Here is a 144,179-nt window from a genome sequence, read left to right as displayed (position 1 = left end):
TTGTCGTTTTGATCAATTTGGTTTGTTTTTGCTGTGGGTACGGACTTAACATAGTTCTTTCGTTAACAATGAGTGCAAAGCGCAAACGAATTGTGGTTTCGATGGATACACGTTTAAAAGTGCTAAGGCGGATTGATAATGGTAAATCCGTAGCGAAAATATGTGCAGAATTTAATGTTGGAAAAAGCACTGTAAATGACTGGCGAAGAGATAGGCGTTCCATTGAGGAGTTTTGCTCGAAAATGGAATCTGATAGAAATCTGGGTAGCCGTTGTACGAGAAAAAAACCGATTTGCGAGGTCATCGATGAAGCTTTGTGGATCTGGTTTCTTCAGGAACGTCGAAGAGGTACACCGATTGGCGGCCCAATTTTGAAAGAAAAAGCTTTGGCTATCCACCAGAAAATTAATATTGGAATTGACTTTGTGTCAAGTGATGGTTGGCTTAATCGATGGAAGAAGCGACACGGAATTCATTTCTCACATGTAAGTGGAGAAAAAAGTTTGGTTAAATGGTTAAAACAGAGGAGTTATCTCCAGAAAAAGTCTATAATATGGACGAGACCGGGCTAAACATTAAAATGTTACCAGAAACAACTTTTCTAGGCAGTCATGAACAGTCTGCCTCTGGCTTCAAAAAGAGCAAAGAACATATTACAGTGGCCGTTTGTTCGAATGCAGCAGGGACTCATAAAATTCCTCTTTTCGTTATTGGCAAGTCTGCTATACCACGGGCATTCAAAAACTTGAATCCATCTTCCCTTCCGGTTTATTATAAGTCACAAAAGTCAGCGTGATTGAATTCAGACTTGTTTAAAGAGTGGTTTAATTTGGAGTTTGTTCCAAAAGTTAAAAAACATTTAAAAAGTGTAAACTTGCCTATTAAAGCAATTCTTGTGCTAGATAATGCTCCAACCCATCCTCATGACTGCGCTGTAGATGACATAAAATTAGTTTATCTTCCTCCTAATGTGACAAGCTTAGTGCAACCAATGGACCAAGGAGTGATAGAAAGCTTAAAAAGACGATACAGGCGTAAACTTGTTTCTGAAATTCTGCAACATTCGGAGAGTGAAGAGGTCTTTTAGAAGTCATCAAAAAGATCAATATCAAGGACGTTATCTATATGTTAGCTACAGCATTTCAAGAAATGCCCTCTTCAACGTTTGTTAAGTCTTGGAGAAAACTTTGGCCAGATGTTGAGAATCTAATTGTGAATATCGAATATTGCAGGGACTGAAGAAGAAGAAAACAAATCTACTTTACAAGACCTTCAAAAGTTATCGGGTAACGAATCATTACAGGCAGAAGATGTGGAAAATTGGATGATAAACTGTGACGAACACCTTGAAAATGAATTTTTGAATGATGACGAAATCATAGATTTAGCAAACAAAGAACAAGAGGAAGATGATGAGAGTAGTGACGTTGAAGAGGAGAAACAGTTTTTCATGAAGGAGCCAAAAATGTAATGGAAATTGCATTGAAATACATTGAGCAGCAACATGAGTCAACAGCATTAGACGTTTGTGATTAGAAAATGGAGGAATGTAGCATTCAGAAATTCACTGAAGGTTAAAAAACAGAAGAAAATCACAGACTTTTTCAAAAAATAATTATTACACTTATATTTTATTGATGTAACACATTAACATATGTAAATATGAAATACATAAATATGTAAAAAATGCTTCTCCATTTTTTTAAATGTATGTACACAATATATTATACAAGTACACTTCGGATAAACCGGCCAAAACGGCAACCGGCCAGGTATGCAGTCCCGAGGTGACCGGTTAAGAGGAATTGTACTGTATATAGTATATGAAGAACTCGGTAACTTGTTGTCAATATATTTATATGTGATGTGCTAATATTATTTTCTTTAATGTCAATGGCCTTGCAAACAAATATATGTTCCCCGCGTTTTTCGAGTAAGTTAAAAAGCACGAAGTTCTTGAAGTTGTAGAGACCCACCTAACTGAAGAGAAAAGAAATCAAGCAAAGAACTATTTCTCAGATTGGAAACCGGCAAGCCGTAGCCGCAAATGTGGAAGAGCTACTGGATGTTGCGTGCATGGAGTCAAAAGATAATTGCAAAAAAAGCGCATACGACATAGTTTCAAAACGAAAATGGAGTAGTTGTGATAAGATTCCACGTAAAGGATCACATAATAACATTTATACCATCGTATATAAGTGGAACAGCTTGGCACGAAGAAATTGAGGTGGTAAAGGGATTTTTCAAGGAAAGCACAGAGATGATTTCAGTTGTTATGTGAGATCTAAATGTTAGAGTTGGAAATATACAACAAAATATCGAAGACTTGTACGCAGCTATATTACATTCTCAGCAGATATTGGAAAAAGGAGCTCAAGAGGCATGGTATTAAATAATAAAGGCAAACATTTTATGGATTTCTGTGAGGACTATGGTCTAATTATATTGAATGGCAGAACAACTGGGAATGAGGAAGGCAATTTGACTTACATAAGTGCAGTTGGTAACTCTGTAAATGGTATATGTATGTGTAGTCTCCCTTGAAGATTTCAAATACGTTGAAAGGTTCGAAGTTGAATCAAAAGTATGGCCAGACCATATGCCAATTAAATTAATATTAAAAATAAATATGTTACTAAACGAATTGGAAAACATCAACTTATTGCCCTAGGTAACGCTTAAAGAAACAGATCAGATAAACTATCACTTAAGCCTAAACCAATATCTAAATAAGTTTAAAAATGGAGAAGAAATAATGGATCTGAAGAAGCTTGCCAACGTAATAAAAATGTCAGTGCCACAGTCTCCTACCAGAAATATTAAAATCACTTTTAAAAATGCATGGTTCACTTTCAAATGTTTTAAGGCTAGGAGTTTAGCGAAGGATATAAGAGGAAACTCATTTTGTAAACTCAAGTTGGTACAAAAATATTGCGAACGATTTTAACCACTATTTTCAAAGCCTACTAAACCAACCACAATTAACAGAAGGCATTTATTACGCAGCTGTGCTATGCAAAGAAGAAGATCTGGTTAAGGACTTTATGGAAGTCGAAAAAACCATTGAAAACGCTAAAATAAATAAAGAGCCAGGAGAAGATAGAATACTTTATGAACTGCTAAAGTTTGCTTCGCCAGAATTCCTATTGGGATTAACAAAGGTATACAACATAACTTTTGAGACTATTAGAATCGATGAGACTTTTGAAAAACAATAATTTTCCCAATGTAAAACAAAAGGAGATGTAAATGCAACCAGTAACTATCAAGGAATATCTTTTATGAATTCTATCGCAAAGGTGTTAATGGTATTGATTAACGCAAAACTTGGGAATTGGGTAGAAAAAAACAAAGTGCTCACAGGACTCCAAGCCGGCTTTAGAAGAAACTATTCAACTGTAGATAACATTTATAATCTTGCGTCTATTGTACATTTAAAATTTCATGAAAATCAAAAATTCCACGCATATTTTGTTGATTTATAAACTTCGACAGATGGAAATATCTAGCAAGATAACGAACCTGATAGAAAATATCTACGAGAAGGTGGACTATTGGTTGAGGCCATGAATATACGTATTCTCCTTTATGCCGATGATATTGTTCTCTTGGAGGATAACCCTAAGGTCATGCAATCCGTGAGTAATAACCTGGAGAAATACTGCGCTGAATGGAATATGGAAGTAAATCCAAATAAATCGGAGATGATGGTCTTTAGAAGACGTGGACGACTTTTCCAGGCAGAAAAATGGTGGTATCAAGGTAAAGAAATTAAATTGGTGGCCGAATATAAATATCTTGGTGTCATTCTCACACCCAAAATGGCATTCGGCAAATACTTAGAAGCCAGAAATGCATAATAATTGCAGATGGAACGATTTTTTAGCGAAGCTATTCGTTTCATTAAAATCAAAGTGGAAGCTTTTCCAAGCGGTATGCAAAGCGATACAAGCTTTCGCAGCGCAAGTTTGGGGTTATGCTTTATTTGATGAAGTAAATAAAAGAATCCTCAAACTACCCAAATTCACTCCGAATTATGCAATAACACTAGAAACTAATTTATAAGATAGCCACATTTATTCTTTAAAACTACACGTGAAGTATATCTGGAAAACTATTTATAAATACAATTACAACAGACTCCCACACAAACTAACACAAGGCATCTTAATTAAAAATATATTTTGGGTTAAACATCTGAACGACATGGAAATGGAGTTCGGTCTAAAGTTTGAAGAAAATATCACCGCTACAGACTGGCAAGATCGCTGTGTGCAGCTTCTTACCAAAATGAAAATAAATAATCTGAACATGACAAGGCAAAAAGCACAATCAAGCGCGACGCGAATTTATAAACATTTAGACTACTCACAGAAGATATGCGACTAGCTGACAATGCAACAATTTTCAGAACAATATGTGGTTTACTAAAGTTAAATGCAACCACGTATGGAAATACCCAGAAAATTTTCACCCTTAAACGAGGATGAAGATATGCACCACTTCTTAGGAAGGCGTCCGGTACTGAAGGAGATCAGAACAAGATACCTAAACGCAGCGAAGCTAAATCAAGCAGAAGTAATAGATATACTTAAGGGCCACAATTGGAGAAGACCAACTTGCTTTACATACTCAGCCTCACGCTCTAGAGAATTTCCTATTGCAGAGTTTAATTATTGATTAACTTTTGAGCTGTGATAGATAACATTGTTATTCTAAACATCATTATTATATTAAATTATTGAAGTGTAGGATGCAAAATGTATAAATAAATAAAGAAATACTACTACTATATGCCTTCTGCTCAAATATGAACGAGACGTTATCAATAAAACGGTCCGCGGATGACATATGGCAAAAATAAATTTTTTGTGTTTTGGTAGGACTGTTATAAGCTTACATGGAAAATTTCAGCGTGATATGTCACATAGTTTGTTTTCTGTGCTACTGTAAACAAGTCAAGCTCGAGTATGTTCTTCGAATTCTCTTTTATGACTTCAATTGTCTCAAAATGTTTTCCACGGAGCGTCAACTTGAGCTTGGGAAACAGGAAAAAGTCACATGGAGCCATATCAGGCGAATACGGTGCTTGCGGAACAATATTAACATTATTTTTGTTCAAATAATCGCGAACAAGACGTGATGTGTGAGCTGGTGCATTATCGTGATGCAAGAACCATGACTTGTTGTCCCACAATTCCTTCCTTTTAAGACGAATGTTCTCGCGCAAACGCTTTAAACCGTCTAAATAATATTCAGCGTTAACCGATCGGCCTTGCGGAAGGAACTCCGAGTGCACCACACCTTCGTAATCGAAAAAAACAGTCAGCATAACCTTAATTTTTGAGCGACTTTGGCGTGGTTTTTTGGGTTGATGTACGGCCCTCTTTGAACGATTTGTACCACTGGAAAACACGTGCACGCGATAAAGCAGAGTCCCCATAGGTTGTCTGCAACATTTTTAAGGCGTCTGAAGCCGAAATTTTGTTGGAATAACAAAATTTCAAACAAATTCTTTGTTCAACTTGAATTTCCATCGCTAAATTCGAAGAACACACTCGAGCTTGGCTTGTTTACAGTAGCACAGAAAAGAAACTATGTGACATATCACGCTGAAATTTGCCACGTAAGCTTATAACAGTCCTACCAAAAAACAAAAAATTTATTTTTGCCATATGTCATCCGCGGACCGTTTTATTGTTAACGTCTCGTTCATATTTGAGTAGAAGGTGTGTGAATTTTGTTAAAAATATAAACAATTAGTACCATTCATAAAATAACATAATATTATTTTATGGCTTACATCGACCTTTTTTAAATTTTTTGCTACTTTTTAAGAAAAGGGATAAACGTATGCTCCTTTTCCCCTTTCTTACTAATTGTACCAATGGATTGAGTAGCATTCGAAATCAGTTGTCAAATTGTACAATACCTTTTTATTATTGAATCATGTTTAAGGCCATCGAAGGGCTGGCGAAAATCCTCCACTGAACCCTCCCCGAGGGTGCCAGCTGGTAATAAGTACCACAGTTTTCCTATTTATAGGAGGTACTTAGCTAAGTTAAGGATACTATGGGTTGGGTTCGATACTCCTCAATAGTACAGCTCTACCCAAAGTACTCTTAACGTGGTCGGGGGTGAAGGGCTGGATTAAGGTGTGACGCGACCCGTGCCGAGAATCTGTCAGGCTTGGGGCCCTTCTAACAAATAACCAAGTCTCGAACGGAGCTTACGGATACCTGGCGCCCTCCGTAATAACTAGCCTTACCCGTGTAGTTCGGAGCTATGCACGGGCGGACATCCTTTCTCCGACACTCGTGGGTCCAAACATGCAAGACGTTTCAAAAACAATTAAAAAAAAGGAGATCGGTCCTCCTTCGAAAAGACCGACAGGAACAAACAGTTCCACAATAAGAGCAACGGTTGCACCGAGCTCACATAGAACTCCATCCATCGGCCAAATAAGTCGATCAAAGCACACAGCGACAACTTCAGCGAAAGCGAGGCCAGCTGCCACACAACCAGAGCTGGACACAGGTCCAAGCACAAGTAGAGGTGCACTAGCCCGGCAATCTACTGTGATTCAGCCCCCAAAAACGGTCCCGACCGGAAGCACAGCTACTGCTAGCTCCGGTACCGAAGGATGGCCGCTTGTGAGGGTGGTAGACCCAGCGAAAGCGAGCTACCAGGATCGCAGAAATGCAGCCAGGCTCCTAAGGAGGGTGCACGAAACTCACCCAAAAGAAGGCGAATTGTCTCAGGAGTTGAAAGAGGCGATTGATAGAGCGAAAGCGATCATTCCTGATTTCAACCCTGACTTCAAACCAACACAGTCGGCTCCAAAACGACAGCGGTCCTTGGAGGAGAATAAGCCGAGTGCAAAAAGGCACAAACCAATGGGCGTGACGCCCAGAAAATCATTTGCGGAGGTTGCAAAAGACCGCTTTATCATAGGGGTCCTGGACCAGAACCATCCTGAAGGTATGATCCCCAAGGCCCAATGGAAATGGGTAGAGGCCGAGCTAACGAAAGTGGCACTGAAGGTCATTCTGGAGAACCCCGGCCCCCCGCCTGCGTGCGAAGACTTAGGCTGGCACCAAGGCCAGATAAAAATAATAGCGTGCGACGATGAGAGATCGGTTCAGCTGTACAAAGAGGCCATCTCCAAAGTTGGAGAAGTGTACCCAAATGCCAAGCTAGTGGTCGTGGACAGGAAGGATATTCCGTCCAGGCCTCGAGCAAGGGTTTGGTTACCTTCAACCGTCGAAGACCCGGTAGAGATTATGAAGCTCATCCGGGTCTGCAATCCAGATATCCCAACGCAGGAGTGGAGATACGTCAAAACCATCACCAACCAAAGCAGCGCGGACGAATCGAAAGAGCAGAAGCGCGCCACCATGCAGGCTCTCCTGCTCCTCACGGAGAACTCAATTGAACCGTTAGCGAAATGCGACGGGCAACTGCGGTACGGTTTTGTGAAGGTGAAACTCCACATTTACAAAACCGACACGGATGCTATTGAGTTCCTCGCCACGAAAGAAAGCGAAAAGCCCATGAGGGAGCTGGAGCCCTTGAGTGAAATCGAGCCCATGAGCGAGGACGACCAGCCCACCGAAGAAGAATACGCCTCTTCAGGCTCAGAAATGGGCTTAGGGAGGTTGTACTTCGTACGGGAGGGTAAGTATCCCACACAACAGCGTAAGTATTCCGAAAGGGAACTTTTATGCGAAAGCAAAGAAGACCCAGACGTAACGTTAACAGCTAATGCATCTTCTTCAGATAAACCTACACCATTGTAAAGAAGCCTGCCATGCCCTCCTGGATCGTCTGGCAGAAGATCAGCCGGATGTAGTCCTCATCCAGGAACCCTGGGTACGGAATGGCGAAATCTGCGGTTTGAGGACACCAGGTTATAAAGTATATAAGACTAATTGTGAAGGTACTAAAAGAGCATGCATAATGGCAAAAGTACATCTTAATATCTTTATGATTCATAATTTCAGTAACGCAGATACTACGACGGTTAGCTGGGAAGTGAGCGGAAGCAACACCTGGCTAACCTCGTTCTATTTTGCCGGAGACGACACAGGTCCACTGCCGTCACCGCTAATAAGAAGCCTTGTGGAAGACTGTAAAGCTCACAACCGCAAACTAGTACTAGGAGGTGATGCCAATGCCCACCATACCATATGGGGGAGCTCGGATACAAACGAACGAGGTGAGTCTCTCTTTAATTATATTATATGTAGTAAGCTTTTAGTGTGTAACAAAGGCAACGAACCTACATTTATTACGCGTAATAGACAAGAAGTTCTTGATATTACGCTGGCAAGTCAAACCCTTTACGGAAAGATGACGCAGTGGAGGGTTCTGAATGAACACTCTTACTCCGATCATCGCTACATAGAAATTAAATTTGGGGGAAACAACCCACGGGCTCCACCCGCCAATAGGAACTTGAAAAAGACCAACTGGCATATATATAAACGGGAACTTAAGGAAAGACTTCCAAATTCCCAAAATATTACTATTGAAGACAGAGAATCATTGAACGAACACGTACAAACCCTTACGGAGGTCTGTAGAACTGCGCTAAACAAGGCTTGCCCTTTAAGTAGGTATAAGGGGAAGAAAAAGCCGCCCTGGTGGTCAGAAGACCTGTCTACATTAAGAAACGACAGCAGAAAACAGTTTAACAGAGCGAAAGCGACACGGGAGAGTAAAGACTGGGACTGCTACTACAGTAAACTAAAAATTTACAAAAAGGAAGTTAGGAAAGCGAAAAGGTCTGGTTGGAGAAAGTTCTGTGGAGAAATCGAAGGAACCACAGAGGCCTCCAGACTGCGCAAAATCCTCTCAAAAAAACACAATCCCATCGGATACCTCCAAAAACCGGACAGGAGTTGGACTACTTCGAGTGACGAAACGTTGAAGTTGCTAGTGGACACGCACTTTCCCTGCAACGAAGCATCTAACGTAGTAATCGACAATGGTACGGAAAGATCAAATTCTGACATTGAAGAAATAATCACTGAAACTAGGATAACCTGGGCAGTGAACACGTTCAAACCATTTAAATCACCGGGCCCAGATGGATTATTCCCGGCCCAAATACAACATTCACTCAACTACATCATGGAGTGGGTGACGGCCATATTTAAGGCCGCTCTGAAACTGAAAAGTGTCCCATCAACATGGAAAGAGGTAAAAGTGGTCTTTATCCCTAAAGCAGGAAAAAGTTCACACACAACACCTAAGGATTTCAGGCCAATAAGCCTATCCTCCTTTCTGCTAAAGACATTAGAAAGAATTCTAGAAGAACACATTAGGGCTAACATCAGCCCTAATAAGCTCAGCATCTCACAACATGCGTACTGTAAAGGGAAATCAACCGAAACAGCACTTAACTCACTTGTTACAGAAATCGAGAAGTCAATGTATAACAAAGAATTCACACTGGTAGCCTTCCTAGATATCGAGGGCGCTTTCAACAACATCCTACCGGATACCATAATAAAGGCACTGACGGATTTCGGGATCTCTGGAGCTCTGGTTGAGTTCATCAAAAACATGCTCTTGAGCAGATTTGTGATCGCAACCCTAGGGGCCACAGAGATCAAGAAAAAAGTTAGCAGAGGAACACCTCAAGGCGGCGTGCTGTCCCCTCTCCTATGGGTGCTGGCACTAAACTCATTGCTAAAGAGCCTAGAGGAGAGAGGACAACACGTAGTAGCATATGCGGACGATGTTGCAATGGTAGTAAGGGGGAAATTCCCCAATACACTCATAGAAATCATGCAAGATTTACTAAATATGGTTGAAAACTGGTCAAAAGCAAATGGGCTAAGTGTCAACCCCAATAAAACTGAACTAATCCTATTTACCAGGAAACACAAAATACCGAATATAACTCCTCCGACTCTAGGAGGAACGGCACTGTCATTTAGTGATGAGGCCCGCTACTTAGGTCTAATACTGGACCGAAAGCTAACATGGAAGGCAAATGTCGAAGATAGAGTAAAAAGGGCGACAATAGCACTATACTCTTGTAAACAGCTGATAGGACTAAGTTGGGGTCTCTCCCCATCTATCGTATATTGGCTTTACACGGCAATTGTCAGACCTATCCTAACATACGGCATATTAGTATGGTGGCCAGCTTTAGATAAATTGTACATCAAAAGAACCATGGCACACGTACAAAGAATGGCCAGTCTTTGCATTTGCGGAGCCCTCAGAACCACACCCACAGATGCACTAAATATCATGCTTAACATTTTACCAATAGAGCAGTACGGTAAGCAAACAGCTGCCAAAGCAACTCTCAGACTAAGAGAAATCGGTCTACTCAGAACGAACCAAAGAGGGCACTCCTCAATTTTAAAACAATTCCCCTGCATTCCCAACACAACGGATTTCTGTAGAACCAAGGACATCAATTTGTATAAATCCTTCGTCACAGTATTTCCTTCCAAAGAGGAATGGGATAACGGGCTCATTGTTAAGATAAATAAAGTAAACATCTACACAGATGGCTCAAAACTGGATAACAAAGTAGGGGGAGGGGTCTACTCCGACAAACTCGGAGTATGCCAATCATTCCGCTTACCTGATCATTGCAGTGTATTTCAGGCGGAAGTCACTGCCATAAAAGAGGGGCTTAAAGAGATAAAAACGAGAGTATTATCCACAAATGAAGTCTTCATTTACTCGGACAGTCAAGCAGCAATAAAAGCGCTGGAATCAAAAACACACTCGTCAAAAACAGTTCTAGAATGTTTTAAACTACTAGACGACGTATCTAAGTGCTACAAGGTGCACCTTATCTGGGTACCGGGCCACAGAGACATTCCAGGAAATTGTAAGGCGGATGAACTTGCAAGAGCCGGTACAACGCTCGATCTCGAACCGGATAAGGAACTGCTACCCATACCTATAGCCACCTGTAAATTACTTATAGAAAGGGAAACCATCAAAAAGGTAAATACAATCTGGCAAAACCTCACAACTTGCGAACTAAGCAGACAGACATGGCCGAACTGGAACAGCGGTCGATCGAAGATCTTGCTAAGATTCAACAGGGAATCTATAAGAAAAATGATAGGTGTTTTAACAGGTCATTGTTTAATAGGCAGCCACGCTAGAAGGTTAGGACTACCTTACTTCGATTTCTGTAGAAGCTGTCTAAATACAGAAGAAGAGGAAACAGTCAGACACCTTTTATGTGAGTGTGAAAGCCTAGCTAGGAGAAGGCTGCGCACCCTCGATACAGCATTTTTAACCGATGTAGCGGATATAGCCCATCTAAAGCTAACGAAGCTCTGCTCGTTTATTAAAGCAACCGGATGGTTTGAAAGGGAACACGTAGAGTAAGGATAAGCTCCAGTGGCATCACAATGGACCTGCCGAAGGTCTAAGTGCGTCTTACGACAACCACCCTACCTACCTACCCTACCTTAAGGCCATCGACTTTTGACCTCTTTTTACCCTCTTGCAATGGTATCACAAAGGATGAACTAAACTTCTTTCGTCCCATTGGGCCCACTCTCTGGGCAACCATTACTACCTAACCTAAGCTAACCATTCACTTGTGCAGCAGCTTCAAAGCGCGCACCAAAAATTGGAAAAAAAGCTCAGCCAAACAATTTATCAAAGGAAATATGTGAATATAGAACCTAAGTAATATATGTATGTATATAATCTTAATTATTTTTTTTTGTGTTCGTAGAGGATCTTTTTTTAAGACCCTGAGCAATACAGACTTTATAAATTAAAAATACCTATATGCATTTTTTACCCTTAAGTTACCGCCGTTTCACTATGCCTACCAACTTACATTTCTGCATGGTTCATTGGTATACGTTTCGCACTAAGTTCCGTATCGATTGTCATGGAGTCAACGTCATCATCTTCCTCTTCATCCGTCATCTCTGCAGCGGCGAATAGTGCGTCTTCCGGCATTGTGCCTGACGGCTCATCACCACCAATGAATGTAAATTTTCTAGTATGCTCGAGTTGAATTTGTGTCACGAACATACTGTGATCTGCAAGCAACAATCGATTACTTATTACAGACCGCCAAGCAAGTATGTATGAATTATCAGGTAACAATGTACACATTAGGTGTAAGCACTTGTGGTATATGAATAAATATATGTATATATGGTAGATGTATGCATATGTGTTAGTGTACCTGTTTGACCCACACAAATTACTTGATTGTTTGCAGATACTTGCAGCAGTTTCGGTGGAAAATGCGCCCGGGGGAATTTAATTTTATAAAGGACCGGCACACCGGTATGCAATTGGCCACGCGAGAGCAATTCAATTTCACCCAGGTAGTTCTATGGATATATAATAAATATACTTAATTAAATTTACCTTTGTACTCAGTGACTTCATAGGCGCCTCACCGTTGGCTTTCCGCGCATGGAGAGGGTCACCTTGATATGCAAATCCTCGTTTGGATCCGGGTTACGCACGGTGAGCAAGCCAAACCACTCAGTGCCATCGTAGTTGTATTCGAATATTTTCGGACACGGACTTAAATGTATACCATGGGTTAGAATTCGATTGATATGCTGAAAAATAATGATAATTAAAGTGACAATTGGAAAATGCATTTCGAATTTATTTAAACGCATTTATAAACAAAAAAAATTAAGTTGGCGGACAAAAGCATTTTGCGCTACTTAAAGCTTAAAGTGTCCATAAGATTCTCAAATATTAATTATGTTCCAATTGTTTCACTTTTTTGGTTTTTTATTTTTTTATTATTCACAAATTTGACATTTGCTGTCGTCTCCCTATTGCCTGCACTGACTTACTCATTTGCTTGATTTTTCACTCTCTAATGGTACTAAACTGACCAGCGATTGTTTTTTGTTTGTTCGCTACTCAGAGTTAACGCTTTTTAGGTATTGTTGTTGGCATTTGTTTAACGACAATTTCCGTAAAGCTCTAATGGGACAACCCTGCAGGGAAAATCTGAGCTCCTGAAAGAAATTTCTGGTCCACAATTAGAACGGTTTGATCAAGTGTGAGCCACCTCGCAAAAAATTAGTGATGCCAATAGCTTTTTTCGCATATTCTTAAAATATGCTCGGGATCCCGGAAAGCGCCTCTGGACATGACTTTCTTAAATTCAGTAAAATTCCAATCAGCCTAACATTTTTTGTAAGAATAAGGATGAGTGTAATATTCCATGTTGTGAAATATGTAACCCCTTCGATACCAATGTTTTTGATTTGACTTGAAATTTCTTTTCATTTTGTAAGACCGTACTATATTTACTTTAGAAGTATCTAAGTAAAATTTCAAGTCCCTTCACTCGTCTGTTCTGGCGCTAAAAAAAGTAAATTTTGAATAAAAGTTAAGCGGTGATATTTGCTCAATGCTTGCTGTATTCTTTTGCATTTACGCATTTGTATTTTTTTATAACTGCTAAATAAAAAATTGAAAACGGTTGAATTCTCAAAAAAAAAAAACAGAAAAAAGGAGTCCACCAGCTTTAATGCAGTTTTAAAAAAATGTTTACGTTTAACCCTGCGTTGGACACCTTTTTATTAGGAAAACCATTTTAAACCTTTTTAATTCCTTTTTTTTTCGTCCTGCTAGAAGATCCTTTTTAAAAGGTTATATCCATAAATCGATAGAAAATTAAATTTTATGAAGCTACCTGGAAGCTTAAGTTGTTAGCTATAATAGAAATATGTTAAATTCACGTCCAAAGTCGAAAAAGGTCTGGCCAAACCCGGTTGCCCAACGGAGGGTTAATGTCTGACAAATGGGACAGTTTGGGCATACGCTGCCCTATACACATGAGCGGTTGTCCGCAGGCAACATTAAAATCGAATGGGTTAGGTAATCTTTATCGAAAATTAGATGTACAAGTTTTGATTAATATTTAGAAGCAACTTAAAAAATAAATCTTATGTATTTGCTGAGTTGGGAATTTGGATTTATTTGAATATCCTTTCAATAATATTTTATTCCAAACATTTCCGACAATGTTACTTAAAAAAAAATTTCTAAATTATTCATACCAAGTGGTACCAACGAACTCCTGAATTTTCGGTACCTAAACACCCAAATTGTGCGATTTCAGAATCGACGTCCGTAACATTTGTGTTGCTCATAGTGGCATAAATCTTCAAAATGCAACAGGCGTCAAAGTACAGCCGCTCTGATACACGCCACCTCACTTTCTATTGTATGAATTTGCTAGTTAAAAATAGTCTAGAAGATGCTGTGGTGATTTACAATTTGATAATAATTGCGTCTCATTGGAATAAAATTATTTAATAAAAAAGTTTATATTTTGAGAAAAAAGCAGAAAAACCCAGACTTAATTTTTTTTTTTGTGTATCCCAAAAATCGACCTTAGGATCTTCTGAGTAATAGTGAAAGCAGAGCTAGTAAGTAAACTGAGATTTTCTCTCAAATACTCGTATATAATTCTTCAAAGTTGAAACTTGCTTAGAACAATTGAGAAAAGGAGTGTACGGGAAGCGGGGTACGGAGGGGAGCTTGCGTGGGAAAGTTCATTAACTACTCTCGGTTCTTAATTCACTAGAAGCGCACTACTTCAGTACTAGTCGATCTCCCGGCAGGGTCACTCTCGCCTTGGCTAAAAGTTGTATTTGTTGTATTCGAATGAAAAATGAGCATGCTAGTTGTCTGAACTTCAACACTGGCAAAATCAATCGAGTACAACAAATACAACTTTTAGCCAAGGCGAATAGAATAAGGAATACATTCTAACATTCTAACACTTTTATCAAGATATTACATTGCATTTCGACTGGGAAAGTTGAATTTTTGGATTTATTTTGCCCTGCCTTCGCCAATTATGTTATTTTTTTCACTTAACGCTGGTTTATCAGTGAGAATGTTTATTATGTGTTCATCCCGATACGGCTTCGAATTTACCCAAATATACGAACAACGGCATCAATTGTGAATACAAAAGCAATACAACAATAACATAATTTACAACAAACATGCACATCGTTTATACAGTTATGGTGGCGGTAACAGTATCAATTTCTCTTTAATTCGATTTTTCACACTTACTCAAATTTTATTAATGCTCTATTGTTGCTGTTATTTTCGCAAAATGATGAAAGGTCGCATATTATTTAACCCAAAACTCTCTCATATCTTTACAACCTGTTTTCACGAGTGAGTTAATCGTGCCTTTAAGGGGTAACACCACTGTACACGCGTAAAATAAACACGATTTTTAAAGAATTTCTTTGTATAGAAGGGAAGGGAAAACAATCACTCTGATTTGGGAAGTTATTACTTATATACTAAAATACAAAACTACAAAGTTTGATCGAAAAATTTTACAAAATGGCGGCATTGGAGACAGTTTTGTAATGTGGTTTCTCTTGAAGGAGCTCCGCGGCACGCAGCACAGAGGGTGCAAATTTTAATCTGGAACAAAGAAACATTTTTTTTCTTAGTCTAGATAAGAATAGCTAGAGAAACACGTAGGGGATTTAAAAAATATTTATTTTTGTGGAATTAGCAAGCATTTGAAGGAAAAAACTCTATTTTGGACTAAAAAAACGGCACTTAAATAATTATAACACTCGTTTAAATTAATCTATCGAAAATCCCCTACGCTCTTCTCTTAAGAAGGTTATTATACAGACGTAGTGAAAAACCTGATTAAAAATATTTAAAATTGTTTGAGTTATGCTGCGTGCCAATTTCAGAAAACATGTTTTGAGAAAAACGCGTTTAAAGTTTGGAAATTTGGAGAAGTCGTTAGGTAGCAGTCACTAACGCTTGGTTAAAAGCTTAAAATATTTATGAAATAGACTTCGGTAACGTATAAAACTTTTTGTTCTGTATTTTAAAAGGTTCAAAGAATTTTTTAAGCTTATAAAAAAAAATCAATTTTTTGAAACTTCTACAGTGGTGTTACCCCTTAAGTTATGATTCTTTTAATTTGCGTTAAAGTGTGTAAAAATGCGCACTCTTGCTATTAAAAGTTGTTATACATGAACTAAAACCTAGAGTATGGATATTCTAATCCAAAAAATTTAAATGATTTAATTACATACATACATAATTAATATAACACAAATTAGATTCACAGGTTGACAATAATCAAGGGTTATTTGCTCAAGAAACAGACCATTCAATTCCTCTGCGAACTAAGTAAGGCCTTTTTATAATTTACTTCTTTAAATCACCGCCGTGGGAATTTTTATTTAATTATGCGCTGATTTTGGAGAAAGAGGACAATCCAAATTTTAAAAAAAGTACGCCACAAAACTTACTTTTCATTGGATAGATAATTGTTATAAGAAATTCCCTACACATAAATAGACAACTAATGGCGATGTCAAATATCATTCACGCTTACTGAATGGTTGAATGGTTGAAAATAAAAATGTATTGATGAAATGCCTGATTTAAAGCAGAATAAGAGTAAGAGTGGCGGCCGCCGTAGCCGAATGAGTTGGTGCGTGACTACCATTCGGAATTCACAGAGAGAACGTTGGTTCGAATCTCGGTGAAAACACTAAAATTAAGAAAAACATTTTTCTAATAGCGGTCGCCGCCATGACATCATGAGACGAATTTTGCGTAAAAACCTTGGTATGACGCCGTACAAAGTCCAATTGGTTCGGCAGCTGAAGCAAACCGACCACCCAATGCGTTTTCGCTTCGCTTCGTGGGCTTGGGATCGACTTGAAGAAGATGAAGACTTTTACCGAAAATCATCTTTTCGGATGAAGCTCATTTCCATCTCGGCGGGTATGTTAACAAGCAAAATTGCCGCATTTGGGGCTCAGAAAACCCGCACGCACTCGAAGAAAAGCCGATGCATTCACAACGAGTCACTGTTTGGTGCGGATTTTGGTTGAGAGGCATCAGTGGTCCATTTTTCTTCGAAAATGAGCGACGAGTGGCCGTAACCGTCAATGGAGAGCGTTACCGGGCCATGTTGAACGAATTTTTGTTCCGAGAAATTGAAGAGGAGGATATTGGTGGCATTTGGTTCCAACAAGATGGCGCTACTTGCCACACAGCGAATGCTACGATCAATCTTTTGCGCACTGTCTTCGAAGATCGCATTATCAGCCGAAATTCTGATATCGTTTGGCCGCCTCGGAGTTGCGATTTGACGCCGTAGGATTATTATCTTTGGGGTGCCGTCAAAGACCAGTGTTATGCCAACAAACCAGCAACAATTGATGCACTGTCGACCAACATACCCGATGTCATAGTTGAAATACAGCCGCATACAATCGAAAATGTGTTGAAAAATTGGACCGATCGTATGGGATGGTGCATGGCTAGCCGAGGCAGCCATATGAATGAAGTTGTGTTTCATCATAAACTGGAAGGATTGTACTTCAAAATAAAAAAAACAGTTTGGAAAAATATTGAGTAGTTTCTTTTTTATAGCATTTTTAATTCCGTAAAGTTATATGGCGGACCCTGTATAAGAGAAAGTAATGTATGCTTATTTCAAAAATTTACAAAAAATGCATATTTCAACCTTCATTTCGGAGAATTCTCTTTCAAAGAGAAAAATATCAAAAAAAAGTACATGAATGCAAAACCAGTAACAATTTGCAAAGTTTTACGAGCATCTGATTAAATTGTTGGCAGGAAAAATCACAAAACTCAAAACTTTTTCTCTTGAGCAACCTCGTTTAAATTAAAAAGAATTAAACAATTATAATGCAAACTGCCGGGCTTCGGAATCACATGATTTAATTTTGTCCACAATAATTTTTTCCATTTCATCTCCGCTGTCAGATGAAGAACATTCCACTTTTTACTTTGCGATCAGCTGTTTTTCTCACCTGCAAATTCATAGAAGCAAAAATTTATCCAGTAAAAACTTGCAACTTCCCCTCAAAATGAAATGCCATTTTGCTCTCTCACTTTCCCCTAATTTGTAAATTTTTTGGGTAAATGAACACCAAAACATGATAATTTGTACCAATCGTTACAAACTATTTGCTTCAAGAACACATCTATTTCAAATTTACTTTTCTAAGTAAAGGATCTTACAAAAATTACGGCTATAAATTTACAACATACAATCGTACATCATCTAAAACACTTGCGCATACGGCTAGGAAAAGATCTATAAGCTCCTCATGCTATATTAATTAACTCTACTTTGAGAACTTCGTATGTGTACTTATGTGTATAATAGGGTGACTTAATAAGTACCCGTGTTTTATGACAGAGGGCGTTCCTGAGGGAAGTTGGTGTTAGCATCGCTTGTTACCATCTACCAAACGACGAAAAAAGAAATTTCAGACTGATTAATAGGTCAGTTGGGATTACGTAGCGATTCGAGCAAGACGTGTTTGGTGAATTTCACTAAGATGGAAAAAGAATATCGTTAGGTATTGTATAGGGAAAAATGCGATGAGATAAAAGCTAAGTTGGACGCTGTCTATGGGGACACTTCGTCATCTATGATCACAGTTAAATATTGGTTCAACGAATTGAAAAGTGGGCGAACATTAGTTTTTGATGAGGAGCTACCAAGACGCCCGGCAGACGTGGTCACCGAGGAAATCGACGAACGAAAGTGCGCGCAGTAACAGAGGCCATAGATATATCGACCGGAATGGTAATTAATATTTTACATCAAAAGTTGGCGATGAAAAAATTATCGGCCCGATGGGTGTCGCGATTGCTCACAAGCAACAACAAGCGGATGCGGCTGTTAACTTCGAAGCAGTGTTTGGAGCAATTTAAGCGAGATCGAGTAGAATTTTTGCGTCGAGTTGTCACCGTTGATGAAATCTGGTTTGGTGCAGACAGTCCGATATGCCGGAAAGGTCACGGAGACGATTTTTGGGGATGCAAACGGCGTCATCCTCATGGATTTTTTAGAAAAAGGATAAACGATCGCTGGGCAATACTACAGCGAGTTACGCCCGCATTTGACGAAAAAGTAGATGCTGTTTCACCACAATAACGCACCAGTAAATTCATCCGGCACCAGTAAATTCGCCGCCAAACTGCATAAATTTCATTATGAATTGTTGACGCAGCCTCCGTATTCACTCGATCAGGATCCCTGTGACTTTCTCTTTCGATCAATCCTATTTTTTGGGTGGGTTAAAAAAAGGTTCGGAGAGTTGGGAGAAGTGCATTTTCTAAAAGGGGACTATGTTGAGAAATAAATTTTTTTTTTTCAAAGTGGTGTCTTCATTTTTAACAAGCGTATGTATTGAAAAAAATTAATGGACCTTCGCTCACTTCTAGTCTGAAGAAATATGAAAACTGTGCAACCGGAAATATGTTAAATTTTTTCGATATTTTAAATATTTGGCTGTAAAGTATTAAACTTGTTTTGCTTTACAAATACGAATTTCTTACATAATATATATAATGTGCGTAGTTGATCACCTATTTTATATCTTTCACCTCAATATAAATTTACTTCATTTAGTTTTCTACGCAGACCTATGTATGTATGTATATTTTATCATTTTGCCCAAGCAACAGTTGTAAAAATAAATTTGTTGCTTTGCTTAGCTCAAACTCCACTGCGTTTAATATAAATACATACATACATATATACGGGTTTACATGGATGTATATGTTATGACAGTTGGGTACGGTTGTATGTATAAGTACCCTGTAGGGAAAAGCCAAACTAGTATGGAAACATTATAGTTCAGTTGCTGGTATATAAAAGAAGAAATCATACTAGTTCGTAATTGACTAGAACAGCTCCAGTATTAAAATTATCGTTTTGTTAGTTAATTTTTTTTTAATAAAGAAGTTTAAGCTTCGTCTATTAATGCACTAATGCGTCGCCATGATTAGAGAATTATGTATAAATGGATAATGATGGATATATTTTTTCGAAAACCTCTATGTCGAAGTCTATTAAATAAGGCAACAATTAATTAAAATTGATTCCCTTTATAAGAAGACTCGCATCACAAGTCAGTAGGATTATTGAAACGGATTTATTATATTGTTACATTAGCTCAGTTTAAGCTTTACGACATCAATAATTATTATAAATACTTCGTTGTTTTTGTTGTTGTTGTACCAGCATAAAAATCTCCATACTTATACTGGGAATGCTGCTGGAGTGACAGTTCTTGGCCAGATATAAATCCGGGTCGTTCCCGTTACGTAGAACCTAATATCGTGTGAACGCTTATTGTCGGCGCTGGCAGCGCAAACAATAATAACAGAAAATTTGGTGCGGCAAGATTTTACAGCAGGGTCGATTAATTATTGTTTATCTTTGAACTCTGAGAATAATTCACTAAGAGAATTGAAAGGTGGTACCGAAAAACCGTACTATAATGGTGTGTATTACCTTTGATCACAAAAGATACAGAGTGTAAATTATCAGGTTTATCCTGTAAGGCTGTTTCAGCATTTTATCAGCAAGAATTTTAAAAACGTGCTTAGAATCGATGTAATAATGGAATACAGCATAGACCGGATATACGGATATATGTAAGAACTTTAAGAAACATGAAAATTTCTGTGCGGTTATTTGGGTAATGACCTTTACATAATACCAAAATAAATTTAAATATATAATATATTTTTTGCCGAATCTATAATAAACTTTACCAGCGCCGAGAAACCACCAATGCATTTAAGAAAATCACTTCAATTGAATAAAAAACGGATTTTACAAAAAAAGTTCATCACAGAAAACAGCCAGTCAGCAACCGGGCACACGAAATATGAATTCAAAATTTAACTAGCATTAATTTTTGTATGTTCCAGGAGTGAAAACCGTACATTTTATTTCCCTATTATAACTTTTTTATTTTATAAAATTTGTGTTAATTTGTGTAGAATTCCCTTACATAGGGTTATTCAATAGGTGCGCTTCAACTTTTTTCCGATAAAGAGGGCGAACGACGTAATATTTTTTTATTTTTCGCTTGTCATTTGTAAACTTCATTAGTATACATTTCATCATGGAACGCTACACACTTGAGCAACGATTGCAAATCGTGCAAATTTTTTATGAAAATAATCGTTCTGTTGCTGCTACTTTAAGAGCATTTCGGCCATTTTACGGTCCATTTAACAAGCCGTCCCGTTTTGGGGTTATGTGAAGTCATTGGTCTACAGTAACAAGCCGGCGACGATTTATGAGCTCGGAGCCAATATTGAACGCGAAATTGCTGGAATTTCGGCAGATTTATGCAAAAGAGTGGTCGAAAATTGGGTGCAACGATTGGACTTCGTAAAACTTGCACGCGGTGGTCATGCAAAATAAATCGAATTTCATACTTAAATGTATAATTTTCAAACTCGATAATAAAAAAGTCAAACCGTTTGTGTTTTATTCAAAAAAGTTCAAAAGTTGAAGCGCTCTTACTGAAAAACCCTATAGTGCAGGCTTAAACCAGTTTGTGAATGTCTAATCGATTACTCTACCTGAAAAAAGGTTTTATTAAATTTTATTATAAGTAAAAATTCCTTGTACATTTTTAATAAGAAATAGAATATTTTAAAACGTGGGAATGTAATTAAAAAAATATTTTTCTTTTATATTTTAACTGGCCCAAAACTGGTTATTTTACAAATATATGGGCCTAGAATTGTTTTTTGGCTAATAACGGAACTTTCGAAAGTTACGCCCAGAAATCAGTAGTTGATAATTCCCATACGGTACCTTTTTGAATGCCGTCTTTGACATTTGTCAAGTAGACAGATGTTCTTAATCCTGCCATAAGTTCTATTACAAGTTAAGTCCGTTATATCTATGAAATTATAATACTTTTTTTAATGTTTTTAGTCTTATGTTATCATGTAAATATTAAAGAAAAAATATTTAATTTTCATTCGAAATGGTCACCATTTGGTTTTTCATAAGCCTCCAAACACAAGCCAACAACAACAACAACACAAGCTTTTAAACGATTGGGCCATTCAGCTATTGCAGTATGCACGGTTGTTTGAGTCTCTCCAAATTTCTGTGAGGTCTTCGACAGCCGTGTTCTCCAATTCTGACCACAAACTGTAGTCCAATGTATTCAGATCTGGACTTCCAGACGGTCAATCTTCTGCGACTATGAACCCAGGAATATTGATTTTAGCCACTGCTGGGTGGTATCTGTCTTATGGGCTAGAGCGGAATCTTGCTGTATGACCCAACGCTCTCCATTGAAGAGAGTACTGATCAATTGCTTCACCACGTTTGCTAAGGCATCCTCCTAGTACACTTTTGCCCCGGTCTTAACCCCTTTTTCGCAGAAATGAAGAGTTGTAGCGCCTTTGCAAGAAACTCCCCACCAAGCCATTACGGAGGCTGGATGGTGGCCGCGTTAAATTCTTGGAACATAGATTTTGTCGTTTTGCTTATTAAAAACTTTTTCAGCAGTGAAAATTTTCTCATCTATGAAAATAATATTTTCATGGCCGTTGACCGCGGGCCACCTAAGAAGCTGCTTCGGCACTTGCGGGCTGAGGAGTGAACTGGTAGTATTATAGGTAGTTCAAAAGTAGTATTTTGCTCTGCAGGGTATGCATGTATTTATATGTAGTGGTGCTACATGTACGCCCGTCTGTTCACTGCAATACATATTGCATCTTATCAGATTTACTACGACAACAACCAATACCTTTATCACTAGGCAAATGCTGCTGATAAAAATGTTGTCTCTTTCTCCACCACCCCTTTGCATAATGCGCAGGCGTGAGAAAAAATCCCTAGCATTGGTAAAATTGCGGCGAATTCCACACTGGAAGTGTACTGTTAAATGTAGTTGGCTGTTAGCCGTTGCCTGGCAGCGCTGTAGCGCCGCTCCCGAATCCCCTTTGAATTCTATTCGTACACACGCAATAAAATTTAACAAGCAGCTCAGAATAAGCGCTTAAATCCACACACGCACACACACACATATACCTATACAAATGTAACACTATACACTTTAGCGCTTATTTAGAAAGGAATATTGGGAGATTCAACAGGTTGTTGGCTTATTGCTTCAGCAATTTGCAGTTCATCGTGGACAAGCAAAAATATTGCAATTGGGAAGCTGCGTGTGTGACTTTACATACAAATACAACCACGCGCAAGATAATGCAATTTTGTTTCGGAATGACTTTTTGTACTAAATAAAATAAAATGATTTTGAGTGACGGAAATCTTTAGTTTGACCCTTATGCGACCCATTGCTTGTCTACTCTCTAGTTCACAAGTGCCAAATATGTTTGACTAACGCCAATAGCAAAAATTATAAATCTTCCGTACATAAATCCACGGACATAAATCCACATACATTAACGTTTCATGCACGTATGTATAAGTGTAGTTATGGATTCGTGTTGCTGGCCCAAGTGTGTCCTTCGTGAATAGTCAGTGGAGTTGAAGCGTATTGAGTGTGCAAGAAAATAGCAGCTGTAGAAAGCTTGATGTTGGTCTTCAGCAACAGCTAATGCAGTCGTAAAACTCGTTACGGAAACTAATAATATAAACTTAGTCCTTCCGTCTCTCTTCAGGAAGCAATGGATGGCCTATTGCTGTAGCTGCATAAACATTCCACTTAAATGCACGGTGACAGTCCAGTAAAGTAGAACCGCCTGTCGTGGAAACGCGAACCAGCTTTCGTGGAACATCTTCAATTGCTCTGCTGCCATGAAATGCCTTTTAAAAAACTGTTTTTCAGTCTTGGCTTAATACTAATACTAACCTTGGGTTATTCGTTGTAGGAGAAGGCATTTGTCAAAGAATTAAAGAAGTAAAATAAATCAAAAGAAGAATTATACTGCTATGTATATATATGTATATGCATATACTCAATCTATACCATCATTTGTTTACGCAGAATCGAACCAAAGATCCTCTGGGAAAAATTAATCCAAATGCTATCTAAGCATGTCAGCCTACCTGTTATTGCACCTAACATATATACTTGTATGTATATACATATGTATATATAAAGGGTGGTTAAGTTCCGCGGGCCGGTATTGATTTTGAATAAAATACAATTTTTTTAGGAAATTATTATCACTTCTCTTTATTATGATAATATTGCTATGGCTCAATTACAAATGAAACAAAATATCATCCAAATGGCCGCCGCGGCTTCGGTGGCACACCTCCATCCGATGGTCTAAATTTTCGATGACGCTGATGCATAATTGAGGTTCTATGCCGTTAATGTAACAAATAATCTCATTATTTAGCTCTTGAATTGTTGCTGGCTTACCGACGTACATCTTTTCTTTCAAATAACCCCAAAGAAAGAAGTCCAACGGTGTCGTTGACGTTTAGGTGTGGTTCACATTCAACATCGGCCCTTGAAATTTAACCACCCTTTATAATTGCCGCTTACACCCTCCTACGGTAGCCGCTCACACCCAATACTCTAGTAAAATTTGAGTTTTTCCGACGAAATTTGAAGTAGGCTGCAGATAAAAGAGGGGCTTTCGAGTAAGTAATGAAGTAAAATTTGACGAACTCAGGTGTATGCTAACTGTCTATGTGCAGTGATCTACTTAGAGAGGAACCTCGTGAATGGGCGGATTATCACTCTGAGCGACAATCAGGCGGCACTCAAGGCGTTGTTAACCTGTGAGGTTAAATCCTCAAGGACTCAGTTCATCGAGAAATTGAATTTGCTAGGAATGCACAATCGTATCTGGCTCGTATAGGTTCGAGGACATAGGGATATAACTGAGAACGAAATGATGAATACATTGGCCAGAGGGGCTGCGGTTTCGTTATTATTAGGATCAGAGCACTTCCTTGCTATGGGGCAACACACAATCAAAGGGAAGCTTAGAAGTCAATACCTGACGAGGTGATAGAGACGTGAGCTGGCCACAAATTATCGGGCTTACTGGTGGATTTTATTATTAAACGAACTGAGTTTGGATGAGGTACTGTGATGAGTGGGGGTACAACCTCATTTTCAGTAAGGGGGTATGGAAGATACATGTGACCCTAAAACCTCGTATCCGTTTGGTGCGATATCAAAAAAATTCACCAGTTGCGTTCTTTTTTTATTTATTTGTACCGAGTATTTACTTTACATTGTCTATCCATGGGTGTCGAATCGAAAAACTTTTTCAAATGAGCAACACGATCCACACATGCGGTATTGGCAAGCCAACGCGGTGAAGATAGTCCTCAGATATATGGAAGGCATTTGTTCCGGGGCATTATGATAAAGTCAGAACTCATATTCAATTTAAAATTTAAATGAACATATTAAAATTAAATTAAATACAAATGTAATATTAAGATTCCACAAGTTTAAGCTCTTCAGCGGCCGCCGTAGTCGAATACGTTGGTGCATGACTACCATTTGGAAATCAGAGAGTACGTAGGTTCGAATCTCGGTGAAAGATCAAAATGAAGGAAAACTTTTTTCTAATAGCGGTCGCCCCTCGGCATGCAATGGTAAATCGGCCTCAAATCTTTATCCTTAGTTCGTTTGCAGGAGTTATCATCAGTACAGGAAGTTCTTATCCGATGTTTTGTTGCTGTTTTCATTGGGGAGGATTTTTATGTGCCGGGTCCCAAACTCAGCGCGCACAACCAGGTATCCTGGGTTGCTTCATCATATCACGTTGGCTCGCTCTCGGAAGCTACCCAGAGGACACTTGAGCTAATGCTGGAAGTTATGAGCTGCTTGAGCCATATGTAGAAGAATCATCCTGACCGCTCCCAATTGATTGGCGGTCAGTAACTTTCCCCACTTGCGTGGACTTCTACATATGGAACCATCCTCCATAAAGCTCGCCTACTTCTAATTAATTGCAAACCCATAGAAAGTAGAAAATCGATTTTTGCCGCTGTCTTTTCTGTTTAATATTTTCAGGGGGGAGATTGACTGTTCCTCTTCTCTAGATATGGTTAACTGTTCGGCCTCTATCAGGTCTTTACTTATTAAATATCCATTCCATTTGAATAGATGCATAGGAGGAGAAAAAAAGGATAAAGTTCTGAGAATGCTATTTGCTATATCTCAGCTATGTGTGTACATTAAAAATATTAAGTTGATGCTAAGGTGCTGTATTTTGATTAAAATCAAAATTTGAGAAGTACTGATTTCGTAAAGAATTGAGTTAGAACTGTTCACTATTAAGGTAACGATTTGCTCTTTAAATAGAAGAGTCTACATTTACCCGCGTTGGCTTTTCCAAATTTGTTTTGCGTGTAAAGAGTAACAGACACACATGCGTATGTATGCATATACGAGTATTTATGCCTTTATGCCTCAAATTTCTTTTGTTATAACTGTTATTTGTTGCTTTATTAGGTTATTTGTATTTTCACCTCATATAGCGCTTGTTGATTTAGGAACACCAAGCACTATCTGAATAGTCGATAAGCCAAAAGAAATATATTTTATTTATAAATATCCTATGCACACACATTCTCGTATATGCAAGTATACATAACCCTATTTCATATACTCGTATTGTATGCGAGTAGTATTTAGGTGCATAAAAGCGATGGCTGCTGATCCAACTGTTGATTTTTGGTTTTCCCCGATTGCCTCTACGACTTACCGAACAGCTGTTGCCAATTTCATACCGAAATCAGAAATTTACTGAATAATCGTCAGCAATCCGATGTAGTGCAGAACCGCAAACTAACCAACGAACAAACCATACATCCTCAAGCCACTGGTAGTTAGTCATTGTGTTGAGTTGCTTGCATACCAATTACTCGGCCGCCAGCCGTAAATGCGCACATGAGCAAGCGAGTGTACGCACATTTGTATATGTATGTATATAAATATATGTATGTATGTATTTATCTTACAGTGGCTTACCAAAGAAAAATTTTCAAGGAATTTTTCAGTCATAAATTATCTTTTTTTCAAAAGTGTCAGTGCTTTTAAAATGTTACTTATTAGAAACAAATTTACAAGAAAAACGAATTTCTTGATATGAAATAATGCTTTAACAAAATATAAAAGTTGGTATTTATAATTAATTGCCATTGGTTAAGGGGTAACACCACTGTACACGCGTAAAATAAACACGATTTTTAAAGAATTTTTTTGTATAGAAGGAAAGGGAAAACAATCACTCTGATTTAGGAAGTTATTACTTATATACTAAAATACAAAACTACAAAGTTTGATCGAAAAATTTTACAAAATGGCGGCATAGGAGACATTTTTGTAATGTGGTTTCTCTTGAAAGAGCTCCGCGGCACGCAGCACAGAGGGTGCAAATTTTAATCTGGAACAAAGAAACATTTTTTTTCTTAATCTAGATAAGAATAGCTAGAGAAACACGTAGGGGATTTAAAAAATATTTATTTTTGTGGAATTAGCAATCATTTGAAGAAAAAAACTCTATTTTGGACTAAAAAAACGGCACTTAAATAATTATAACAATCGTTTAAATTAATCTATCGAAAATTCCCTACGCTCTTCTCTTAAGAAGGTTATTATACAGACGTAGTGAAAAACCTGATTAAAAATATTTAAAATTGTTTGAGTTATGCTGCGTGCCAGTTTCAGAAAACGTGTTTTGAGAAAAACGCGTTTAAAGTTTGGAAATTTGGAGAAGTCGTTAGGTAGCAGTCACTAACACTTGGTTAAAAGCTTAAAATATTTATGAAATAAACTTCGGTAACGTACAAAACTTTTTGTTCTCTATTTTAAAAGGTTCAAAGAATTTTTTAAGCTTATAAAAAAAAATCAATTTTTTGAAATTTCTACAGTGGTGTTACCCCTTAATCTTTTAAGAATTTTATTGCTTGTCTTACTGCTACCTTTTTGGAATGTTTTGCAATAAATTTCTACAAACGTTCGGGTATATTATCTTCCAATGGCTCGTGAACTCCTTGTTACCTGCACTGTTTTTTACAACCTATACCTACGATCTCTTTTGCGTTCCCACGACAACCGGTTCTACGTTACCGGTACGACCCAGATTTAAATCCGGCCTAGAACTCTCACTCCAGCAGCATTGCGCTGCTACAACAACAACAACATATCTTCTGAGCTGAAGCTTCCATCACTTCGGCGCAATTTTAAAACAGTAAATTTTTCATTAGCACGGATTAAGCCAGGGGTAAGTTATTTTTAGTAGTGTTCGGCCAAAGTTTACAATTCATTTTTATCTCTATCTCCCTCTGCATCTCGATCTCTCTTTTCATTTCTATTCGGTGTTTTATTTTCATCGCTTCTGATCTATCTTTATCTTTATTCTTTTCCTTATCTCAATGTTCACCTTCACCTCCGTCCTGGTATGCCTTTAATTAACTTCAATTTTGCTTTTTTCTTCACGTGTATTTACTTTTATTTTTATTTTTGTCTTTATGCTTTTCTTCATCTATATATTCACTTTCACTTTCATCCTTGTACAATATTAATCTTAACCTAAATTTATCACTCAAATGACTTCAGTCGCAACTGCAGATGTTCGTTCACCCGATTTGGCTATCTGCGACTTTTTCTTGTTCCCTAACATGAAGAAATGGCTCGCAGGAAAAAAATGTAGCTCAATCGAGGAAGCCAATGCCGCGACAGAGGCATATTTTGGAGAGTTCGACAAACCCTGTTGTTTGGAGGGGCTAAACAATTTTCGGGGCGTTGGGAGAAGTGTATCTTTCCAAAAGGAACTATAGTGAAAAAAAAAAAATTTTTTGAAAAAATGGTGTCTTCATTTATAGCACGGGTACTTATTGAACCCTCCTCGTAAGTATACATGTTTTGACACATTTTTGTCGACACTTTTGAATTGTTTTATTTTATGTTAAACTAATTTGAAATTTGCTCAATTGGAATCTCTATACTATAAAGGTGAATGTCTGTACGTTGTCCGCGCATCACTACGAAACGACAACACCAAATGACGTAAAAATGTTCATACATTCATATTTTCACCCAATGAAGGTTATAGGCATGTTTTTATGATGGAACTCTAGACTTCATAATCCGCATAAGCTGTTCAACTATGACCCAAATGCAAAGTTCAAAAACGATTTGAGATAGAAAATTAATAAAAATAATTTTTCTCGATATTTTTCTGATTGGTTGTTTTGATTTTATTCAACGAGGCTTAGCAACGGTTACCGGGTATTGTAATATTATGGTTATTAATAAAAAATTATTTTCTATGAAATTATGCTTGTAATTCAATACATATCCTAAATTCCTCAAAACTACTCCTACGCGAGCGGGGCCGCCGGTTAAAGCTAGTAATATAATTATAATTCTTAATATCTTAGAGGGCGACCTGGGAAGATTCTGCATCCAGAGATCCCAGCATTTTTGAAATTTGATTTTGAAATTTTTCTATAAATTAGTTCATTTGTAGACCTGCTTATAATTAGAAGTAAACTGAAATAAATTAAAAAAAAAAACAGAAAAGATTGTTAAAATACCTTTTTAAAAATTATGAAATTCGTGAAGCCCCTACAAAAATGTTGTTAGCTATTCTCGGTTATTATTGAAAAAAAAATCTGAGAAAAGGTTTCTTAAAAAAATGATAAACAAATATTTATTTTTTAATATTGAAAAAAAAAACTATTTATTGAAAAAAATTATTTATTTAAAAAAAATTTTGTTTAATTTTATGTAGTCCTAAAAAAATATCAAGTTGTTTAAATGAACTCAAGTTATTTCACTTTAAAAAGCTGTACCAACGTTTTCAACATTGAATAAATAATAAATTTCAATACATTTTCAGCCTACAAGTAACCCCTATTCAGAAAAATATACCGCAATGTCCAAAATACTTAGATCACTTGTCATCGCAGCGCTCATAGCCGTTAAAAGGATGTAAAGAAAATATATTTGTTTATAAATCTTCCCGCAAAATCAATGATAGACAGCTTATACCTTCTTCCTTATGAACGTAACCGACCGTACAAAAGTGTCTACATATATAATATATACACACATGCGTAAGTGTACATATAAGTGTATTTGTAATATATAAATTTATCTTCTTAAAAAATATTGCTTGTAATTTTACTGAAAAAATTCTCTATTTCTGCCACATTCCATAGCCTTCGGTTATTGCCGATTCCCACCTAATACTTCGCAGCCATGATATCTGTTTCCTCCCAATCCCAGGTCTTTCTTCGATCTTCCTTGCAGGAATTTGTAATTGTAGCAATTTGTACTTCTCGTTTCGTAAAATATGTCCTAGATAAGCCGTCTTCCTTCGTTTCACCGTCATAAGAAGCTGCCTACTTCAGTTCATTTGTCGAAAAACTTCACTGTTGGAAACCTGGTCAGTCCATGAAATTTTAGGCATACGTCTGTATATCCATATTGCAACATATCCATACCTCCATTGTATACAACAGTACTGACCATACATGGCATTTGACGAAGCGAATTTTTAATTCGATGTTAATCTATAGCCGCAGAGTATTTTGTATAGATTTTAGAATGATAGCCTTGTCATTTCTACACTTGTTTTAATTTCCTCGTTGCATTCCCATTGCTCATTAATCCTACATTTAAGGTATTTGAATTTGGGGACTCGTTCTACGTATTCACCTTGGATTGATAGAGTTAATTTGTTATGAGTATTTTTTCTGCATACAGCCATGAATTTTATTTAGGTGGCATTAATCTTAAGACCGTGGTTGCTTTCATAGACATAGAAGGCGCCTTCAACAATATAAATGCAAACGCTATAGTAGATTCATTAGAAGATTTTGGAGTTGAACCACATGTCGTAGCCCTGATAGAAGATATACTCATCAAAAGAAAGGTAACGGCTAAATTAGGAAGCACTACTCTAAGCAGAAAGGTCTGCAGGGGCACACCGCAAGGTGGAGTCCTCTCCTCTCTTCTTTGGATTTTGGCAGTAAACTCCCTGTTGCTGACCCTGGAAAGAGGGGGTGCCACGTCACAGCTTACGCAGATGACGTAGCAATCGCCGTTAAAGGCAAATATCCTAACACCCTTATGGATATTCTGCGCTCTAACATGGCCACGCTTAGAAGCTGGACTGAGAGCAGGGGACTCGATATAAACCCCTCAAAAACTCAAATAATTCTCTTTACAAAGAAACATAGGCTCCCTATAATCTCCCCGCTAACTTTTAAGGGTGTGGAGATTCCTTTGAAAGAGAACGTCAAGTACCTAGTACTCATATTAGACAGGAAACTCACGTGGAAATCTAATATTGAGGAAAGAGTAAAGAAGGCCAACGTTGCATTATACACTTGCAAAAAAGCGGTCGGTATCAAATGGGGACTAACACCCCGTATTACGCACTGGCTCTATACTTCGGTAGTTAGGCCAATCTTAATGTACGGAATACTTGTATGGTGGCCATCTGCTCAAAAAGCGACTTACGCTAAAACCATGAGTAAGGTCCAAAGAACAGCTGTTTTGTGCATCTCTGGCGCTTTAAGGACTACTCCAAACAAAGCGCTGGAAGTGCTAATCAACGTACCTGCCCTAAATCTGGTAGGAAAACACGTGGCCGCCGCCTCGGCGCTCAGATTAAAAAGTATGGCGCTATGGAAAGACCGGTGGTTTGGCCACGCTTCCATTTTGCACTCTCTGAATAGTCATAAACAAGAAATAGACTACTCTATCCCTAGACTCACCTTTGAAAGACTCTTCAAGACGAGTATACCGTCAAGAAGGGAGTGGCATACAAGAAGGCCATGGAGAAGGGGGGAATTAAACTTTTATACAGATGGCTCCAAGCTAGACGATAAGGTTGGCTACGGAGTTTTCTCGAAGGAATTAGGACTGGAACTATCCGTTCGACTACCAGACTACTGCAGCGTCTATCAGGCAGAGGTACTAGCTATAAAAGAAGTGGCTACATACCTAAATACGCACGCCCTAACAAAAACGATTATAAATATATTCTCGGATAGCCAGGTGGCCATCAAATCAATGAATGCGGCATTACTAAGATCGAAGGTTGCACAGGAATGCCGGGCAGCTCTAAATGATATTAGTGACGTATTCAAGGTCAGCCTTATTTGGGTTCCGGGACATAGAGATATTGAGGGAAACTGTACAGCAGATGAGCTAGCCAGAAAGGGTACCGCTCTCCAACTGCTGAGTGATAAAAGTACCATTGGGATACCCATGGCCACGAGTAAACTAATAATAAAAAACCACTTTATCCAAGAGGCCAATAGGTCATGGAGAAATGAAGATACGTGTCTAACAGCTAGGCTACTATGGCCGCAAATAAACAAGAAAAGAACAAAGGAGTTGCTTAGTCTCTCAAGAGACAATATCTCGAAGGTCGTGGCTTGTTTAACCGGTCACTGGCTATTTGGCAGGCATTCCTCGAGACTAGGAGTCTTCTCCCATGAATATTGCAGAAGTTGCAGAGATGAGGAAGAGGAAGAAACAGTTGAGCACTTCCTCTGCAATTGTCCAGCCCTAGCTAAAATCAGAGCAGGTTGTCTAGGTAAATACTTTTTTAATTCTCTTACAGAACTGTCTGGTGTGGGGTTGGCATCAATACTACGCTTCATAAGAGCCACGAAATGGTTCCACGAAGGAAGATAAATGAGGTTCCCGTGTAGCACAGTGGTATCACAACGGACCTGTAAGGTCTAAGTGAGTTGGTCGTGCAGACCGACTACCACCATAACCTAACCTAACCTAATCTTAAGACCGTATTTACTGCTGTATTTGCCAATTTTATATAATAGGCATACATCTTCTGTATTGTCTACCAAAAGTGTAGTGTCATCAGCATATCTGTGTCCGTTAATTAATACTGGGTGTTGATTCCCACCTACGACTTCAAAATGCTTCAAGACAACCATTACTTGTCTAATATATTTATGGTTTGTGCACATCCTTTACTATGGGTTTTCCGAGCGCATTCTGTGGGAATCTACGGTTTTATGCCGACTTCGAGTTGCAGATGCTTTCTATGAGAATCTTTCTCAGGGCAGAAATTAACTCAGAAGTTCGCCGTTGTCTTCAATTGCTAGTCAAATTGCTGCTAGATATGTCCCCTATAGTCTTCCGACGATAGCCTAATGGATGTCATACACCAACCGACCAAAATTAGCAAAATGAAAAACAACTAGACACAACATTTTCTAAATGGTATATAATTATTTTTGTAGCAAAGCTCAACTCAAAATAATTAAACTTTCTTTAGTTCAGAAGTAATCTTCAACTACTACCAACGGTCCCAAATTGTTAATAGTTTACCTAAAAATATAAATTATTTTAATAAAAAATGTAAATTCTAGTAAAGCTCCACAAAACTGATCCGTTTGCCACCAATTGGCTTTAAGGTAGTGTATTTGATAAATGTATCTGTATATGTATAAGTTAATGTTTGTGTTTATGGTTGCGTGGGCACGTAAAACAGATTGACTGAGAAACGCACATTAATTTAGTGAAATAAAAGTGTGCGCGTCGATATTAAAGAGGGAGTGGAGTATTTCGTGGAAGCAACAAATCGAAATGCGTTTCGCAACTTCACTGCAGATAGCAACGGAAATGAACAAGGGAAATTGCGCCACTGTTTACGTTCGCATTCGCATTCACGACAAAACAACTACTCCATTCCCTCATCGAGCATTGTACTTTTTGTTATGCTCGTGTACTCGTTCACCATTCCTGTGCAAATATTTTGCACATATTTACTTCCAATCCTGCTTGTTGCTAAATCTATATCGTTATCGCTTGGCTAATAATGTGAACAATAGCTTCTGCCCAATATTGCACGTACATACAAATGTAGATGTGTACATAAATATATAAGTATATTGTTATAGAATTTTTAGTAATTTGCCTTTTCCGCTTAGTGTTGTGTTTTTAATGGAAATAGTGTTTGTTGTAAGGCATTACAAGAGATTCAGTCACTGAGCGCATACAGGCATACAAACAACTATCTAACTTTCTATACTGATTTATAGATTTGTTCTGTTCTTGTAGTAAATGTATAAAAATAGAAATCAGAGTTTCATTTTCGCATTGCATTCGCTAGCATTTGCTTACAATTAATTTGATTTCAATTGCATAAAATTGAATTGTTGACGGCTTTTAACATCAATTTTCAAGCAGACACACACATATCTATGCATTTGCACAGAGGCAACCGAGCAGGAACGCTTTTTCTGGCTTAATAAAGTTTAGAAGTTTGGAAAAAAGGTATATGTACATATGTATGTGTAAAGGCGTATGTGTTAGGTTGGGGAATAAGTTCATAGCGTTTTTATCGAAGACTTTTTTTAAACAAAAAGCGATAATTAATCAATAAGTTCTTCTTCTTCTTAATTGGTGCGATAACCGCTTACGGGATTTTGGCCGAGTTTAACAAAGCGCCCAGTCGTTTCATTCTCGCGCTAAGAGCGCCAGTGGGGCACACCAAGTGATGCCAAGTCCTTCTCCACCTGATCTTTCCAACACAAAGACGGCCTTCCTCTTCCTCTGCTACCACCAGCTGGTACCGCATTGAATACTTTCAAAGCCGGAGCGTTTGTATCCATTCGGACGACGTGGCCCAGGCAGCGTAGCCGCTGGATTTTTATTCGCTGCGCTATGTCTATGTCGTCGTAAAGCTCATAAAGCCCATCGTTCCATCGCCTCCGATATTCGCCATTGTCAACGTGCAAAGGTCCAAAAATCTTCCGCAGAATCTTTCTCTCAAACACTCCAAGCGTCGCTTCATCGGATGCTGTTATCGTCCACGCTTCTGCGCCATACTTTAAGACGGGCATGATGAGAGTCTTGTAGAGTGTTAGTTTTGTTCGTCGAGTGAGGACTTTACTACTCAATTGCCTACTTAGTCCAAAGTAGCACTTGTTGGCAAGAGAGATTCTACGTTGGACTTCCAGGCTGACATTGTTATCGGTGTTAATGCTGGTTCCTGAATAAACGAAGTCTTTTACAACCTCGAAATCATAGCTGTCAACAGTGACGTGGGTGCCGATACGCGAGTGCGCCGACTGTTTTTTGATGACAGGAGGGTACTTCACCTTTGCTGTTTACAACCTCTTCGCATCTCTCCACCAATTTGTTGATGCCGTTCCGCCAGAAATCGCCAAGCCTGGTGTTAAAGAAGTTGTTTAACTCTGCATGTGGTTTGATAGGGAGCGGAAAAGATGGTAATCGGTTGGTGCAAGGTCCGGAGGATACGGCGGATGCTGAAGTAGATTAGACTCATTTACGCGGTGTAGCTGGGCAATGTAGAGCTCCTTGTTGACCATAGCATTCTTTTCGACCATTTCCAAGCGCACCATGCCCTCCCAGTCCGACCAAACACATATCATGATCTTCTTTGAAGGGAGATCCGGGTTGGCTTTCGGTTTTGACACTTCTTTCTTTTATTGATATTGATGTATAGGCACCATTTCTCTTCTCTCGTGACCGTTCGGTACAAAAAGCGCTGTTTATGCCTGCGTGTTGCTCGGTGGCGGGCGAGATGCTGAAAGGCAATTTAAAGGCTACTTTCTTTGTTTTTCCCATTGAGCTCGTGAGGCACCAATACTTCAAATTTTTTTATAAATCCCATTGAATGAAGAATGAGAATGGTTTTATGATCGCAGTTCATTTTTTCCGCTAATTTACAACTGGTTTTGCGACCGTTCTTTTTCAAAAGTGATTTGTGAACGTTCGTCATCGAATTCAGAAGGCATTGCAGGTTGTGCCATCGACCTCAAAGTCACCATTTTTGAACTTTGCCGATCATTTCCGTACTGTAGACACGCCTATGTCACCTTCTCCATAGACGTCACAAATGTCTTGGGGCTGCTTCGCCAGCTTTTTGACCTCGATGAAAAGCAAAGAAGAGCAGGTGTCGAAAAGGTTTATTTTTTCCCCCTGGGTATTTCATTTCTAAGCCTAAAACTTTATAAAAAATAAATAACTAAAAAATAATAATTAACATACATAGTTTGTAGAGCAGAAAGAGTTCTGTCGAATGAATACTTATCCTTTGCCAAACAGCAAGCAAATTGCTGTAAAATGAAAGAAATGTCGTTGTGAAATAAGAAAAACGCTATAAACGTATTCCTCAACCCGATATTTAAAAAAAATATTTGATTTTAAGCTTCCCAAATAAATTTTTCTTATTTTAACTCTTGTTTTAATTTTTGTATGTAAGCACATACGGCGGCCGCCGTAGCCGAATGGATTAGTGCGTGACTACCATTTCAGAGCGAGAACGTCGATTCGAATCGCGGTGAAACACTAAAATTAAGCAATGGCAAACCTCTGAGTGTATTTCTGCCATGAAAAAGTTCCTCATATTCCTCATTCCAAATATCTGCCGTTCGGTATCAGCTTGAAAGTGTAGGTCCCTCCATTTGTGGAACAACATCAAAACGCACACCGCAAATACGTGGAGTAGCTCGCCCAAACACCCAAAAAAGGAGTACGCGCCAATTATATATATGTATATATATGTATGTAAGCACATGTATTTAATAGTTTCCAAAAGAGAGTAGTTGCTCTTTTATACTTTTAAATTTTTTGACCAGCCCAAAAACTTGTAGAATTTGCACCACCAGTGCCTGATTATGTATGTATATGTATATACTGCAGCACCGCTTTACACCGCCATTTTTGTAAACTGCTACAACAAAAAAAACAACCACCATTTTTGGTTATTATTGAAATTATTTTCAAAACTTTGATATTTTACGAAAATGTTGACAAACCTGTAAAAATTTAAAAAAAAAATTGTATCTTAAAAAAATTTTAGAAACGCCCCATGAAGTAGGTTTCCCTCTTAAAATGCGTAATGGCCCTTGGAAAGACATCATTTTGCTTGAAATACACTATTAAGTGCATTTATTTGTTTTTGTTTTTAATCTGTTATTATTACTAAAAGTAACATGCTGTTATAATCATTCATCATTTCAAAAACTTACACTCTCTCTCTCTCCTGGTGTTACTCACTCGAACTGATTGCATGTTTCCAATCCCATTCCCGCGCATCACGCTCAAATTTATTTCACATCGTTCCCTTTTGCTTCCCTGATGAAGTATTTATCGCGCTTTGTTGAGTTTTATATGATTTGTTGTTGTTTGCCCGCCGGGAAATGCATTTGCACTGTATTACTTTCTGCAGATAGAATTTCTACTTAGCGAACGCGTCTAAGAAACTTGGCACCGAGCAATTTCTGTCATTTAATTAAAAACGAAATAAGTTTAGTGCAATTGTCGACGCAGCGTCAACATTGTTGCCAAGATATATTTATGTGTTGGTACATATCGAAATAATTATGGTACACACATATGTATGTACTTATATATAGAGTTATATGAAAAAATATTATATGAACAAATGCATAGGCACTTATGGTGCATTCCACAAAGTATGAAAATTAATTGTATATGTATATACTGCCAGTCTAATAAGGCGATATTTGCCCTGTGGGGCACACAATTATCTGCTGCTGAGTTAAAAGAGAAAACCTAAATTAATATTGATTAGCTTGGCAGTGTTATGATGATATACTAAGAATTTACTGCAGTAGATAGGTCAGTGGAGTAATGATTACTCAGATTTATAAAACAGCAACACACAAATTCCAATAATGAGCGACATAAAATTTCATCGCTTACGCTGTGGGGAACCATTCACTAAATTTTACCAAATACTGCCGCCATTTATCAAAGGGATATAAATATGTAATATTATAATATACCAAATCTATTAGAGATTTTCTAACTTACTTTAAATATGTATTAAATATATGAATGCATATGTGTGACCTCGACATACTTTTCTTTTGGCGTATGAAAAGTAGGAGGATGCATGACTGGCATCATAAACAAACAATCACTACAGCAACAGCACTAATTGCTTTACTTTCTCCTTCATGCGAAACGACACACCAACATACTGATGGTGCTTTCGGAGATGCCAACAATACATACATACTATTAAGTTCTTCTTGGCGCCTTTTGTTGTCAACTTAATTGACATGTTGAGTTGTAAACGAGTACTTGATGTGAAGAGTTAATAAGAAATATACATTTTTTCACCAGAAAATTGCGTAGGTGTGTATCCACGAGTGTTAAGGTGTACGCCAAATACTGTATGTATGTGACTGTATGTATTCAGTGTGCGCACATTAATGTGTGCTCTCAACATGTACGTATGATATTGGAAAAGTAATGATTGATTTTGTTAATTTAGGGAGGGGTTAAATGTGCCGTGGAAGATATCAATACATTTTGATGATTTTTTCTGTATTAAAAATAATATTCCTTCTGATTAATTGTGGAGCATAATTTCATGCAAATAGCTCCTTGCTGGCACTGGAGAAGAGGGTCCTGTCCCACAACAGTAGGTTCTACGTAACCGGAACGACCCGGATTTATATATGGCCAAGGACTATCACTGCAGCAGCATTCCCCATATATGTATGGGCAATTTTTATGATGTTACAACAAGAACAGCAACAACAGGATCCTGTCGGCACAATTTCTAAACAAATTACTAAGCTGACATTTATTTAAAAAGTCCGTACTTTCTTAGATTATCATATCATAACATCTACCTTTAAGAATGGCCCATGAACGATTGACGATCATGAACACAGGAGGAGTAACCACATTTAGAATACCCGAAGAAACAACACCAGATATCACACTCATATCTGATCGCATTATAGAACTAGTAAAGATTATCGAAGACTTCACAATTCAAACAATTTCGTTCAGAGTCGAACATAAGGAAGCACCCGGGGCAAATATATATATATAAGGGAAAGTGGTATCCGGAAGTGGAATGTATCAAAGCTTGACCGTCAAATCCTAATAGCCATCGTGGATGGACATTCCCATGGAAGCGCAACCCTAAAAGTGCCACAAAAGTGATGATTGTAATAAAGCGATGCCGACTCTGACAGCGAAAAAACATAAAAGCTCTGTTTATTGATGGACGGCGGAAATAGACGAACTGAGACGTGACTGTCTTCGTCTCCGATGGAAATACACCAGAGCCAGACGAATCGGGCAAGCCACTGTGGACGCAAAAGTACACAAGACCTGAAAGAGGCAGCTAAAGACCGGCATTGCAAATAGCAAGAAAGAGAAATGGGAGGAACTCCGGGCAGACCAAAATACGGGTCCCTGGGGACTTGGGTACAAGATTGTGGTGAAGAAACTGGGAACCAGGACACCTATACCGGAACTAAGCTCGATAGACTACATCGTATGAGAACTCTTTCCAAGTCACGAATCTAAAGAAGGTATTGAGTGTCAAATAAACGTGGCAGAAGAGCCTTCAATATTTACCAGTGAGGAACTCAATCAACTGCGAACAAGCTGGAAAACAACAAGGCACCTGAACCGGATGGAGTACTCGCAGAAGTCTTCAATAAGATCGCAAAAATTCGATCACAAGTCTTACTAGACACGTACACCGGCTGTCTAAGGGAGCGAATTTTCTCATAAATCTGGAGAAAGCAGCAGCTCGTACTAATAAGAAAGTGAAAAAGCAAACCAGATCACCCCTTAGTATATCGGTCATTACGCATGCTCGACACAACAGGCAAGCTCCTTGAAAGTCTGATCAAGCCTCGAGTGGCCGCAGCTATAGATAACGCCGGAGGTCTATCAGCAAGTCAGCACGACTTTAGACGCGGAGTCTACAATAGGGGCAATTAAAACTGTCATAAACAGCTTAGGACCAGCCCAGCAGAACAGTATACATATAATCCAACAGTATAGTCCTCTTTGCCATCTTAGATATAATGAACGCTTTCGAGCGTAAGATGGGCGGACATATTGGCCGCCATAGAACTAAGGCTTAATATTCCAGTATACCTACAGCCCAGAATAAGAAATTACTTACGAGACCGTAAACTCGTCTATCAAACCCCAGAGGGTTCTCGCTGTATAAACGTCACATCCGGAGCGACACAAGGATCAAATCTCGGTCCCGTCTTGAGGAACACTACTTATGACGAGATATTAAATATAGAAATGCCCGATAGTACCTTTCTAATCGGATACGTATACGATATCGTAGCAGTCATCACAGCGCGAAACTTTGAAGATACGGATACAAACGTGGGTACATTAACGTGGACTGAAATTAGGCACCGAGAAAACGGAGCTAATACTACTAACTAAGAAGCAAATCCAGTTAGAAGTTAGTATGCAAGCTAGCTCAGATACGCTAACCACAGAAAAAGGTCCCAAATACCTAGACATAAGACTGGACTCAAGACTAACCTTCTGGGTTTAAATAAAGCACGCAGCGGAGAAAGCCGCTAAGATGACAGTAGACTGATGGAAAACATAGGGGATCCAACACAAACGAAAATCAGTAAAATAAACGGCAGCCCTGAGAGTTGTGTTCAAATAATAAGCGGTTCAATACCGATAGACTCAATAGCTTCTGAGAGGAAAAAGTTGGGAGCTCTAAAGAAAGAGGAAATGGTAGAAAGAGTTAGCAAACCTGCAGCGCGCGAAATACGAGATGAAACGCTAAGGCTATGGCAAGATCCTTGCATTAAAGAAACTCGCGGCAGATGGATGGCTAGACTAACATGGAACAACAGGAACTTCGGTGAAGTCAATTTTTGTACAACCCAAATGCTTTCGAGACACGGGTTTTTCCAGATATACCTGTCCTGAAATGCGAACACCCCACATGCATATATGGGGATGACGCTGAACACACATTCTTCCAATGCATGCGTTGGGAACAAGAACGTCGAACACTGGAGAAAGCAGTGAATGCACTGAAAATGTAATCAACAAGACGCTAAGTAAGGACTAAACGTGTGAGATCATGAGTAGTTTCGCGCAAAGAATTCTCCGGATAAAAAACGAGACCTGGACACAGACACATAGGCATAGACCTTTGTAATGAGGAAGAGGGAACGCCACTCCGAAGTAATGCGAAAGCGGTTCCAGAGTGGGTGACGGTTCCAAACGAGGGGGAGTTTTTTAGTCTCCGCACATACCATTGCTGCGACGTCAGCTTTGATGATGCATTTCTTTTTTATTATTTAGTAGTTTAATTATTTATTCAGAAATATTTATGACCCCGAAGTAGTCTACATAAATTTTTGGTTTTTACTTTGTTCTAAAGCACAATACTGTGCTTAAATGCTGTGTCGAAATTTCAATGAAATCGGAGAAACCTGATGGAGATATAAGACTTTAACCAAAGCAGTCTACATAGATCTTACGTGCTAGAACAAAAGAGAGGTTCTTATGAATAGTGGGACGTTGTTCTCGATTGAAAAAGAAATCAATCTTTGCATTGCAAAATCTTAGTCGAGTTGTCTCTAGATACTATATAACTCAGGAAGAGGTGCAAAGTTATAGTAATTTGATTTGGTTGTTTTAGTACTAAATGGGTAGTAAAATCGTAAGGTTTTATGAGTAACAGCAAAGCAAATATGTCCAGGAACTCCGCGGCAATCAACACAACCACAATTTTTTTAATTTAATTTTTTTATTAACGACTTTCATTCATTGCAATTTTCATTGCAAATTTCATTTGATAACTGAACTAGTTTTAAAAAACAAGATTTTGTTTCGCAGACGTTAGATATTGCTGATGTACTTTTGGCTGCGGCCAAAATTGTATACCGTCAGTCCAAACCGAATTGATAAGCTCGAACACCAACCAATGAAATAATATAGCTTATTTAATTTGAAGTCATGCTCTTCTCTTCTCTCTTGAAATTAGCTTTCCAGCACAATTTGGCATCAAGTGTTCTTCGCCGTCTTTTTGTTTGGCGCGATAATCGCTTACGCGATTTTGGCCGAGCTTAACAAAGCGCCCCAGTCGTTTGTGGGGCACACCAAGTGAAGCCAAATCCTTCTCCACCTGATCTTTCCAACGCAGAGGAGCTCTTCTGCCACCACCAGTTGGCACCGCATCGAATATTTTCAGAGCCGGACCTTTATATCCATTCGGACGCTATGTCTATGTCGTCGTAAGGCTCATTCAGCTCATTGTTACATCGCCTACAATTTTCACCGTCGTCAACGTGCAAAGGTGCAAAAATCTTGCGTAGAATCTTTCTCCCGAACACTAGAAGTTACGCCTCATGGGATATTGTCAACGTCCAAGCTTCTGTGCCATACGTTAGGACTGGCATGATTAGAACCATATACAGGGTTTGATTGAAAAGTAATGAGCCTTCCCGCGCGGAGCGTCTGCCAAGCGATCAACCGAATCGGCTGGTGGGAAAAAATGATCGTTGGACCTTCCCCTTCCACTAGAAACCTGTCCCAGTTCGCTGGCAACAGCGGTGCAGTCAACATCGCTCTGCGCGTGAAAGCTGTTTCAAAAGTGTGCTAGGATTTTGCAGTGGCGACAATGCGGCGATCGTTGGAGCAACGTTACTCGATCAAATTTTGCGTAACCATGAATCTGACACAATACGCTCGCTAGAGCCTGATAGGTGATATTCAGAAAACTAGTCCCGCAATAATTCGCACAGATTGCAGTGTGATATGCCCAGATATTTGGCCTCGTCGACATATGGGGACTTCGACGTATCCATGAAGATTGACTTGAAAATAGCGTTTTTTAGGGAAAACACCATATGTGCTGACTTGCTTTCGTTTAACTTTATTCTCAATTTGTTAGTCGATGTAGCAATAAGGTTAATCACTTCTTGTAGCTTGCTCGTTGCGATACATCTTTTCCATAGCGATTTCTATGATGCTTTTGAGTCTGTGTGTTTGATCAAGATTAAATGATTTTTTCTGAAACCAAATTGGTGAATGGGCATCAGTCGGTTATTTTCATTTTGCGACTGTAAAAGTGTTTGAAATATTTTATCAAAAAGCTTCGACATTATTGGTAACAAAGATATTGGCATGTAGGCGGGCACTTCGTTAGGTGATTAGCCAGGTTTAGGTAGATATTACAGTAACTTCGGTGAATTTCCAATAAGTATAAGTACGTAACTGAAGCTGGGCACTTTCTAAATATACTGGTGAAATATACAATGCATATATTTCAGATTACGAAGGACTTCAGCCGTAATTAAATCAAATCCAGGGGACTTTTTAAGCTTCATTTTGTTTATTTCCTTATCGACTTCTTCTGGTGTAGGAAAACTAATTTACTCATCGTACTCAGGACAGTTTCCAATAAGTTCTACTTCAATAATGCCTTCATCCATTCATGTTTCCAAATGCTCAGCAAATAGATTCGCTTTTTGCTCGCTTGTCTTAGCCTAGTTTCTCTTGTGACTTTTAATAAGAGCGCTGTGTTGGATAGGTCTATCGAATTGGTTCATTGAAAAATTTAGTCGTTTTTCACAAAAAATAATCTGTGATTTTAACAGCTGTGAACCCAGACAGTATAGAATTGAATACATCACTTTTAAAAGCCTCGATCGCTGTATGTGCGGTTTATTTTTTAAGTTCGATTTTGTTTTAATCTCTGGAGATCTGGTTTGCTGCCAGCGTTTGTGTGTTACCGTTTTTCTGCTACTGAGTTTCTGAAAGAGCCTGGTTCAACAACAGATGTTGTGTGAAATGGAGCGCTGCGTCATCGAGCTGCTCGCTAGTAGTGATGTAGTAAATTTAACTAATCGCTATAGTTGAATTTGAAAATATTTCCAGTCAGTGAAAGCTTTGACTAGCCTTGTTGTCATTTGAATATTTCCGGCACCTTGCGATATTAGTTGGTGTAACAGACAAATAGGTACTCTGAATGTTTTTGTAGACGAAAAAATCAATTAAATCCGAAATTTTCTTTGTATCCAATGACCAGTAAGTCGGCTAAACGGTTGAAATTGAATTACAGCCTGCACGTCGCATAGCTTTATACATACAATTCTCGTCCTTTAGTCGTAATGAACCTTACACACCTTGAGGGTTTTCCACAGAAATTTTTGCATGACCAAAGGACTGACGTTTATTGCACGGAGGAATCAAATTAGATGATCTTATTGGTCTTCTTGGTATCTTATTCGATCTTAACAATTGCAGGCTTTTTACTATTACTTTTATTGGCCTTATTGTTTGTCCTCGTAACTAGTGTTGCCAATTTTGCGACTTTGTCGCTAATTGACGACTTTTGCTTGAGTCTTGGCGACAAAAAAAAAGTTTTGACGACAAAAATTATTTAGCGACTTATCTGGCGACTTTTGGAGAGAAAATCAAAACCGATTTAGACAATAGATACTTTTCTGTGAACTTGATTACCCGTGAATGCCCTTTACCTTCCATACTCTAGAGCAACAATTTACTGACTATAGCTAAAATTTTTATCAATTAATATTTTTCCATAAAAATTTAGGATGACAGTCTTTAATGGTCACTTAATAAAATAAAAAAAATCCGATCCACAAATTCCTTCATTTTCCCCCTAAAAAAATCACTTATTTCTTTGGCTGTCACAGTGGTGTTCCCCCTTAAAGCGTAGCTTTTTTATGCCACTTTTTCTTTACTATGCTTAAATATATTTTATAGATCCATTTCAAGACTTTAATTAATAATAATATAGTAAATTGTTGTATGATTTGCCTGGTTTTATTATAAAAGCGTAATAGTTAATATTATAAATTTTCAAATTTCCATTTGAGTCCAGTACTGGATCAACTTCGTAAATAACTTTTTCAACATTTCTTGGATCACTCATGCTTTCCTATGATATTTTAAAGGCGCAAATGTTTTTCAGACACAAATTAACAAAGCGGTCGAAAATTTAGTAGATTTATCGAATCATAATAAAAGAAAACAGTATTTCAGGAGATTGAAACTAACTTCCTTTAATCTCAAATTTCAGTAGAGTTGCTATTACTGGTTTAATTATTATTCATCTAAAACTTTTAAGTCCGCAGCTGGCCTCTTGTGCAACTCTCAGAATGAAATTTAGGATCCGCCCCTGATGGAGTTAGCGACTTTTGATATTGGCCCTAGCGACTCAGATTTATTGGCGTTGGCAACACTGCTCGCAATTTTTTAAAGTCATTTTTAGAATAGTTTGAAGTATCCGATTAGTTTCAAAGGCAATCGTTTTTTCCTTTACATTACGACTCAAGGATGCACCACTTCTGGCGAAGTTTCGTTTCGTTTTTGCTTGGCCTTTACTTTTGAGGTAGATTGGTTCCAGAAAAAACCGTGTAAAAAAAGACATTGATCGTATGCCAAAATAGGTGATTGGTTCCTAATCTCTAAAACCTATTAAAATTAGTGAAAAACAAGAACAAGTATTGATGTTTATTTAATTAAATCACATTTAGTACAATGTTTATTTTTACAAGCATAGTTATTATTATTATTAGAAGGCCATTACGCACTGCGACCAGAGCTGATCTATTGTGAAAGGCCTATTTTGGTCTCGGATAGACCAATATTATTTAGATGGTACCTCAGGCTGCAATGACCTGTAAGGTATCCGGTTAAAAGACGCAGATCTACTTTGTTTAGTGAGAGAAGTTTGTCAGATATTCCTTTGTTGGGACTTAGGAATAGTTTGGCTTGACGCTGACCGGCACAGTTTAGCCAGTATGCGGCAAGTTTTCTTTCTTCCCATTTCCTAAGGAATTCATTAATGTGGCCTTTTGTCAGTCCACAGAAAGGCTCAGGACTAGTGAGTTGCATATTTGCCATTTCATTTCCCTCATGTCCTTCATGTCCCGGAATCCAGCATAATGTTACTATGTTGAGGTTTCCTAACGTGTTTAGAAGGTTTAGGCAATCATTTACCAATTTAGAGGTGATAGTTGTTGATAGAAGGGCTTTTAGAGCCGCTTGGCTATCTGAAAGTATGTACATAGATGTGAGTACCTCTCATTTTCCTTCTAAGGTATTCTCTCACACATATTTCAATGGCATGTATTTCTGCCTGGAATATTGTTGGGTAGGATCCCATCGGAATCGATTTTTTGAATTTGGGCCCTGCCCCTGTTCTACCATTTTCCAATTTGGACCCATCAGTAAACCATAGCTGGGAGCCAGGCTTGAAAGTGATAGAGTTAGTTCTCCAGTCTGTTCGTTCATTGATTATAACTTGGAAGTTCCTGAAGAGTATTGGTTTGGGCATAGTTATTAAAGATAAAATACACGCTAATCTTAAAAATAATTTGAATTAAATGTATGGCAAGTTCAGGAACTAAAAATAATTATGTTAAACAGCTATGTTGTTAAAGAAAAGAATAGATTTTTGAATTTTTAAGGTAAAAAAATAAAAAGACAATAAGTGATAATCATAAATACAGGAACATAAATTTAATTGCTGTCATCATCAGCCGTTGTTCGCCAGTTATATTGGGATATTCTTTTGTATTTGGATCCACAAGATTTTTACTTTTTACACATTCTGGACAAAGTGCTCTCCAACATCCGTTTAAGGCTGATGGTTGTAAATCTGATAATGCTAAAGCAGCATGTTTAAAGCAAACTTTAATAGAAAACTTTTTCCAAGCATCAATTACTGTAAGAGTTTTATCCTTATCCAAAGTGCCCAAAATGTACTGGAATGTTCTTTTGATGTAGTAAGTTTTAAATGAGGATGCCCGGGTGCATTGTCTATCAACAGAAAAACTTTAAATTCTAAGCCTTTTTCATTCACAGTATATTTTCTAGTTTCTGGTACAAAACTGTAGTTGTCACCCATGCTTTTTTATTGGCCACCCAATTAACCGGCAATGTAGTGGCTTAAGTGCACGATTGATAATCAGAGGCTTTAACATCCGATCTCCAGGAGCGTTACCGTAAAATAAAAATGTGACTCGATCTTAAAACCACCAGCGCTATTTTGCGATTTGGCCATACATATTATATATATTCTTCTTGGCATTTTTTCCAAAAAAATACCAGTTTCGTCGGCGTTAAAAACCTGATCTGGACTGTATGCACCATCGGCTATTATTTTTTGATTTTTATGTTATGAAGCCTTTGGAGAAATCCCGTTAACTATCCTATGCTTGCAGAAAATACGTAGCTTTGCACATGAGTTGATTGTGGATGTAGACGGTTGTTCGTCTTTTATCATTTTATAAAACCTTATTGCTTCCTGTTTGATATTCTTTCCGTCTACGGGAATTTGTTTTTGTGCATTGTCCTCAGGCCATATTATGAGTCATTTTTCTATTTTTTCTTTAGTAGCATCTCTAGTGTATAATGAAGACTTAACAGATAGTTTCGTTCCAGAAATCAACGATTGTCTAATTCAAATTCCTTTTTTTATAGTTCTTATTGTGGCTTCATTTAAATCGAACATTTTGCCAAGAAATGTTGGGCCTACTCCATTTCGAAGGCGATCTTAAATTTCAATTTTGGTTTCCAAAGAGATTGCTTAACGTTTTAGTTTTGTACTTGACATTTTCTTTTAGGGATACATAAAATATTTAACAAATTTAAATAATATAAATAAATGAATAAAATAAAATATTTTTTGGCTTACCTTTTATCTTAATGCATTAAATTTAATATCACGTTGGAAAAACAAATTTGCCAATAAACAATTTCTTTACCAAAAACTTCTGATTGCATTGATAATTCACAAAATATTAACACATTTCAATTGCTCTGACCAGTAAATTTGCTTGTATGCACAAGAAGGGAATTCCCCTAAATTTGTGGTATGAACATATAATATTTCGCAAAAATTCAATTTGACAAAAAAAATTGAAGCACAAATATTTTAAATCGTGCTAAATGGAATAAACTCGTGTAAAAAAATAAAAAATACTTCATTTTAAAACCGTGTAAAAACAGAATTAAATGTACTTGTTTCCAAAATTTTGATTTTACTCATTAAGTCTTCGTTTTAAATTTGCAGTTTCTTCATTTCTTCTGCATTTCCACCACCCGGTAGTGGGGCATTCAGAGAACGTAAATTCAATTTCTCTGGGGCATTGTAGGCATTCATACTTACACAATTCAGTTTAGTTTAGTTCACATGTGGTTTCTGCCTCCGCTAAAAGCTCTCCACGCATATCCCTTTACGTTCGAATTTGCCTGTCGCTAATGCAGCCAACGATGGCAGATGCCCTTCAACCATGCGAGAATGTTTATTTATACTTGCAGTAGCGGAGATTAATATCTTGAATTTTTTTCTCTTTGTATTCGCGTTATCTCTTTATGGTGAAACCAGAGAACGTAAATTGATATTGGCGTTGATTGATATGAATTTATCTTGTCTGGTGAAACGACACCTTGGAACTAATGCAGCTTTACTCTCATTTTAACATATTTTTTTGTTTTAACAACTGCTTTTTGTGAACTTTAAATATTTAGAAAGGGAGACGCTTGTGCTGTTACGAGTCAAAATTTGAAACAAATCACAGCAAAACTGAGGGGGTTATAGAGCTTTATTCACTTTTCCGAGGAGATTTGAAAGTTTTGGTGTTGATTTTCGTGATTTTTTTACATTTAGAAAGGCCGACGGTGCAATTACGTATTTAAATTCCAAGCCAATCAGAGCAAAGTTGAGGGAGTTACACCTCTTTTCGGAGCAGCTTTTATAGTTTTGATGTCTGGCAACCGATTTTCATGATTCTTGGATATTTGAAAGGCTGACGCTTTTGCAATTACATATGTGCCGAAATTTCACGCCAATCAGAGCAAAGCTGAGCGAGTTAGAGCACTTTTACTGGAAGATAATGTGTCAAAGTTTAAGGCCCATCAGAGCAAAATTGAGGGAGTTACAGACATTTCACAGTTTTGTTGTTTGTCAACCGATTTTCATGATTCTTGCATATTTGGAAAGCCTAGAATTTTTACAATGAGCTGCCGAAACTTTAGCTGCAGATTGTAAGATTTTTCTATTATTTACGGGGAAGAAATGAAATATAAATGGTAAAGTATAAATAGTAAATGAAAATTGTAAAATTAAATATCCAGTGAGTTTATAAACCAACGAAATTAACTTCGATTACTTGTATGATTTTATGAACATGAGTTACATGTTTAGTTGTGTTTCTTAATACGCTACCACGCGAAACAGCTTACGTATTACATAGAAAATATTTTTTCAGTGCTCTGCTTGGTAATGGTTATGTACCAATTCAAATATTTAATTTACATGGGATTTATTCCACTGAGCTCATGATTAAATTGAGCACTGATTAAATTTTAATTTTTTGATAAAACTCATAATTATTACGGTGGTTTAATTATTCCTTTGTTCGGACTGTTCTCAGAGTATTGGTAACATAGAACTTGGCAGTACAGAACTTGAAATTCAGTATTTCGCAATGGGTTTTTTAGTGAATTTTATTAAATATAATTTTTTAATACAAAATTTTAACACCCAGAATTTTTAGTTACTGCCGAAATTGGATTTGTGATGTAACAGATGTAAGCCAATGGATAAGAGAAAAGAGGAAAATGTGGGGAGATTATGTTGGCAGAATGTTGAGCGAACGTATAGCAAGAATGCAAAGCAAAGCATGGCGATGAACAGCAGAGTAATCTACACTAGACCACCCAAGTGAATCCACTGAACTACAATAAAAGTTATCCTAATATATATTTTTGGGGAAAAAGAAATCCATTATTTTTGCGTAAAAGTTTTGCGCAAATGCTTTTAAACTGTGTTCTGGTCGATCTATAGCTCCTGGAAGATGCTACTACTATCGACATTTTCTTTCACACCAAAAATGCCTTTACAGAATCGTCGAAACCAAAATTGCACGTAATTAAATGTTATAGAATCGGTGCCATAAACACGCGGCTTGGCTTCTATTTTCGACTTTATCATAAAAAATTGTCAAATATATCGAATTTTCTCTTTGCTGACTTTGCTCTGCAACTAACAACTGAATGGAACAAACAAGCAGCAAAATTATTTTTGTAGTGTGAAATGTTTTCTTGGCAACGAGCATAAACTTTAAATTGTTTGATCAATACCTTACGAAATATCGATCACGTACACATCTGCCGAGAAAATAATGGATTTATTTTTCCCAAAACAATATTATTGTAAATAGGAACCTTTTTAAATAAACGAAGAAGGAGAAGAATTTTGAGTGCAGAATGTTTTACCATAAAAAGAGGTATAGAGGTCATAAGAAAATACTGATGGAATGGTTGCATTTTTCAAAAGAAATTTTTAATTTTATTTGTTTGATAGATATTTTGTATGGATATAGAGAAGGAGGTAAATGGAATCGCAATGGAATAGGTCAAGTTACATTTACACAAACGTGAAAAATTACGAAACATTTATCAAATTCATGAAAGATATGTTCAATTTCGATTGTGCATCAGACTTTAATAAGTCAACAACACAAAGAGGCACCGTCATCGATTTGCCTTTTTCAAGAAACATTACACTCGAAACATTCCCTTTCATTTCCTACTTTTCCTATCATCGTCCTATTCTCAACAGAGAAATGGTTCATTACCATGCACACAGGAAGAAGGCATATGCAAATACAAGTATGTGAATTTATGTACCTCCATATGCGCATATACATACATATATATGCTCACGCAACTAGGAGAGAGCCAGATGTCGAACGTTGCCGAACGCGGGGGCCGATTGTGCCTATTTGTCGTTCGTCCCGCGCTCTCGCTTGCAGTTCAAGCAAGGTAACGACGCATGGCAAGATAACGCCGCATGAGCAAGGTAACGACGAATGAGCAAGATAACGCCGCATGAGCAAGGTAACGACGATTGAGCAAGATAACCACGCATTTTTTGGTGCGTGCAGCCAGCTACATCGAATTATAAGACGTTATCACGTCAAAAATATGGCAGTCCCTCTTCACAATATGCGCACCATTTTTTTTACAAAAATTGGAAAACTTGTGTGCCTGTCCGGAAGTATTTTACATGGAAGAAAATGCTCAACATCATATGCAAAAAAAGGGAAAAATCAATGGAATTTTTGAGCGATTTCAAACTTACACTTAGTATACTAAAATGAGCTATAAACCTGCAGATGTAGAAGTCCTCTAAAAAATTTGATTGACAAGTGGAAAATGTTTATGGTACTGTTTTGAATTTTTTACAAAGTTTGGAATTTAGATTTATAGAGGTTTTATTATACAATGATCTATACAAGATGAAGTCCAAAATAAACAAGACTGAGCTAAATTAGAAACGACAGGAGCTTTGTTTTGATAACTCTGAGGTGATTTATTCAAAATAGTCCCCTCTGGCCGCGATACACTATTTTGCATGATCTAAAAGCTTTTCGAAAGAGTGTTTCAGGTCATTGACCCGATTGTCCTTCAGTATGTCGGTACAAGCCTTTTGGATGGCCTTTATGGAAGCAAAACGTTTTCCTTTCGTGGCCAAATGCAATTTTCCGAATAGGGCGAAATCACAGGTGAATACTGTGAGTGTTTGAAGCTTAAAATTCGTTTTATAGTTAAAAATTCAGTCACAGGAGTGGATCGATGCGATGGTGGATTATCATACAATAAGTGCCAGCTTCCTCCTTCGCGGCATTCAGGGCGAATTCTACTAATGAGATGCAGCAAACGCTTCAAAACGCCAAGATAGAAAATTGCATCGACGGTTTGGCCGATTGGCACGAACTGATTGCGGTCAATTCTCTTGGAATCGTAAAAATAAATTAACGTCGACTTTATTTTTAATTCTCCAAACGCTGAAAATTTAAGAATAACAACCGGTATCAATTGAAAATCATTTTTATTCATTGGATCAATTCTTTATTTACAAAAAACAAAAATATGTTTTTCAATGACAATAATAAAAAAAAAAATTGCTTCCCCTGACGTAACGCATGCCACTGGCGTAACTGATTGGACTGCTGAGGTACGTCCGAAAATAAAATTAATTATTAAATTATAATTCTGCTACCCGCGGGAGCCACAAGTCTACTCAGTAACATATTAAGAATTCAAATCAATCGGTTTCGTACTTTTTGAGAAATTACCAACGGCAACTCGGAAAAAATAGTTTCGAGAAAAACACGCTTAACGCGCTTATACCTGAGTGTCGTACTTCAAACCGGTCTCGTTTTAAAGGACTGTAACGTCTAAACTACAACGTATTTAAATATAAAAATTTGTAAGCATATTTTTGAACATATAAACTATCATAACATGAAAAAAATTCGATTTTTTCGAAATTCTTGACCAGAAAGGTGCCTTAATGAGGACTTTCGAATATTGAATTCTGAGCAATTTTGGTCCTGAGTTAACTTTTGCGGAATAAAACGTGCACAGACCTTTCGTAAGCTCAAATTATCAGTTAATTTAAGATTATCGATGTTTTGAATATATTCAACTCTGATTTTATGAATTTCAACCATGATTTCGGTTGATTTTTGATAAATTTACGAACAATTTCGATGGAGTTTTCGGTGATTACTAATTTCGGGCGGCCCATAAGTTCATTGTCATTTATGTCCTTATAATTATCTCTGATACGGGTAAGTCAGACATGCACTATGAGACGAGATAGACATACACCTTTTTCATCAATTCAAATGTTTCGGTCAACGTTTTGTGGATTTGAAAACAAAATTCGATATTAGTTCTTTGTTCGAAACTCATTTTTGTACCGATGACACAAACATACTGACACTTTAGACGCAATAACTTCGCTTCCACTGAACCAAATGGCACCAAGCTTTCATTGGAAGACAGCTAGGGATGTAACTTCCAACGCATTAACTCATTAAAAATATGGCGCCATCAAAAACATTTTTATGACGCCAGTCTTCTTTATTATGGACTTTACCTTGTACATAGTTTATAAAAAATTAACGTGAAAAACTAAGGATTCAAAATATTTTGAATTTTGTAACGAGATGAAGTGGCTTAATTGCGTGATCATAGGTGTATATGTTCCATACATATGTTTATATGAAACACCTATGCATACTCTCCTAAGAAAGCAACTCCAGGCTCGACTTTAGAATGCTCACAGATTAACTTACCATTCACAATTGATTGCATTCGCACCTTCACTGTATGGGTCCACTGAGGCAGAATGTTGCCTAAGTTTGGAGGAGGATGATATGTCTCAGCTCATTTCACGTCAACGCACACCTTTGGTTGGTTCTATATACAAACAGCTTGCAGCTGCCAAGAACCGTTTGGATTTTATTAGGGAGTCCGGGGAAAAGCTTAACCACCAATGAAGCAGTTTTTGTTGTTACAGAGAGGTTAAAGAGAATTGTTAAGAGGTTATTGTTATGCTCCCAATTCTATACTTCCCCAAGAAGTGTAAAAATAAAGTCAGTCTTTCACAAAGATGTGTCCTATTTTTGTAAGTTTCAATAGTCAGATTAGAAAGGAAAGAAATTGCATATTAGTGATTGCTGGGCCTAAAAGCCTGCTTTGGAAATGCGTTTTTATAACAAAGCGTTTGTTTCGAGTCAGGCACAAGCTTTGGCAGTCTATGGCCAGACGCTATTGTGCTATTTATTTGTTGTCATTTTCAGTGCTCACTCTTGAGTTTACCGGCATCGATCTCTATTGCAAAAAAGATCTCGGCATGAACAAACTCATACATACAAAAAATTATAAGTATATAATTTTCGATAAAGACTAAATCGTATTTTAACAGCCTTGAATTGTTTATTTTTAATGTTGGCATATCGCTAATGTACGCCTGCACATAACTAAAATATGATTAAACAATAACACTGGTTCACAAATTTTGATTTTTTTTTGTCTTCCGCAAGCCATTATCCAATTTGTATGCATAATTTCAACTTTACAATTTTATAGGGAAAATTTAAAAACATGACGAATTGTTTGTAAGTTTTTCCCTGTTCTAAAACCTGATCTTTTTGCGAAAAATCAAGTTCATAACGAATCGAGAGGAATGGCTACAAATATTTATACATATAAAAAAATGCGCAAAATTAGTTTTGAAAAACACTAAATAAAAACAAAGAATTTTAAGTGATGGAAGTCTTTATTTTGACTTTTATGCACTTCATTGCTTGTCTGTTTGTGTACTGCAGCTGTAAAATTCACATAATAAAGGGTGGTTAAATTTTAAGGGCCGATGTTGAATGTGAACCACACCTAAATGTCTAGTTTTTTCTGCATTTCATTTGACATTTTTCAATTTCAGATTAACTCAATTTGAACCATGGAAAGATACACAATCGAGCAATGGTCAGAATGGTGGCAGGAAATGGCAACAGTGAATACCAATTTTCGAAGAAAATCATCTTCAGTGATGAGGCACATTTTCACCTCAGTGGATTCGTCAATAAGCAGAACTGCCGCATTTGGGTGAATGATAATCCAAGAGTGATTGCCGAAAAACCAATGCACCGACCATGAGTGACTGTTTGGAGCGGTTTATGGGCCGGTGTCATCATTGGGCCGTATTTTTTCCAAAATGAGGCCGGTCAGGCAGTTACTGTGAATAGTGTTCGCTATCGTGAGATGATAACGAACTTTTTATGGCCCGAATTGGAAGATATGGATGTGGACGATATGTGGTTTCAACAGGACGGTGCCACTTGTCACACAGCTAACGAAACAATGGCTCTTTTGTGCGAAAAATTTTATGGCCGAATAATCTCACGTCGCGACGATGTCAATTGGCCGCCAAGATCATGTGATTTGACACCGTTGGACTTCTTTCTTTGAGGTTATTTGAAAGAAAAGGTGTAAGTCGATAAGCCAGCAACAATTCAAGAGCTAAAGGATGAGATAATTCGGCGCATTAAAGGCATACATAGAACCTCAATTATGTCTCAGCGTCATCGAAAATTTGGACCCTCGGATGGAGGTGTGCCGCTGAGGCCGCGGCGGTTATTTGGCCAATATTTTAATCCATACGTAATTGAGCCATGCCAGTATTATCATAATAAAGAGAAATGATCATAATTTCCTAAAAAAATTGTATTTTATTTAAAACCAACACCAGCCCTTAAAACTTAACCACCCTTTATAACCGTAAATATTGACATTTCGCGACTTGGTTATTTGCATTCCATCATTCACAAATAGTTTTTCCCCCTCTATAAAAGTTTAAATATTTTTAATTTTTTGATAAAAAAAAATGTTAATCTGAAATCATTAATCGATTTCTCAGAAACTAATAGACCTATCGAAAAGTGACGTTTCCATTTCTGCAGAATTTCACTCATCTTTCATTTGCTATAACTCGATTTCAACAAGATTTTCCAAATTGTTTGTAAGATATACATACGTAACTAAGTTGAGCCACTTTTGTTTTTGTCTAAATAACAGTAAATTCAAAGTATCTTGAAAATTTGCCCATGAAAAAACCCTAACTCCATTTTTGGAATCATGGAGCGATTTTATACCGTGATAGCCCATTTTTGATGTAAACCAGTGTATTTATTTTTTATTCAGAGTTGCAAGTCTCAGAAATATTCATCGTAATGAGCGAATACCTGATCATAAAAATCATGATGATCAACATTATGAAGTAAACGATCATGATCGCATTGATCTTCATGCTCATGTGCAGCGCTATAGCTGATGATAATAGCGGGGCAAACCAGCTAATTGCACAACACAATTTATGTGCTCACATGCACTAACTAAAATAACAAAAACTATATGTATAATATTACATTCATGTATGTATGTATGTAATACGACCGGCGCGAGTGGTAAAATAAGCAAATAAGCAGTTCGTGAAACATAAGACGATGGTGCGATGGTAGAGAGAGTGAGAAGATATTAATGCAGAGCACGGTGGAGAGTGCTGAGCCTGTTGTTATTGTTGTTTTTTCGTGTTTATTGTTTATACATAATGCTGCTGTTGAGGAACTTGTTGACACCAGAAATGGTGTGTAGATTCCGCATGTTACACCACACACATACACATCGCTCATTTGCCGCAAGTGTGTCTTTACTTAAAAAATCAAATCTGTTGAGAAAAAAGACTTCAAAGTTTTATTGTACTACACTTCCCTAAGTAAAAGGAAATACATTCCTCTCTTTTAGAAAATAAAAGATAAGTACATATATTTGTTAGAGCTCTTGCATTAATTCGTTTTATATGCATATTAGGTATATATTTGTCAATATAAAGTACCTCCAGATAGGCGATAATGCTGATACTCGTAATGGCAGTGCAGCCGTTGCGCTGTCTGCTCTTTTACTTTCACAGCTTTTACGCAGACTATCCTTTTAGTCAAACTGGTTCAGATGAATGACCACATTTGACTAAGCTGGCCAGTCAACATCCACCATTCCAGTCAACGGACCAGTGGGCCACTGGAACACTATTTAATTGTGGGCAATTTATTTTTAAATTTATTTTAAACGCCAAATATTGTCAGTTGCCTACAGATTTTCACATTTCCTTCCTCATTTTTTTATGCGCTCACTAACCTGAAACTAATAGCGGATGCGAGACTACACAAGTTGGTCAGTTCACAGGCGATGTGTTTGCGTGTGGTAGTAAAGTAATGCGATCGCTTATGGATAAACGTCTACAAGCCAAGTTTACAAAAGTGTAATAACAACAACAGTAAAATTTTCGTAATTGCGATTCCATCTCACCAACAAACATACACATCCACCCATGTGCATGCCTCTGCACATTTACTTACATACGAGTCATATGTTTGTTGTGTGTGGCAATGTTCAAAGCGCGGGCCAAGCCAATAAAACCGTTGCCTTCAGCCGTTCAGTCGAATTTTCGAGCTTAAACGTGCGCGTGCGCATGCGCTGTAGTCAATCGTAACAATCGGCGGAGAGTGTAGTTTAAAATTTAATTCAATTAAATACTCAAAGACCGCAGCATGATGCCTATTTTGTCACAGTTCATGAGAGTGTTGTTGCTTTGTGTGCTTCACACACAAGCGTATCCAATTACCAACAATAATGATGCAGCATTTGTGCAATTTGTGGCGGACAACAATCCAAAACTGATTGAAGTCAATAGCAACGCCGCCCAAAATGCCGCCATCTCGGATGACACAAATACTTTGGCTGACAATAGACCAAATTTACGCGTCGATGAAACACAGTTAGCCGAATATACGGAGCACTCGCAAGCCGAGGATGGCGGTAGCAGCAGCTCAGGCGGATTTAGGGTAACTCGATGCGTTTAAAATGTCATTTAGGAACATTTGAAAAAGTTTACGAATACTTCTTTGGCGTTTGCAGATATCGCTTCTACCAACTCAAGAAAAGACTGCTGAGTCAGTTAATTTGGAACACGAAGGCATACCATCAAAGATACTCAGCACATATGACAAGACTCAGAAGAAGGTGACTGATTTGACGAATGTAAGTATGATGGACAGAAACATTTATAATATTTTACCAGAATAGCAAATAAACTCAATGTAAAAATAATTACCTTTCACATACATACGAGTATGTGCCTACATGTATATACCTACATATGTATATTAGGATGCAACAATCTCCATACAAAGAAATGGTACTGTTTTTGAATTGAAACTATACAATTTATTTAATTTTAACACTTCTGCAAAAATATTTTGGAAAAATATTAAGTTTTACGTGAGCTGGATTGATTTGAAAGAAGTACCTCCAAAAATCTCATTACTTTGATTCCGTTGATACAGGTTAGGTTAGGATAAGTGGATGCTCACGCGAGGGGTCCACTTGAACAAAAAATCTAAATCCGATCATTGTGATATTATACAGAGGAAAAACAGAAAAAAAAGCACCAAACAGAGGGAAAACGAGCTTTGGATTGGAGGAAGACAACTAAGGATGGCTTAATACATTTGATATAATTAATTCCTACTGATGAAATTCTACAGATGTGTGATGTTTAAACCAGCTATCCACCAAGCTCAAATTTACGCTTCCGCACCACTGTAGAATTTTCCAAGCGAAAGTAGCCGAATGAAAGAAGCAGCGGATTGGTTTCAAATTTTGGGTGTTTGGCCCCTCCTATTTGTGGCGTACGTCTTGATGTTGTTCCTCAAATGGAGGGACCTACAGTTTTAAGCCGAGACTCCGAACGGCAGATATTTTTTATGAGGAGCTTTTTCATGGCAGAAATACACTCGGAGGTTTGCCATTGCCTGTCGAGGGGCGACCGCTATTAGAAAAATGTTTTTCTTAATTTGGTCTTTCACCAAGATTCCAAATAGCAGTCACGCACCAACCCATTCAGCTACGGCGGCCACGGATTGGTTGCTTACTTCTGTAATTACTGTAAGGGAGGTAAACAATACTCCAACAGCCAGGCGGCAATTAGGGCCCTAGACTCGTTTTTTGTGTGTTCAAAATTAGTTCGGGAATGCCGTTGATACAATTTTTAAAAACTTTTACATAGATCTTTTAAGCTTAAACTCTCGTACGTAGGAGTTAATTTTTCAGAAAAAAAAAATTTAGTTAATTTTATTAAAAAAAAAAACCTGATTTTTGAAAGTAAATCATTTCAGCTCTAGTAAATATGAATAAATGGACCATCCTAATATGCATATATAAATAAGCGAAGTGCGTTTTTTTTAAATTTATTTTAAATCTATCATTAAATTGTGTTATATTTCTTTAGCTCGAACCCATTGTGGACACAATCAGTGAGCATGAAAAATATGGTAATAACGGTGATATGTTCGATGGCATAGCGCGGTCCATTGTGAATGGCTACGAAGCTTTCTCGAATCTCCTCAATACTTTGATACAAGTGAGTAAAGCTTTCCAGTTTATGTCTATACTTGTACATTTGTTTCTAAGTGTGGATGCATGTATGTACTGCGTACTCGTACAGTAAATAGTTAACAAAATTATTATTAGGCAGGTAATGAGAGAAGAGTTTTTTTTTTTAATTGCTAGTACACTCAAGTAGGTCAGCAAAAGGCGTTAGCTATGCGAAATTAGATCTGCAGTGGGAATTTTAATATTTTTAAAGCAAATATGTAATGTTGCTTGCCTTAAAGTGAAAAGTGATTAGAGCTACTAAAAAAGTACTCTCAGCAAACAATACTTTTTTTATCATTTTTTTTGAACTACGAAACTGAAACTTCTTTGAGAAGGATAATAACTTCACGCGCAATTATCTTTTGAGAACTAAATATTTTAAAACAACTTGTAATAGTATAGAATTTAATTTTATTTGTTTTTCTCAGACTTTTATACCCGATTCGGTAGTATGACTTTGTTCATTTAACAGTTATTTGTAACAATCTAACAATATCGAGGTTAATATACGCAATGGTTTACCAAAACTTTCAGAATGGCGAGAGGAATCGATTTAGTCTGTGCGGTTCGTACAACCGCTCGTCTATTAGTCTCTCTCAGCATACGATAGGTTGAGATATCTGAACAAAATTTGATACATACGATAATTTTTGCCCAAATAAGCTTGATATTGAAAGTGAATATAATCGGGCAGTAACCATGCCCACCTTCCATGGAAGGAAAATTTTCAAAGATTAATTATTTCACCGCATTTATAATATTTATAAAAATTTATGTTTTTTAAGACGTAAATGAATCTGAATTAACTTTTATTGCATCTGCCATATACTGTATGTATAATTGGCGCGTACACCCTTTTTTGGGTGTTTGGCCGAGCTCCTCCTCCTATTTGTGGAGGGACCCACAGTTTCAAGCCGACTCCGAACGGCAGATATTGTGTATGAGAAGCTTTTTCATGGCAGAAATACACTCGGAGGTTTGCTATTGGCTGCCGAGGGGCAACCGCTATTAGAAAAAAACTTTTTTCTTCATTTTGGCCTTTCATCAAGATTCGAATCTACGTTCTCTCTGAATTCCGAATGGTAGTCACACACCAACCCATTCGGCTACGGCGGCCCCCTCTAATAGGTCATAGTGACAGTTATTAAGGCAGCATTTCTGCAAAGCAAAGTAGTAGCAGACTCCAATGCTTTCAGCCTTCTTATTCAAGTCTGTATAAGAAAAGTGATAAAAGTATAAATAGATTCTAAGTAGATTCGCATCTCTTTTCCCGATCTCTCATCATCTCATCACCGAAGTTCAATTTAAAAAATATAATAATATTGTGAAGCTAGCTGTAATACTTATTTAAAAGAAAACCCAGGCTTACGATTTCTGAATCACAAAGCATTGAAGCTCATTATCGTATTTTGGTGTATATACTATCCTTAGATTCGTTTATTCACAATCTAATGGATAGATTTTTAAAACATAAATATGTATATACTTTCTGGCTTCCAAAAACTTGTTCCCGATAATACCGCAAGCCTTGACGGAGAAAGGGCAAAAAAAGTTTTCAATGCCATTGAACTTACCCAAAAGGCTGCACCGCCCAATATAAACAATTTATTTACTATTCTATCAACTCTTCCCATAATAACTTGCGAGAATGAAAGAAACTTTGTATCAAAATAGAGGATTATTTGAAGATAAAATTTTATTATTTCATGCGATTAAACCAAACCGGTTTTCTTTTTTTTTTTTTGTCGGGACAACTAGCAAGTGCAACACTCAGGCATTAATTAAGTCCATTGTACTACACTTGGACTCCCTTTTAATTTTCTTTAAATCTACCCGATCTCCGAAGAAATCTGAGTAGATCTTGTGGTGCCAAGGAGCCAAGATGGTCGCTTCTTAACACATCAGTGCCAAAGACCTCAAACCTGATTCGAGCGAAGGCGGTGCAGATGCACAGGAAGTGGTCCGCCGTCTCATCCTCCTCTTCACAAGCTGGGCAGAGTACACTCTCTGAGATGTCCAACCTTTCCATGCGCTTCGCCCACAGAAAGTGGCCCGTCATCAGTCCAACCAGCCGTCTGCACTCCCCTCTGCTTAATGACAGAAGGTTTTGCGACAGTCGATAGGACATGACAGGTAACATCAGTTTAGTCTATCTGCAGCCTCTCTCAGCCTGCCAAGCTCGCTTGTGGGTGGTAGTTACCCATTTGCTAACCGTGGCTGTGATGGCCGCAGAAGGGAGTGACAAAACGGGCTCTGGGCCAAAGAAGTTGGCCTCAGAGCCAATCTTAGCTAAGGAACCAAACCGGTGCTCAATTTCTTTAAATTACCTTAAATATTTCATGGCCCTATTTGAAATCGAATTGTAAAGAAGGGTGGTTATACACATTCTTAAATAAAACAAAACGTTACAACCCAAACGTCTTTTTATCTTAACATTTTCGAACAACCTAAGAGGGTCTTTTACCCTTTACATTTTTTAGAATATAATTAAATCATCGAAAAAAAATATTACTATGTATCGACAGAGACTGAAATTCCCATGGTGGAAAGAAAACTTTGCTGAAAATATGTGACGAGTCCAAATTGAAGTTGTTTTCTTATTTGCGTATGACTAAATGTCTTTATTCGCTCCATTGGATTATCAAATTTTCACTCTCACAAGCCTTACTAATTTTATAAATAACTCTTGGGTAAAGTCCGTCTGAGAAAAGATTGAAAAAATTATCTTATTTTGTTGGGAGTGAGTTAATTTCTCAAAATGTCCAAATAAATTCTTGTCACTGTAGCTCTTTCGGTGAAATATTAGTTTGGGGAAAAATAAATCCATTATTTATTTTTGCGTAAAATTTTTGGGCAATTGATTTTAAACCGTTTTAGCTCTACTAACATACCAGTCAATTTCTATTATTTCTGTGATTTTATCGACATTTTCGACACCATTGACAAGTTCAGGGGCCTGGCTTCCATTTTCGCCTTTATCTAAGAAAAACTGTAAAATGTACCGAATTTTCACTTTGGTAACATCCACCGTCAACACCCTGTAATTCACAACTGAATGGAACAAACCAAAAACAGTAAACGAATTTTTTTAGTGTGAAATATCACCTTGACAATGAGCATAAACTTTACATTTTTTTATCGATACTTTACGAGATATCAATCACTACAACCATCTACCAAACTAATATGATATTTCCGACCACGTTTAATATATTTGAATGATTTTTGCACTACATGATAGCAGGAGTAGTATCCTTACAATGCTCTTAATTGGTTTCGTTGGTGATTTTTTGCTGCTCGTAAAATTATTGCTGAAAGTTAGTCTAAATTTTATTTTGCACACGTTTTCTTTCTTGTTTACATTAACCCAGCCTAATTTTTCATATTCCTTTAAAAACTATTTCACTATTTTAAAACTCTCTCTTTAATTCTCATCACTCTCAGACCCCATCTACAATTTCGACACGACAAAGTTGTACTACTTTTTCCACTTTCATTTGGGAAATCTTGGTGTTTGTGCCCTTTAACAATTTGATGCGCTTTCTGTTGAACGGATAACCAAAGAGCTTCTCCTGGTGCACTGTCGCACCGAAGTGCATAGTCCCTTTGGTTTTGCCGGTCAGTTTCCGGTCAGACTTCCATATAATGACCAGCTATGAAGACAGAATCGTCTTTATGTCAATGACCTCATTACCTTCAATTTCGTCGTGTGGCTCGGTAGCCAGCATATCATTTCTTTAGAAGTGTCGTAGTACTCTTTAACGAGTACATCGTAATTGCTCTATTTGATTAGGTTTGATAGCAACTTGACTAACTGAAAATACAACAATAATAGCATTTTAGTCCACCTGCTTATCGCTATGAGGATAGTTCCGCGCCAGATCCTAAAGGGCAGCCCTCATCCCCTGATACAAATTTAACCCACTTATTGACTACTGTATTTTTTTTTTTTTATAGGTTTAGAATTTTTAAATGAGAACATAAAAATTGTGTAATGAAATACAAATGTAGCAATAATTTTTATATCAGCTTCAGCTAAAAATTAGTTAAATTATGCGGTTTCGGGACGTTCATATAAACTGCTAACCTCCCATTCCATATTTTTGGCGAATTTTGCTTAAAAATCTTGATATACGCCCCTAAACGCTCGACTCTACTCAAGAAATGTAGCCTCTTGATCAATCGAAGAGCCCTCGAATTTAGCCAATTGAAATGTCTTTTTTTTAATATATGATACTTCATATATAAATATTGTTTTCTAACTTCTTTCTTTACAGAAGCCTAAAGATCTCGCTCGCTCTATTTCGAAAGGCATCACAGCGCAACTAGACATTATTGGTGGAAAAATTGTTGGATTATAAAAATAATACTTACTTATCTGCGTATTTTAATTTAATTTAGGATTAACAGAATTTGTTATTTGTTCAATTAATGTTAATTTTATTATTACTTTTTCAATAAATAATTTATTTTTTTAAATAAAATTCATTTTTGGCTTCTGTTTAATTACGTAAAACAAGTAGCTAAGAATAAAACTAAAAATCGTATAACGAGTAATGCCAGTAATTACGCTATCCAGCACGAATAAAAACTAATAATTATGAAAGAGGATGTCCTCCAGATCAACTTTGCCGATTACCATAGTAGTCCAGAAGGTCGGACTTTTCTCAAGAGGCTCTAAAATTTTAACATTTTCACCAAAAATGCAGAAAATCATATATAAAACGACTCAAAATAGAATTTTTGCCCTCAGACTTCTGCAGTAGAATTTAACGAGGAATTTTTTTGTAGTAGGTCTTAACCCTTTAACTCCTACTGAAATGGGCATTTTTGAGCAGTTCTCAAAATAGCTATAATGAAAGGTCGTTAAAAAGGCAATTCTTTGTTTAAAATTCCCACGAAAAGTTTAAGCAGCCGATTTTACGGAGGGTTATCTAAAACCAAAAATACGTACGGATTAAGACAAGTGCGTACGAAAGCTTATTTCAAGCTGTTGTTTACACATTTGGCATATATAGTCACATTGAGAACACCTGCAAGCATTGGCGCTGAACGATTTGTATGAAACATAAAATCAAACCTGTATCTCTTTCTAATTATTAGCGTTTCTTCGTTTGAGTAACATATTTGTAAAATTGTTGGGCAATTATATTTACTCCATAATCAAATATTATTCTCTGAAAAACTGAAAACGAAAATGCAACTCGTAATGAATGATTTACTTCGTTATTTGAACAATGAGGCCATTTCTACAAATTCCGAAAAATCGTCCAATGTTTGCTATTTCATTAAAGCAATGCATATACAATTTCAATGCAATTGATTTTAAAATAATGGTTATTTCGGAATGCAATTATATGAATGGTTCAATTCATATTCTAAGTAAATAAAAATTGTTTTGCAAATTCTGAGGTCTTTTTCATACCCGTTTATATTGGGTAGATTTTGCATATAAATAGCACAGTGCAACTATTTCGAAGTAATTCTTTCAGGATAGCAGCAAAAATTACCTTAAATTAAAATATAATTAAACTTAGCTTATGATTAGCTTATGGAAAAGGGGTAACCGCGAATAGCGGAAATGCACTTGAACTTCTGAGTGAACTCGTTTACGGTTTTTTTTTTATTTTTTTTTTTGCAAGTGCGGCCTTTTGGTAATTTATTGAGCTTTAGAGTACGGGTGAGTCTCAGAAAGAGTCGCTCTGTGACTGCAGTATGCTTTTACTATTACCCACTTGGCAATGACAAGACATTAATGCCCTTTAGAAGTACTTTGTTTCCACCTTCCACTCTACGCTCTTTGTTTACAGGACTTCTATGCGAAAGTATGTCAGAAGAACCTTTACAAATGGCTAACTGGACACTATTTCATAAGAACTTTGGGAGATTCAGCGATCTGCTCGGCAAATGAAAGAATAAACACAAGGCCGAACTTACTGTATACTTACAGACCAAAAGAATATTTAGCGCAACTCGCTTAAACCCAACCGGGTTTATTATTTCATGTCATAGTACATGGAAACAGTGTATTTGGAAAACCCAGAATAGGGCTCAATTTGACAAATGCATAAATAAAGGGTTTCCAATAACAGGTGTTATTTAGATTAGATAAGAGATGATTAACGATTTTTTATGGCCGGAATTGGATGCTATTGATCTGGACAACGTTTATTTTCAACAAGGCAATGCTACATGCCACACAAGCAACGAAACCATTGATATTTTACGGGAAAAGTTTTCGGACCATGTTATCTTTCGAAGAGGTGATCACAATTGGCCACCGAGATCTTGTGATTTAACACCTTATGACTTTTTTCTTTGGGGCCACGTGAAAGAGATGGTCTACGCCAACAGCCCAGGGTGAGGCTATCAAGGACATAGGGCAGCCACTTTGCAATTCGGTTATGGAAAATTTCACGAAAAGGATATTGTCCTGTAAGCGTGGTCGTGGTGGTCATTTGACTGATGTTATTTTCCACTATTAACGGCATACCTTGCTCTTTATAGTGAAATAAACATCCGATCATTTATATTAAAGAATAGCATTTTTCTTTGAATATCAAAATAACACCTCTTATTGGAAAACCGTACGATGTACATATGTAATGCGGAGATGTGGCTAACATCGGACGTTAACCGGCTCTCAGCGATTTTGAAAAAATTCGCTAATTTGCTGATGTCACCGCGATTATGACTGCGGTTTGCTTACGAAAAAATTGAGATTGTGTTAATGGTATATGAAAAAGAACAACACAATCTCATGTTATTTTGTTGCCGTCTGAACAACGACTGATTGGCGAGTGTATGAATACGTGTGGAATGAGCGGACACAATTCTGCTGTCGAGTGCCCAGTGGCCAATGCGAATTTATTACAGATGATGGCACCTACATATAAGCAAAAACCTACGTGTATTTTGTTTTTGCTTTTTGAACTCCAATCACGTCAAAATCAACATGTTCTCCTCAACACTTGCCATTGGGTTCCTTCCAGGGATGCCAAAAAAGGGTCCTTTACCCCGCTTAACTTTTTATAATTCCAGTGCACTTTCTTTTCTTTTTTATGAGGTTAATAATATTATATCTACAGCGAAATAATCATATGGGCATATGCCATCACCGCCGTAGCGCGTGCGTGAGTACCATTCGGAAATCAGATAGAGAACGTAAGGTTCGAATCTCGGTGAAACACCAAAATTAAGAAAAAGTTTTTTCTAATAGCGGTCGCCCCTCGGCAGGCAATGGCAAACCTCCGAGTGTGAAAAAGGTCCTCATAAAAAATATTTGCCGTTCGGAGTCGGCTTGAAACTGTAGGTCCCTCCATTTGTGCAACAACATCAAGACGTACACCACAAATAGGAGGAGGAGCTCGGCCAAATACCCAAAAAGGGTGTATACGGCAATTATATACCTATATATATAGATGCCATCACCTGTAATGAATCTTGTCAGTGGCGAGGCAGCCGAAGTTACTCTCACAAAGAATGGGCAAACTTGGTAATTTGTCGAGTGAATTGAGTACTGATTGTGTTGCCTTCCCAAAACAGTTACTTTATTTTTCGCAATTTTTACAAGTACGTCGTCAGGTCCCTTGCCAATAAAAAACATACAAAAGGAGGAGAAATTAGATGGTTGTGAAAATTAAGTGAATGGTCGTAATTTTTTATAAGAAAATTCACTTCGTATTTTGCCCCGTTATAGAAAAAAATGTGATATCATTTGATTTTTCATTTCTTCGAGCCCGTAAGTACCCGAAATATTCACCAGAGCCAATAATCGGAATCAGTTCCGCAGAAATCATGAATTGGATCAGCCATTTTACCCGAAAGATAGTCACTCATAACCTCACTTGGCTTCGGTGGTCAAGAGTTGTTCAAAAAAATTGCTTTACAAAATTTTACGTGAGTACGTTTTGTGAATTTTGGTTAGGGTAACTTTCGGTTTATCCTGAAGATGTACGTTGCACAGTGTAAATAATAAGTGTGGCTTTAAAGATAAGATATGTAATACTAGGCAATAACAAGTTATTAACTCAAAAAAAAATGGCCCGTTCAACCACATAATTTTATTCTTGTGCTTTTAAAAATAATTTCTGCTCTCTGGCATGCTCGTTCTAGTACTCGCAAACTATTTGTCTTTAACTATTACCTACTATATACGTATGTTATCTGGCAGTTTATGCAGTAGAAATAACTACATATTGGGTATATTGGATTTTATGTTAAGCCGTTATAATCCGAAGGTCTGAGTACAAATAAAGAAAAGCGAAATTTTAATTGGCAAAAGTGTTTTTTGTTCTTTACGATATTTCCAATATTTCTTCAGTATTGCCATTGAATATTTAACCTATGATAAATTAACTAAAAAATAGTTTCCACAGACCTTCGTAGAATACTTAATAAATATTTTTGGCACAATTTGCATACAAGTTTAGTAACAATTGTATAACTGCATACATACATACATAGATACATATGCATGTGTAGTAAATACTATAAATCGTCAATTACCACTAGATCGAACGTACATATGTATTTTAATCACTAATCCTATTCGTTTCTCACTTCATTAATTCGTAGATAAATATCTTAATTAAATGCTTTTAATCAATAAGATATGATAAGAATACTATCGTTGCTTTCAGCACAACGCTAAAGTTGGCTTCAATCCTCCCACATATTCGTTCGTGTCTGCGGATCAATCGATGGTGAATAGGATTTATAAGTCTCCGTTTCACGTTTGTGTTTTACGGTGCAAAATAGCAGCATCGATGTGATTAAGCCGAAGAGTTGTGCAAATGCAATGCCCAAGCCAACAGCACCAATGACATTCAGCTGGCCTTGGAACCAGGCTTGTAGCGAATGCGCGCAACCCTTACTCCACCAGAGGGCGGGATTTTCCGATCTGAAATACCAAAGATAATGCATTAAATCAGTACGCTATTAGATCCAAAATGAAATGCTACGTAAAATAGAAATTAATGAATTAAAATTAAGTACTGCACAAATTATTTACTACAAAATTATCCACTACTTCAAATGGAAAATTTTCTATTTTGTATGTGGCAGTGGTGGGTTCAGGGGTTGGGTAGTATTGGTAGCTGAATCCTGCTGCTATGAATCTCCCAACACCCTAAGCTTTTTCTGTCATAAAATTCGAGCATGCACTTTGTGCGGAAGAAAAGGCGAGAACACAAAAACAATTGTCGAAATTTAATTGTGTTTTGTTGACAACTGAAACTTGCACTTTTTTGTACTAAAATTCATACACAGAAAAGTTTTAAAGCTTCTAGTTAAGAAGTAGAAAGTTTTCTTGAAATGAAAAAAAAAATGTGTACATATTTAGTTGGAGATTTTGCGTGATATGGTTTTTGCTATAGTATGAACCATGATAAAATCATAGTACGGCAGAACCTTTTTCTCAATTTGTATTTGAAGTTTACCAGCATTAAAAGGTCTTTCACCAGAGATCATGCAAATGCAATTTAAAAACAAAAAATCCTAATAAAAATATAAAAGATCAATTGGAAATTTAAAATTCTTACGTGAGATTAATTTTGAATGTACGTATGTGCGTATGTATGCGTTTACCCAAGGAATAAAAAAGAAAATGACCTTTAGTTGAAAGAAAGGCATAAATAACAAATCCTATCAAAATAAGAAAATAATCAAATAAAATTTTGAAATCATTTATTTTATTTTTATATATACATATATGTATAATTGGCGCTTACTCCCATTTTGGGTATTTGGCCGAGCTCCTCTTATTTGTGGCGCGCGTCTTGATGTTGTTTCACAAATGGTTCTCTATACTTGTAGTATTAAGCCGACTCCGAACGGCAAATGTTTTTTTATGAGGAGCTTTTCATGGCAGCCAAGGAGTATGCATTTGATAGTTTTGCGGTTTTACAATCCATTTGAACTGATTTTTGCATATTTAGGAAGCACAAGGCTTTTGCAATAAACTGCCAAAACTTCAGGCTAATCGAGGAAAAATCGAGCGAGCTATTGCAATTTTACTGAAAGTTATAGTTAAAGTCATGTATATTCTGTAAAAAAATATCGCGAATTGCTCATTTAAAAAGCGAGGAATAAAAATATCGAACAATGAATTTGTCTTAAATTTTGTGTTTTGAACGGGATTTCGTGTGCCGAATCGTTGAAAATGTTGCAGAAAGCCTATGACGAGTGGACTTTACCCAGACCTCGGGTCTACGAGTGGTAAAGGCTTTTGCAGAGGGCCGAGAATTCGTGGAAGATTTGCCCCGATCTGGTCGCCCATCAACGTCTTCAACGGATGAAAACATCAACAAAGTCAAGGAAATGCTGCTGGAGAACTCACATTTAAGTTTGAAATAGGTAGCTCGTGGCCTTAGCGTCTCACGAATCAATTCGCAACATTTTACACCATTAATTGGGCATGAGACGCGTGGCTGCTCGACTTCATCGGAAGAAGGTGGCTGAAGACATACTTGAGCAAATGAGTTCGGATCCAGCGTTTATCCAGCGCATCATAACAGGTGATGAGACGTGGGTATATGAGTTTGACATGCAAACCAGTCAACAGGCATCTGAATAGCGCTATCCACATGAGCCGAAACCCAAAAAACCACGCCAAAGTCGGTCAAAAGTGAAAGTCATGCTAGTCGTTTTCTTTGATTATCATGATGTGGTGCATTCAAAACCTCGAATTCGTTCCAAATGATTCTACGGTAAATAAGGGATATTATTTGGAAGTTATGCGACGTTTGAGAGAGAATGTATGTAGGAAACGGCCCAATTTGCGGAAACAAAACTAATGGATCTTGCACCATGATAACGCACCGTCTCACAAAGCTCATATTATGAACACTTTTTTGACCAAAAACTCGACAAATAACATCGATCAACCACGGTGTTCACCGGATTTACCCCTGTGACTTTTTCCTTTCCCCAAAACCTAAATTGCCACTCCGCGGACGCCGCTTTGAGTTGATAGAGGCCCCTAAGGAGAATTCGCTGAAGGAGCTGAAGAAGATCTCTTCAATAGCGTTTAAAAGGTGTTTTGATGGCTGGACTAATCATTGGCATATGTGTATGGTTCTATACGATGACTGCCTTAGCCGAATGGATTGGTGCGTGACTACCATTCGGTGGAAGACCAAAGTGGAGAAAATGTTTTTTTCTAATAGCGGTCGCCCCTCGAATACTGCCTTGCCTTTCAATTTCATTTGCAGCATAAAAATTGTTTCAATTTTGAGTAACTTTAGAAAATTACAACTATAAATTTAAAATTCCATACTTACTTCCCACATTCTACTCGCAGGAAACTATCTCCGGAACCTTCGGTCAATATACTACGTGCCTCCGAGGGTCGACAACACGATTCGGGTACCCAACGTTTGCCACTCCACGACTGAATATCATACCAGTCCTCGTACGAGGATACACCACAGCACTCGAACTACATAAATGATTCAAACACGATGCAACATTTATGTAGTTAATCAGGTTTTTTCTTTTAAATTCGCGTTCATCTACTCACCGATTGCTGCACATTATCCCAAATGGCAGCGACCGATGGTGCCACCAAACTGCCACGATCCGATGCATTGTAATGTCGCTCAATACCGAAACGCAACTCGTTAGCAAAGGTGCGCCCCAAACCGCCACGGAAAAGGAAAGCAATCGAACCAATTAGGAATTCACTCAAAAAGAGCATAACAATTAGCAGGAAGTACTGAAAAATAAGAGTGAAGGAGAACACAAGAAATACACAAAGAAAATATAGTCACTACCGCTTCCGCTTACCAACACTAACAGGCAACGTGATTGCACCCAAGCTCCGCAGCAGCCGAAGAATGAGATAACAAAACCGACCACGCCGATCGCTAAGAAAATCGAGTCTGCGCTTAAAGCATGATGATCGGGAAGCAAAGTGGCATAGCCCTCGTACGACAAACGCAACCAGACGCCAGCACCGAGGAAGGCGCAACTGCAAAGCTGCGAAGAAGAAGAAGAAAAGAGGAAGTATAAATTTTATTGTTGAAACTTATAGGAATTAATTTTTTTTTTGTATGTTTCTGGCTAAAAGAAGCATTTTCGGTGAGTAACGGCATTGCCCAATTTTAAGTCGTTAAGGTCATTGTGATGGCACGTTTGCCTAAAAGTCTGATTTTTTTGTTAAGCTTAGCAAAGTAAGATAAAGTAAGCTAAAAGTGAAGTAAAAGCAGAATTCATTAAAAATTGGAGTAATGCTGCTGGCATTATGCCATTTCAACTGAAGGCTTGCATGTGTGGCGCTCATTAGCGCAGACGCAACGTCGTCGGTCAATACAATTATCACACGCTGCGGCTTATTGAGCAACAGAAATTGCAGTCTGTAAAGTTTGTACAATGCCACTACGTAGACGATGACGTTGGCGCCGGTCTCTGTGCCTATTGTATGTGCACATGCTCCGCTTCATTAACTCATTGAATGCTTTACTGTTGTTATTATCGTGCATTGTTGTGTGGGTGTATTTCATACTCGTACATATATTATGTAGTTCGAAAATCGGAAAACACATCAATTTCCGCTGCAGACGCACCTCTACTTGGTTTTGTGCAAGTATGTACAAGGGTATGCATATACGTACGTATATTAGTATGGTCCGAAACAATTTTTGATGATACCCTCTATTTTGTGGACAAAAAAAAATTAAGCGCTATATTTTTTTAATCAAAATTTATCCGTACCAAGCATTGACCTGTAAACATTGACTTACGTCTTGAAACCTATCATATAATTATACCAAAAACAAAACAAAAAACGAGATAAATATATATTTTTTAATATTAACCTTTTTTATATCCTTTCGGGGTAGCTACAAAAATAGGGGCATATACATAATGTTTTTTAGATAAAGTGTAGGGTATTTTTTTTTGCACATTTTGGAAGGCAAATCAAGGGAGGGGTAAAATGATACAGACCTGCAAGTGTTTTACAACAAATTTACATAAAAGTGTACTTTTTATAAGGGAATTCAATAATAATTTTTAAGCGTAAACGTTAAATAAAAAATAAAAATAAAAATAAAAATATATTAAAAATAAAAAATAACTAGCATTAAGAAAATAACGTTTTTTCTTACTATCCTAATGTCCATATGTATACTAACTAGTGCAATGTACATATACTTTGGCAAAACAAGGTGAATAACACTTCAGCTGCATAATTAACTGCCACCATGCATATCGTCACTTTTGCTCATTAAAGCATCAACACAATTCCCATTATTAAAAATCGTATTCGAATGTGTGAGAATTTTTGTGCTGGCATTGAATTCATATTCACTTTTTTACAAGCATTTCTGAATATTTATAATTCTTTCTCAAAACTTTTTTATGAATGTATCATAAGATAAAGAATTGTTATCGTTGAGAACTCGTGAATAATGGGGCTAAATTTAAGTACTTTACGGATAACAAAATCACTGATATAGGGTGGGCCATATAAAATTTGCTTCTTGAATCGGCTATAAAAAAAACTAATCAATATTTTTTCAAACTTCTTTTTTATTTTGAAGATTGAACATTGCCATTTATGAATGAAAAATAATATCGTTCAAATGACTGCTACGACTGGCCTTAAAGTAGGCCATCCGATCAAACCAGTTTTTAAGCACATTTTCGATTGTTTGGACTCCAATTTCATGAATTGGCAACTTCGATTTCGTGTTTTGAAGCATCAATCGTCTCTGGGCTTAAATCACAGCTCCGAGGCGGCCAATTGATATCGGAATTTCGGCTGATTATTCGGTTTTCAAAAACGGTAGCCAAAAGTTCGAGTGTAACTTTGGCAGTGTGGCAAGTTGCACCGTCCTATTGAAACCAAATGTCGTCCATGTCATCCTTTTCAATTTTTGGAAACAACTCAGCATGTGGATGTGGATTTTCTGAGCCCCAAATCTGACAATTTTGCTTATTGACGTAGCCACCGATGTGAAAATGAGCTTCATCAGAAAAGATGATTTTTTTTCACATTTCTCACAGTTTGAGTAGAAGACTTACCACTTTGGAAATAGGTTTTCAATATTTCCCAATTTTGTTCAAGCATATAGCGTCCCATTTCGTAAATGTCAAACCTTTAAGTAAGTTATGAACATATTTGACATGTTATTTGTGTTACCCTTCTCAAAAAAATAGGTAGTTCAACAAGCAAACGCTATATGGCCCACCCTGTATGATTAAAAGATGGTAAAGATTACCCAGTGTCTTAGTGGAAGTATAATGAAAATATTAATCTTATTAATTCACTACAACTAACATACTAAAACTGGTTAATAAATAGATGATTAGCAATGAAATAGCGACACTATAACTTACATACTAATTGAAAATTTGTTTAGAAATGTTAAAATATACCGCTGATAAGTCTTCACTTCGATTAAAAATTCTCATCATGTGTTTGCCCAAATTGAATTTTTATTAGTACAGCTAGACTAGGACATCTTTTTTTTTTTTTGTATTATTTACATTGTAACTAGTTAATAAATTATAAACTAACGAAGAATTTGGATTTAATTTTGTGCAATACAACTAAATTTAATAAGGCTCTGCCTAAGGTTTGCAGAGAAGTGGGATACTGCGTGAGTTGGACATTCACCTAACATTTGGTTAACAGAGAGTTTTTCGAAACAGAATTTGCATTGTTGGTGTGGATTACCTGCAAAAAGATGTTCGTAAGTAAATTGGCCACTTTACCACATTTTGGGTAATTTTCCACTTGCTGAACAGCTACCCTATATTTACTTTAAAACTACCTATCAGAATTTTACTAAAATAAAATTATTAACCTAATTTGTCAATGTGTTGCTTTCACAAGAGTTGAATCGCCAATTTTCTGTTCAATATGAACTTAGAAGTCGTGAAAATTTGCTTTGTCAGCATTTCCTCTCATTGGATACTCTTATACTTAGGGATGACGCTTGATGCCAAACTGTGCTGGAAAGAGCACGTTAAAATAAAACACGTGGAATTAAACCTCAAAATGCAAAAATTAAACTGGCTTACTGGAAGGAGGTCTCCTCTTTCCATACAAAATAAACTTTTAATTTATAAAAAAGTATTTAAACCTGTGTGGACTTATGGTATACAGCTATGAGGCTCTGCCAAACAAACTCATATCGAAAAAATACAACGATTTCAAAACAAGTTCCTAAAGAACGCAGTAAATGCACCATGGTATGTGAGGAACACTGATTTACATCGTGACCTAAAGATGTCATTAGTATCAGAAGTTCTTAAACATTACGCTGTAGCTCATGCCGAAAGGCTCCAAAAACATACTAACCCGGAGGCTCGGCGACTTGCCAATTTAGGTGACCAATGCCGGAGACTTAAACGAAAAAAACCAAATGATCTTGTTCCAGAAATTTTGATGACTGACAAATATATATAAATTTCTGTCAGCTGTCTTCCAGTTATATACGTATTTCCTGTAAATACTGTTGAATTTAATAAAATAATATTACTTGATAGTTGTAAACTAGGTGTAATAGAATGAAATGTATTTAAATATTATATTTATAACGTTTCAATCAAAAAACAAAAAACAAAAAAAAAAAAATAAAAAAAATTGGATGCTATTACATTTGGAATACATAATGGCTATCTTTTTTCTTTAATTCTTTACTATCTGGAGGAAAGGTTAATGGGAATTTTATTTTCTGTTATTCACAACTCATTTCCTTTCAAGAAATAGGCGTCATGAATACATAGGTTTTGTACATTTTGAGATATGGTTTTGAGATAAAGCTACAGCAGTGTGAATAGGTTACATCTAACATTGGTATCGTAAAGTGTGAGATTTTTAATGGTAATAGTGCTCAGAACGTTTTGTCATATTTATTTTACGTCTTATTTTATGATGTTTAAAGCAACTTGGAGGTAAAATTCATCTGGGTCAAAAAAGGAATTGAATATTTTTGTAAGATAATTTTCTCTAACTTTCGACATAGTTTGCCGCTCGACTCGCTTATTTCGTACCATCGTGTTTCGCTGGTTTTGCGAATTCAATCGTCGTCACACTTTGCTGCAGGGCAAAGCTCCTATAGATCAAATCTATGATATAAAAACCTTACAGACTAGATTACATATGTACATACATTGTTCAGACTACCTATATTGCATACAAAAATATGGATTTTATATATAAAATAAGAAAAAATATTTGTGTTAAATTAAACATACCCATAAAATTATATTAAGCCAACAGAACGTCCTTCGGATGCATGTGTATCCTGCATTGCCCATTTTGATGTTTACTTATAGATATTTTTATTACTGCAATAAATTGAAAATAGAGCATAAATTAAATATTAGTCATCAATAAGTTTTTAAGATATACAAAATAATCTTATACAAAAGTTTAAGGCAGCCAAATGGGTTATAGGATAAAAGCATGATCATTTACAAATACTAACTATAATAGTTTTTCAATACCAACTATGTAATACTGTGTTAGTTAAGAAAAACCAGAGGTATGTTAAAAGCTATTTATTATTTTTATTTAAAATTTATAGTTGTTTTAATAATTTTCATAATTTCAATATATAATGTTTATTTAATTTAATTGATGAAAATCACACTGTGCGACAGTGAAATTATACTTTTATAGAGACCTAGTACAACTTGTAGGTATAGTAAAACTAAGAAACATGGTATAGGAGAAATTTCCAATACACCCCCAAAATCTCATTTTATGGCCATAAAACCGTTTTTCAGTAGGTTCATGTGAAGAATAACTCCTAACTTCGCCAATTTCCATCCGATTTCGAATTTGTTTTTTTAGTTCGAAAGAACAAAAACAAGCCTTTTTGACAGTGTGTTGACATTTTTTCTGAAATGACAACTGACGAGACTGTAGACGGAAGTATTCGGAATTTTTTTATTTTTTCTCAATTTTTTCAACTTTGACATCATTTTTGCGATATTATCCGATATTGAGGATGTTTTGTAGTAGACTACTGTTATAGTGAATTTAATTCTGCGTCGAATGAGCTATATTTGACTGTAATTGAATTAAAATTCATAGAGTTGTGCGAGTTGTGCGAGTTTTAAGATTTTATTTTTTTTACTAATTTTATAGCAAGTGTCAGTATAAACACATCATCAGTACGAAACAGTACAGGTTTAAAATTTTAAAAGATGTCGGGAAAAACTAATCTTCATTTCAAAAATGTTTGCTACACCTGCTCCGTTTATAAGAGTCATCACTTGTTTTACGTTTCAAGGACCAGCAGTAATCAGCAAGCATGTTGATGGAGTTCTTCCCTTGAAAACGTTTTTCGATGACTCCTATCTCCTGGTGAAATCTTTCACCCTGTTCATCGCTCATCTGGCCCAGGTTTTCCGGGAAAAAATTCAAATGTGAGTGCAGAAAGTGTATCTTGATGGACATATTGCATTCCATTTTTTCGTACGCACTCAAAAACTCTTTGAGGACTTCAACATAATCAGAGCTCTTTTTATTTCCAAGGAACTTTTTACACAATGATTTAAAACTTTCCCATGCCCGTCTTTCCACTGCACTGAGCTTACTCGTAAATTTCTCATCTCGCATGAGTTTTCGAATCTGAGGCCCGACAAGGATCCCTAAAATTGTGATGACTCTTATAAACGGAGCAGGTGTAGCAAACATTTTTGAAATGAAGATTAGTTTTTCCCGACATCTTTTAAAATTTTAAACCTGTACTGTTTCGTACTGATGATGTGTTTATACTGACACTTGCTATAAAATTAGTAAAAAAAATAAAATCTTAAAACTCGCACAACTCGCACAACTCTATGAATTTTAATTCAATTACAGTCAAATATAGCTCATTCGACGCAGAATTAAATTCACTATAACAGTAGTCTACTACAAAACATCCTCAATATCGGATAATATCGCAAAAATGATGTCAAAGTTGAAAAAATTGAGAAAAAATAAAAAAATTCCGAATACTTCCGTCTACAGTCTCGTCAGTTGTCATTTCAGAAAAAATGTCAACACACTGTCAAAAAGGCTTGTTTTTGTTCTTTCGAACTAAAAAAACAAATTCGAAATCGGATGGAAATTGGCGAAGTTAGGAGGGATTGTTCACATCAACCTACTGAAAAACGGTTTTATGGCCATAAAATGAGATTTTGGAGGTGTATTGGAAATTTCTCCTATACCATTTTTTTTAGTTTTTCTATAGCCACAAATCGTGCTAGGTCTCCATAAAAGTATATTTAATTTTTTTTTTTGTCACACCGTGTCATTTGCGAAGAGATTGTATTTACATGGAATAGAAAATCCGCACTATAACCATCGCAGCTGATTCATACAGTGGCACAAAACATCAGTACAAATTTATCAATTAGTGAATAATTCCAAAATACTTGAACTTTTTATGAAGGTTTCCTTAACTATGCGTATATAAGTAGTAGAAAAGCAACGATAATAAAAAACACGATCCACTTTGAGTGGCAAGTATCACGTCAGTCCATAAGTTCGTGCGTATTTTACCCATAATTTCACTTTTGTACGATTTTTGCATACAAAAAATTATTCGCGGAATATAACGGAACTATTTATATTTTCTGTAGGTATTTTGCCTTCAACAAGTGATTTTAATCGCGGATAGAAGCACACGTTGTTAAAAAATAAAATGGAATCTTCGAACGCGTATAAGAGGCATATTTTGTCTTTTTCTATACTAATATTATAAAGAGGAAAACTTTGTTTGTTTGTTTGTAACGAATAGGCTCAAAAACTACTGGACCGATTTTAAAAATTCTTTCACCATTCGAAAACTACATTATCCACGAGTAACATGGATTACATTTTATTTTGGAAAAAAATAGGGTTCCGTAAGATATTTGGATTTTTAGGGCACAAACTGAAAAAAATCTTATATATAAAATAAAATCAACTTTTTGTGTGTGTTCGCTAACCGGGCGTGTCTGCCCCGACTTAAACCAAACTTACACACATTGTTAAGAAGGTATTTAAGATGGTTTCCGTATAGTTTGGATTCCTATTGGTGGATAGGGCTCGAGATATAGGTCAAAACGTGGACCCGGGTAACCTTTGGATGTGTATGTACAATATGGGTATCAAATTGAAGCTGTTGGTGAATGCTTTAGTACAGAGTATTTTTCATGCCGCTCCGTGACTGGGGTCTCGAGATATAGGTCAAAACGTGGACCCGGGTAACCTTTGGTTGTGTATGTACAATATGGGTATCAAATGAAAGCTGTTGATAAGTGCTTTAATACGGGGTAATTTCCATACCTATTGATGACTAGGGTCTGGAAATATATGCCAAAACGTGGACCCGCCGTGTCTTTACACCGAATTAAACCAAACTTACACACATTGTTAAGAAGGTATTGAAGATGGTTTTCGTATAGTTTGGATATCTATTGGTGGATAGGGCTCGAGATATAGGTCAAAACGTCGACCCGGGTAACCTTCGGATGTGTATGTACAATATGGGTATCAAATGGAAGCTGTTGGTGAATGCTTTAGTTCAGAGTATTTCCATCCGCTCCGTGACTAGGGTCTCGAGATAGAGACCAAAACGTGGACCCTAGAATGTGTTTGTACAATATGGATATCAAATTGAAGCTGTTGGTGAATGCTTTAGTACAGAGTATTTTTCATGCCGCTCCGTGACTGGGGTCTCGAGATATAGGTCAAAACGTGGACCCGGGTAACCTTTGGTTGTGTATGTACAATATGGGTATCAAATGAAAGCTGTTGATAAGTGCTTTAATACGGGGTAATTTTCATAGCTATTGATGACTAGGGTCTGGAAATATATGCCAAAACGTGGACCCGCCGTGTCTTTGCACCGAATTAAACCAAACTTACACACATTGTTAAGGAGGTATTGAAGATGGTTTCCGTATAGTTTGGATACCTATTGGTGGATAGGGCTCGAGATATAGGTCAAAACGTGGACCCGGGTAACCTTCGGATGTGTATGTACAATATGGGTATCAAATGGAAGCTGTTAGTGAATGCTTTAGTTCAGAGTATTTCCATCCGCTCCGTGACTAGGGTCTCGAGATAGAGACCAAAACGTGGACCCTAGAATGTGTTTGTACAATATGGATATCAAATTGAAGCTGTTGGTGAATGCTTTAGTACAGAGTATTTTTCATGCCGCTCCGTGACTGGGGTCTCGAGATATAGGTCAAAACGTGGACCCGGGTAACCTTTGGTTGTGTATGTACAATATGGGTATCAAATGAAAGCTGTTGATAAGTGCTTTAATACGGGGTAATTTTCATAGCTATTGATGACTAGGGTCTGGAAATATATGCCAAAACGTGGACCCGCCGTGTCTTTGCACCGAATTAAACCAAACTTACACACATTGTTAAGGAGGTATTGAAGATGGTTTCCGTATAGTTTGGATACCTATTGATGACTAGGGTCTCGAAATATATGCCAAAACGTGGACCCGCCGTGTCTCTGCACCGAATTAAACCAAACTTACACACATTGTTAAGTAAGTATTGAAAATGGGTTTCGTAAAGTTTGGTTGTAATTCGGAGCAGTGGCAACGGGTACAGCGTTCTTTTCAGCCAGCCATAATGTTGCTTACTTTTTTAACGCTCGGAGCGGAACTGAACTGTCAAATTGACAGTGTGAGTTACAATGTGTCAATATTTCTTTCTGATTTGGATGCCATAAGGAAAAAACGTAAGTGCAACATGTAAAAATTGTTTGTGATTTTTTTTGGAGTGGATTTTGGAACAGTGAATAATTTCTTACGAAATTTGAGAATTTAATGTGAAATCCGAATGAAATTATGTGTTCATGGTAAAAACAATTTTTTTCGTTTTTTTTTTTTTTGAAAAATATAAATGGATAATGGTTAAAAAAGCTCCAATGCTTAATAAAACATATAAATTGAAACGAAAAATTCATGGACGATCAGGAAAAAAGACGATTGTTTATTCATATGCGTTGATTTGAAATTTAAAAACAATCTTCCTTTTTCCTGATTTTCAATTTATATTTTATATTTACTCAAAAACAAGGCGCTTGAATAAAGAATAAAGAAATAAATAATATGAAAACCATATATTTTCTGTTCTAAACCATATCTATTCTATTTTAGTGTGCCCAGCGAAGGGGGCCGGGTTTGCTAGTTTTTTATAAAAGTGGTAAAAATGCAACAACTTCTGCTGCAGAAATAAACACTGTTTACGGAGAAGATACCGTGAGTGTAAGGACTGCACAAAAGTGGTTTTGAAAATTCCGAAGTGGTAACTGCGACGCTGCGCGCTAGTCGTCCCGAAGTCTTTAACTCCGACACCTTGCTCGAACTCGTGGAAGCTGAGCCAAATTTGGCAGTCGATATGATAGCTCAGAGGTTAAATTCATCGCAGGGAACAGTTCACAGGCACCTGGTTCAGTTGGGAAAGGTTTCAAAGCTGGGAAAATGAGTTCCGCATAGACTTTTCGTCAATGCCAATGGTTAGATAAAAAAGAAACACCAGAACCGACCCCTAGAGATGGCCTTCACCCCAAGAAGATTCTCCTGTCTATTTGGTGGAATATGGTCAGTATTGTTTATTATGAAATTCTGGAACCAAACCAGTCAATAACTGCTGATTATTACTCCCATCTGCTATCCAACCTGAATGAGGCACTTAACAAAAATCGATCGTCTTTAGTGAATAGACGCAAAGTTTTGTTTCACCACGACAACGCAAAACCTCATACCGCAAGGCAACATTAGGCAAGCTGAACGAGCTCGGATGGGAGCTAATGCCGCATCCACCATACTCTCCGGATATTGCACCTTGTGATTATCACCTTTTCCGTGGACTTCAATCCCATATGAGTAACAAGAACTACTCCTCAAAAGAAGCTATAAAAAGGGATATCGAAGCGTATTTGGCTCCAAGGACAAACAATTTTTTGAGCAGGGAATTAACAATTTGCCTATACGTTGGGAAGACATTGTAAATAATGAAGGAAAATATATTATTGATTAATAAATACTTTAAACATCTTTTTTATTAATTTTAAACCACCTTTAAAAAACGCACGAACTTATGGACTGACCTGATATTAAGGTAAAGGCATTTTATTCTGGGAATTCAAGTACATTTTTAGTGAAATCTTACCCACACTGGAGTAAAAAAAATTATTTATCAAAATTGTATTACAGATACTTGGTAAGTGGTATATCTCCCATACCATATTTCCCGAAAAACAATCTGATCCCTTCTATTCAATAGGAACATTTCTTTCTTGAGATGTTTTTGTTTTTGTCCCTGTTAGCAGCCCTTACACCCGCAGCTCGTGGAGTGACAGAGTTTCAATATAAGCCATAAGTGATCGATGCGGTTGTGGTCTGGAAATTGTGCAAGCCAGTTTTTTTATTACAATTTCATTAATTAAAGCCACCGGTAGGCTATCCTTAGTGGGTGCATTGGATAATTATCTTCAAGTACTAGTATGTATGATGCTTAATCTGTAAATACCGTACGGTTTCAACTAAAAAACTCTACAGAATATCTGTAAACAATCTTCGAAGACCTTTAACAGCTGCATTTCCTCCAAATTTTGGAGTAGTCTCGACTTGCATAAGCCCAGCCAGTCGAAGCCTGTGCTTTTTTTCAAAAGTAAATGGCCACCATACCAAATGGGTTGCTTGAGTTCGATATTCCCGGTATGAAACTCCAAGCAATAGAAAAAGATTTCTACTTACCGTAGTCTCTCGGCAGGCAATGTCTTACCTTCGAGTGTATTTCAATTTGTGTTTGGGGGCGGGATAAAACTGTAGGCCCCTCTATTTTTGGAAATGCATCAAGCCACATACCACAAATCGGATAAGGAGAATTGTTGAGGAGGGTTGATTCTCTGCGTATTAGCCTTGTATTTTACTCATTTTTTCTTTCGATACTAATTCTAGATCCACTAGCTTAGCTCTACTATGCGTTTAAGGTGATGTAGTAGTGTTTCGTTGCTATGTAGCAACATATTGTACTAAATATATGAAAAAACTGAGATATCATCCTCGCCTTTTGTACTACTACTACATGCACTAAAGGGGCTTTAGCTACCGAGGAGAACCTGTTTCCCTGATAATCGGTTCTACGTTACTGGAACGACCCCCGGTATAAAAACACAGCCCAGAATAGTCAGCAGTGTTTTCATGCTGTTACCAGAAAGAAAATATATAAAAAACGGTATAATTTTAAGATCCCCCCACCTGTGTATGGGAATATCAGCTCAATATACCTATAGGTTTTTATTTTTTGTCATAAAATCATGAAGTAGCGACAATTTTAAGGACTTTTTTTACAAGAATTCTTTTAAGCCAATGATTTTTGTAAAAGTTCAAACTGAAGTGTTATTTTTTATTTGTACAACGTGAACTATTTACTTTTTTCGAGCTTATTAGCAAACCATACTGTCTTGATTAAATATAGCTCTAGGACTCACTAATAAGTTGGGACACTTTATTACTTTTTTATTTAATTTTAATTATTTTTTTATGAAAACATAACTCATTCTCTCACCAAACCCTTTTAAAAAATTTTAAACTTTGTGCAAATTTAAAACAATTCACAAAAACTTCACACTTTTTAATCAGAATTTTCAACCATGCAGTTTTATACTCCTTTAAATTTGAGCTGGTGTCATGAATGCCCACCTATTTTGTTTTTGTGCCAATAAGTACTATAATTGAATGGAGGATGTTAAGATAATAATTTTTGGCCGTCCTAACGTATGACAAAGAAACTTGGTCGATGACAACATCCGATGAAGCGACGCTTGGAGTGTTTGAGAGAAAGATTCTGCGTAAGATTTTTGGACCTTTGCACGCTGGCAACGGCGAATATCGCAGGCGATGGAACGATGAGCTGAATGAGCTTTACGACGACATATACATAGCACAGCGAATAAAGATCCAGCGGCTACGTTGGCTGGGTCATGGCGTCCGAATGGATACAAACGCTCCGGCTTTGAAAGTATTGGATGCGGTACCAGCTGGTGGTAGCAGAGGAAGAGGAAGGCCTCCTCTGCGTTGGAAAGATCAAGTGGAGAAGGACTTGGCTTCACTTGGTGTGCCCAATTGGCGCCGGTTAGCACGAAAAAGGAACGACTGGCGCGCTTTGTTAAACTCGGCCAAAATCGCGTAAGCGGTTATCGCGCCAATTCAGAAGAAGAGAATTTTTGGTTAACTTTTTTTTAACAAAGAATTAAATTAAATGTTTTTATATGAATTATAAAAAATCAAGAAAAAAATAAAAAACGCGATCAAATGTGCGCAGTGTTTTTCTGAGCCGTTTTTTATCTCTTCTGATCAAAACTTGTCTCTACATTTACTCAGGGAGGCTTATCGTGTTTTTTTTTTAGCAATAGGGTCGCATTTATTCCGCGCTGCGTCAGAGCTTTCCAATTTTCGCTTTCTTTTCTAAAACTTTTGTGCTCGCATCTGAATATTTGGCATTTTTTACCAAATACAAAAAGTGAGGGCGAGCGTTGTTCAGCTGATTTGTACAAAATCTAGAATTGCTCCAAACGAATGGAAATAAATCGCAGTGCAATATTAATTATAAACAGAGTGGCGCAAAATTAATCACCTTTGTAATTTTTCAAATGGCATTGTACGTCAATCATATTTAACCCTTGTGAACTATACAGCTTCAATATACAAACAAACAAACAATAGAGCGCATTAAGGTCACAATAAAGATTTCCATCACACCAAATTAATTTTTTATATTTAGTAAAAAAATTACTCAAGAACCAAATTGAGTGATTAGTTTTGGGCTTTTTATTATATTTAATATATAGTTTGTGGATATGTTGGATTTTTCTTATTATATTCTATTATGAAATGTTCAATGAGCGATGGCATAATGAAGAAAACACTTCTTTTAGAGAAGAAAACAATATTAATAAATTTAATACTTTGAAGTAAATTCTCTCGAATATTTGATTTTTTAGGTAATGATATTTTTCCAGCAAACGAGTGATATTTACCCTCCATCGCTTATTTTTGGTGTTGTTTTAATAAATTATTGCATAACTCTTGCAGTCCACAAGAAAAACTGTAACTACATACATATATTTCTGTACGTAAGCAGACTAAATGAAAATAAGGCCAGTTAAAACTAATTCATGAAACTGAAACAAATCATAATCGCGCAAATGCGAGTAATATCCAGCAATAATGCAAATTTAAGTGCAAAATTAAAAGCTCAAAGCCACTATTACTACACAGTAGGATGTGTTTACAGATGTGGCACCCCAAAAAAGAGACTAGAACGACGTTGACAGTAAATAAATTTAAATAATATTTGCATTCGCCCTAAATATTTAAATAACAATAAATAAAATAGCTTCCGCTCAGCACAAGCAGGGGTCTGCATTGAAGCTATGGCAGCAAATTTTAAATTTGTACATTTTTCTATTTTATTACAAAATGTGTGTGACTCGAATGAGGTTGAGGTGTTGCCAAGTCAGCTAGACACTGCTACGAGTTCGTCCATGACACTACCAGTCTTCTTGTAATATTCGCATACACGTTTCGGGTAACCAGAAAAATTCTAAGGTAACTGCAGTGCATATAGGTAATTAAACAATTATTATTGTTTATCTTACATAAATTTTTATGCAGGCGTTGATAAAATTCGTGTGCATACGTGACTGCTGGTTCTACGGGAGCTAACAAAAATTGTTCAACTACGAATTCATTTAACTGAGTAATGCATGCGCACGCACCATTACACCATCACATCGTCGAGCTTACAAATGCGAAATAGCTGCGTGCTCAGTAATCAGTTCTAATCTAATAAATTAACTACCTTCTGCTTTGTTCATATTTATTTTATTTAAATTTATTTATATTTTAAACTTTTTGAGTGCGTACATAATTTGCTTCGGGTGCGTATCAAATTCTGTAAATAACCGATTAGTTTTTTATAGCTTTTAAGAGAGAAAGCTGTAAGATGTTAATGCATAAGAAATATAGCACAAATCAAGAGTTATGTACACAGTACGGAAATGTTATAAGGCCAACATGGTTATGACGATAACCACTCAAATAATAATAGGAAAATGTCCTAAAACGGTACCCCATAACGAAAATTAATCCACAAGTATTGCTAGTATTTTATTCTTGTTCTATGCAAAACGAAATAATTGCAAGACTTAAAACATTTGCTTTTAATTTAAAAGTTCACAAGTACGGCGGCCGCCGCACAGTGATTTAAACAATAGACAAAAATCAAAAAATTAAAAGCAATATTTTAGAAAAACTAAAATGGAAATAAAATCTTCATTATATTGCTCAAATAAAATCACCTTAAGTTTATTTTATATTTAAAATTCCGATTTAGTTAAATCAGAAGGCTTGAGACTGCAGCAAGAAATAAACGATTTAAGCCTATATTTATAAATTTTCAAAACAAAAATTTCACTCTAAATTTTAAATTTCACTTTACAATGCTTGATGGAAGTTGCATTAATACCTTATCAGAGACTAATTCTACTCAAACTTGCTTCATTTGTGGAGCTACACCAAAACAAATTAATACAAAAGAAGTTCTTAAACAACCAGTTAAAATCGAAAATTTTAATTTTGGGATGCCATCTCTTGGATCCGTAGCTTCGAATGTTTATTACATGTTGCTTATAGGCTTCCTTTTAGAAGCTGGCAAGTAAAAAGGCACAGAAGAAAAAGCGTTATTTGATATTCAAAAGAAAAAAATTCAAGACGACTTTTTTCAAAATCCCAAAATAAGCTCTGAAATAACGGGCATTGATGAGAATTCGATTTTTAAATTTTCTCAAATATTACGTGTTGTGTCTTCTGGAAAGCAAATTAACATCGACAATTTTCGAGAACTTTTAAATAATACCAGAGAGCTTTACATTGAATTATATGACTGGTTTTATATGCCTTCCAGTGTCCATAAATTATTGGTTCATGGCGAAGAGATCATTAAACATTTTGATTTACCAGTAGGGCAACTGGCAGAAGACGCACTTGAAGCTAGGCATAAGGAGGTACGAAATAGTCGTCTTTATCATACACGAAAAAATTCTAGAATAAACACTAATAAAGATATTATGACATATTTACTAGTAACATCAGACCCCTTTATATCTTCTCTGAGAAAGACTACCACTTCGCATTCTTTTAATTTTTCGGATATTGAAACCTATATTTTAGAGGAAAATGTAAATCAATTTGATTTAGAAAATATTTCAGACAGTGACTAACTAAATAATTTTCTTTTTCTTCCTTTCCTATGTTAAGTATATTTTTTTGTACTACTGAAAAATATTTTTTTTTTGTATTATTTAAAGTTTATTATATAAAGTTGGTGAAGGCGTTAAAAATATTATAAATATAAAGAGGAAACATAATTTTGATTTTTTGAAATGTATAGCAAAAATTATTGTTTTACATAAGTTAATATTATTAAAAGTTGAATGTTTAATATTCTAAAATTTTTCGTTTATACTTCCTACCTCCTAACTTAGCCCAGAACTTTTTTTTCATGCTACAGTTGTAACTCTATACATGAGCTACACAACTGCTTTTATTAAATTAAAATCGGTAAAGTAATACAGGAGTAGTGATTTTTGTCCGATTAGCCCATATACCTGAATCACTGTGCGCCGTAGCCGAATGGGTTGGTGCGGGGCTACCATTTAGAATTCACAGAGAGAACATAGGTTCGAAACTCGGTGGAACGCCAAAATTAAGAAAAACATTTTTCTAATAGCGGTCGCCCCTCGGCAGGCAATGGCAAACCTCCGAGTGTATTTCTGCCATGAAAAAGCTCCTCATAAAAATATCTGCCGTTCGGAGTCGGCTTGAAACTGTAGGTCCCTCCGTTTGTGGAACACACCACAAATATCTAGAAGGAGGAGCTCGGCCAAACGCACAAAAAAGGTGTACGTAAATTATCTACATTTCGTGCTTAACTTCCAGTCCGGAATTAAAAAACGAGATTGCTCATACAAAATGTCTCTCCCTAAATCTGAGATTATAAAATAATCCCAGATTATAACCATACTTTTTTCGATACAACCCAGTGTTATCGACAATTATTTTTACGAATGTGACGCTTTTCTCAAAGTAAAGACTAAATCAAATGGGCGCCGGCAAAGAAAACAGGTTTGTAGACAGAATTCTAGTTAAGTTTTTATTAAAAATTATTGTGCATTCATTTTACAGAAAAAAGCGAACGCACTTTTACAGAGAAGCAGTGGAATTTCATTTGGTATTGTGTCAAGAGCAGCTGTTCTAATTTTGCAGGGATAAGAAGAAGGTTGTTGGGCCTTCAGGCGTTACCCCATCTGCATGGAAGTAGTTCAGGACACTATATCCTTGGCGGATATAAATCTTTTAATTTAGAAAAATTAAGAAATATGTACATGTGATAAATTTATTATACATATTTATTTTAAGTTTGCAGATAAATTGAATTAAAAATTTTAATTTGAAACTAGCCGAACGAAAAGCTTCCATGTATTTCTGGTTAGTACTTTATTAGGTTCAATTAGTTGAATAATAAAAAAATTTATTTAAAAAGAATATAGGTAAAATATTAAATTTAAAAAAAAATTAAAAATGAAGCAGTTGATGTGTGCTTATGTGTTCTGTGCTGAAGTGGCCTTGAGTACTTATAGTACGCCGATTCTGGTTGCTCTCGTTGATTTGCGAATAAGAAATTTGTTTGGCTTATCAATTTTTCTAAACCTTGCTTTCGAGTGATCGAAAGCGTTCTCTACTACTCTCCCAGACCTGAAGAGTTGGTAATTAAAAGCCTTTTCGCTGCATGTGGTCGTTGATTTGCAAAGGCGAGGGTTCATAAGAAACTGTGTAAATCGAATTGCTGAATCTCTCAGCATAGCGCCTGTAACATTTTTATCAGAAATTGAATTCGTGTTCTCGCTATGAAGAGGGCTTTGAGGACTTTTGCTTTAAGAACGACTGCTTGAAAATTTGAGAACCAAAAACTACAAAATATTCCACCAAACCAATTTACATGAGGAAAAACCTTTCAAAACAGTATCGTCAGCTGATTGTCAATTTTGCAGGTAATCTACCATCTGTAAAATGGTAGATTAATTTTGTGAATTTATTGCTAATTACTGCATATGTGAACGCGCTTTAAGTTGTTATCTTAAAATTGATATATTAATATCACTTTATCTAGTTTTCATATTTATGTGGTTGTTTTGATTTAAAATAAAATAAATAAAACAAAATAATAACTGTTTTGGCTTAGAAAAAAGATATGCCACGCGGAAGAACTTTGTCTGAATATGAAAAGAGACAAATTTTGTAGTGAGAGAGAGGTAATACAATAGATAGCTTCAAAATTAAAAAGAAGCAAAACTGGGGTTTTACATTACTTCCCTTTGACAGAAAAGCACGGATGTGCCAAGAGAAGTAATAGAAAACCAAAACTTAACGTTAGAGATGTTCAGGACCTCAAACAATTAACTATTAATTAAATAGCCCCACTGAAGTTAAACGCACCCTCAATTTGGAAGTTACTACCTCATGTGCAACAAAATTTTGCAAGCGGATTCTAGTATAGAATAGGTAAACGAGTACCTAAACCTAAGTTAACCACACGACACAAACAGGCCAGATTGGCATTTGCAGAAAGTATTAATTTTAGGGGAAGTGGAATGGAAAAGAGTGATTTTTTCCTATGAAAAAAATTAATCTGGACAGATTATTCCCAAATTGGCATAATAAACGGAAGTAAAAGCAGGAGAGCATGGCAAGTAATTTCGGAGGGGGTTCTGTGATGCTTTGGACGGCCATTAGTTTCAAAGACCAGGTTACAGCCTTGACCTTAACTCAATCGAAAAAGTATCAGCAATAATTTCTCAATTGGTTTCTAAAAAATGCAAGACAATTTTATAGCGTTAACACCATTGGAAGTGCGATTATATTTGTTTATTTTAAATGTATGGGTCCTATACCTTTTTCGTTCTGTAGTTTTAAAAAATAATAATTATAATAACAATTGGCGCGTGCACTTATGTTAGGTGTTTGGCCGAGCTAGTCATCCTATTTGTAGTGTGCGTCTTGATGTTGTTCCACAAATAGAGGGACGGACCTACAGTTTTAAGCCGACTCCGAATGTCTAATGGTTTTTATGAGGAGCTTTTTCATGGCAGAAATACACTCGAAGGTTTGTTTTAACATCTTCAAGAAACAAATTTCACGTGCCTGTCTCGGCGACACGTTCTATGAAATTAAGAGATGGTTCATTGTTACTAGAATCAGTTTTTTTCCAATTTTCATCCAAGTAATTTGCTTAGTCTTTGTTTCAAAGACAGCTTTTAGGACAAATTCATAAGCATGAAAAGCGACAGGCGAAAGGCTGTAATTTTCTTCCTAAAGTTTGCTCCAAAATAGCACAAGCTCCATTGAAACGGCCAGCATTGTAAGCTGTTGTGTCGCCGCACATTATTTGTACTTTGTCGTGAAGGTTCCAGTCAAAGAGAACTATTGAGATGTCCTTAGCTTGATGTTTTCCAGAAGAACTCTCTAGTTTTGGCATTGCAAGAAGCTGTTCTCTATCGTCAAACGAAGCAAAATCTGGCAAACGTTCTTTTTTTGAACTTCGTACATTCATCCCGGGTAATAGTTTTCCATTCCAATGGACAGTGACTACGTCGGGTACATTGTTTTGGAAGTCAGATTTTATTGCTTCTGCCCTTGATTTTCTAGTTTCAGTACGAATTCGCGAAGTCAAATATTTGTTAATAGGCACATCATGGCTATTCAGGCCAAGCGCTTCTACCACCGCATTAAGAATGTAAAAGGAGTCTCTAATGCCTAACTGGCATCAATTTAAAGTTGCTGCTAGTTTAGGTGTTATGAGATTTTTTCTACCTCTTTTTAGAACTTTATTCACCGCAGGGAACGTCCGGCAAGCTGAGTTCAGAGGTTAAATACACTCAAGATCTGTTCTTCGTCTGAATCTTCTACACTTTCTAAGTTATTTGTGGTGGAAATAGATGCAGCAACCAGTGATTCTCTTTTTCTTGCAATCCTTTCCTCTTCTTCCAGTTATCGGCGTCTAGATCTTTCTTTTTTTTCTGTATATTGTCTACACCACCTAAGCATCTCGGCGACCTGGCTCTCTCTGTTTCATTGAAAATTATTTAGAAATTTTTCTCACACCTTTTGAACGTTATCTGAGTTTTCTCACAATTTTTTTTATAACTCTCTCCCAACATGATACAAATCAACTAGTTTCTTCACGCAACTAGGAAATGCCCATTTTGGAATTCTTGCTTTTTTCCAATATATGATGCACTCCTAATCACAAGATTCGCACTTTCACTAACAGGCAGGTTAACCCGACGAATATTTTAAAATAGGACTGAGGGAACTCGTCGATTAGATGGTAATTTTGCACCATTTATTTGATGGCTAGGTAATCCGATAAGGAAAATATTTTGTTTGTCACTCCGTAATTCCACGGAGATGTTTACGCACTAAGCAATGGGGCACTAATAATCTCAAAGGTCTCATGCAACTTGTATGGAAATGTTTAAATCGCAAGTCGGCATAGGTAATCGTTTATAAATCGAACTAATATTTTTTCTAGACAATATAATTACGCAACTTTAAAAATATATGCATAAAAAATTTTGAACTTGAAATTTTAGGGACACCCTAGTATATAAGTATATATAATTGGCGCTACGCTCTTTGTTTGGTCGATACATATAAATGTACAATACTCGTATAGCTTCAAACACTCACTGCTTTAACCTTTTTCGAATCATTTAGGCAGAATTGCATTTTATTTTAGGAAAAAAATATGTATTTGTATTGAAATTATAGAATATAATAACAATTACTTCCACAAAATAAACCGGTTATTATTAAACCATAATTGAATTAAAAGAAATGTTTTTAATTTTTAATGGTTTAACCGGCTTATACTTATAATACATACTTATATATTAATAAATATTATACATATACGTTATTGTATATGGACTTGGGTATCGTAGAAAAGTATAAGCATTTTTGATGCATGGAATCGAAGCGTCAACGTTTCTTTTCGGTTAAAAATATAGCCGAAAGGTGGAAAATAAATCCCAACCCTAGAATTTTAATGAAGCAAAGTTCCTAAATATTTAGCAAGATTGTTTTGGTTAATTCTATGAATGAGGAAAAACAAATTTTCTCCATTCAAAACTTTCTGAAAATAAAATTTAAAAAAAAGTATTGAGCTTCTACAAAATGAACAAGTATAAATAAGCTTGCTTGTTGCTTTTGCTATAACCCATCCAGACTTTTAATGCATTTTTATTCAACGGACTAAACGACAGAAATATTTTTTCTATTGGGTGAACTTATTAGCTTCCGAAGGGTAGTCACGCACCAACCCATCCGGCTACGACGGACTTAGTATGTATTGTTTTTTAAGTGTTTTTTGTGTCTTGCATTGCATATCATAGGTGAGTTCAAATGCGTTTGTATAGCGATTTTTAAGAATATTCACAGTCCTATATTTTGTACAGACAATTCGCATTTTTTTCATATAACGCATCCAAAAAATTACAAAAAACTCTGCGACAATTTCTGACCATTTTAAACGTATAAATTGTTAAGCTAAAATTTAATGAGCAATAAAACTGCCTAAAATTTTCGGAAAAATTCTGTTAACCATATTTTAAATTTTGATTGACATTTGTTGATCTTTTATAAATCTGTACAAATTTTGAATTTTTGAAGCAATTCACGCTTACAAGGACTTCAGTGTTCAGAAGATCGCTTTTGTTGCTAGTATTTGTTCAAACTCTACTCCAACATATACTCCAACACATACTCGTATAGTGAATACTCAAATTTGATAGAATGCAAAATTGCGCCTTCCCAAACGCCCTGACATAAGTACAGAAAATAAAAGAACAAAGAAAAGAGGAAGAATTAGCGAAAGTTAGTAGGCAATCCAAAGAATATAACAAATCTGAACAAACAGGTTTGTGTGTTTTCCGTACTGACGTCACTCCATTGTCAAATGCGCCAAGAGCAAAGTAGCGGTTTTCGGAAGGCGCCACTTTCTGCATTGTCTACATCGGGCGGAATTCTCATTTACAATTTTTTCTGCTATTATCGCAGTTCTTATCAAAAGTCCTATGTAAGCGCACCCTTATAAATAGGCAGGTATTTTCTAATAGCTGTCACCCCGGCAGACAATGGCAAATATCCTTCCCCATTTGTGAAAAAAAAACAGCAAGACACACACCACAAATAGAAGGAGAAATTCGGCCAAGCACTCCATAAAGAGGGTAAGCACATATATACATATACAAGGTGGCGCAAAACGCTTTTTATAAAAAAAGGTTTAAGAAAAACGATTTCAAGTAATGGAAATCTTTATCATTTGACCTTTACGCGCTCAATCACAGACCAAAAATTAGTAGCGTACGACGCCATTTGCAAATATTATAAATCTTCCGATAGGGCGATTAATTTTGCGCCACCTAGTATATATATATATATGTATATACCCTATGACCAGAAAGTACCGGGAATGTTTAAATAAAACAAAGTTAAATTTCAGGCAAATTTATTTTATCTCCTTCAAAATATAACCCGTCCGAAGCAACACACAGGTGCCAACGATTAATCCCGTCCTCAATGCACCCCTGGTAGGCCGGCGAAGGGTTGGCCTTCAGCTCCTTCGTCGCATTCTCATTGATCTCCTCAATCGACTGGAATCTCCTTCCACGAAGTGGTAACTTCAACTTGGAAAACAAAAAGAAGTCGCACGGGGCCACATCAAGTGAATGCGGTGCTTGCACGATGGTATTTACCTACTTGGTGTTTGCTCAAATAATACAACACAATTTAAGCTCGGTGCGATGGCGCGTTATCATCATGCAAAATCCAAGAATTGTTTGCCCACATTTCCGGCCGGCTAAAAAGTGACAGATGTGTGCCTTACAGTCCCTACCAACATAAGAAAAAAATATGGACCGGTTACCACGTCATTTAAATTTAACATTCCCGGTACTTTTTGATCATAAGGTATACATATATTAAATTTACCTGTCAATTAACCGCCTAGGTCAAGTGATTTGAGTGTTTAGGACTAATTCTCACAACTACGATAGATGACATGGAAACCAAGATTAGGCGCATTTTAGCGAGCTAAAGCCTTTAAGATTATAAACAATTGTATGCTTATCGTAAGACGTAGTCCAAATAGCTACTTACTCGAATGTATTTATATACACTAAACAGCATAAGCTAATAAAGCCAAAATCTTAGCAGGTTATTTTTTTTTTTTGATTTACTAAAAAAATCAAATTATGTACCGCGAAAGAAAAGCACCCGCTAAATACACGCAGTTTTTTATATATGTAACAAACACTTATTACAAAATTTTGCTTTCTTTTCTTGATTTTAATTTAAAAACTTGAACATAGCATAGCGAAAATAACCATAATTACAACACAAAATTAACAGAAGTCACACGTACATACAGATCTAACTATGAATCGTAGATGCAATCCGCAACGATGTCTATCAAGCAGACGCGCTAAGTATATTTCACTTAGAAATCACTTTCATCCGCGACATTAAATTTAATGGTCAAACGCAGCGGCTCTACCGAATCCCGTTTAGCACAACTAAATCGTTGCTTGGCGGTTGCTGATTGCGATAAAAGACCGAGACGCGCGCACGAGTAAAACTCTTCACTGCAACGACTCTTGGCGGATTAAACTGACTGACTGACCAGAGGTCAGCAGCGAATGTCTGTGCTCATCGCAGGCAGGCAGACGGTCGTTCACAAAAGAAAAATCTTTGTGCTACAGTCGACGACGAGTCAAACATTCGGTTGACCATTCAACCGCCCAGCTGCATGGCACAATGTATGTATGTATGTATATGTATATATGTATGTATATTAAGTGCATACTCATATACGAATATTTATACATACTCATACATATGTACAAATGTATTTTACCACACATATTAAAATGAAAATTGTACATTTTTAGAAACAAAAAAATATGATTGTAAAAATTACTGCTATAGTATGTGCATTCATACACAAACAAACACACAAATGAATGCATAAATATTTGTGTACGTATGTATGTACAATATCTATTATACCCGCTGCGTTGCGCGAAAGTCACTAACTGTCGCCAGCTGGTGTACGGGTATGCTGCACCGTTGAGTTGATTTCGCCCGCCTGCTGGATCATTCGCTACAAAACTGAGTCGCTGGCTTATTCGCTTATTTTCTAATTTAACTCAATAACATTTTGGAATAATGGCATTTAAATCATTGTAAATTTGCAATTTACCCAGTAGAAGCGAGGAAAATATCATAAACAAAACTTAGACTTTGCTACATTTTGATTGCCACCAGACTAGACTAAAAAAAAATGGTGCGAAAACAATAATACTGGCTGCAACTGTTGCCCGTTTCAAGCTCATCGTCACGACGGCGCTGAGTGACAATGATTGAGTTCGTGTTGGCGTGGTTGGTGCTGACAATTGCAATGAAAGCTTTGCATTAGCTACACATACATGAATATGTACATGTATATATATGTGTACTTATATATAATTATAAGATTAAGAGCTCAGCTGATGTCTGCTAATCGCCCTTAGAGCTGTTGATTGACAAGCTTGAATAGATTTTTCAATGAAGATACGTTTTTCGATACACAAATCGTCATCTCTAACAAACTTTGTTTAAAATAAGAGGCATAATTACATACATCGATAGCCACAAATTCAATAGAAAATTAAAAAACAAAAAAAAATTACAAACTAGTTTCCCAAGAAATATTCCAATTCTGCTTATTGAAAACCGTAGTTCTCGCTACTGTCGCCAATCAAGTTTCCCATTTTCCATTCGTTTATATTTTTTTGCAACTAATGCGCACGCGATTATACGCAATGCTTTATTGCCCTGTCTTATGCTGTCTAATGTCAAGCAGAATGCGCAAATCAAATTTTTAAATTTTCTCAAACTCTCAGCTGCAAACTCAAGATGAAAAAAATTCAGAATGCGTGGCCAATATCAGACTGTTGACCGGCTCTCTGTGAATTTGAAAGAATCGGCTGACGTAACAGGGGTAATCAGCCAAACCTGGTAATCTATAATCCTTGGGTGCAAACTGACCACAGCTTCATTCACGGTGGAGGGAATGCAAGAGCTTGTGCATATGAGTAAATTTGCCAGAATCAGTTATATCAGTAGACGTCTATGTAAATGTATGGTATACCAAAATACTGAGAATTACAAGAGCAATCGATTTAGCCATGTCTGCCGCTCGTCTGCCTGTGTGAAAGGTGTGACACTCATTCTCAGACTCTCTCGGAGTAATCTTGGATAAGAAGCTGACTTGGAAAACACATGTTTCGCTGAAGGGGGATCGTGCATTGAGTATCTTTCAACGATACCGTAGAGCCTTGGCAAAACCTGGGGTCAGAAACCTGCTGTGGTCTGGTGGATATACAGATCACTTGTCAGACCAATCATCACTTATGATACTGTAGTTTGGTGGAGAAGGACTATGATTAAGTCCACACGTCGGGAACTATACAGGCTGCAAAGAAGCGCATGTTTATGCAATACGGGTGCCATGAGTACCAGCTCCGGAGATGATATGCTTAATTTACTCCCCTTGGATCTTAAGATATAACAGGAAGGAATAAAAACAATGTGTATACTCCGTAAATATGGCCTCGGGATACAGAGAAATTTTTAAGTTACTATCTGAGCAGTATCCACTGTTCTTGGCATCTAAAGATGACCTTACACCTAAAGTTTCATTTGAAAAGACATTTGATTTCAAATATCCACTGCGTGAGCAATGGTGTAATCTAGAGTGCACTACAAGAGGTTTGACGGATATTTTCTTTACCGATGGGTCCAAGAATGTAAAAAGGTTCTGGGGCCGGTAGAGTACTTAAACTAGAGTAATAGGTATCAATACGCTATGGGAGGAATGGCAACTGTTTTTCAGTTAGGCTGCGCTAAAAACTCTAGCAAATCTCAAAGATTGTTCAAGAATGTAAGAAGAAGCTTAATTCTGTTGCAAGACAGAATAAGCTCGTACTTATATGGATTCCAAAACACTGCGGGGTTCAAGGGAATGAAATTGCCGATGGATTGGCCAACTGTGGATCAGCGATTCCCGCACAGGGAACCGAAATCAGTTCTGCAGAAATGGATCAGCGATTATGTACGCAATTTACATAAAGAACGATGGTCCGCTCTAGAACGCAGCAAAACTGCAAAGTATATTGTGACAAGCCCGAACAGAAAATTTTCGAACTTTCTTCTAAAACTTGGAAGAAAAGACGTTTTGTTGATGATAGGTATTATTATAGGGCACAATCCATAGGGTCAACATATGAACACCATTGGATTCATTGAAAACCCGATTTGCCTATCTTAATTAGAGGAGGAGGATAGCATTGTGCACTTTCTCTGTGAGTGTCCGGCATTTGCTAGAGCCACGCTGCAAATTTTGGGTTCCGATGTCGTGAGAATGAGTAATATTCGTTCTCTAAAACTGGTGGATATTTACAGATTTACCAGAGAATCTGGAAAATTCTCACAGGACTAACTACCTTTGTTTCTATCTCTATTTTTTCCTACCTTTTTCTCTGATACTTTTCTCCTTTCCCCCTTGACTATTTATCCTCTTTCTAGAGCTCTAAATATAATGGGCTTTTTAGCCTGAGTGTTTTAGGAGTTTCCAAATCTCTCAATGCTTCTTGGCCTTTAGAATTTCGATTTCAATATATTTCAATGAAGGTTGATACACAGATCGCTGTTTGTCCGAAGTACTATAGTTTGGTATTGAAAACGGTGAAATCGATCAATAACCAGGCCGCCAAAGTTACTCAAATTAAGTACCAATTATGAAGACAAAAGAATAAATACGACGCATGTACGTTGACTTTTGGGTAAATGCCACACTCACGACTACGTGTACGACGATAACGACTTAAATCCTATTGAGATCGAATAACTTCACGCACAATATTTTTGTATGGCGAGATAAATTTCCGACCGTCCGTCTGTTATTACAAGCTAAAACTCTCATTGCCAATGTGTTTCTTTGAATCCAGAAATTAACAGCCAACTCAAACTAAATTTTACCAAAACATGCGCGAGTATATGCATTTTGGTATGGACCGAATTCAGCCATCTCAAGTCGTTTTTTTTTGTTACATATTTTTTGTGTTCACTATTCTATTATCAACCACGTTTATATTTAACTAACCTCATCTAAAATTGCATCAAAGCAAAATTACTCTCAAATTTCCATTTTAATCTTCATTCTATCTTTCTTGATGGTATTCATATAAATTTGAAGTAAATGCTTAATTCTTTATTTAGCCGCCTTAAAGTAATTACTTCTTTTTTATTAATATGATTCACTGTATGGACAAATATACCATACTCTTCAGGAAGGAAATCTTTATTTGGGTCCCTACGCGCTCTATTACTTTTCTGTTTAGCGCAGTTGTCCAGTTCACAAAATTATAAATCTTCTGATAAGGTGGTTAATTTTGCGTCACCTTGTACAATAATAAAAGTATTTAAATTTAAATTTTTCAACCGCCATATTGTCCACCTAAGCTAAGCCATTTTAACAGATTATAATATAATATTTAATGCCACGATAACTAATAGAAAAAATTTTTCGATATTTTGTGGTGAAAATTTAGTTTTTAATTAACACGAAACAAAAAAGATGATTTCGCTTCTTATTCTTCAAGCTTATGATCCCATTGGTGGAAACTCTGTGCATTAAAAGATATTCTAAATTTTTTTGTAGTCTTCAAAATTTGGGTTTGGGTCTAAAACAAATTTTGCGTATTCCAAGCTAAAACAACTCCAAGCGAGTCGATTTCCATAATTTTGATGAAAAGTTGTTACATTCTTTGGGACTTATCACATTTTCGGTAAGAATTTGGACTTATCAATGAATAGAAAAAGTTAGAAATAAGTGAAGATGTTTTGTTTATTTTTCGTTATTCTTGCGTTAAAATAAATGCTTTAAAAGAATGGACTTTGCGTTTCACTCTAAGGCTCGCTATTTTGTAAAATTCTAAAAATCTCCTGCATATGCCATTTTAAACTACACTGGAAATGTTTGTCTCCTACAGAAAAGCAAGTTCACCGCGGGTTTCTAATGAATAATATTGAGTTTCATAGATTGTAAAACATTACGTCCAACGATCTTCTAATGTTGCATAAGGTAATGGACTATTGTTATAAAGACTATATACGCTGAATGCTGCGTTGTGGATAAGAGATTAATTAAAAATTTATCAAACTTAATGGAGCTTTATTATGATTGTATCGAGTGTTTCTTAATAGCTTGAGAACTTAAAATAGTAACACAAAACATAAATATTGTTATGATGCACTTTTTTGTTATATTCTGGTAGATAATTTCATGGCATTTATTTTTTGAATATGATATTCGACATATGCCAACCGTGGCTACGAGTTATATGATCCATTCGATCAGTTCAATTTTTGGCAACTTCTTCCAATAACTACTTTTTCCGGATGGCGTCAAAGGTGGTTTGAATATTGCAACAAATCGATTGTTAACGCACTGTATGGCAAGTTGGGACCAACCGCATATTTCCATAATTTGGAAGTGTTGTTCTGGCATTAAACGATTCATGGTGACAACTCAACCATTCTCAGCTGTCAAACCATAATTTTCGATAGCAATAGTTTTAATGCAGCTAAAATAACACCCACTACATGAGCTTTGTTAAAAAATAAGGTGACTTTTCAAATTTCGTGGGCTTTTTTTTATGTTGGTACACTCGTCTAGAAGATATGTTCACGGTGTTAACCGCTTTTCGAAAGCATATCCAAAACTTGTGACTAAAGAAAATTTATATTTTGATGGAACCTATTAAGAAGGTTTTTTGATAAAACTTTTTCGAATTGATATGTATATATCTTAACTATAAGATAAAGCTAAATAAAATAAGAAATTGCAAGTACATTTTATTACATTAGAAGATCAAAACAATTTCAATTCGGTAGTTTATGAATTACTAATATCGTTCGTTTATTTGTGGGATATTAGCCATAAACAGCCAGCTATAGAAATCAAGAGTGTAAGAAGCTATACTCCCTCAAAAGCAACAATATCAGAAAAAGTTAACGAACGGGAAAACAGATTTTGGTTGATTCAAAGGTGAAGCAATTCTTTGACAGTAATAATTTATGATACATATCTTTTATTTTTTAATTTTTCACAGGAAGTGCACTTCGTGCATTGCTTGATTCTTTACTCAACATAACCGACACATTTTCACTTAAACATACACAATTACAAGAAAAACTACCGCATTTGAAGTAGTGAGAATCCACAAGTCGTTCTAAAACAACTTTGCACCCACAACAAGTTGGTGTCTTTCTTAGGTTGATGGAGGCATCGTATCTTAATTCTTGGAAAATGATGGCCGTAACGATGTTACAGTGTCCGCTGAACATTATCGTGATATGATAACAAACCTAATTGGCATGGACTTGGATGGCATGGACTTGGAGAATATGTGGGTTCAACTTGGCAGTGTCACTTGCCACACAGAGCATGCAATAAAGGCTATATTACAAACGAAGTTAGCAACGCTCATTACCATACGAAACAGCGAGTTCAAATGGCCGCTGAGCTCTTGCTATTTGACACCATTGGACTTCTTCCTCTGGGGCTACGTGAAAAGTGTGGTCTAGGACAATAGGTTCGAGGCAATTCGAAAGCTGAAGAACGAATTGTGATGAAAAACCATGGAAAATTTTAATATGTGCATATTGTGTGCCAGACCAGTCATAGTGGGTATTTAACGGATGTTGTGTTGCGTACAGAATACGAGGTGGCATCCATCTCGTACCGCTATTCCGCTCTTAGCAAATTTGACAGATTACAGGTAGATGTGAAGGTGGCCGCCGTAGCCGAATGGGTTGGTGCGTAACTACCATTCGGAATTCACAGAGAAAACGTCGTTTCGCATCTCGGTGAAACACCAAAATTAAGAAAAACATTTTTCTAATAGCAGTCGCCCCTCAGCAAGCAATGGCAAACCTCCGAGTGCATTTCTGCCATGAAAAAGCTCCTCATAAAAATATCTGCCGTTCGGAGTCGACTTGAAACTGTAGGGCCCTCCATTTGTGGAATAAGGTTAAGAAGCACGCCACAAATAGGAGGAGGAGCTCGGCCAAACCCAAAACGGGTGTACGCGCCAATTATATATATGTATATATGTGCATGTGGCGTCAAGCTGGAGTAATTGGTGATTGTAAACCTAGCAATTTGTTCTGTTATTGTTGTAATTTCTTCTTCTTGTATTCTTGTTCGCGTTTTAACATTTCCGACGTCATTTTAACATCACACAAAAATTATTGTATTTCTATTTGATGGGACAATCGTTTATTCCAACGTTCTTTTGTTTCATAAATGTCATAAATGTCATAGACTAAAAAGCATGATGAAATTAAAAAAAATAGTTTCGACTTTTTGTGTTTTATTTATAAAAGAAAATCTGCGGTCTTATTAAATGGCCGTGACTTATTAAATCACCGTGATTAAACCTTCCATGACTTTGAAATCAATTAAAAGTCAACCGTAATGAGTTAACTAAATGCTAACTGTTTTAGTAGTCGCCGACGAAATTTCTAACAGGGTTGCATTTCTTAAATACGATCGCATTAATTAATTTTTAAAATATATCACAACTATTATTTACATACAAATTCCACTGATTTTAATGTGATTCGCTGTCATTGCCACTTTGTCGCCCTCACAATTGTGTGTAAATATTATTGTTGTGATTTTTTCTAACATGGTAATTATTTTCACTGCACTTAAAATAAATTATTGTTCACGATGATTATTATTGTTGCAATGCCTGCATTTTTGTGTGCAATTATGGCCAATGACCGTAAAATATATACAATTATTTATATTAGCATTAAAAATTTAAATACTCGTTCATACGAGCACACACACATGCGCATGTAACGGGGGATTTTTTAGCATTTATCTTTTTAAACAGTTGGTTTAAACAGCTGACACACGTTTCGTGTTTTGTTTCACTGTCAAACATCTTCAGTTTGGTCTATAATTTAACCATGAATCGTCTTACAAACGAACAACGCTTGCAAATCATTGAATTTTATTATAAAAATGCGTGTTCTGTTAAGAAAGTTTAAGATCCACTTTTTTATTGAAAAATTTTGTTCAGCGACGAAGCTCATTTTTGGATCAATGGGTACGTAAATAGCAGAATTGTCGAGTTTGGAGTGAAAATCAGCCAGAAGAATTGCAAGAGCTACCAATGTATCCAGAAAGGTCACAGTTTGGTGCGGTTTATGGGCTGGAGGTATCATTGGACCGTACTTCTTCAAAGATGCTGCGATCGTAACGTAACTGTGAATGGTGAGCGCTACCGTGAAATGATGTCCAACTTTTTTTTGCCCAAAATGCAAGAGCTTGACTTGTATGACATGTGGTTTCAGCAAGACGGTGCCACATGCCACACAGCACGCGTAACAATGGACTTGTTGGGAGGCGAGTTCGGTGAACATTTTATTTTACGTTCGGGACCTGTCAATTGGCCACCCAGATCGTGCGATATAACGCCTTTAGATTATTTTTTGTGGGGCTATGTTAAAGCTCATGTCTATTCAGATAAGCCTGCTTCAATTAACGCATTGGAAGACAACATTAAAGCATTTATATGTGAGATACCGGCCGAAACATTGGAAAGAGTATGCCAAAATTGGACCATTTGAAGCGCAGTCGCGGTCAACATTTGCATGAAACAATCTTCAAGCATTAAATTACAATATATGGACTGTACTATCGATTTAAATAAAAATTTCATGCATTTTTCTGAATTTTACGTGTGTTTTTTGGAGAAACTTTCCTATAGCTGTATATATGAATGTGTGAATTTTTAAGTGTCAGCGTGCTTCAGCGCATTACGCTATTATCCAGTTCCTTTGTGAAGCAACGGGTGGCATCTTTAATCGCGCAACCGGTTTAAGATTCGCAAGTGCAAAAGTAACTCATCTCAATGATGGAGAATCAACATCGCCACCACTTCGATGCCACAGCTGCGTGTGTGGCGGCCACAGCGCTGCATGCAACAACCGCCAAAGCGCGTTTGGCTATGTTCAACCAGATAAGTGTTTTCAGCAGCACATACTTAACTACATACATGCACGTGAACGCCTTTACGCATGTATGTCCATATGTAACTAGTACAAGTTGTGTCAAGTAGCTTCTGGAACAGTTAGCTGCTTGCATTCAAGTGGCAGCAGAAGAGAGTACTCGAATGATGACTTGAAACGCAAGTGCGATGATGTGATTGTTGGCCAGACAATGCACAAATTGCCACACAAAGCTGGATAATTTGTCTGGCATACTTAAAAGGCCATTCGCTTGCGGGTTGGTCAGTTCTTTGATTTATCGTTTTATTTTATTTGTTCGTGTATTTTGACTTAATTTCCAACCAAACTGTGCTCTGCTTTTTCATGCATCATAATATAGGTATATTTGTTTGTAATTCCTACCTAATTAGTGAATAGACTTATACATATGTATATGTAAGTATACATGCACTTTTAGTAAATAAGTAGTTCACCATAAAGTAATAACCATTGCCGCATTTGAAATTTTTAAACTTAATTTTATTCTACCATCTCCCACCACTTTCTTCAACACTGGGTTAATCGCTGCAACTCATGCAGTCTCCATTAAATATTAACTACTTATATATATTACCCATAGCATTTTGGCCATGGTTATAGCTTTGTTACCCAGCCAACGTTCAAAAATATCTGCTTGTATTAAAAGTCTCTATGAAGTGTTCACTTATATATATGTCTTGCTTGTAAAGGGTTGTCCAATAAGAGGTGTTATTTTGATAATTTTCCCGTAAAAGATCAATGGTTTCGTTGCTTCTTGAAAATAAACGTTGTCCATATCAATACCATCCAATTCCGGCCATAAAAAATAGCTAATCATCGCTCGATATCGCAATCCATTCACCGTAACTGTTGCTCCAGCTTCAGTTTCGAAAAAGTAAGGTCCAATGACTCCGCCGGATCATAAACCGCACCAAACAGTCACACGTTGAGAATAAAGAGGTTTTTCAACAATAAATCTTGGATTTTCTGAGCCCCAGATCCGTCAATTGTGCTTGTTGATAAGCCACCGAGGTGGAAATGGGCCTCATCCTTCAAGATAATTTTTTGATGGAATTCCGGATCATTTTCATGCATTTCAACGACCCAATCCGCAAAGACACGAAGTTGTTGATGATCGACCGGGTTGAGTTCTTGTGTTAACTGGACTTTAGAAGCCTTAAGACCCAAATCTTTATACAAAATACAGTGTAATGACGTTTATGGAATGCCTAATTCCAAAGAACGACGAGAAATGGACAAACCTGGGTTTTCTTCAACACTTTCGCCTACAACAGCAGTATTTTCGGCTGTTCTTGAGCGACGGGCACGGGTTTTATTCTGCACATCACTAACTTGTGCCAACAGCTCGAATTTTTTCACCAATTTCTGTATTGCGGTCCAACAAGGAGCTTCACGATGACCCAAAACTGTTCGAGGTTTACGATTTTTAATTAGGCAAACGAATTTCGCATATTTATAATCTTAGTAAACATATTTCTTTACTATTTATTTATTTATTATTATTAATAAAATTTTTTGGACACAACTTTCTTACAGACTATTTAGAACGAAAGGTACAATAGAATAACTATCGACTATAATTTAGTCTCTTCTTCTAATCATAGTCGATAGTCTGCTCTCCTTTGCACGGGCATCAGCTGTCTATTAGTTAGCTAAAAGACAGTCCAGAGCATTATTTACATGCGCGCGGAAGCATTTTGCCGAGAGTAAACGCGAAAAAAGAAAATCAGTAATGGATTTCAAACGTAATAGTGTATTTGCATTATATTTGGCTGGAAAATCACAACCAGCGATTGTTCGTGATCTCGAGCACCTTAAAGTAAATAAAGTTGTTGTTTATCGTACCATTACTCGTTACAACGATACAGGTAGCATCGCGAAACGTCATGGAGGTGGTCCTCAAAAGACAGCAACGTTACGTGAAATGGTTCAAAAAGTGAAGAAGCGATTTGAGCGAAATCCCCGACGATGTGCCAATCAAATGGCGAAAGAACTGAAAATATCTGACCGTAGCATCCGCTGCATACTGAAAAAATGTCTCAAAGTCAAGCCTTACAAAATTCAAAAGGCGCATTATCTCACACCAAAGCAGCAACAAATCAGACATGAGAGAGCGAAGGAGTTACTTCGCTTGGCCGAAAACAGTAAATTTCCGAACATTGTGTTTTCTGACGAGAAAATGTTTTACATTGAGCAATTCGTAAACTCCCAAAATGATAGGGTTTATTTGACCGACCGTTCATATGAAAATTTGAGTCATCGATTGGCCACCAGGAGGCAGCACCCGCCACAGGTAGTGGTTTGGGCCACTATAACCGCAGATGGGCGCTCACCAATCGTTTTCATCGGGCCTGACGACAAGTCAAATGCGAAATATTATCGGGAAAGTATTCCGGAGGTTGCTTTGATGTCCTTGGCAGACAAACATTTCGCTGGCCAACCATGGACGTTTCAACAGGACTCGGCACCGTCTCACAAAGCTCGAGTGAACCAAGAATGGCTAAAAAATAACCTTCCGAACTTCATAACGTCCACTTAATGGCTCTTAAATTCACCAGACGCGAACCCGATGGATTATTCTCTTTGGACCATTTTCGAGAACAAGGTCGGAACTAAAAGATTCATTAGTCTCGAGGCGCTGAAAAAAGCCATTGTCCGCGAGTGAGCAAAAATACCTGCAAGCCACATTCGGGCAGCTTGAGATTCATTTCTCAAGACACTTCGAGTGCCGGACTCTGTATGTACATAAAAGACTTCCGAATATGTGTTTTATGTGGACGCTTTTTTCCATAGGTTTTTTTTTAGCATACTATTTTCATATCCTGCTGCCGGAAGGAGGCAAAATATATGGAGCAAAGCATATGTGTTCATATATTTACAAATATTTATATACCATGCCCGAACTTTTTTGTCAGCTATTGTTTTTTTGTTGCACTCTTAATTTATTAGAGGTTTTTAATAAATATTTCTTTGTTTGTTTTTTCCTTTTGCCTAAGCGCTCCGAAGATTTTCATAATTTTTCAAAAAAAATGTATTTAGATATTCTCTAATGCATTAAATTGCTTTTGATGTGCCCATTGGGATCCGCAGTGGCCTCAATACCTGAACTCATAGCTAAAATTTCAAACAGGTAGTTAAGATTGACTTTGCAAATATTCTAGTAGACAGCATTTTTCTATTACTCTCTCCTTGAGTTGTACTGCATCTGGTTTTTGTTTTCATCATTTTGTTTTTCACACTTTTCTATACAACAACAGAGTATAGCTGTAGTTAGCTACTTTCGGAAAATCAACGTCATGCGACAACTGGTTTGACTGCAATACTTTGTTGTTGTGGTGAAATGGCTTAGACGTTATCTACTACTGGCGATTTAAACGGAGTGAGTTTTCAATGCAAAAAGACAAATCTTAAAAAGTGTCTAAATTTTGTTAAGAATGTGTAGGTGAATGGAAATTTGCATGCAATCAAGCAAGAAAATCCAGAGCTGGGGCAACTAAATATTCCATTTACATATATCGCACCCTAAATACAAAAGGGTCACAACTCAAAATGTACTTCTGCTCAAATATGAATGAGACGTTATCAATAAGACGGTCCGCGGATGACATATGGCAAAAATAAATTTTTTGTTTTTTGGTAGGACTGTTATAAGCTTACATGGCAAATTTCAGCGTGATATGTGTGTGGAAAATTTTGAGTTGTGACCCTTTTGTATTTAGGGTGCGATATATGCGTTTTATATTTTCTCAGAAACTAAAATAATGAATGCATAAAGCACTTTGACCCAATTTTCCTTAAAACCAATTTTTATACAACTATGTACATATATATACATATGTATGGAAGTATGTAAGATATCTAATTATTACTCTTTTTTTAATTTCACTTACTTCGCCTGCACTTGAGTCATAAAAATATCAACTTCGTGTTAAAAACAAAATTCACCAATTATTTATTGTGTCGCTCCAATCAACCACACCTGTTGCCGATTTAACAAAATAAATGATAATACACACACACTCGCACGTGCACACACACACACCAGATACTACTTGCATGGCTTCTTCTCTATGAAAAAAGTAGCTGCGCTGCCGTTGCTGCTCATCGCTTGATAAATTGATTGTATCTTAGCATTTGTACTGATTCGTTCATTTTTTATCAGCCAACACTCCAAGCCTCCACACACACGTGTAACATAGCACACATATAGCACGAGTGGGGGGGAGAATGACGGGGCGTATACTTTACACTTACAAAACCCTGTGCAAACATCTATGAAATATTTACTTAAGTATTTGTGGTGCTATGCGTGTGCTTGCATTTGTTTGTGTACATTTGCGGCATTAGCTGCACATTTGAGTGATTTAAGTGAGATGTGGTGGCGGCAACAAGAGTTGCTACTGCGGTAAGCTAATATTTATAAATAAACAACAACCATTAACAGCACAACAGCAACAAGCACACAACGGTGATGGGATGCATCCGCTTTAGTGCATCCGTTAATTTAAAAAAATATGCAGAAAAAAGATTAGCTACTAAAACAATTGTATGATGACGGCTAATTGTATTTTTAAAATAATGAAAAAAGTGCTTTATAGTAAAATGCTAAGATTATTTTGCTAGTTTACCGTAATACAACTGTACTTGCTGTCTTATGGAAGATTTACAAGTCTGTCAGATAAAGTATGCTGGTTGGTGAATAACTAAATTTTAATGCAAAATTTAAATGATAACAGAGAGCAGCTATAAACTTAGCAAAGTATAGCTGTGAAATACAGTATATGCCAAGAAAATGTATACACACCTGAATTTGCTGCAGGGGAAGGTCATGCCAAGTATTTGTAAGGCTAAGGAAACTGTTATTTTCAGCAAGTTTGTGCACTCTCCACTATCAAAGTGATGTGAGAGCTTATCTCAATGAAATCAGATCAGACAAACAGATGAATTGGTTGAAGAAGGACCTTCAACTGGTCTCGGCGCTCTTAAGAGCTTATTTTATTGTATGTTTTTCTTTGTAGTAACTTATCAATGATAAAAATTGATAGAGAAATCGAAGAATACATGACAAAATGCTTCACCGTGCTTGCTACTCCATTGCTCCAAAATAAGGAACAGTTAGAGCAATTGAATTGATTAAATAAAGTCTACATTTTTTTTTCATTATTTATTATTCATTTAAATATTTATTACTAGCAGATTAAATTCAAATGCCTTTCAAAAGACGCGCCAAAATGTTGTGTTAATATAAAATATGTCGAATTTTGGATTTTTCAGGTCTCCCTATTTTTATTCAGAATATGGTTCATTTGTGAAAAATCACATCATTTAATGCCCACCATGATCCCGTCTACAGGTAAAATCGGCTAAACAGTCAATTCATGAATGCCTAATTGTTGAGCACGTCCAGATCGATGTTGAAGGTTTTTCAGCATTACTTTGCGCTACAGCAGCAATATTCTCAACAGAATGCCCAGTTTTTGGCCTGTCAGTCCTTTTTCTATACTCGACAGAACCAGTTTCTTAAAATTTTTGAACCTTTGAACTGCCGATTCAATCGAATGATTGAATTTGTGATATGTTGTTCTTAAACATCGACCATTTCCATTATAAGTTTCAATAACTTTAACGCGATGTTCTATTATATAAATATCATACACTAAGAGGTCATAATCTATTGGCTGCACATGCGTACAAGATAGGGATTGCTAACATGGACAAATGCAGGAAATGCAAAGAGGATGTTGAAGAAATTTTAGAACACCTTCTGTGCGTTTGTCCGGTATTATTAAAAAGGCATTTAAAATGCCTGGGAGCCCCATAGTTTGAGGGTGTGGAGGACGTCTCAAAAGCAGATCTCCCAGCTCTGCTTAGATTCACCAAAAGCGCTGACATCCTACATGATGTCTACTTTCAGTATTCATAGAAGTCGGTCTCAATCTGGTATCGCTAGGGACCAGGCTAGCCTAACCTAACCTCTATCGTATAAAATTTTACATCTGTCTCCTTGACATGACAAATGTCAAAGATGACATAAAAAAGATAATCTTTTTCAAGCCAAGTTTAAAAGCTTGGGCTGCTACTACCTGCAGCGCCTTCGTAACCCGCCTTCCTACCACAACTGTCTTTTTTAAATTGTACTTTTAATCATGGGGTCAAATACATATGAACTGTTTTAATAATCACGTAGAGTGCGTCTACTTTTTTTTGGGACACTCTGTATGTCATTCTTGGAATTATTTTTTACGAGTTCTTATATGTATAAGGAAAAAAAATGTTTGAGCATAGACACGATTTTTTTTTTTAAATACCCTATAATTTATACAAATAATTAATATTTAATTATGCATTATAATTATTTATTTTTTGTATTTATTTTTCCCCTTACAATTACATATTTATAAAAAATAATCACCAAATTGAGTATTTGCAATTTCACTGCATTGAAAAAGTAGACTTTTTTCAATAAAAAAAAAATCATAATAATCCTTGTTGTCCTTACTCTTAACCACTTTATTGCGACAGCACCCAACTAACCAGCACCTCATATACGAGTACGATATATATGTATGTGTAAGTACATCAATAAAGCACTGCGTAACATTACAACTGAACTGAACACAACTGATAATTCACTTAAATAAACATTCACATTTATTTATCTCGCCGTTTTAAAGTTTCAGCTTTTCGCGTCACCGTTCTGTACGTTGCGAGCATTCAACAACAACTGAATGCATTAAACATTCTTTGGTATCGCTAACAGTCCACAGCGGACGGCATTCACAGTCAACCAGATAAATAAATAGATACTTATTACCGAGGAGCTACTCTTCGTTGTAAATACGCGCTAGATATTAAATCCAATGAAGAGGGGAGGCGCGCAATAAGCAAAGCATCTGCTACTGAGGCGGCGGCCGCTACTGCTGCTGCTACTTTACACCGTTGCATTCTTACTTGATTGCTGCTCTCTTTCGGATGCGCCACATTCATTTGCACATATTCATTGCACATATGCATTACTTGTTGCTGCTTGATTGACGATGTTGTAGCTGGCATTGATGCCCTCGCATTCAACTTAGGCGCTAATTGATGGTGGGTAAACATCAACGGAGAAAACACTTAAAACCTATTGTTTATTATTCTGCCAATAGTTGATGGCACACTCACAGTGCTTGAAAATGTTCGATCATACCGTCAAACATGTTCGAATGCAAGTTCTCTGTGAGTTAAGTGGGATTTAAGCTGGTTTAGGTAAGGTAGCATGAACCAACGACATAAGGGCTCGTAAGAGGGAAATAATAAAAAAAAACTATTTTCAACTACGAATTATGCGACGAAACGAAAGCAAAGAAGACTGCAGTGATTGCTCAATGAATGAATAAACAACGTACGTTTCACAAAAGCTGTGAAACCTTATATTTTAAAAACTAAAGGTATAAGTTTAACAAAGCAATTGCCTGCTAACTTTTTTACGTGATTTATTAAGTAGCTCAAAACACCCTTTATTATGCTAAATTTTTCTGAATATAATAAAGCTTCTGAAACATGTTTTTATGTCGTATTATTCTTTAAGTGTGCTCACGTTGCACAAACAATCACGTCTAAATAGCGAACAAGACAACACCAAAAATGTAAACAAACTAGGAAGTGTACACAAAAGAGAAACATCAAGAAATTGCCGTCACATATTTTTCCCCCAAATTCGGTAATAAATACACAGCCTTCTTCTATAAATGACTCATGGTAATGAATGATAGAATACAAGAATGACGTCAATACAGCAAATAAACAAAGAAACGAAGAGTAAGAATAAACGAAAGTGAGAGGAATCCCAAGGATATAGAATAAACCGTACGGGTATGGAAATGAGTTTCCGTCCTTTCTTAGCTAAAGTTACGAATTATTTAAACAATTAAATCATACATGATATTATGTGAAGTATGCGCCATTGGCGGCCGCCTTAGCCGAATGGGTTGGTGCGTGACTACCATTCGGAATTCAGAGAGAACGTAGGTTCGAATCTCAGTGAAACTCCAAAATTAAGAAAAAGTTTTTTCTAATAGCGGCCGCCCCTCGGCAGGCAATGGCAAACCTCCGAGTGTATTTCTGCCATGAAAAAGCTTCTCATAAAAATATCTGCCGTTCGGAGTCGGCTTGAAACTGTAGGTCCCTCCATTTGTGGAATAAGGTTAAGAAGCACACCACAAATAGGAGAAGGAGCTCGGCCAAACACCCAAAAAGGGTGTACGCGCCAATTATATATATATACATATGTGCCATTGAAAGCTGCAACTTTACTCCATCTTTCAGGCAACATACAGATTCCTCTGACAAAAAATTCGTGTTCGTTTGACTTGATCCATTCATGAAGCCAGTTTGCGATGCTGTCTTCTCTCGTATCGATAGGAACAGATTTTCCAATTCAATCCCTCTAAATATTTATGGACCGGTTTAGCAACATGTGGCCTGGTGTTGTCATGCAGTAAAATTAGTTTGTCATTCAAGCAGCATCTCACACGTCACCAAACGTCTCTCGATATACCTCTCCTCCAATTGATATGGCACCCAGTTACCTGCTTTCCGGACCATTCCCATCTGAAATTGCCACTTTGGAAGCATCGAAACCCCTCTTTACAAGTTGTAATTGATGGAGCGTGATTACCATAAATATTGATCAATATACGACACGTTTCAGCTGCACTTTTCTTTAAAACTTTGAAAGGTAATAATGAAGCACGACTTCTTGTAAATGCTGTTTTTTCGAGACGAAAAAAGGATATTTACGCTTCAATCGAATGTCAACTACTGCGATCGAGACCTCCCATATACACCTTCAAATCACCAGTCTATTACTAGTGCGAACACAAAAATAGTATCATAAGCGCCCTCTTTTACAAGGGCGGAAAGTTATTCCCATACCCAATACATTTACACACAAAGGTTTGTTTATATTCGGTGTGAGTACTAAATTGTCAAATTCGCCAAAAATAAAGTATCAGTTCTCGGAAAGCGCTACCTGTATCCTCTGCATCGTTGTTCATGATAAGGGAGTAAGATTAGGTTATACAAATAGATAAGTTAAAAATATATTCGAAAAGTGTACTAAAAATGATGTACAAATAAATACTAGTATGCAATAATAAAATTAAAGTGCTGCAGCTTTTCCAATTGGGCCCCACAAATTGAAGAATTTTTTCGACAAATGGATCACCCCACTATTTTATGCCACTGCGAACCAAAACTTATGAGTTAAGAGCTTGCGCTTGAAGCAGAACTTTTGCGAGTAATTCTGGCGGGGCGTCACTAGGGAAAATGTGGAACAAATCAGTGTCAAAATTACCAACTTTCGTAAGCGGGACTGGGCCCTTCCAGTGCACTGGGAAATACTCGAAAAGAATGTTACGGTCAACAAGGAGCTCTACATTGCCCAGCTACAACGTGTGAATGAAGTTTTTCGACTGAAAATACCTGAACGACATGGTCAAACCATACTCCTTCATGACAACGCCAGGCTCCATGTTGCCCATGTTGCACAACTCGTCAAAACCGCACTTCAAGAGCTCGAATGGGAAGTTCTTCAGCATCCGTCGTATTCTCTCGACCTTACACACACCGATTACCACTTTTTCCACTCCCTACCAAACTATATGAAGGGCGTTACTTTCGATAACAAAGAGGTCCTTAAAAACTGGCTCAATAACTTCTTTGACATCAGACCAAACGATTTTTGGCGGAACGGCATCAACAAATTGGTCAAAAAGTGGGAAGAGGATGTAAACAGCAACGGTGAATATATATATAAGTGATTACCTTATTGATATAATTATTCGCTTGATGCCGAAGAGCGAAAGGACAAATCATAAACAATCATTATATATACTTGTGAACTAATTAACTGAATACAAACAGACAGGCAATGGAGCGCGTAAAGGTCAAAATAAAGATTTGGATTACTAAAAATATATTTTTTTATTTAGTAAAAAAGTTATTCAAAAACAAAATTTGATGATTAACCCTGTCCCATGTCGTCCCATTTAGCACCTTAATCCCATGCCCATGTAAGCTCGACAGGAAAGCAGCGTGCACTGCATCTTCACCTGCCGTTTCGTTATATTTATCGATTTCTATACTCATATATTTCAAAATGATCTCCAAAATGTCATCTGAAAACAATAGCGAGCAAGCGATCCCCTCCCTTAGCCGTTAGAGCACGATTTTTTCTTCCGGCAAATGGACGCACGCCGACCTCGTACTTCAGGTAAATTTAACGTATATTTATACCAATGTTTCCCATACACACATCGTCGTTGTCGAGTAGACGTTGATGGCTGTGATGCTTCTTCTTCAAATAATTCTTCTATATTAAATTCTTCAGGGTCTTCTCTTATTATTCTTCAAGAACATCTTCTTCATCATCATTTGAATCGCTTTCGAAATATTTTACAGATTCTCGATGACGCAGAATTCGCTCAATTCCAGCGCTTGTTCGATCTGCCATTTTGTATTAAAATAAAAATTTTTATTTTTGATAGCCAAAATTAGGCAATATATGTTAGTTAAAATAGCTTAAATTGACATATTTCCCACACAAAAAAATTTCACTTACCTACAGAAAACTCCCGAAACCTATGTCGATGGGTCGTTGACGTACGCTTGTAAATTGCTTGCTCTGGCTGTTCAGCACAAACTGTACTACGAATTCGAAATTTTGACTAGAGTAACCTTGTGACGAAAGTTTTTTTTTTTTTGGAAAGTGGGTAACCCCTCCAACTTGCTTAGTTATCCCGGAGAAAACCAAAAAGAAACGGGTCGGACATTAACTACCCATCGACATGGGAATACGTTTATCGGCGATTTTAAAGTTTATATCTGAATTTTATCTAAGTGCGGTTCAAAGTTTTCACTCTTTTGCACATTCTTTTGGTAAATCGACACAAGAAACTGCGTAATTCTTACATTTTAGACACACAATGTGTTTAAAAGTTACACGGTGCTACAGTGAATCAGAACTTTTGAAGTGACTCATCACTGTAGATCTAACCGAGAACGATGCGGAACCGTGTTCAAAAAATTTTTAACACCCTCAAATTTTTTATTTATCGTTAAAAAACCGATTTTGGCTGTTTTCCCACACTTAAAAATTCGTAGCTCGTATGCATTTTATCCGATTTCCAATCTTGAAACAGTTTTGTTGAGGTGAATGTGAGTCCTTCTGAGGTATGTATTCTATTTTCCAGGCTCAGCAAAAATATTCCCTGATCTTTCAACACAAAACTTAAATTGTATTCAATTCTTCCAATTTTTGCGAGTTTGACGAGATGTTGTCGATAGTATTGAAATGAAAGGTTTATTTATGTATTAGTAGAAAGCTATAAGCTGTGTCTATTCCGAATGTAAAAAGCATTTAATTTCAAAAATCGATCAAAAAGTGTCGAAGTAACGGATTTTTTTGTAAAACAAAAAAAACGGTAAACTGAAAGTTTTGTTCACTACTTTCATATTTGCAAATTTAATGCGGTTTTCCGTTATTATTCGCGAAATACGTATATAATTAAGTATTTTTACTCATATCTGTGCCCATTCCGAATCTAGCAAGCATTATTTCATCAAAATTGATTAGAAATTTTCCGAGTGAAGAACGTTTTTGTAGAAATAAAATAAAAACAGAACATTCTCGAGTTGAACAGAGACGGCAGAAGAATATTATAACGTCAAAAAAAAATAATGCAAAAAGTAACGCAATTTGCTGACTTACTTCGGCCATTTTCTGACTTAGCCGGCCGTAGTATTACCTAACTAAACCTCACCTAACCTAACGTTATCGAAGTCAATCCAACCGTACACAATGTGAAATAATCGAACCCATTGTGCTGCTTTTCTCTATTGCAAAAGGAAGCCTTTTTGATTAGTCTAATCTCACTTCACTAAATAGAGCCCTACGTAACACAATTGAACCGATTGCATTGTACTTCTATGTTTACTCGATTCAACACATCTACAAATAAACGTAACGTATCTTTACCTAGCATATCACAAAATAACATAACCTTACAGGAAATTCGTAACTAAAATCAACCTAACCAAACTTCATTAACCTGAACGAATCTAACGCAATCTGAGCTGAGTTTTTTTCATGTAATACAAGAGTGGCTAATTTGAACAAAAAATAACGTTTAAAAATATAAATATTTTTGTTTTTTTTTAAATGTTTTTATTAAAAGTTACTTTTTTACCAGCAAATTGCGAGCGATTCTGCTGTGTCATGCAAGCTTCGGTTGGTCAGTTTGGATTAGGTAAGCTTGGGTTATAATGAGTTTTAATATGTTAGATGTATTCATAGTTATGTAAACTAATTGCTGTCTCTCAAAATTAGCCACAATGAGCAGTAAAGCACTCTCGGTCATGCGGTATTCTCTCGCAGTATCGGTTCAGCTGGAAAAACTTAAAAAAAAATCGTAACTTTTACAGTTTTCAGTGTAATAAACATGAAAAATAGCTTATTTCGAGCACATTTTATTGGAGTTTAAAAATATATATATATTTTTCTGCCCGTTGGAGAATAATGCCCAAAAAATTGCTTCACATTGAAAAAAACGTGGAAAAATTGCACAAATCAGAGCTTGTTATTAAAAATTTCTTTTGAACGTCAATCGTCCAATCTTAGAATTATATATTTACATTCATAACGCACATACACTCCCCTTCCCAAGCCCATATTGAAATAAAAAATCGGTTGAAAAATGGGTTAGTTATGTATTTTTACTTCATCAAAAACACCATAAATCGGTTTTTAACAATAAATAAAAAATTTGAGGGGGTTTTGAATATTCTAAACACAGTTTTGTGTTGTACTGATCTTGACCTAAAACGTGCACTATATCACTTGAAGAGTTCTTTCGATTTTTTTTATTTTGTAGCACCATGTTATATTTAAAAAAACGGGGAACATTTTTGTGGAACATTGTAACTATCGAACTCCTCAATTGATTGACTTTTTTGTCTCTTTTGGGGGAAAGGCAAGAAATGCTCATTGCAGAGATATACAGTTAATTAAAATTAAATATGTCAAAGGTCCAAATGCAACTTAAATTCCAAAAATAAGTCAAAACTATAATTTGGTTCAAAATTTGAGTTTGTCGTACAGTCCTGTTTTTAATAGAGTACCTTTTTATTTAACTACATATACATACACAGATGCTCAAAAGAATTTTTCCCCTTCAACTTCGGGTTATGATATTGTGGGGGAAAAGTGGTGAGTGAGTGATACTCTCTCTCTCCACCTTGTAACAGAAATTATAATTTTTCTACGTACATAAATGATGAAATGACCAAGATCTTAACCATTCAGAAATAGACACTCTAATCGTATAGTGTTTGTGAGATTATCTCATTCTTAACCACGTTCTCACTGTGGCATTTATTGTCATTCATTTAATTGTATATAATCGAAAGTCTCTGTAATTATTATGCAATTCCATTGCACGACTAACTAATACTACCTAATTGCAATGGCGCAGTAGGATATTACAAATATATTTTATGTGTGCGGTGCTGCTATGGAAGCTGCAAAATCTCCAATTTTCGTTCACAAAATTTCCAATTAATGTTTCTTCCGGTGTGCCATCACTGGCTGAAGTTATAAAAAATGCAAATTTTGAGAGCGAGAGAAAAATAGTTTCGCATCTTGTAATCTATAGCCTCAACGACTGATTGGACGTGCGTAAGATTAAGTGTGAAATGAGAGAGCGGAATTCTCCTGCCGAGTTCCCAATGGCATAGCAGCCGAATTTACTCTTACAAATTAGCTTTGGATAACCAAACCTTATAATCTATCAAGCCTTGCATATTACCCATGGTCCAAGATTGGTATATGAAAAAGTGCAAAATAGGAAAATATTATAAATAAGGTGAAGTCAGTATACTCTGCTTATTTTCGTATGCGTATAATATGCATCTGATTGGCATCACAGTTTCTTTGCCTCTTCTTCGCTCTAGCTTTTGCATTGGAAATTCGCACTAAATTACCAATTCTAAGAGCATTTATATAATTCTGCAATTTCCTTAAATATTGCTAAATATCTATTGTTATTTCTTCTAATTGCTTCAGAATATTAACAAAAATAATAACCATTTCAGAAGATTTATAATTTTTGCAAATGACGTCATAATTGACACTTGTGACCTCGATAGCTGCAGTATAAAAGCATGTAAAGGTCAAAATAAATATTTCCGTCTCTAATTTTTTCATTAGTAAAAAATGTATTCAAAAATTAACTTCTATGTATGATCTAAGTATTCAAGACTCCTTTACACTTGCCCAATTGGGTGCTAATTTCGGGAGAGTTCTAGTATTACCTTTCATTTTTTGTTTATTTCGCACGTTACTAGCAATTTTGTTATTGGAATATTTTTTTGTTACCGAAAGCAGCCACTATTTCCTGTACCGCAACTCTAACGCTCGCACAAGCAACATTGCCATTATCAAACCGAAATGCTGTTGTTGCATAATTTAAGGGGCAATACCTCCGCCATGCATGCAATTATTATGTCTCACAGCTTCTCACAATAAAACATGAACTATGCCTCTGAACTTTGAGTCTCTTAAATTTTATTACAGCACCACTATTCTTTAAATGTGCGCGACACTGTACAGAAGTACATATTTAAGTAAAAAAAAGTAAAAATAAAAATGTTTCACCTATATTGTGTATGAGTGTATTGTGTATATGAGTATATGCACATAATCTAAAATAAATGTAAGCTAACTTATAGTCCACTTAACATTCACTTTTCCTTGCGCAGCTTTTGACTAGATACTTCGATCGAGTCTAACCACAGCTTCAGATCCGCTGGCATATCCGGTCGAGTTGTGGCTTCGGGAAAGGTTTTCATCAACTCAGTGACATCACAATTGGTGATGCATTGTTTGGATAGTGCCACAGCGCGTACGAAGCCATCCGATAATGTCACAAATGACTGTTCCAAATAAATAGCCTTCTCATCCCACCAAATAAGTTTCGTCTGGATTTTGTATGGGTTGAAAATGGGTATGGTGCGACGGTAGCGAACGCTCGATGCACCTTGTACAGCGCCGCCTTTACGCTGACGTACTTTTTCGTAGAGACCTGTGAGCGCATAAAAATGGAAACGGGCAAAGTCTAGCTCACGCAGATAACGGGCGTTATTCATGTGGCGAATGAAAATATCTACATCCTGTGAAGTACAGAGACCTGTTGACAAAGTCAGAAAAAAATAGAGTAGTTAAAAAACTTTTCAAAAGTTGGGAAAAGTATCACTTACCGTAGATGGTTGTGGTATCAGTGACCCTGCGCTTACTCTGGAATAGACGACCAGCCAAGACTGTGAAAATGCAGCGAATGAAATAGTTAACATCCCATATGATGTAGAGAATGAGCAGAACCACCAGGAATGACATATTGCCTAAGGGAGAGCAAATTAGAGCATAAAATTAGTCTATAGGTTTACATTAATCAAATACTTAAAAATTTGACATCACTCCAAAATGTATTTCTGTAAATAAACTAAAAACTCAACAAAAACAACCACAGTTCCTATCTAATTTATATTAAAACTGGATGCTGATGGACATTTTTACACCAACCTTGAATATCTCTAAACCAGTCACCAAATTGTTAGTTGAAATTGCGGAAATGTGGAAGCAACAGCTAACACTTCAGTCTCGGTCGCGTAACGAACTTTACTCTTTATTTTTACCAAAGTTTTCTCCCCCTTTCTTAAGTTTGCCATCACTATTTACATAAACAGGTCAATTGCTGCAATATTTAAATAATTAAAATGCAACATCTTGACATTTGCCCTAAATTTATGTAAATATTCCAAAAGCTTTACTCAACCAACTAAAGTCAATGGGTTTCAACACACGGCTTCAGCAAAAATTAAAAAAAAATCATAACAATGCAGCTCTTCGGCTTATATGTATGTACATACATATGTATTTTTATTTCCCCACTAGCAACTCACCTGTTTTTTGTTTTCTTCTGCTTCGTTGACGTCCACTTCACACAGCACACAAAAACTAAATGAGCCTTCGAATGACCAAAACAACGCTAATATGTATAAAGCACTAAAATGATACCGGCTGACTTGAGTGCAAGTAAAGTAAAGTAAAAACTAGTCCAAGAAAAAGAGACATGGAGAGAGTAGTGAGCAGCTATTTTGTTGTAGTTCATCCGTCGCAACAAATATACGAGTATTTATGTGTATGCGTACATATACTTTCTTTGCTTTCTCTCATTCTCACAGTCGCTTCATATATTGTTAAATTTGTGTACAGCCGGTTTCTCCCTCAATACGTTTTTCTTTTGATGAAATATACCCTACATTACGCATTTTCGAATTGATGATAGGTAGTGCAATGCATTTTAAGTGCAAACAGGTAGTTTTGAGTTCAAAATACAAAAAACTTCATCCGCCATGCATATGTTTTTGTTACTGTTCATCATAAGAAGATAGCTAAAGATAGAAACATAAAGAAGTTACTTGCCAGTTATCACTCTTCAGAGTGTCACAACCGAAGCAATCCACTGCTCTGCTGTAAGCAGAACCATTTTATAGCCTTAACTGGTTTATAATATAGTATATCGAAATATTTAATTGTTAAAGATTCAGACCAGAGCAAAAGACGGTCGCTGTGGATTTGTTTTCAGAAAATGAAACTATTATCCTTAGGCTGAAAAACTAAATAAAAAGAGGACAAATACTAAAATTTGTTGAGGAAGTTGATCTCAGAGAAATATTCTAAATGCGTTGAGGGGACAGTGCTTAATCCCCTCATAATAATAGATTTAGTTTTGCTAGCTAAAGCTCTTCAGCGAAAAGTGCACTCCAATCTCTTTTAAAGCTTATTCGTACTTACCAGAAACTTTATGACATATCCAACATCATCGTCAGAGCATTTACAGCTTCCTTTACTATTGCGCTCCTCACGTCTCGGTTCATTGCATGGCTTCTTTGTGCGTTCACGCTACGCAGGTCGTCTTCCACATCATCTGCCATTTTCTTGGGGCGGTCCGCACTTTCTGCTGCCCAAATTACAAGAGTTAAAAGTCTTCTTTGCAATTCTCTTGGCGCCCATTCCAAGTACGTGCCCTAGCCGTCGAAGGCATTGGGCCTTCAGGAAGCGGACAATGTTTTGTCGATTTATCAGTTTTTTGACCTCAATGTTATGTTTTAAGGCCCATCAGGCTCTCGTGCATGGCAAAAAATTCTCCTTAAAATTGTACGCTCAAAATATATAATATTTATAACATTATTAGCTGAAAGAAATACTCAAAGGAGGATTTGTTGAAGCATTTCATTTAAGTAGTAGAGAGTAGTAGAGAAGTAGGGTGAGACTTATGATGAAAATGTACAAAACAAAATATCTGCTTCCATCCAGCAAACGCCAAGAAATTCCGCGGTGCTGATAATATCGAAGGTGGCTACATACATAATGGTATAGCTTTAAAACTAAAAATATATATTAAAATGCAAATCGAATGAGTTTATGTGTCACATATATTTTCGTTCCTTAAGCTTTTGAAAACTACAAAAACCATAAACAAACCTCAACTCATTCGTACATAGAAAATACAAACATAAAAACTTACAAAATATGGTTGTCATGTACCAAAAAGAACTCGGACATATATATAAAGTAGAGTTAGGCAAATAATATTTAAGAAAAAACAATATAATTAATATTTAGTCGGCAAGCCTTTATTTCTTCTCGTAGCACTCAGTCTTCTTGGCATGGGTTCGACGAGCTTCTTGCAGTTTAAAGGATCTATTTTCTCTCACTCTTCTTAAATAGCATCTTCTAGGTCTTTCTAGTTTCCAATAATATGCTTTTTCAGATATTAAATTACAGTGATGTCTGGAGATTATGGTGTTTCAAGTACTTAAGGGCAGTTGTACATAAGCCATTGACGGACATCAAGTTCCTAATGCTTGGGATCGTTGTCTTATTTAATTTACAGTACTATCGTAAATTGTCCTTAATTCCCCACTTTTCAGCACTTTGGACCATATTTTCTTTCATAATTGTGTTTGTGGTCCATATTGCTCTTAATGAAGCGAAAATGTTCAGTACCAGCAGCGGACATACAACCCATTACCTCCATGTTTAACTGTCGAACGTAAGTTTATTTCCAGCAAAACTTCATTAGGTATTCTCCACTCATATGATTGTCCATCTGACCTAAATATGTTAAACTTTCTTTCATCTGCGTGCTTCTAGAACTCGTAATTCTTATCCCCATGACGCTTTGCGAATTTTATTCCCTTGTGTCGGTTAATCTCGTTAGTGCAACTCTTCCATTATAATTATTCTTTCGCAACACTAAACGTATTTTTTCGGGGTTGCAATTGATTTTAATGTGTTGAGCGACATCCGTTGCGAGCTTAGTAGTGCTCAAATTTGGATTTTTCTCAATTTGTTGATCCATCCACCATTCATCTGCAACCGAAAACCGGAAACAGTTTTGGTCGTCCCGATTTCTTCTTATTTTACACGGATTCTGTTTCCTTGAAACATTTTATCACGTCATATACCATATAGTCACACGGAGTCTATTCACTATTTCTGCGATTTCCCGAATGGTTTAACCCTTTTCATGATGACTAATAATTAAATATGTGACTTTAATTGAGCTTTGCCCATGTTGTCTACCCATGTTTATAATTTTGACTTTTATTCAACAAAACACGACTGTTTTTTTATTTTTATTTATTACGTTTGATTCTTTCTTTACACTGTTCTACCCAGAGCAAATTAATTGTGACATTCCCCGTTTAAAAGTGAAATGACACAAAACCGAAATTATTTTTCCAAAAAGAAATCCAAAAGTTACTTAAAAGATGGATAAGAATAGTGGCTGGATAATGGTATTTTAGGGACCTCTTTTGTCTATAAAAACGTATTGCTTGCTGCTGAAGCACTAATGATGACAAAATCCAAGGCACAGCCAATTGAGTATTTGAAAGAAAGGTTCTGTGGAAGATATGTGGGATTTTGTACGATAGTGATGGATGTTCGAATGTTAACCAGCATGAGCTCTACAGCAACATAAACAAAGTGGTTAAGTCATACCACCCAAGTTGATACAAACTCGTCTGCCTCGTCCGCAAATCAATGATGTATTGATGATGCAGAAGAAAGGGATTGCTCCCTCTGGTTTTAGCCTCCTCTGGGTTCACTTGGCGTTCTTAATAGGCATTAGTTACTATGAAAAAACGACGGACTGCTTGTCATCAATAACTAATACGTCCCTTGTAAAGTAGTCCCCGAGATTTTTCCAAGCTTTCAAGCATTTCTGATGTTTGTCTCTTCTTAATTTCGGGGGTAACTAACCAGCAATGGTGCATGAGCTGACGCATTATTGTGAGCCATCATTGCGGGTGCCGCAGTTGAATGAGTTAGTGCGTGACTATCATTTGGTAGGATCCGAGTCCGAAATCCTGGACATAAAACACAAAACGATAGAAAAGGTTTTTGTCTTGTTTCAGTCGTCCCTCGGCAGGCAATGGCGAGTGTATTTCTGTTATGTAGAAGCGCTTCATAAAATACCATCTGCCGGTCGGAGGTGGCGTAAAACTAAAGGTTCCTCAATTTGTGAAACAACATCAAGATGCAAACCTCAATTGGAGGGGAAGCTCGGTCCTACACCCAGCAAAGAATGTATGCTCCGTATTTCTTTTATTTTTTTTCTCGTGCTCACCGGAGGAAGCCTTCATCTTCCTCTGCTACGGCCAAGTGGTACCGAATCGAATACTTTCAGAGCCGGAGCGTTTGTTTCTATTCGGACGACATGACATGTATGCGATACTCGCCGTCACCGATGCACAAAGGTCCAAAAATCTTTGGCTGAATCTTCCTTTCAAACACTTCAACTGACACCTCATCGGATGTTATCATCGTACAAGCTTCTGCGCCATACCATACAGACTATTTAAACTACATAACATACTATATAACTCAAATATTCTTACCACACTTAAGGAAACCAGACGAAGGATGAGGATTTTCTACAAATTTGCCTTTATTTATTGGTTTAGGATTCACCCTTTTTGCACACATTTACACATACATTTATTTTAGGTAGTTCATCTCTCACATTGGCATATATGTACGTTGATCTCACTCCAAAATTTACATATTTCTATTTGTATAGAAAACTAAAAATTAACACAAAAATATTTTATCAAGATTTGAATACTAAAATTATTTCCAAAAATAAATAAATTCTTTCTTCTTCGCAATTTTCTATTTTTCTTTAGCATTTAATAAGTGCAACTACATAAATATATACGTATTTAAATTTATATATGTTTGTATATATGCACATATGTATGTACTCGAATATGTAGACACGCATAACCATAAACTAAGTAAGCACTTTTTGTATGTATTTGTATAGTATTTATATTGACTATCTGCAATTCTACTGCCCATAACTATCAGCAATTGGCGCGTAGATTCTTACTTGACAAATCATTATATTCGATCCATTTTTGAATCTCCGGTGGCACATCAGGTTTCAATTTAACACGTGCTTGTCCATTTTCGGCCACATCCAAATTTGTTGTGGTTACGGTACTATTATTCTCCAGGCTCGCCGTTGAGGTAACAGTATTGTGAGAAGCTTGCAATTGCATACTTTTAGGTGCCAATAATTCATTCATCACCTCATCCGCTGAGCAATCGACAATGCGTTGCCGACATATTGCAATTGCGTGTACGAATTTATCGGAGGGCCTTACAAAACGATGTTCCATATAAACAGATTGATCGTCCCAATAGATGATCTGCAAACGTAGAAAATTGCAACAAAAAATTTAAAAAATTGATTTGCTTATTTATTTACTTTTTGTCTCAGGTGTAATACTCACTCGTGATTGTATTTGAAAACGATGATAGGGTCTGATAAAGCGCCGATACCGTATGGTAGCCGCTCCCTGAAATACAGAACCACCTTTCCCTTTTATTGTCCGATACAAGTCTGTGCGCTCATAGAAATCGACTCGTGCAAAATCCAACTCTCGCAAGTAACGCGCATTGTTCATGTGGTACAGCAGCCAGTCGATGTCATTAGTGAGGCAGATACCTGGAAAAATTTAAGAAAATTAAATATTTAAAATAATTGTTTACATATAAGTGAAGTAAATAAGTAAATTCCACTAAACAGTTTTTTTCTTTCGTAAGGCTTTTCGTGACCAAGAATTGTAATACCTAAGGCTCATAGGTATTCTGAGGGTTATGAAAAATAAGAAAACACGTATTTTACCAAATATTTATATCAGTAGTTTTTTTCCTTTAAGGTCACCTCAAGTTTTAAAGTTCTAATTTTATACGTGTGGTGGAAAATTCATTACACAATTTTGTGTTTGAATAACTCTTTTAATACAGGAAAAATGATTTTGAGTGGTGAACATCGTTATTTGGACCTTTATGCGCTCTATTTCCTATCTGTTTCTAGCTCACGAATGTCTAATATAACGTACCACGCCATGTGCAAAAATTAAAAGTCTTCTGGCAGGATGATTAATTTTGTGTCACCTACTTACGCCACTAGTATACTTTTTTTTATACACCAATGCCCAGCACTACAGCCTAAGTGGAACGTTCTTTCAGCACTCGTAGAAAATTAAAGGCTTCATTGAAAACTTCTATGACGGAATTTCGACTAAGAGTACATAAAATCATTTTTAAAGATAACAACTATTGGGTTGAGGAATAAGTGCGTAGCGTTTTATTATTTTATTTTATTTTATTTTATTTTATTACTCTTTCTGCCCTACAACACCATGTTAATTGTATTTTTGTGTTATTTAATTTTTTATTAGTTTTGAGGCTTAGAAATGGAATACCCAGGAAGTAAAAATCAATATTTTCGACACTTGCCTTCTTTGCTTCTCATCGAGGTCAAAAAGCTGCCGAAGCAGACCGGGACTCATAGATACGTCCATATCACGGAAATGGTTTGCAAAGTTTGAAAATGGTGACTTTGACGTCGATGACACGTCCCGCAACGGACGGTCTTCTGAATTCTATAGAGGCCGTCTCAAATCAGTTTTGAAGGAGAACGGTGGCCAAACCAGTTGTGAATTGGGTGAAAAAATGAACTCCGATCATAAAATAATACTTAATCACCTTCATTGGGAAAGCGTGAAAAATTGAGAGCCTAGGTGTCTCACTAGTTGAACGAAAAAAAAATAAAGAAAGTCGCCTTCAAATTGCTTCTCAGCATCTCGCTCGCCATCGACCAACACGCGGTCATAAACAGGGCTTTTCTACCGAACAGTCACAGGCGATGAGAAAGGGTGCCCATGCATCAATATGAAGTAAAGAAATCCGAGAGTCTAACCGGATCTTCATCCAAAGAAGATCATGATACGTATTTGGAGGGACTAGAAAGGCATGGTGCACTGTTTTTGGTTTAAATAAAAGTCTTCGGTAAAAACGATACGAACTTATTCTCCAACCTAATACCGTATATCTTTTTCTTTCAACATTGATATATACTAGAACTAAGCCTTTAAATTTTGTAACTTCCATTCTGAATATGTATTATATTATAAAAGACGATATACATCCACATACGAATAAATAAATGTTTAGTGCTATGCCCACAGAAATTGGATTGGATTTAAAGGTTCTTATTTTAGATGAGTTTACAAAAGCTCCGCGAAAATCTTATAACTCTGTAAACTAATTGAAATATCCTATACTGGTAATTAGTTGACTACTTCCTTATACAATGCCATGACAAACACCAAATAATAAGAGGAAGAAATAACCGGACTTAACTATTCTGCGCCTGTCTGGTCGCCTGGAACTAGTGATTCGCAGTGGACAAAGCTACAGACCTGTCAAAATACCGCCATTCGGACAGCGACCGGGTGCCTCCTGATGTCACCCATCCAACACCTTTATAACGAGGCACAAATGCTCCCAGTTGTGGAGCACAACAAATTGCTCAGCAAGCAGTTCCTGCTCGGATGCTACCGTAGGTCTCATCCCTGCAGACACCTGCTTGAGCCCGAGCCGCCTCCCAGGCACGTCAGGAGACACCTCCTTGACTACGCTGACGAAATCCAAGACAAGACTGACCGTAATCTACTGAACCGGACAGTATTTAGGCAGTCTATAAACGACATTCAGCGGGAGACCGTTACCACCTTCATGAACTCCCGTCCTGTGAATGCCGTAATCGGAGTCCAACCACCACCTATTGCAAATGAGCTCTTCATGTGAGACCCGTGTAACACTGGCACAACTACGATCTGGATACTGTAGCAGGTTAAACTCCTACTTATCCAGAATCGACCCCGACATACCAAACACATGTCCGGCATGTGAAGGTACCCCGCACGACACTAACCACCTCTTCACATGCCCCTCAAACCGACTCATCTAACCCCCCTCTCCCTCTGGACCCAACCTGTCGAAACAGCATGTTTCCTGGGCCTACCCCTAGATGAGCTAGACGAAGACGAACGATGATATGCCTACACTGACAGGGCTACCTATGCTGTTAACAACAACAACAACAACAACAACAACAAGGAAGAAATAACCTCGCACCTTGTGCGCCATTGTCCTACTCTATCCTAACTTAGATTCAGGATTTTAGGTAGACAATTTTTAATGAGTTAGAAGTTTCAGTACAGTGGAAATTAGAAATCTTCTAAAAACTTTGAATTGTTCACACTGGTTTTAGGAGAGGTAAGGATAAATTGCTACCGCGATATCACATTGAGGTATGGCCTAAATATGGCCTATAGTAGACAACTGCTGCAACCTAACCTAATCTATAAACCACTAGAAAGTGCTTGAGAAATTTCAAAAACCTCAAACTGCTGAATACACACATAAACCGAGATACATGCGAACTAAGTACTTGAAGTTAAATTATTCCATTTTTTACTGCGTTTGTCACGTAGTGACAACAGTTTGTTTTTTTCCCCCTCATTGATTGAAATTTCGACAGTCAAACCAACCGCTTGCAGAAGCAAAATACGCACAAAACAGAAGACATGTAATTTTCGTTTATGTAAAGGGTTTTCCAATAACAGGTGTTATTTAAATATATAAAGGCTATCGAGAGATGACTAACGATTTTTTATGGCCGGAGTTGGATGATATTGATCTGCACAACGTTTATTTTCAAGAAGACGGCGTTACGTGTCACACAAGCAACGAAACCATTGATCTTTTACGGGAAAAGTTTCCGGACCGTGTTATCTTTCGATCACAATTGACCACCGAGATCTTGTGATTTAACACCTTGTGACTTTCTTCTTTGGGATCACGTGAAAGAGAAGGTCTACGGTGGATTCAAGACCTCAAAGATGGAATTCGTGAGGCTATCGAGGACATAGGGCAGCTACTTTGCAATTCGTTTATGGAAAATTTCATGAAAAGAATATTGTCCTGTAAGCGTGGTCGTGGTACTCATTTGCCTGATGTTATTTTCCACTTTTAACGGCATACCTTCCTTTTTATAATGAAATAAAAATCCGATCATTTATATTAAAAAATAGCATTTTTCTTTGAATATCAAAACAAACACCCCTTTGAAAACCCCTTTACTACTGCTACACCGTTATATGGATTGAGATGAATAAAATGAAACGTTCAACTTCTGCAAACACAAATAAAATGAAGCAAAGTGAAGCAATTGTAAGTAGATGTAAACCATAAGCGAATTCGACCGGGATAGACCTGCTGAAAAAGTAAGTCAAAGTTTCTGGTATTACCCTACTAATACACCACGAATATCCATCATCAGAAAAATCAAGAAATGCTGCCAGTTATCCTTACTATGAAGATTTTTTTGTACGAAATTTAAGTATTTTTCTTTTTTTATCTTCATTTGAGATTTTTCTGTTTGTAAGTGTCACTTTTTTGTGTTTTTTTTTTAAATATAAGGACTGGCATCGAAGTAGTTTTGTCTGCTGTACACGAATCTGGGTCCAAAACTACTCGCTATTTATGGTTTAAAAAAATGGCAATAAGACCCATAAAAATGTATTTTTGATTATTTTTATCTTTCTTTCTCTCAAAAACTATTTGCATGCCTTGAATATGTAATTTTGAATTATGAAAAAACTGGCATAAGAATTGTAATCAGCGGTCCCATGAACCACCGAGTAATACAGGGTGGGCCATATAGCGTTTGCTTTTTGAACCACCTATTTTTTTGAGAATGGTAACATAAATGACATGTCAAATGTTTTCATAATTTACTTAAAGGTTTGACATTTACGAAACAGGACGCTATACGCTTGAACAAAATTAGGAAATATTAAAAACCTATTTCCAAAGTGGTGAGTCTTCTTCTTCTTTTCTGATTTTCACATCGGTGGCTACGTCAATAAGCAATATTGTCAGATTTTGGGCTCAGAAAATCCACACGTTACTGTAGAGAAGCAAATGCATTCACAACGAGTCACTCTTTGGTGCGGTTTTTGGTCTGGCGGCATCATCGGACCATTTTTTTTCGAAAATGAGCGAGAAGCCGCGGTTACAGTAAATGGCGAGCGTTACCGTGACATGCTCAACGAGTTGTTTCCAAAAATTGAAGAGGATGACAAAGACGACATTTGGTTTCAACAGGACGGTGCAACTTGTCACACTGCCAAAGTTACACTCGAACTTTTGGCTACCGTTTTTGAAAACCGAATAATCAGCCGAAATTCCGATATGAATTGGCCGTCTCGGAGCTGTGATTTAAGCCCGTTGGACTATTCTTTGTGGGCAGCCGTTAAGTACAAATGCTATGCGAACCATCCAGAGACGATTGATGCTTTAAAACACGAAATCGAAGTTGCCATTCATGAAATTGGAGCCCAAACAATCGAAAATGTGCTTAAAAATTGGGTTGATCGAATGGCCTACTGTAAAGCCAGTCGTGGCAATCATTTGAACGATATTATTTTTCATTCATAAATGATAAAGTTCAATCTTCAAAATAAAAAAAAAATTTGAAAAAATATTGATTAGTTTTTTTTTATAGCCGATTCAAAAAAGCAAATTTTACATGGCCCACTCTGTAATTTTTAAGGTTAAGTATCTGACTGAGCTTTTCCCACTATTTGTGGTATGGTCCTAATGTTTTCCGCAAGTGGAGGGACTTACAGTTTTATGCCGCCTATGAACGGCAAATGGTTTTTTATGAGGAGCTTTTTCCATAGCAGAAATACACTTGAAAATTTTCCATTGGAGTTTGCAGAGAAGCGACAGCTATTAGAAAAAACTTTCTATCAATCGATGTTTCGCGCCCGGGGGATTTTGAAACAGCGCACTTCCAAACGGTAATGTACCAACCAACGCATTCGGATACGGTGTTAAAAAAGGAAGTAGTCTTAAAATTTACGAAATTTACTTATCACGTAATTCTAAGGTATTTACCTTCCGAGGCTTAAAAGGTTATACTCATTTTATTCAAAGTTGTATAGTTTTGAAACACGAATATGTAGTTATTACAGCGTAATATTCAAACTTTAATTTGAGTATAGGTTGAAGTCCCTAGTACGCAATATTTTTGAGAAAAATATGACCACAAATATTATCTTTATAAGTTTTTACCGCCGTTTTTCTCAAGTCAAAGATGAAACTGGCCTTTTTGGGCCCCAAAATCATTTACAGCGCATAAAAATATGCCGGAAATCAATCTCTTATAATTAAAAAAAGGAAATTTGTAATCAGAAAAATCTCAAAGAAGATATTAAAAGAAAAATAGAAATTCGATAAAAAGATGTTCACAGTGAGGGAAACTGGGAGTAGATTTTCTAATTGGTTGATATTCGTTGCGTGACGAAAGAAATTTCTTTCAATATTAGTCTTCATCTGTGGCAACGCTGCACACCATTTAAATACTTTATTCCGATACCAATGCTTTCTGGTTAAAGTAGAAAAATATAAGTTAGCTAGCGTCTAACCTAGGTAGGTTTTACTGCCACATTATTTGATTGGTCACTCCTCAATTATGTAGCAAAAACAAAGTAAATATTTAGGACGAAGAAGGAGAAATATGTCAATATTAATATTCTTTTATCACAAGTGGGAGCTCAAGTGCCAATATTTGTGCTCAGGCAGGTTATTTGCGGCAAATACACACTCATCGCTTAACCGCATACTTAAGGGGGTATTCTAGTCTAGAAATTTGAAAAAATCGAAAATTTTTTTTTTCAAAATTCGATAGTCTAGGTATTCAAAAATATCTCACTAAAAGGATTTTGCAAAATTCGAATTATTTTCGAAATTACAACTATTTTAGTGACGCGACAGCTAGACTGGTTTGAGCGGACGGCGAAATTCAAACGCGTTTTTCTCAAAACTCCTTTTGCTGAAGTGGTTGACACGATATCTGAAGTTCTATCTGACCGATCCCTTTGAAATTTGGTGAGAATCTTTTTCATACATCTCTTTATCACTGGAGCATTGGGTTTTGAAAAATTTTAATTTGAAGTATTTTTAAAAAATTCGTAAAGGTCAAAAAACAGGGGTAAAAAAAAATTTTTTTTTTCAAGTAGGCGCCATTTTGTGAATTTTTATTTTTTTTTTTCGGCCGAGGCTCAAGATGTAGCGACATCTTTACTAATTAAGAATTTTCTTTGTTTGTTCGATTTAGATCACTACAAGGGTTGGAATCATGTCAACCAGGGAGCACTGTTTGACTAGCAACCCCTACTTCACCGACCTGTCACTGGATGAATTTTTGACTTTTTTTTTTTTTTTTTAATTTTTTTTATATACCTTAAACATCAATAAATATTATATAAAAAAATGGATAGTAAAAATGTTTTTAATTTTTCTTTTATCCTAGTTTGAAAAATACCCAAAAAGTAGGGCTCTAGACCAGAATACCCCCTTAACCGAACTACCTTGAAATGAGTTATATTTCTATATGACGTATACGACTAGTTGTCCAATTAATAAGTTCCTTCTTCATAACTTTACGTATACGCACCGTTGACCAATCACTACTGACCGCTTCCAACTGTGCATGAAAATAATTAAAATTCCATTTCTCGGAAGAGCATGAACATTCATGCAATAACACGACAAAATACACAAAAACTTGTCCTCCAAAGTAACGAGAGGCGTATAACGAAAAGCATATGTAGCCGAATAGCTCAATAATGTTATGTCAATAGCGACACTTCTTCTTGTTTGTTTTTAAAAATTATAAATATACATTCCTACTATGGATACCTTGAACTTGGCTGAACTAATTACATACACGACAAAAGGGTTTCTTATTTGCCACCAGCGCTGCTGCTTTTAAGACCACCACCATGCATTGGCTAGGTAGATGATTAGGTAAGCAAAAAATGTGCACGTGTATGGCATAAGCAAAAAGTGGTTAGAAGTGAATACGTTTACAAAAGAAAACAAGGAACTTTATATATACCCGGCATATATTTGCCTAGTTTTGCAAAGAATAGTACAATTTTTTTCTATTTCACCAAGCTCAAGTACTTTTCCTCAATGCAGGCATTCTTTCACGGTCACTGCAAGAAGTTACTGGAGCTAAATCAGGCGATTACGTGAAGGGGTTGATATGCATAATGCCATTTTTGGTTAAAAAGGTCGTTATTAAAGTTTAACGATAACCCAGAATGGAATATAAGTCGAAAACGATAAATTTGCAATGGACTTTTTTTTGTTCACAGTAGATCTTTGACGACCAACCCGAAACTTCACGAAAATATTTTCACATTAGGCACAGCAACTCAGCTTATTTAAGCCTTCTAAAAGCTGTTATCACTAGCTGTTAATATATGAAGGCAGTCCAAGAACTTTAGACACAGACGTTTTATAACTCATCGTTCGATGATACCACCACATCTAGACTCCAACTAGTCGTATTTCTCCTAAATTGGTTTATCATATCTAAATTATTTATTGAGCGCAAATGAGTGTGAACTCGATAGTATTCTAAATGTGGACGAGATTTCAAAAATGACAGTTCCAAAATAGGTCGTGGCCGTCTCTTTCCAACAACTCCAAGAAGAACTAGACGTCTAGACTATTAAAGCGTTTTTCATTTCGACATGAGTTCAAATGGCATGGGGCAAAGCTGGTGGACATAATAGGCCCTACTCCTTCAAAACTCAACTTCTTCGTAGAGAGCCAGATGACAATCAAGGAAGTGCATTTGTAAAAGAGTCTGAAACAGCACTTGAAGAATTCAGGAGAATGCTAGAGCTACTAACGGACTATTCTTGAAGCCGCAGTATCGCATTAGCTCTGGACACGATAAGTATCTCTGGAACGGCTTCTCGAGCTAGTAAATGGGCACACAAAATTTGAGCAATTTGAGCGGTAGATGTAATTGCTATTCAATCTAAACTACAATCAATATCATTACTTTCGCATCCAAAGAGACATTTGTACACCCATCTTGCTGAAGTTTGAGATTTACTTAAGAGTATAAGATTTCAATTTCGTTTCTCAAACAATAGATACTAACCGCAATTCCGTCATTGATATCAGGCCTTAAATCTAATTTTGTTATTAGAAAAAAGTGGAAAAGTCTGTTACTCCCCGAATCTGCATACTTTCAACAGTAAACGTCCCCATACCGAGGAGGACATTTGAAGCAAATTTCTTTAAAATATCAACATTTTTGAATTACAGTGTGGACGGGCATCAACAGGCAAGGTGGAGTTAGCAGAGCAACAACAACATTTACATGCATTCTTTTTCTCTCAGTTTAGTGGATTGAATGTCAATCGATATCTAAGGAAACAAACTAAGCAGGTAACTTTGACATGGAAATAACCAAATCGCAAGAAAGATGTAAATCTATAAGTATTTTCCTATTAAAGTTCAAATACTCTAGTGCTCTAGTGCGCACTGGTACAAAAATGCGCATCCCCAGTTGTATTTGTAAACCAAACAAAAATCGAATGGGTGATTTCTCAATATACACTCATACTAATATATGTATTTACTAAATGCACACACACACATATGTACATACAATTTCGAATACTTCCTTTAAAATATGTACATAGCCTGCTGGAAAAATTCATTGCTCCAAACTTATAGCCTCCCGTTGAACTGAGCAACTGAAACATTTTTGCAGTTTACGTTTATTTTACTCAACGATGTCCAACTGTGCCGATTACCTAATTTTCGTTAGTGGAAACATAATCCTTTTACCAGTGCCAATCATTCTGAGGTGTTTGACAAAAGTATGTACGAGTATTTGCTAAGGGTAGGTGTAGAATTGTCGTAGAGGTACTTACATAAACAGCAAAAACACGAGTCTATCGCATGTGACAACAGTAAAGAAAAAGCTAAATGGGGCATTCCATTGTGACTGGACTGACTATGTCAACAGAAATTATACAATGTTTGAATTTTTTTTATAACAGAGATAAATATATTAATAAACAAAATCCCTCTTAAAAAAATAGAAAGCGATTTGTTGTTGCTGTTTCTAACTTTTACAGTCTACTCGATCTTTCAACTTTGTATTTGGGCAAATGTCTTGATGGTCTTGGGCCACTGAACGTTTATTTAGAAACAACAAATTCAGAAAAAAGCGCCCGCAATTATTCATGAAGTATAAAATATAAATATTTAAACATTTTTTACATGAAAGTATGTCGAGTATAGCCTGGAATTTCCTCGGCATACTTTGAACCAGATTTTCTGCTTAGCTCGTCGACAAAGAGGACTAGATTTTGCGAACTTGACGCACGAGTTGCTTTAAATCGTGGACTGGCTTTCCGGCAAGATGCGTTTTCATAATTCCCGACATATTTTCAATGGGGTTGGTGTCTGGGGGCTGGGAAGGCCAGTCCATTAATATGACGCCATTTTCCTATTTCCATAAATCCATACCGCTTCACGTACTTCTCACTCATTTTTGTTTGGTTGCGTTCACGGGAAAGTTTCGAAGGGCACTAACCTGGCGTCGTAGCCCTTGAATGTTACTATTACGCAGCAAACAGCAGAACGAAAACCAGAAAACCGGTTCTTTTCTTCTGACACAGACTGTACAATATAAAAAGTCAATAAAAAAACACATATAAAGATGTACTGAAAATTGTGTATTGCTTCATGTTTTATATAAATATTAAGACTTAAATGGTGCACCATTCAGAATTTATAATGTAAGGCTCTAAAGCTCTAAACGGTCCCAAAGGAAATATTTAAGTACCGTTTTCTCAACAATCTGACGAAATGGAAGACGCCAATTAAGTAAAATTACATATCAAATTGTCAATCTCTAAGAACAACGTACCGCAAAATTCGTGATTTTTTTGGTGAAAATAATCATACGAATGAGTTGACAATGCATTGATTTCGAGAAAATTGAGAAGTAAAGTCTTTGTAAATAAACCAACAACGATTCCAAATCTGACACACAACATTCGAATCGAGATGGCTGACTTCAATGCGACAGTTTGTGAGCCAGTTAAATTTTAATTCTCATATGGGATTCTCGTCCTGTAGACGTGCTCATGGCGGATATTTAAATTATATATCATATTTTTTCACATATTTGTTATTGTTGAATAAAAATAGTGAAACCTGAAATGATGTAAATTTTATTAAATTTAAAGATTTAAATTTATTAAATTTAACAACATCATCGTTTTAACACGCTCATCTTTTGAAAGACCCTTTGCTAAAGGTTAGGAAAATTACCTTTATGTTTTTTTGAGTGACTTTGAGGCACGTGGCATGCATAGAAGAAATGCACAATCACTAACATAAATTTACTTTTATGTAGTAATTTACAGCTATAAACCCTAATTCCTACGAAATCAATAAATTCACCACATATACAATCGAGATTTTTATCACAATTGGCATATCTTTGTATTCTTACAAAAGCTCAGAACCTCAAATCATCATAATTAAGTGAAAGTTCTGAACACCTTTCCAGGAGGTCACGAATAAAAAGCTGTTAATAAAATAAAAACAAACGTTTTTTGATTTCATCGATTTTGTAAAAATTTGCTCGAAATGTTGTATGTGTGCGCGACTATTTTAGTGAAACGAGTGAAGGATGTGGAACGGAGAAAAATTTTAAAAGCGTTGCGCGATGATAGCGATCAATTTGCAGAAATTTTCGGAAAAACCCAATAGCAACAAAAGGTAAGGCAAATTCTGTTAAATTATAATATATTTATTAAATATATAGTTAGTTATAACAATGTTATGCTTATATTATAGCTTTTATCAAGCCTTTGGAGTAAAACGTACAATTCGACCAATTCGCATCAACATCTATCAGGAGCAGAAGAATATTAGAGGATAATACTCGCATAGCACCAATGTCGAAGAAATACGTGTTGCTTTAAGGGGTTATACGCAGTTATGACTTTCAAAAAAATCGTTTTTTTATTGCATTTTTGTAATGTACATATATTCAAAAGTATACGCACGAAATTTGAAGTAGATCTAAGCAATACTTTCGGAGTTATACCTAAATATGTAGAGATGCCTCGACACGTTTTAAGGTAGGTTGACAGAGGCTCAAGCGGCGGCCGCTTATCTCGACCGTTGCTCCTTTTATATACCTGTGTATTGTATTCTTATATATTGTGTGAGAGCATAAAAGTGTTTTCCTTGTACCTGAGAGCAAAATTCAACAGTTTTTAGACGTTTCGTCAGTATATACAGCCAAGGCAAGTAGTGAAGTCGTGCATTAGTTTTCGTATTTTCTGAAATATTTCGTTCGGATTTCTAAGATAATTCAGAATTATATTATAGTATAATAATTTTATATGAAAGTTAGTAGAGAACGACGTTCTGTTAAAAATGCACACAAATCGAGAAATAAAAAACGAAAAAACGTTTGTAATCCGAATAAAGCTGAGACGGACGAAAGCAGCTTTAGCGCGTCTGCGAAAAAATTCAAGATGCAGGAGAAAAATATCGTGCCTCGATAGAATACAGAATTTTGAACTTTATTACAGTGTTTGCAGCAATTTCTGAGTATGTAAAGTGCAAAACTTGTAATAAAGACATAAAGTTTCAAACTAGGGCAACGTATTTGCATTACTGTTCAACTGACACAAATCCACAACACGAGCAGTGCCCGGTTGGGCCGGAGTCATGGTGTTCTTGGCAGCGAGCAGCAGCAGGAGACAAACTGGCCGAATTTGAGCACGATTACCAGCCATTATCCACGGATGTTGCTGAAGCTGTGCGTCCAATTTACGAAGACCTCAGCAGCAAGACACTATTGGAACGATGTGCAGGCGGTTTTACACAAAATAATAACGAGAGTTATAACCAGATTATCTGGAAAATTACGCCGAAAAGCATTCCCAGTGGCTCAAAAATTGTTCAAATGGCTGCAAATATTGCCGCCGGTATCTTTAATGAAGGTTTAATTTCACATTTGTACCATATGAATGCAATGGGACTGTCTTTGGGGCCCAATGCGCATGCATATGTACAAAAGGAGGACAACGAGCGCAGAGCGCACGAAGCGACACGAGAGGGAAGGATGGCACGAAGACAGCACCAAATTGAATTGCTGGAGGCTGCTGAAGGAATGGAGGGTTTATTATATGGCCCTGGAATAGATGACACCATGTAAGTTAAAAAAAAATTTTTCTCCTATGTGTCAACCGGTATTGAAACTTTAAACGTGTTTTTTTCAAAACGGCATTTTTCAAGTCGGTGTACACGATATCTCGAAAACGGCTTGTTTGATCGGTCAACCGTTTTAACTCAATCTTTAAAGATACATTTTCTAGTAATTAATCGTTCCTTTTGTAAATCTGATACTTATTTTCCATTTTATAATCAACTTACGGCCAAATTTTAACGTAAAAATCGAAATCATTTCTTTTAAAAGCTGCCATTTTGTGAAAATTCACTATTTTGATTAGCCGAACGATTAATAACTAGATAATCTAATATATTAACAAAATTTGTTTGGTTTTTTGATTTCAGATAATCCAATCCTGAGTTACGATGTACACCGTAAATCGTCTTTTTTTAAAGGAGGTTCCAGAAATCGCCTGCAGCGCGCTCTATAATCAACATTTTCATAAATAAAAAATTTTGTTACGTTCTTGAAGGATGCTTTTATAACCGCCAAAAATTTTCAAATTAAAATATTCTGAAGTTTCTTTAGGATAAATCCTTGACAACCCGTCTTTTATTTGCTTCATAACTGCGTATAACCCCTTAAACTATTACATACACATACAAACTTTTTTCTTGAGAGAGCTTTTTAAGAAGGAATAGAGGGCTCACAATTGCAATATCATCTAACAACTGAGTGGCTATTATATTTACCTATATTCACCGCTTGATTTCATCACAATTTATACGTTTGTTATACTTAAAGAACAACTGTGGGCACCAGTCAATCAGCTCACAAACGAAGGCCGCTATTGAAAAAACACCAGAAAGTGATGAAAAGTGAACCTTATGTTTAAATTTTCTTAAATAATTTAAAGGGTTTTATGTGGTCGTGGCTGTTTCAGCTAAACGAGAGAAGGATTTGGACGAAGGATTGAAGAACTTGTATTTTGAATTTTCTGAATATAAAATCATAGAACACCTAAATTATTGTGGATTGCTCATTGCAAAGTACTTGATAAATTCTAGCTAAACATCAAACTACTGTAAATGCAAATAAAATAAAGGAACTAAACCAATGCGGGTTATATAGATTTTTTATATACATATATATATATTAAAAAACAAAATATTTAATCCTGCCAAAATAACTTTTTTAAAGAAGTTAGTTTTATTTAATGACGTAAATATTAAAAAAAAATTAAATTTTCATTCGAAATGTTCACCATTTGCACCAAGCCTTCAAACGATTAGGCCATGCAGCTATTTCAGCACGCACGGTTTCCATGGATATTTACGTCACTGCTGGAACCAAAGACTATTTGAGGCTCTCCAAATTTCTGTGAGGTCTTCGAGAGGCCACGTCCTCCAACTCTAATCACAAACTGTAGTCCAATGGACTCAAATCTGGACTTCCAGATGGCCAATCTTCTGCAGCTATGAACCCACGAATATTCTTTTTTAGGCACTGCTGAGTGGTTTTTGCCTTATGGGCAGGAGCGGAATCTTGCTGAAAGATCAAACGATCTGCATTGACGAGAGTACTGCTCAACTGCTTCACCATGCCTTCAAAGACATCCTCCTGGTACACTTTTGCCCCGATCTCAACCCCTCTGTCGCAGAAATGAAGAGATATAGCACCTTTACAAGATACTCCCCACCAAACCATTACGGAGGCTGGATGTCGGCCACACTGAACCCTTGAAGCCACTTTTTTGTGTCTTTAAAAGTTTAAACGTACATTTTGTCGTTTTGCTTATTAAAAACTTCTTTTCATTGTTGAAAACTTTCTCATCTGGGAAAAGAATATTTTCATGGCCACAGACCGCGTGCCACCGAAGACGCTACTTGCATCTGTCGAGTCTACTTTTCTTCAAGCGTGTTGTCGAAAGATGACCAGTTGAGAGACGGAAGACTTTCATGTGGAGATCATTTCTAATTAGTCTTGACTTGGATCTGGCCGATACATTCATTTCCCTGGACATGAGTTTCTGCTTTCTAAGGGGATTTCTGCGAACTCTTTTTGGAGTGGCTTTTATGGGTGCACTACTTTGAACAACGCGAGGATGACCACTTCTTCTTCTGTCTGTCACTTCAGACGTTTGGGAAAAACGATTGATCGTACGGTAAACAAACATTCTCGAAATATTAAGTTTTTTCAGTAATTCGTAAATCTCACTTGCACTTTTACCTCCCTTTTGTAATGCAATCCCTGCATGAGTAGGCAATGCATACGAACAGAAGCAAAAATAACGGAACTTTTTTCTGTGAATTTGTTCTCGCCATATGCATTGTTCGATTTGTCACGGAATTTATTGCAAAACTAAGTATATTTTATTCTTTACCAAAGATTTTATTTGGAATTAAAGCATACAAACAGATCAGGCAAGAGAAATCAGTGTTGCAAAGTAACTATACATGTATGTATAGGGTTTTTCAGTAAGAGCGCTTCAACTTTTGAACTTTTTTGAATAAAACACAAACGGTTTGACTTTTTTAACTAATTTTTTTTTTATTATCGAGTGTGAACATATACATTTAAGTATGAAATTTGATTTCTTTTGCATGACCACCGCGTGCACGTTTTACGAAGTCCAATCGTTGAACCCAATTTTCGACCACTCTTTTGCATAAATCGGCCGAAATTCCAGCAATTTCGCGTTCAATATTGGCTCTGAGCACACAAATCGTCGCCGGCTTGTTACTGTAGGCCAATGACTTCACGTAACCCCAAAACGGGACGGCTTGTTAAATGGACCGTAAAATGGCCGTAATGCTCTTAAAGTAGCAGCAACAGAAAGATTATTTTCATAAAAAATTTGCACGATTTGCAATCGTTGCTCAAGTGTGTAGCGTTCCATGATGAAATGTATACTAATGAAGTTTACAAATGACAAGCGAAAAATAAAAAATATTGCGTCGTTGGCCCTCCCTATCGGAAAAAAGTTGAAGCGCACCTATTGAATAACCCCATATTTATACTCGTATGTAAATTATAAGCGAGTTCGAACGTTCTTTGGCAGTTCAATGTAATGCAGCTATTAGTTGTTATTGTTACTTTCTTTGTTGGATTACATTAGGAGTGTAAAGTCCATATTCCGCTCCAAATAGCTGAGTCTACAATTTCATGTCGCCTTCGATTGGCGAATACAAGGTGAAGTCCAAAATAAACAGGACTGGCGTAATAAAATGTTTTTGTTGGCGCCATCTTTTTAATGAGTTAGAGCGTTGAATATACATCTATAGCTGACTCCCAGTGAATGCTTGGCGACATTCAGTTCAGTGGAAACAAAGTTTTTGCGTCAAAAGTGTCAAATGTTTGTGTCATCGGTACAAAAATGAGTTTCGAACAAAGAGCTAATATCAAATTTTGTTTTAAAATATTTGAATTGATGAAAAAGGCTTATGGTGATGATTATCTATCTCGTGCCAGAGTTCATGAGTGGTTTACACGTTTCAGAGATGGTTGTTAGGACAGGAATGACAATGAACTTACGGGTTGCCCAAAATCAGTAATCACTGAAAACTCCATCGAAATTGTTCGTAAATTTATCAAAAATGAACCGAAATCATCGTTAATCATTCCTGGAATCGGAGTTGAATATCTCCAAAACATCGATTTATCGCATTTTAACTGATCCGCGTTTCATTCCGCCCAAGTTAACTGAGGACCAAAAATTACTCAGTATTAAACATTCGAAAGACCTTATTAAAGAGGACAGAAAAGACGAGAACTTCCTTTACAACTTTGAAACAGGCGATGAAAAGTAGTGTTTCCAACATGATCCTGGACCACTTCTAATGCCACACTCTGCTCGTTTGTGATCTTTGATCTATTTATTATAAAATTTGTCACGTTGTATTGACTAACGTCTCTGTGACACAAAGTATCTATATTATATGTAAAGGGTCTTTCAAAAGATGCGCCTACATGTCGTTTTAAAATAAAATATGTAAAAAATTTTTTTTTCAGGTTTCACTAATTTTTTGAAAATACCGCTCTTAATAATTATATGTGAAAATTAATATTATTATTATTATGGACTTGTTCCTATATTACAATCCACATCGTAATTGAGAACTTAATTTGTCTACAAAAAATTTTCACAAATCGTGACTTCTTGATACATATTTTAGTTGGTTGAATGATTTGTTGGTCTCCTTATTAATACATCTTCTCCAAGTCAATTTTGACCGACCACTATTTTTAGCGCTTTGTAGATACCACTACAAAGCTGAATGAGCTATTTCGTCCGAGTTTTTTCGAAGCGTGTGTCCGACCTATTTATACTTTCTGCGCATAATTTCCTTTTCAATATGTTTTTGTTGTAGATGTTGATTAGAAATAGTTCGCGGCCATCAAAGGCCGGTAACACGACACAAACATCTATTAACAAATAAAAGGTGAAAAATTACTTCATTTAAATGACCACCATGAGCATGTCTACAGGCCGTCATACGAGAATTAAAGTTTTCAAGTATTCACTCACACGATATTGTATTGGGTTCAGCAATGTCGCTCTGAATGTTGTGTTTCAGCTCTGGAGTCACGTAGACTTTACTCTTCGAAAAACACCAGTGTGAGCTGCCAGTCATTTTACTACACTCGACAGAACCAGTTTCTTCAAATTGTTTCACCAATCTTTAAATTGTCAACTGACTCGAATGATTATTTCTACCAAAAAAATTACGAATTGTTCGATATGTTGTTGTTAAAGGTCGAGCATTTTCATAATAAGTTTCGATAATTTTAACTCGTTGTTCTGTTGCGTAAAATTGCACATCTGTCTACTCTTCACTACTGACATCTAGGCGTCACTTTTGAAATACCCGTTTTTTATACAATAAGTAATACAACATCTTCATTCGCCAATACATACCTCCTACTGTGGTCGTTTCCAAAATGTGACATTTGCCCTTAACGAAACGCGCTGAAACTACACAAAGGCACATACGCAGGAAGTAATGGAGTTCGAATAGAGCATAAAGCACCAGCCCCACAATTAACACATAACACCACCAGGGCAGCATAATTGGCAGCTGCAATATTATTTAAGTGTGCAAGTATTACTTAAGTACTTAAATGTTCTGTTACTAAAGCTACGTTGCTGACGAATGCCGCTAATGAACTAATTCGAAGGAGCTGCAAGTTTTCTTTGATCAGCGGCATTGGACGTAGTTCAAAGCAATGCACAAAATGAGCTGTACTTCAGTGCTTTGTTAAGTTCTGCTAACTTCAATTGCGGTTAACTTAGGAGCTGCACTGATACGGATTCACAAATTGCCAATTTATATTCCATGTATGTACATTGAATTGGCTTCGTGTAATCAAAGGATGCGCGTAATATCACTAAATTTCAATAAGGATCGTTAATGTGAGTACTTTCTAATTACATACAAGTTTATGTACGTGTATGTATGTGTGTGATAAGGTTTTCTTTTGGTAAATTGCACTTTTTGTACTTCGAGTATACATTATTTAATTCTATATTTATTATTTATTTTTTTTTTTTTATAGATGTGACTTTTTTCATATTCTGTCATTTAGAAACATGTACTCGTATTTGTCGTTTGGCATTTGGTGGGAGATCAATAATGTGTGCAAACTATAGTACTTTCAATGCATCCGTAGATTACACTTCGTCACATTAACAGTTCATCTGAGAGCCGACTTCAATTCATTTACTTCTCCAATCAATCTATTAGACTTTTTTTCGCTGTACGTACACTTTTCGTTTATTTCGCTATTCATCTGCTTTTTATACTTTCTAAAATGTAGGTTTAGTCTTCTTCGTTTCGTCTTTTTAAAACTGGGTCATAATGCTTTCACATCGTTGCCAGTTATGTGTTACAGGTTGAACGAGATGCAATATCTATTTCAATTACTATTTCCTAGTCATCATCAGCCTTGTGTAAAAATAGTCAAAAATGCGCTTTTAGTAGCTGGAACTCCTCAATCAATGAAAACTGCTCTGCCGCACTATAATTTGGCTTACTCCTATACAGTTGTGTGAGTATTATTTGCGCCAGCTCTTCAAACCAAATTTACGTCCATCGTACGGCCCATCACTTCGTCATACAGTGAAGGGTTTGCCACATATGTGCATACATTTATGAGCATACAGTGCTTTTTTGCTGTTTTTTTATAATGCAATTTGCTACCATACAATTTTGATGCCCAAAGAAGATTTTATTTATTAAAAATATTTGTTAGTCGTTTTTTTTTTCTTTACATATAAACCATCAAAGGAATCTCACGAATTAATCTACTGCTAGTAGAAACACTTCGTAATCAATATTATTCTAATTTTCTTCTCATTCTCTAACTGGTGTGGACATTAGTGCATCACTTTGTACGCCTAAATGCAAACATTAAAACAATGAAAGCAATTATTTTATACGACTTGCACCACCACTAATTGCCACTTTGCGGATATAACTGTGCATAATAAGTATTTATCTTTCTATATTTTCTACATTTCTATACAAGTTTGCTTCTAAAGCACAACACTTCGTGGCCGCAACTAAATAACTACTAAGTGTTGAGTGCGTAAAATTTTTGGGGCTCTCGGGACTAAGTCAATAAAATTTTTGACAGTTGCCCTCCTCAATTTTGATATTTTAGCGCATGCGCTCTTTCATGCGAAAGAGCGTGCAACACGTGGGAAATATATAAAAGCATTTTCGCTCTAAAAATGCATGTAAAATGCTATTGTATAATCCATAGATAGGAGGATAAAAATAATAAAAACCGAATTTATTAAAATCTCTTTGAGAATCTACAAAGAAGGAGCGCTCGTGAACATTGACTGACCTACCACAAGGATAACGTCATCATAACTATTTGTCATAAACAACAAGCGTCTAAGTCGAAAATCATGCACTTGAGTTGAAACATTGAAAGAGCTAACCACTTTTCATTTGGCAGTTAAGGGGGTGGTAGGGTTTAGCGCTAAAAAAAACACTTTTTTTTGAATTTTTTACAGAAATATGGCTTAAGATACTTTAATAAAATCAGTTGCATGTTATTGTACATCTTTTCAATAAGTTTTTAAAAAATATTAATAATAAAATATTGACAAATAAGCCCATGACAGAGTTTTTTTGGAGATATGTTTTTCGAGAGGTGCTCTGCGGTGCCAATCGGCATTCGTCGTAGAATCATCTGAAACCAAAAAAGTCGAATTTTTCAGTTAAAGTATGACGTAATGCTCCCCCCCCCCCACATGAATAAAATTTTTTTTTTTTCATTTTTGTAGTTTTGGTGGCAAAAAAACGTAAAACGAGCATTTTTGGCGAAAAATTTCGCCATATTTTTAAGTGAAAAACAAGCTTAAAAAAAAAAAAATAAAAAAAAACAGTGTGGGGGGGAGGTATTTTTGATTTAGAAAATGTGTGCCAAATTTGAAAAGAATCGGTTGAATAGTTTCGGAGTTGTGATTGGCACCGACTTTTAAGAAGTCGTTTCGGGAAAAACGCGTTTGAAAAAATGACTCTGAAAAATTATCTATGCTCCGCATTCGAGGTAGAGTGCCTACAAAGGCTATAACTTTGAGAGTTCTGCTCCGATCCACTTAAAATTTTGATACGACATTCTTGAAATGATTTACTATAAGATGAGTGAAGAAAAAAATTTCGATTTTGTGACCCTGACGAAATAGCTTCGAATATGCAGACCACACCCAAACTACAAGGAATAGTATCTAGGAGGCGCAATCAACATCGACGCGAAAACGCGGAACGCAGATGACCTTTGCTCAAAAAACTATTTAAAGATTTTTGACTGAGCACTTCAACATAATTCAAAATTCTTATGACGCAACAGCTGGTGTAAGCCCACCGCCAAACACGTGTCGGGCTATTATAGTCACAGATTATTTCAGTCTCATTTTTTTTTTTTTTTTTTTTTTTTTTTGAAACCTTAAAATAATAAATACATTTCATATTATTGCACCTGTTAACTAAAACTTCGAATCTAAATGGATGAACTTACAAAAATAGAAAATTTGTTCCGGTCGGCCCTCGGAAATCAGTGGCAAGCCTCCGAGTGTATTTCTGCCATGAAAAAGCTCCTCACAAAAAATCTGCCGTTCGAAGTCAACGTAAAACAGTAGGTGCCTCCATTTGTGGAACAACATCAAGACGCACACCACAGATAGGAGGACGGGCTCGGCCAAATATCTAACAGTAGTGTACGTGCTAGGTCCAGTATAAATTGCTTCAACGCAAAGACATGAGGCTTCAGCATTAATGTTTTGCTCAACCGTTTTGGCATGCTAGCAGTGCAAAGATTTATCGGTACTTTGACCGAGTATAACCGCATTTTATTTATTTTGAAATAGTTGCAAAATTTCAGCAGCATATTTCGCAGTGCATCTCCACAGCTGAGCTCCATAGGTCCACACCAGCTTAAGAATTTGAGTACAGATTAAAAGTTTATTTTGGACGTTCTGCAGATACACCAGCAACAATTTTTTGTGTTTTAAATTAAGTTCAGCAGCTTTGGTTTTGAGATGCTTCTTCCACTTAAGCTTAGTCTCTAACGTCAAGCCCAAGTATGGTACTTCGGAATGCAAGCGTGCGGAATGTTTACGGAAAATGTATGAATGGGTTTGTAAATAAGTTTTTTGTTTTTAAAATTTACGTGTACCGATTTCTTCTTCTTCTTCTTAATTGGAGCGATAACCACTTTTGCGGTTTTGACCGAGTTTAACTAATCGTTTCTTTCTCGTGCTGACTGGCGCCACCAAGTGAAGCCAAGTCCTTCTCCATCTGATATTTTCAACGCAGAGGAGGCCTTACTTTTCCTCTGCTACCACCAACTAGTACCGCATCGTATACTTTCAGAGCCGGAGCGTTGTGTCTACTCGGACGACATGACTCAGCCGGCGTAGCCACTGGATATTTATTCGC

At 36.6% G+C, this 144,179-nt stretch overlaps 5 protein-coding genes across 12 annotated transcripts in view; 1 reads left to right on the top strand and 4 right to left on the bottom strand.

Annotated features, from left to right (window-relative positions):
• Positions 1-12,683, bottom strand: part of LOC129238792 (serine protease gd) — a 17,410-nt gene extending 4,727 nt beyond the window's left edge. For both annotated transcript variants that reach the window (XM_054873978.1, XM_054873979.1), the window contains exons 1-3: positions 12,414-12,683; positions 12,194-12,344; positions 11,837-12,044 (exon numbers count right to left, since the gene is read on the bottom strand). In XM_054873978.1, the coding sequence (XP_054729953.1) occupies positions 11,837-12,044; positions 12,194-12,344; positions 12,414-12,644 (590 nt within the window). In that variant the 5' untranslated portion in view covers positions 12,645-12,683. The remainder of the gene's footprint in view (positions 1-11,836; positions 12,045-12,193; positions 12,345-12,413) is intronic.
• Positions 12,684-56,538: 43,855 nt separating this feature from the next.
• LOC129239279 (uncharacterized) lies at positions 56,539-62,838 on the top strand. The gene is made up of 4 exons (XM_054874671.1): positions 56,539-56,830; positions 56,904-57,026; positions 58,276-58,407; positions 62,699-62,838. The coding sequence occupies exons 1-4, from the start codon at positions 56,540-56,542 to the stop codon at positions 62,780-62,782; spliced, it is 630 nt and encodes a 209-aa protein (XP_054730646.1). The 5' UTR covers position 56,539; the 3' UTR covers positions 62,783-62,838.
• A 3,257-nt stretch (positions 62,839-66,095) lies between these two features.
• Positions 66,096-108,406, bottom strand: LOC129239271 (tetraspanin-9). Of its 5 annotated transcripts, none has more exons than XM_054874647.1 (6): positions 108,177-108,406; positions 74,631-74,723; positions 70,209-70,400; positions 69,943-70,137; positions 69,704-69,861; positions 66,096-67,323 (listed from the first exon to the last, which is right to left on the bottom strand). In XM_054874647.1, the coding sequence occupies exons 2-6, from the start codon at positions 74,691-74,693 to the stop codon at positions 67,083-67,085; spliced, it is 849 nt and encodes a 282-aa protein (XP_054730622.1). In that variant the 5' UTR covers positions 74,694-74,723; positions 108,177-108,406; the 3' UTR covers positions 66,096-67,082. The 5 variants fall into 5 exon arrangements, with proteins under 5 accessions (XP_054730622.1, XP_054730628.1, XP_054730626.1 ...); XM_054874653.1 differs by lacking the exon at positions 108,177-108,406 and adding an exon at positions 105,568-105,586; XM_054874651.1 differs by lacking the exon at positions 108,177-108,406 and adding an exon at positions 92,934-93,164.
• A 7,854-nt stretch (positions 108,407-116,260) lies between these two features.
• On the bottom strand, positions 116,261-117,761 carry LOC129239359 (protein THEM6). 2 transcript variants are annotated; one of them, XM_054874813.1, is made up of 3 exons: positions 117,677-117,761; positions 116,975-117,115; positions 116,261-116,904 (listed from the first exon to the last, which is right to left on the bottom strand). In XM_054874813.1, exons 2-3 carry the CDS (start codon positions 117,108-117,110, stop codon positions 116,459-116,461), a joined length of 582 nt encoding a protein of 193 aa, XP_054730788.1. In that variant the 5' UTR covers positions 117,111-117,115; positions 117,677-117,761; the 3' UTR covers positions 116,261-116,458. The 2 variants fall into 2 exon arrangements, with proteins under 2 accessions (XP_054730788.1, XP_054730787.1); XM_054874812.1 differs by lacking the exon at positions 117,677-117,761 and adding an exon at positions 117,297-117,415.
• Positions 117,762-121,710: 3,949 nt separating this feature from the next.
• On the bottom strand, positions 121,711-141,154 carry LOC129239303 (protein THEM6). Of its 2 annotated transcripts, none has more exons than XM_054874712.1 (3): positions 140,147-141,154; positions 122,585-122,799; positions 121,711-122,500 (listed from the first exon to the last, which is right to left on the bottom strand). In XM_054874712.1, exons 1-3 carry the CDS (start codon positions 140,295-140,297, stop codon positions 122,153-122,155), a joined length of 714 nt encoding a protein of 237 aa, XP_054730687.1. In that variant the 5' UTR covers positions 140,298-141,154; the 3' UTR covers positions 121,711-122,152. The 2 variants fall into 2 exon arrangements, with proteins under 2 accessions (XP_054730687.1, XP_054730688.1); XM_054874713.1 differs by lacking the exon at positions 140,147-141,154 and adding an exon at positions 139,757-139,968.
• Positions 141,155-144,179: the final 3,025 nt, after the last annotated feature.

This window comes from Anastrepha obliqua, chromosome 2 (genome assembly GCF_027943255.1).
Source record: "Anastrepha obliqua isolate idAnaObli1 chromosome 2, idAnaObli1_1.0, whole genome shotgun sequence".
Classification (NCBI taxonomy): Eukaryota; Metazoa; Arthropoda; class Insecta; order Diptera; family Tephritidae; genus Anastrepha; species Anastrepha obliqua.
Note: the sequence above shows the minus strand (reverse complement) of the source record. Positions and strands in the feature narration are given on the sequence as shown.

Bases quoted from the DNA above. Each gene is read 5' to 3' on its own strand.
- LOC129239279 (XM_054874671.1), top strand. From the start codon at position 56,540: ATGCCTATTTTGTCACAGTTCATGAGAGTGTTGTTGCTTTGTGTGCTT. The intron at 56,831-56,903 runs GTAACTCGATGC...TGGCGTTTGCAG, and splicing joins GCAGCTCAGGCGGATTTAGG to ATATCGCTTCTACCAACTCA. The intron at 57,027-58,275 runs GTAAGTATGATG...ATATTTCTTTAG, and splicing joins AGGTGACTGATTTGACGAAT to CTCGAACCCATTGTGGACAC.
- LOC129239271 (XM_054874647.1), bottom strand. From the start codon at position 74,693: ATGGGCAATGCAGGATACACATGCATCCGAAGGACGTTCTGTTGGCTT. The intron at 69,862-69,942 runs GTGAGTAGATGA...TCATTTATGTAG, and splicing joins GGGATAATGTGCAGCAATCG to TTCGAGTGCTGTGGTGTATC. The intron at 67,324-69,703 runs GTAAGTATGGAA...TTGGTATTTCAG, and splicing joins CTGCGAGTAGAATGTGGGAA to ATCGGAAAATCCCGCCCTCT.
- LOC129239359 (XM_054874813.1), bottom strand. From the start codon at position 117,110: ATGTCATTCCTGGTGGTTCTGCTCATTCTCTACATCATATGGGATGTT. The intron at 116,905-116,974 runs GTAAGTGATACT...CTTTGTCAACAG, and splicing joins TGATACCACAACCATCTACG to GTCTCTGTACTTCACAGGAT.
- LOC129239303 (XM_054874712.1), bottom strand. From the start codon at position 140,297: ATGCTGCCCTGGTGGTGTTATGTGTTAATTGTGGGGCTGGTGCTTTAT. The intron at 122,800-140,146 runs GTATGTATTGGC...AAATTTTTCCAG, and splicing joins GGAAACGACCACAGTAGGAG to GTATCTGCCTCACTAATGAC. The intron at 122,501-122,584 runs GTGAGTATTACA...CTACGTTTGCAG, and splicing joins GTTTTCAAATACAATCACGA to ATCATCTATTGGGACGATCA.